The 140,017-nt window shown below is 51.2% G+C and overlaps 4 protein-coding genes and 1 pseudogene across 6 annotated transcripts; 3 read left to right on the forward strand and 2 right to left on the reverse strand.

Annotated features, from left to right (window-relative positions):
• Positions 1 to 844: 844 nt before the first annotated feature.
• Positions 845 to 4,742, forward strand: LOC140709172 (putative ribosomal RNA-processing protein 7 homolog B). The gene is made up of 4 exons (XM_073007104.1): positions 845 to 882; positions 1,752 to 1,858; positions 2,179 to 2,373; positions 4,473 to 4,742. Exons 1-4 carry the CDS (start codon positions 845 to 847, stop codon positions 4,547 to 4,549), a joined length of 417 nt encoding a protein of 138 aa, XP_072863205.1. The 3' UTR covers positions 4,550 to 4,742.
• A 255-nt stretch (positions 4,743 to 4,997) lies between these two features.
• Positions 4,998 to 57,008, reverse strand: LOC103223420 (serine hydrolase like 2). 3 transcript variants are annotated; one of them, XM_073006652.1, is made up of 12 exons: positions 56,666 to 57,008; positions 18,316 to 18,465; positions 18,058 to 18,171; positions 17,792 to 17,833; positions 17,413 to 17,432; positions 16,907 to 16,981; positions 15,045 to 15,154; positions 13,542 to 13,621; positions 10,797 to 10,831; positions 8,035 to 8,117; positions 6,753 to 6,849; positions 4,998 to 5,344 (listed from the first exon to the last, which is right to left on the reverse strand). In XM_073006652.1, exons 2-12 carry the CDS (start codon positions 18,461 to 18,463, stop codon positions 5,225 to 5,227), a joined length of 924 nt encoding a protein of 307 aa, XP_072862753.1. In that variant the 5' UTR covers positions 18,464 to 18,465; positions 56,666 to 57,008; the 3' UTR covers positions 4,998 to 5,224. The 3 variants fall into 3 exon arrangements, with proteins under 3 accessions (XP_072862753.1, XP_072862752.1, XP_072862754.1); XM_073006651.1 differs by lacking the exon at positions 56,666 to 57,008 and adding an exon at positions 19,389 to 19,473; XM_073006653.1 differs by lacking the exons at positions 17,792 to 17,833; positions 56,666 to 57,008 and adding an exon at positions 19,389 to 19,473.
• A 465-nt stretch (positions 57,009 to 57,473) lies between these two features.
• LOC119627361 (ribosomal RNA-processing protein 7 homolog A) lies at positions 57,474 to 67,032 on the forward strand. The gene is made up of 7 exons (XM_073006654.1): positions 57,474 to 57,577; positions 59,117 to 59,259; positions 61,428 to 61,553; positions 62,301 to 62,418; positions 62,789 to 62,886; positions 63,276 to 63,474; positions 65,012 to 67,032. Exons 1-7 carry the CDS (start codon positions 57,505 to 57,507, stop codon positions 65,095 to 65,097), a joined length of 843 nt encoding a protein of 280 aa, XP_072862755.1. The 5' UTR covers positions 57,474 to 57,504; the 3' UTR covers positions 65,098 to 67,032.
• On the reverse strand, positions 65,423 to 83,098 carry LOC103223419 (serine hydrolase-like protein 2). The gene is made up of 12 exons (XM_073006655.1): positions 82,980 to 83,098; positions 81,913 to 82,062; positions 81,655 to 81,768; positions 81,389 to 81,430; positions 81,010 to 81,029; positions 80,503 to 80,577; positions 78,475 to 78,584; positions 76,210 to 76,289; positions 72,377 to 72,411; positions 68,938 to 69,020; positions 67,319 to 67,415; positions 65,423 to 65,914 (listed from the first exon to the last, which is right to left on the reverse strand). Exons 1-12 carry the CDS (start codon positions 82,981 to 82,983, stop codon positions 65,801 to 65,803), a joined length of 924 nt encoding a protein of 307 aa, XP_072862756.1. The 5' UTR covers positions 82,984 to 83,098; the 3' UTR covers positions 65,423 to 65,800.
• Positions 70,815 to 70,932, forward strand: LOC119622927 (U6 spliceosomal RNA; annotated as a pseudogene).
• Positions 83,099 to 140,017: the final 56,919 nt, after the last annotated feature.

Below are 140,017 nucleotides of genomic sequence, written 5' to 3' on the forward strand. Positions count from 1 at the left end.
ATTCTAGTCTCTATGGCTGGCCTCAGGGCAGAATGAGGGGCCAGAGAAAGGAGGGCAGGAGAATTTCAGAGAGAAACTTTTCCGTACGGGTGACACAGACCCCCACCTCCAGGCCTGAAAGCACCAGGACCAGGAGGAAAAGCAAACCCCACTCAAGGAGGTGGCAGCAGAGCACAGATGAAAACAACGCTGCAAAATTCGTGTCTAGCCTTTGGAGCAGACCAGACCGGATACACAGTTTCAGCTGACGGGAGCCGGTCCCTGGCTGGTGCTACCCTCCTCCCCACCCTGGCCTGGAGTCCTGCAGCACGCCCCAGAAACAGTGCCAGCAGCTAGGCCTGATGAAGTGGTGCCCGGCCGTGCAGACACGGCTGGTTGGAGGAAGCCCTGAACAGGACCACGTTATGACTGTCATGGGGCCTTCATCCACTAAAAAAAAAAAAAGTAAAAATTGTATATTATGCCCGCATGGCTAAAAAGATTAATATAACCAGGCTGGGCTGCTTGTAAATTAGTGACATGTTTTCTTCTGGTTTTAATAGAAATTAAGACATTTTTGTGGGCCCACAGTGTGCCTCAGGCACAGTGCCTGCTGAGCCAAATGTGGATGTGGGCTCTGCCTCTGGGGTTGGTGTCAGGAAACTCCAGCTTCTTCCCTTGCAGGATCAGCAAGGGGTCGCTCTGGCTTTCCCCATGGCAAAGACCCTTCCCATGGGCACCTGCACACACCCCAGGCCTCCTCCTTGCCAAGGCAGGGATTCCCCTGCCACCTTCTGAGGAGGGCAGCCCAGCAAATGAGCCAGCTGCATGGGTGGGAGTTGGTGACTGTTCTTCATTTTCCGCAATGGCTCGGTTTTTGCTCCAACTTATTGGAGCCATGAGGTGCCCAGTATTTGGTTCAACATTATTCTGGGTTTGTCTGTGAAGGTGTTTCCAGAAGAGATCAGCCTCATTTAACTTTCTCTCCCACAAGGTGTTTAAATCCAGCTACCTTGCTCCCTGATCCAGACCTTACCACACCTGTCCATGACTGCCAAGAACTGTTAGAGACTATGGAAACTGGCCGACCTGATCTCCAAGATGTGCCTTTCAAGGAGGCAGACGCCACCGTGTTTACAGATGTTAGCAGCTTCCTCGAGCAGGGAGTTTGAAGGGCTGGTGCAGCCGTCACTACGGACACAGATATACCGTAGGCCCAAGCACTGCCAGCAGGTGCCTCGGCACAGAGGGTTGAGTTGATTGCCCTCACTCAGGCCCTCCGATGGGGTAAGGACAAGCGTATTAACATTTACACTGACGGCAGCTATGCTTTCACTACTGTGCCTGTACACGGAGCCGTCTACCAAGAGTGTGGCTACTCACCTCAGCAGGAAAGGCTATCAAGAACAAAGAAGAAATTTTGGCCCTGCTTGAAGCTGTTTGGCTCCCTCAACAGGTGGCTGTAATTCACTGCAAAGGACATCAAAAAGAAGACATGGCCGTTGCCCGTGGTAGCCAAAGAACCGACTCTGCAGCCCGGGAGGCAGCTGGACTCCCAGTCGCGCCTCTGACCCTGCCGCCTGCAGTGTCCTTTCTGCAACCTGACTTGCCGGATCACCCAGAATATGACCCAGAGGAGGAAAAACAGGCTTTGGATCTTCAGGCCAGTAAAAATCAGGAAGGTTGGTGGATTCTTCCTGATTTCAGAATCGTTATACCCCGAGTTCTTGGGGAAACTTTAATCAGTCGTCTGCATTCTACCACCCGTTTAGGAGGAGTAAAACTGGTTCAGCTTCTGAGGAGCTGTTTCGACATCCCCCACCTTCAGAGGCTCCGCAGGGTCGGCCAAGCACCATATCGCCCGTGTGGCTGTGGGAAGGTGATGCCCCAGAGGGAGGGCGGTGGCGGCCTGTCCTTAGCCACTCTGTAGAGGCCAGGCTCCCTTTTTCCCTACCGGATCCTGGGCTGCCTGGCTGGGTGACACATCTAGTCTCCGCATGGTCTATAGTGGAGAAGGAGGCAGCGCCGGCAGGTCCGTGCCCTCCCCGCCATCCTGAGCCCCAACACCGTGTTGGGAGGAGTGGAGTATCCCACCCCTGCAGGGGCTCAGGGGAGGACGGCGTGGAGGGTCGGCTTCTGGAGGCTGCAGGAGGTCCCAGGAGCCCACCGGACGACAGGATCACCTTCCTTGCTAAGAAGCTAAGGCCAAGGAGGAGGAGGAGGGGGTCCCTGACGAGGAGGGCTGGGTGAAGGTGACCCGCCGGGGCCGGCGGCCTGTGCTCCCCCGGACTGAAGCAGCCAGCCTGCGGGTGCTGGAGAGGGAGAGACGGAAGCGCGCCCGAAAGGAGCTGCTCAACTTCTATGCCTGGCAGCACCGGGAGAGCAAGATGGAGCGTAAGCCACACCCAGCCCATCCTCAGGCCCCTCGGCCTTGGCCCCAGCCTTGGATGAGGCTTCTGGCCAGGGCTCCTGACAGCGGGCACTGAACCTGCTGGTCGCAGAGGGAGGGCGTCCCTAAGCACAGGGCTCCCACTAGGCTCTGGAAAGAGGCCCAGCCTGGCAGCACCCTGTGTGGCGGTCCCCCATCACCCCCCGGGGCAGATGCATTTGCTCAGTGGGTGGGACCCTGGGTCATCAGTGCCCACCTCTGAGCTCCTGTGCACTTAGTGCTGGCGCTCGTCAGCCTCCAGCCAGCAAGGAGTTCGAGTGCAGAGGGGGCCTCTGAACCCACTGTGGGTGCAGGGAGGGTGCTGCAGAGTATGTGTGTTGGAGTGGTGGTGGTGGTGTGTGTGTCTGTGTCTGTGTGTGCTGTCAGGTGGCCCTGAACAGCGCCTGTGTGTGTGTGTGTGGTGTGTTTGGGGTGTGTGTGTGGTGGTGTGTGTGGGTGTGCGGGTGTGTGTGGTGGTGTGTTTGGTGTGTGTGGGTGTGTGGGTGTGCAGGTGTGTGTGGTGTGTGGGTGTGTGTGATGTGTGTGGGTGTGCCGGTGTGTGTGGGTGTGTGGCGGTGTGTGTGGGGTGTGTGTGGGTGTGCGGGTGTGTGGCGGTGTGTGTGCGGGTGTGTGGCGGTATGTGTGTGGTGTGTGGGGGTGGGCGGGTGTGCGGTAGTGTGTGTGGGTGTACGGGGGTGTGTGTATGGTGGTGTGTGTAGGTGTGCGCGTGTGAGTGTGGGTGTGCAGGTGTGTGGTGTGTGTGGGTGTGCGGGTGTGTGGCAGTGTGTGTGTGGTGTGTGTGGGTGTGCGGGTGTTTGGCGGTGTGTGTGTGTGGTGTGTGGGGGTGTGCGGGTGTGCGGTAGTGTGTGTGGGTGTACGGGGGTGTCTGTGTGGTGTGTGTGTGGTGTGTGGGGGTGTGCGGGTGTGTGTGGTGTGTGGCGGTGTGTGTGTGGGTGTGCGGGTGTGTGGCGGTGTGTGTGTGGGTGTGCGGGTGTGTGGCAGTGTGTGTGTGGTGTGTGTGGGTGTGCGAGTGTGTGGTGGTGTGTGTGGTGTGTGGGTGTGCGGGTGTGTGGCGGTGTGTGGTGTGTGTGGGTGTGTGGGTGTGTGGCGGTGTGTGTGTGGTGTGTGTGGGTGTGCGGGTGTGTGGCGGTGTGTGTGTGGTGTGTGGGTGTGTGTGTGATGTGTGTGGGTGTGCCGGTGTGTGTGGGTGTGCGGGTGTGTGGTGGTGTGTGTGTGGTGTGGGGGGGTGTGCGGGTGTGTGGGTGTGTGTAGGTGTGCGGGTGTGTGTGGGTGTGTATGTATGTGTGGTTGTGTGTGGGTATGCGGGGGTGTGTGTGTGGTGTGGGTCAGGTGGCCTGCACAGGACCCTCTCCTGGCTGTGCACCTGATCACCTGTGACCCACTCCTGGTGCTGCGGCTGAGCCTCCTGTCCCACTGCCTGGTGTCCCTGTCTACAGGACAGCTTCCCTGTGGGCCCAGGAGAGGAGTCTCCTTGCCCTGCCTAGGGCACAGGGAGGGGCTCTGCAGCAGGCCCTGAGCCATCCGTCCAGTCACTGGTGCTTTCCCTGCCTCGCTGGCCCTCTTGGCTCCCACTTGTGCTTGCTCTAGACCCTCAGCTTCCCCCTCCATGCCACCAGTCTGCCACTGACCTGGGCCACCCGGTGACCAGAGTTACCATCGGCATTCACCAGCACTAGGGGTGGGGTCCCTTTACCGAGTCTCAGGGTCACTCCAGGCCAAGCGGTCAGGACTCCTTCCTTCCCCCTTGCGCAGGGGTCGGGGTGGGGGCAGATGCCTTTGCTTTGTTTCTAGGGCTTCATCTCCAGGCTCGGGGTGCCAGCGTCTCCCACTTTGGCCTTGCCCTTGGACTCGGCCTGCCGTCGGGTTGTTTCCTTCCAGGATCCAGACCCTGCCCCCAAAGCAGAGCTGGGAAAGGGGCTGGGTTGGTGGGGGAGACATGCCCCCCGCGCCCCACAATAACTGGGAGGAGGGGTGGGGCATGAGCAAGCCGGCTGTCCCGGGGACGTGCTGTCTGACCCTGCCCCGCGCCTCCTCTCGCCCCCAGATCTAGCGCAGCTGCGCAAGAAGTTCCAGGAGGACAAGCAGAAGATCGAGCTGGGGTGGGCCCAGCGCAAATTCTGACCTGACTGAGCCACCAGAGCCGCAGTGGATGGCTGTAGGTGCGGGGCCTGGAGGAACATGAGGCCAGGCAGGGCCTGCAGCCGTCTCTGAGAGGCCGAGCTCTGGGAAACGGGCCCCAGGTTGAGGCCACCCCGTCCACCAGCCCCATGAGAGTCCACACAGGCCAGGAGTGAAAGGCCAGGCCACCCCTCGGGTCTTGGGCTTCAGCAGTTCTGGGGACCTGGAAATGCCCAGAGGAGGACTTGCCACCTCCTGCCTCCACACCCTCCCGTCAAGGACCCTGCATGAATCCGCTCTGTTTTCCCTTTTCCCTCAATGGAAAAGCCCTTGATGGTAACAAAACAGCCTCAAAAGCAGTGAGAATGTGAGAAGTTTTTATTTTCCACACAGTTGGGCAGCAGGGAAAGGCTAGGTGGCCCCAGCCCGCCCTTCCTGCAGCTGGCTGGAGGTTATTAGCCAGGAGACAGCAGCCCTCCGAACCCAGACTCTGTCTCCCTCTTGAGGTCACAGATGTTGAAGTTGGAGTCTCACTCCTTCCCCTGACTACACCCTAGGCTGGGCATCAAGACCAGTGAGGCCTGTCCCCACAGGCCTGGCCTTGTTGCGGGGCTCGGGAACTCACATTCCCAGTGTTGAGTCTGGCAGCACGAGGTCTTCATAGTTCCAGGCCCAGAGCTACAGGTAGGCTGTGAGCATGTGTTTGTGCTGTAAGAAGGAGCTGATGATACTGGCCACGTGCTGGGGTTCGCTCATGTGGACACAGTGATTGCCTGGGACTTCCACAAACTGGAACCGCTGGAGAAGGGAGAGGGTGTGTGGTGAGGTGTGGCCAGAGGAGCCTAGGGAGCTCCTTAGGCCCTTGGGGTCAGGGCCCTCCCACAGCCTTCAGGCTCCCTGCAGGGCAGGAGCGGCTCCCATGGTGAGTTTCCCGCACACTCTACACCTTGGAGCCCGGTCAGTCCATAGCACCCCAGAAGGTATGTGAGCCCTGGGGACTTGGAGGCCTCCCAGCTGAGTTGCGAAGTTGCACGTCAGGGACAGGGCGGGGCCGAGGCCAGGGTTGCTGTGATTGTATTAGAGGAGGTCCCCGTGAGAAAAAATAATCAGATGGGGGCGTGAGCAGCCTGCAGACTTGTGCCTGCCTTCAAGAAGCCAGACGGGAAGGCCCTGTCTGCCTTGGCTTGACCAGGCGACCGGCCAGCCACAGGTACGCTTCTTCCCTTTGTGACAACGCCAGGAAACCTGCAGAGGCCCCAGAGTCAGGTGTTTGTGGGTAAGTGACCGTGAATCACCAGGTGCTCCCAGGAACCCGGTCACAGCCACCCCCACCTACAGCCAGCACACCCACTGGCGCGATGGGTGCGGAGGGAAGAGGCAGCCAGGTGTTCTGCTGTGGTTTGGGAGCCTATAAAATGTGAGACTAGGCTGAGCACGGTGGCTCCTGTCTGCAAAAGGAGCACTTCGGGAGGCCAAGTCGGGCAGATCGCCTGAGGTCAGGAGTTTGAGACCAGCCTGGCCAACATGGTGAAATCCCATCTCTGAAAAATATAAGAATTAGCTGGGCATGGTGGCAGGTGCCTGTAATCCCAGCTACTCAGGAGGCTGAGGCACGAGAGTCTCTTGAACCCGGGAGGCGTAGGTTATAGTGAGCCAAGATCTTGCCACTGCACTCCAGCCTGGGCAACAGAGTGAGACTCCATCTCAAAAAAAAAAAAAAAAAAAGCGGGGGGACTATTAGCTGGGCATGATGGTGTGCACCTGTAGTCCCAGCTACTCAGGAGGCTGAGGTGGGAGGATCACTTGAGCCCTGGAGTTTGAGGCTGCAGTGAGCCATGATTGAGCCACGGCACTCCAGCCTGAGCAACAGAATGAGACCCTGTCTCAAAACATAAAATAAAAACTGTGGGACTGCCTCTAGCAGTTGGGTCACCTAATTGTGTCTGGCCCAGGAAGGAGGGTGGGTACTCGAGGACGATAAAAGAATCTCCCCACCAAAGGTCTCTGTTTCCTGAATTCTGATGACATGTGTCCCCAGGCCTCTAGGGACTGACCACAGTGGAGCGTGAGGCCTGAGAGATCCTGGTGGTCACTTGTTGGGCCTGGGGCCAGACCAGGGGTCTTCCCAGTGCACGAGAAGAGATGGGTGAGGTGGGACCAGAGTGGGTGACAGTGGCCGGACACCAGCTGCCTGAGCCCGCCTTACCTCTTTGAGGGTGGACTTCAGCATGTGTATCATGAATGACAGGGACTCCTTGCTATAGTAACTCTCTCTTCTCACATCAAAATATCCGTGGACTGCTCTGGAAAGTGAGGAGTTGGGGTTGTTGGGGTTCATCTTAGAACCGCCTCCCAGCACTGCCCTCATCCTGCCCTGGGTTCAGGCCTCTGAGGAGAAACCAAAGCCTGGGCTACCCCACCTCCCACAGCCGGGTCCCTTGACCCTGGCTTGGATTTGAGGTTCAGTTAATCTCAGCTCACACTCGGCTGGCAAAGCCAGGTGCAAGCGAGTGCTTAAGGTACAGCCCTGCTGGGGCGCAGGGAGTTCAGGACTTGGCCACAGTCACAGGCCTGAATAGCAGAGCTGGGATCTGAACAGGCTCTGGAGTCCACACTTGCTCTGAGAGAATTTACGTCTTACAATCCTCCCATTGAAAGTCTACAATCCCGTGGTTTTTAATACGTTGAGTTGTGAGACCATCGTCACAATTACAGAACATTTTCATCACCCCCAGTGAAGTCCCGAACCTCTGCGCTTTCACAACCCACCCCCCACCCCCACAGGCTTCCGGTCCTGAGCAACCATGAACTGGCTTTGTCTCTGCAGTGTGTCCTCTTTGGACTTGAGCGTGAATGCAGTCATACAACACGTAGATGGTTGGGTCTGACTTCGTCTGCTTAGCGTGAAGGTTCATCCACGCTGGAGCCCATGTCTGTGCTTCGTTTCTTTTTATGGCTGAAAAATTGTCTGTGGTGGGCCAGGCACGGTGGCTCATGCCTGTAATCCCAGCACTTTGGGAGGCTAAAGTGGGCGGATCATGGGGTCAGGAGATGGAGATCAGTCTGGCCAACATGGTGAAACCTCGTCTCTACTAAAAATACAACAGTCAGGCATGGTGGCGGGCACCTGTAGTCCCAGCTACTCGGGAGGCTGAGGCAGGACAATCGCCTGAATCCGGGAGGCAGAGGTTGCAGTGAGCTGACTTTGTGCTCACTGGTCATGGAGCCTTACCTGGGCATGCCCCCCGCTGACACCTGTGGAAAGGTGTGGGACGGCCCTGGCCCATCCCCGCTGCCTGAGCCCTTCCCTCCTCTGACCTTCCTCCTTCCATGACCCTGCTGCCAGGGGGGCTTCCCGAAAAAGATCTTGAGCCTCAGCGGTGTGGTCAACAGAGAACTTGGAGCCTCATGCCACGGCTCCCTCCCAGAGATTCCTGGCGCCCATGTGTCTTTTGGGGGTGACTGAAGCGCACTTGGTCCAGACTCACTTGATGAACAGGACGTGGGCCTGCAGCTTCCTGATGGAATGCGCATACAGCTCCCTGCTGAGGAAGTCAGCACCCTGCTCCGGCTGCAGAGACAAAAAAATCATGCTGAATCCTCATCACAAGGCACAGGCACTCTCGTGGGCCCAAAACCCATGTCTGTTGGGGCGGCTAAGCCCTGGTACGGGCACCTTAACCATCCACCCTGGGTCCAAGCCCAGGACCCCAGCACATCACCGCCTCATTGAAGGCTCTTTAGCCCCTGGTGGCCAGAGACTCCTGCCCTCTCCAAGTCTGTTCTCCACTTTTCCTGGGTTCGTGGCTACCCAGCCTGACTCCATTTCCCATATTCCTTTGCCACTGGGTATGGCTGTGTGATTAAAGGCAGGGAAGTGACTTGGGCCACTTCTGGGCCTGGATTTTAGGACTGAGGTGTGGCCCTTCCACACCCCTTTCCCAGTCCGTAGGCTGCACCTCACGCTGTCCCCTGCCAGCCTGGGACAAGCTTCTTGCCAGGAGGAAGAAACTTGCTGGGACCACAGTGCAGGATGGGCACTCCATCATGGCCCCTGCCGGCCTCCTCCGCAACCTGCCTGCCCTGTCTTGTGACAGTTTCACGTCTGGATGGTGGGGATGTGGCCAGCTCCAGTGAGGTGTGCTGTAGGTGTGACACGAAGCTGGATTTGGAAAACTTAGCATGCAAAATAATGCAATGAAGCTTTATGTTGATTACATCTGAAATCACATCGTGGATGTTAAATAAAAAGAACAATTGATAGAGGTTTTTTTTTTTGGGAGACAGACTTTTGTTCTTGTTGCCCAGGCTAGAGTGCAATGGCACGACCTCAGCTCACCGCAACCTCCACCTACCCAGTTCAAACGATTCTGGATTACAGGCTCCCACCATCACACCTGGCTAATTTTGTATTTTTAGTTGAGATAGAGTTTCACCATGTTGGTCAGGCGGGTCTTGAACTCCCAACCTCTGGTGATCTGCCCGCCTCGGCCTCCCAAAGTGCTGGGATTACAGGCGTGAGCCACCGCACCAGGCCTTTTTTTTTTTTTTTTTTAGGGGGTGGCCTTGGTGTCACTCTTGTTGCCCATGCTGTGATAGTGCACACCTGTAGTCCTAGCTACTCAGGAGGCTGAGGTGGGAAGATCACTTGAACCCAGCAGTTTGAGGCTGTGTGAGCCATGATTGAGCCATGGCACTCCAGTCTGGGTGACAGAGGGAGACCCTGTCTCTAAAATTAAAATAAATAGACTGAACATGGTGGCTCATGCCTGTAATCCCAGCACCTTGGGAGGCCAAGGCAGGCAGATCACCTGAGGTCAGGAGTTTGAGAGTAGCCTGGCCAACATGGTGAAATCCCAACTATACTAGAAATACAAAAATTAGCCAGGTGTGGTAGTAGGTGCCTGTAATCCCAGCTACTTGGGGGCTGAGGCAGGAGAATTGCTTGAACCTGGGAGGCAAAGGTTGCAGTGAGCTGAGATCGTGCCATTGCTCTCCAGCCTGGCTGACAAGAGCGAGACTCTGGATCAATAAAAATAATAATAATAAAATTAAAGAAAAATAGAACTTTTAAAACATGAAAAAAAAAAAACCGAATCACTACCTCACACCATGCTCAAGAACAAATCCCACATGGATCAAAGACAAACACATTAACATTCCCAGACCATTGGCTAACACCCTGGTCCAAGCCTCATCTCTTGGCCTGGGCCTGCGTAGCAGCTCTCAGCGTTCTCCCTGCAGTTAGAGCTTCCCCACCTCTAATGACAGTCTCACACGTGTCCAGTGTTCTACCATTTTTGAACAATCACAAAATAGCACAGGCCATGAGTACCTGAAGCAACAGCAGTGTGCGAGGCCACTCAACACACATGACCTCACCTAGTCTCGACAACAACCCTTCAAAGGCAGGCCCAGGGCGTGGCTCCCCTAGCCAAGCTGCTCAGAAACCAGCTGAATGAATGAAAGTGCTTTCTTTCTGCACATGAGACAACCAAGGCTCAGAGAGGGTAAGCACCTTGCCCAAGGTCACACAGCCCCTCAGTGGCAGAGATGGCCAAGTTTCTATTAATACAAGTGCTCCAGTGACACACTTCCAGGCTTCCAGATGGGACGCTGTTTTCTGAGAACTTTGTCATCCTGCCCCTCCCCTCTTCACAGCCTCTATTAGGAATCCCGCTCTCAACAGATGCACCGAGCTGACTTCCAGCTTTTCCCTGTGCAGCGGTCAGTGCCTGGAATGTCCCCCTCGTCACCTCACCTCCACTGACTCTATTTAATGCCACTGAAGTGCACACTTACAAACGGTTAAGTTGACCATTATTATGTATTATGGTACCTATGTAATTTTCTTTTTTTTTTTTTTGAGATGGAGTCTCACTCTGCGCCCAGACTGCAGTGCAGTGGTGCGATCTCGGCTCACTGCAATCTCTGCCTCCCATTCAAGCGATTCTCCTGCCTCAGCCTCCTGAGTAGCTAGGATTACAGGCGTGTGCCACCATGCCTGTTTTGTTTTCAGTTTTTTTGTTTGTTTGTTTGTTTGTTTTTTGTATTTTTTAGTAGAGAAGGGGTTTTACTATTTGGCTAAGCTAGTCGCAAACTCCTGACCTCAGGTGATCCACCTGCCTCAGCCTCCCAAAGTGCTGGGATTACAGGTGTGAGCCACCACGCTCGGCATCTAATTTTCAAAAACGATAAAGATGCTAATAAGCAAACCGTGGCAGGGGGATGCAGAGGCAGCGGTACTCACCCAGGATAGCCTCTGGTCTCTGTTCAGAACCAGACCTGAAGGCGGAAGCACAAAGACAGCGGCGTCAATGCTGTCCGTCAGGCTCAGCGGATGCTCCGTGACTTTCCTGGAACCCCCCCAGGCCTTACCAGCCAGGGCTCGTTTCTCTCACCTGCCCCTGACGTCCTCAGCTGCCCAGGACTCCCTGTCCTGGGGTCCAGCTGGAACAGGGGTCGACCACGGCCACCCGGCCACGGACCTGTCAGCCCACATGGGCACTCACCAGCCATCCTCTGCTCTCTCCCCATCCTGCAACACCCACTCACACCTCCAGGCCTGTCCTGCCAGCTCCTTTCTCCTCCTGGAGTCCGTGGGAGCAGCTCCCGCACCTGCACTGCTTTGCTCAAAAGTCACCCCCTCATGAGGCCCACCCAGACCCTCCTATTCAAAAGAGGAAGTGGAGCTGCAGCCTCTCCAGCAATGCTCGCTGCCCTCCCCACTCTGCCTCCTCCACGAGCCCTCCCCTCCTCACGCACTCTGTAACCCATCCAGAGAACCTCTCAGACAAGCCCATGGGCTCCAGAGGCTCCCAGCAGCCAGAGAGGCGGGGACAGATTCTCCCTCACAGCCCTCGGAAGGAACCAGCCCTGCCGAGGCCTTGACCTTGGACCCTGAGCTCCAGAACTGTGGGGAAACGTGTCTTGGTGGTTAAAGCTCCAGATTCTGGAGGGATCAGGTTGGATGATGGGGGCAGGGGAGGATAGAATGTGAACTCTCAGGTGCTCTGGGGCTGGCGGGAAGGATTTGGGAGGAACGGACATCGTCCTTGAGGCACTGGGTGGGGGTCTGGGTACTGTCTTCTTTTAGGTTACTTCGTTCGTTTACAGCGGCTGGGTCCCAAAAGGCCAGAACTGCTGTAGAGGGCTTGTCCGCACACAACGTTCCAGCCAGCTGACCTCTTCCCCAGACCCGGGGGTCACCTCCTTCTCAGCCCTCCCTCTTGCCTGTTCCCTCACCCCCCTGACACCCACATAGGGGTTCCCGGTCAGCATCCTGCATTCACTGTTTCCTGTGACCTGGGCCTAATCAGATTCCCCGGCCTCATCACAGATTAGCTCACTTCTGTGCCTGGGGCTCCCTAGGTCAGCCATCTGTGGGGCATGTCCAGGAAGCCTGGGCTCGGGGTCCCTGACCGCCCCTTCCCACGATGGGTTTCCAGGGAGGTGAGATAAAGGTTCAGAGATGATCACAAAGACCCAACAGGTCCCAAACTGGCGACCGAGGCCAAAACAGCCCACAGGTGCCGCTCTTTAGACCCTCATATCCATTTCTGGATTCATGACACCTAAAAATCCACAACTCAGCAGATCTACTGCAGAGCTGAGCAACTAGAAATTCTGGCCACACGAGACTGAATTCCCGCTTGATTAGCACTGGCCCAGCTGCCTGCCACGGTGGGCCGGCTCCAGCTCCAAAGTCCCTACACATCCCATAGCCTCCCTCCCAGCCGGCATGGTGGACTCCACAACACGCCCCACCCCGCCCCCGGGTGCCACCGTTTCTGAGCCCGCATCACTCAGCACTTTATAAAGGGAAGGCATATGCCCACCTCGCCTGATCCGATGAGTGCAAAAACCCAAGACCTTGTTTGTCACCTGAGCACACAAGGGGAGTTTAAAAGGGAAAGGACTGTCCCAGGTTCACTCAGCTGGCCGTGTCAGGAAGCCACGTTGTTTCGCCCAGCTCAGCACATTCTCCGTCCTATGACAGCATCTCCCTCCAGCTGTTCCCTCACCCTGGGAGAGCTGCCGCCCGGACCACCCCTCTGGAGCAGGCCCCGCTGCGAGTCTCTTCTACAGCGTGTGTATTTCCCTCGTTACATCCAGAGAATGTCTAACCGCTCATGTGCCTGTTGACCGGTTTATCCTTGGCTTCTCTTCCAAGAATCTAGGCCTCTGCCCGGACTCCTCCTTGCTCAACTCCAGAGGGTGCCCTTTGTGAGCGGCGGCCCCTGGAGTTGTGATGCTGGAGGTCTGGCCCCACTGAGAGAGGGATGGTGGGCTCTTGCTCACTGCAGCCTCACTGAGCCGGGCCTGTAGCGCACCTTAGAAAAGATTTCCTGGGCAGGCACAGTGGCTCACACCCGTAGTCCCAGCTACTCAGGAGGCTGAGGTGGGACGATGTCTGGAGCCTGGGAGGTGGAGGCTGCAGTGAGCCATGATGGTGCCACCGCACTCCAGCCTACGTGACAGAGTGAGACCTTGTCTCAAAAGAAAAAAAAATAAATAAAAATGAAAGAAAGAAAAAAAATTCCTGAGTAAAAGCAAAGTATAGAAATTGCTTGTTCCAGAAGCTGCTCTGAAACCAAGACACACCAGCTCCACCTCTCCATTGTGAAAAGCCTCTCCCAAGTCACTCAGCCCCTGGGACGTCCTCACAGCCTGCCCCTGGGGCTGGGCACCCACCCCAGGTCCAGCAGAGCATGGCCGCAACATTCACCAACATTTAGTCCAAGACACCTGACCAGACTCTCCCAGAGTGTGGCTTTCTGGGATGTGCAGTAACTGCATAGCCTCGCCTGGGTCGCTTGGCAATGCTGTGTCCATTTTTCCTGCTGTAAATGGGATGAAGGTGAGGCAGGAGGGGGATTCGTGAGATGCTGTTTGCAAAGTGCTTAGTATCCTGCCTAGTCTAGGGCAAGTCCTTGACATCCTCGGTAAGAACAGTGACAAATATACAACAGCCTTGGACAGCGGAGTCCCTTACCGGAGGCCACCTTCGTGGTTCCTCTTTGCAGGAGGAGCTCCCCGCACTCCTCACTCATGTGGATATGGCTCTTCAGTAACCTGGGGGAGACAGAAGGATGCTGGGTGCTTGGGGACCAATAAAAAGGAGGTCAGATAAAAAGGAGAGGAGGACCAGGGACGGTGGCTCATGCCTATAATCCCAGCACTTTGGGAGTTCAAGATGGATGGATCACCTGAGGTCAGGAGTTCAAGAGCAGCCTGGCCAACATGGTAAGCCCACATCTCTAGTAAAAATGCAAAACTTAGCTGGATGTGGTAGTGTGTGCCTGTAACCTCAACTACTTGGGAGGCTGAGGCATGAGAATCACTTGAACCCAGGAGGCGGAGGTTGCAGTGAGTTGAGATCGTGCCACTGCACTCTGGCCTGGGGAACAGACTTGGTCTCCAAAAAAACAAAAACAAAAACAAAAAAAAAAAAAAGAGAGAAGTGCAGTGAAAGGGAGGTCACCCACACAGGGTGCATATGTCCTGTGGTTTTTTTTGTTTTCTTTTTAATTGAGACAGGGTCTCATTCTGTCACCCAGGCTGGAGTGCAGTGACATGATCATGGCTCTCTGCAGCCTGAACCTCCTGGGGCTGCACAATCCTCCCAACTAAGGCTGCCGAGTAGCTGGGACCACAGGCGTGTGCCACCGTGACCAGCTAATTTTTTTTTTTTTTTGATACAGGGTCTCGCTATGTTGCTAACGCTGGTCTCTAACTCCTGGGCTCAAGCTGTCTTCCCACCTCAGCTTCCCAGTGTGCTGGGATTACAGGTGTGAGCCACTGCGCCTGGACTGTGTCCCGTGTTTCAATGGCATGTTTACAGCGGCAGGGTGTGTGTGTGCGTGCGTGTGGTGGGGCAGTGGGGGGCAGGGTGTGTGTGTGCGTGCGTGTGGTGGGGCAGTGCGGGGCTTCTCCTCCTTCAGACAACAAATAAGTGTGGAGCTCCGACCTACCAGGCCCACCGCCAGATGCAGGAGGCACAAACATGACCAAGTCAGCCATAGTGGGGGTTGTGGGGTTCACAGGCCTGGGGAACCAGGGGAGTCAGTAGGCTCTTATTGGACAGTGTGGTTACCTGCAGGGCAGGGAGGGACAGCTCGCCTGGGGGTGTCAGGGCACTTCCCAGCTGAGGCCCCCAGGAGTGGGGAAGCCAGTGAGCAAGCACAGGGGAGAATTCCAGCTAAGGGAGCCCAGGCTGGAGTCCCAGAGGGGAGAGAAGGCGTGGAAGCAGCGTGTGCTCGGGGAGAGGCGGGGGCTGAGAGGTGTGGGGAGGCTGTTGGAGTAAGTAAGGGGCATGGCCGGAGCAGGGGCAGAGGGAAAGGAGGTAACATCCCTGAAGACCCTGGGAAGCCTGGTGCTCAGCGTGACCCCAGAGAGAAACAGGCTTGTTGGGTGAGAGGGAGAAAGACGCTTCCCCACATCTCACAGGGTGTCCTCCCGTCGACCCCACAGCTCCCCATCCACACCAGGCACTCACCTCTGCAGCAGCTGCTTCAGGCTGTACACGCTCGAGGGCTCCTGGGAGGCCTCTACCTGCAGCATGTGCTCTATGGCTCTCCGCTTGTAGGTCAGCAAGTTCTCTACTTCCTAAGAGACACAGTTGGCTGGGTGGGCAGGGATCCAGGCTGCAGACCAGGCCTCCGCCCCTCCCCGCCCTGCCCTCTGCTCTCGCTGAGCCCCTCTCGGCAAAGGGGACACAGGCGCAGCCCTCGCTAGTCAGTCCCGCGATTCTGAACCAGTCTCTGTTTCATCTCAGTCACAGCCAGCCTGGTCTTGCCTGTGGCCAGGGACAGTTGAAGAGATCAGGTGGGATGATGGGGAGGAAGGGGAATCTCTGTCAACTGTTGAGTGCTTTGCAAAGGCATGAAATTAGGGTCCAGACGCCATGAACCACCGGGGTTGGCGATTTCTTCTGGTTCAACAAATGCCATCACTCTCAGTGGCAGAAAGGGACTGGAGGAAAGGGCGCCGTTCTGGGGCTTCCAGGCTCCCCCAGGATGCGTGGCTCACTCTGTGAGGACAGCCTCGGGCCCACTGCCTGGGGCTGCAGAGGGGGCAACTCCCATCTACCCGCCCCTGAGAATGGAGGACAAGAGGAACAAATGCCCCTCTTGACTCACCCAGGAGGAAGCCCCCCGGGGCCACTGCGCTTGTCAATTCAGTGGGTGAAATGCAGAAAGAAGGGAGTGTCTGCTGTCTGCCATCTGTGAACTGGATCCTCACAATAGACCCTGAGCTAGCTGAGCTCATGCAAGGAACATTTACTGAGCCCTTCCTAGGTGCCAGGGTTCGGGGTGTGGTGACAAAGAGATGGACATGATTCTTGCCCTTATGGCATCTGTGGTCATTGTTTTTTTCCTTTTTTTTTCCGTTTTTTTTTTGGAGATGGAGTTTCACTCTTGTTGCCCAGGCTGGAGTGCAATGGCGCAATGTCAGCTCACTACAACCTCTGCCTCCTGGGTTCAAATGATTCTTCTGCCTCAGCCTCCCGAGTAGCTGGAATTACAGGCATGTGCCACCACGCCCAGCTAATCTTGTATTTTCAGTAGAGACAGGGTTTCTCCATGTTGGTCAGGCTGGTCTCGAACTCCTAACCTCAGGTGATCTGCCCGCCTTGGCCTCCCAAAGTGCTGGGATTACAGGCGTGAGCCACCACGTCCGGCCGATCTGTGGTCCTTCTATGGACAAAAAACCTGAAACTGACGGGAGTTGTGTCACAACTGAGAGGCTGAGACCTTGGCAAGAAAATGACAGGATGTCAGGGCTGGCCGTCATTCAGCCCAACCTCATTTTACAGGTGTGGGAACTAAGGCAAAATAACTTGCCAAGGGTCACCCAGCAGGTAAACCACCAGGCCAGGACCCAGATGCAGGGACAGTACTGGTTATAGGTAGTCGTGGCCAGAGGGGTCAGTACTTGTTCCATCAATTCACTTTTAGGGCTGTCATGTGTGGTAGTGCAACGTGTACACAGTGCAAAGGCATTCGACTGGGTGTGAGTGCACTATGCCTGCCCAGCTGTGTGCCCTACAACATCCTCCAGCCATGGCTCCTGCCCTCTTCCACCCCTGCCACTGCATGATCAGCCTGGCATTCTGCAGATCCCAAGCCACACATCCAGTTTCCAGGGGGTCCCCCACACCCCTTCTCCTGACCACTCCTAGGGGTATAAGCAGCAGAGAGCTGTCCTGTGGTGGAGAGCGGGTCCCTGACTCCCCTTTCCCACCCTCTGCCGCCTCCTCCTGCTTCCCTAGTGTCCACCAAAGGAGACAGGGCTGAGAGCACTGCCCGGGGTGCAGGTCCTCCTAATGACAGCACGCACGAAAGCCCCGCTTCTCACATTCGATTCCAGGACAAAGAACGGTGAGTCCAGCAAGATAAGTTTATTCACCATCTCGGGGAAGATACAGGAAAACTGTGAGGACAGCAGAAGGGGAGAATGAATAGGGGGAAGAAGAAAAGGACTCTCCCGCCTTTCCCAGGGGACCCTGGAGTTCCCGGAAACATCTTTTAGGCTCAGAGAGGGTGCTGACCAAGGGGCCAGAAGGAGAATGTTCTATCCTATGGTGTGCCTTCCCCCCACCACCCCCACGTCTGCACCTAGCACTGAGCTCCAGACCCTGGTGGTGGCGGGACTCCAGGGTGCTCTGGGACAGGGTATGGGGGCGTGAAAACATTAACTCTACCAGAAGTCTCCACCGTTTACACCAACTTCCTGGCATAATGACTATTACTGTGACAGGAGGAGGCACTTCCTATCCCAGGTACCTTCTCCTTCCTCCTCTGTGCTACCATCCCCAGCCCAGCCGAGGGACCCCTGTTGGCCAGACAAAGCCATCTACTCACCATTCCGCCCACAACACCACCTGGGGGACAAAAGAGCCATTGGTGACATTCCCTCACTCCCTCCCCAGCTGCAAACCCTAAAGCTTCTTCCCACCAGTGGTGGAGGGAGAGGGGGGCTCCATATGGGTGGCTGGGGGCTCAGTATCTGGGCCACGATGGCCCCTTCATCAGACCCGACCACTCAAAAGACCACATTTCCCTCATCTCTGTGTCCCTTGCAGCAGTTGCCTGAGGTCAGAGGGTACAGCGGTCAATCTCTGATGCTCTCATCTCTCTCTGCAGATCTCATAAGCGCAGGGGAAAGCGGTGGGGCAGCAGCTCCTGCCCTTCCCTCCCAGTCCAACTCCGGGCCCACCTGGCTGCTGATCAGTGTACTCACCGAAGCTGTGGCCCAGAATGGAGAATTGATTCCATTTCAAGGCTGGAAACGCAAGGAGCCAGAAGGTCAGGCTGTGCACAGGCTCAGCCCGCCCTCTCGCTTCTTCTCTCCGGGCTCAGGAAATCCCTTCCCAGCATCTGGGGTGTCCACCCAGGAGACCAGCTTGGGGGACCCACAGGAGGAAGCAAACTCTTCAACTTTCCTAAGATCTCCCGTGAATTCCTGGCAGACCTGGGGCCAGAGCGGAAAAATACACTGCTTCTTACCTGCCACAACTCTTCGGATGTCACTCACAAAAGTCCGGTGGTAATATGGGACACCTGGGCTGTAATGGGACGAGAGCCCATGACCTCCGAAATCCATGGCAACGTAATAAAAGTCTGAAACAGAGAGAAGCAGGTTGGAGGGTAGGAAGAGGTGTCTATGCCAGATGTCTCCCTGCCCTCCTCACTCCCCTGCAGACCTCCCCCCTCACCTTCTTACCCACTTTCCCCCTGGACTTCCCTTCAGCCCCAGCCTCACACCTTGCGGGAGAAGAGGGATGAGTCTGTCGAAGGAGTTGGCATTGTCCAGCCAGCCGTGCAGGCAGAGAACTGGAGGGCCCTGCAGGGAACCCCAGGCTTTGGCTGCGATGTGGCCCCAGGGCACAGCCAACTTCAGCTCTGAGATCATACCTGAAAGACAGAGCCGGCTCTTTCATTCCCTCACTCTTTCATCCATGAAGGTGGTGCTCCCTGAGCCCCTTATCTCTGCCTGCTGTGCTTGAGCCAGGGGACTGAGACCCTTAGAGGCCCTCAGAAGGTTATGGGGAGAGAGGGCCAGACACGGGTGTGGAGACTCCCAGAGGAGAGAAAGATAAGTTAGGCCGGAAAAACCTGAGACAGGCCTCACAGCATGTACCCCATTTAAACTGGGGCAGAACATTCTAGAATGTGCTGGGGCAGGTGCGCTGGTCATGCCCGGACCCTACCAGTTGCAGGCTGGGTGACCTTGGACAAAGTACTAAACTGTCTTGAGACTCAGTTTCCTTTCCTGTAAAACTGGAGTAAACAGAGTAAACAGCCAGTTTCCTTAGCCTTTTCCAAGGGCCAGAGGGGTGCCAAAGCCTCACACATGCAGCAGGTGGGACCACTGTCACTCTCACTCCACAGAGCGGGAAACTGAGGCACTGGGAGCTGCAGCCATGCCCAAGGTCACACTGGGCGACAGGGACGGAGTGGAAATTTAGGGCAGGTAGTGGGACTCCAGGATCCACCGCCGCCCCCAGAGCTCGCAGCCTCCGCCGTCCCTCCCGGGCTGGAGACCCGCGCGCCCGCGATACCCACGCGCACGCTCGGCTAACTCAGGGGCTCCTGGAACCCTGCGAGGCCACGTGAGGCCGCATCCCGGGGCTCCCACCTCCCGGCTGGTCGCGCTCTCACGCCCCGGGACTGCCGAGGAAGGAGCTTCGACACCCAGGAGGGCGACGCGATCGGGGAACCCTCCACTGCATCCCGCCCTCCTCCACAGTCCCAATCAGGTGGGTCCGCGGCGGGGCGCTCGTGCGAGGCCTCCCCGTCCCACTGGAGTCTAACGAGACCCGGTGCTGCGTTCTCACCCATCGCTCTGGTCCCGCGAATGCGCAGCCATCACCCCCTCACGCCTCACCAGGTCGCCGGAGGAGGGACGCCTGCAGTTCCTGGCCCTGCCTCTAGGCTCTCCCGCCCCGCCCCAGGCAGGCCACGCCTCCACGTCGCAGGCCCCGCCTTCACCCCGCCCTCCCTGTGCCCTGGCCGGCCCCGCTCCCACGGCCACTGGCCCCATCCCTAGACCGCCCCACCCGACCCCAGGCAGGCCTCGCAACTCCAGCAATCCACACCCCCACTCAGAAGGCCCGGCCTTCCCACCGCCCCGCCAGCGCCCTGGCGGGCCCTGCTCCCACGGCCGCGGGCTCCACCCCAGGAAGGCCCCGCCCGACCCGCCAGACCCCGCCCCCACCCGCCAGGCCCCGCCTTCCCGCCACCCTGTCCGCGCCCACCCGCAGGAACCCGGCATGGCCCCAGCCCCCGCGCAGTCACCACGTCCGCGCGGGACCAGGCCCAGGGAGCAGCCACAGCGAGTTGGACCTGAGTGCTCGCTGCCCCGCGACCAAGCTGAAGCCTTCAGCAGGGCTGAAGGATACTCTTTCTTTAGTTGATTACTAGCCCCCTTGACGGACAGCCTGTGTCCCCCGTGTCCCCACCATGTCCTGGGGTCCTCAGCAGAGCCTGGCACAAGCCAGTCTTAATAATTGTTGTACAGGTGAACAAATCAATGTGTAAATTGGGGACGTGGAGGAATCCTCCAGGATTGCCAGAGCAATGGTCAGGCAGCATAAACTGGACACGGGTCTCACCAGAGTCACAAGGGTCTTTCCCATGTGAGGGACCTCTGGTCATAGGTCAGACACTAGGCATGAGGTTGTCCACTAGTTACAAGAAGTATCCTGTGTAAGGTGCACTGCACGCACCCACGTCTAGCCCCCTACCTTTCTGCTTAGGGCAGGTTGTTGGCTGCTCTGGTACTGAAACCCCAGTTTAGCTGGGGGCTCTCAAAACAGGACTTCCTGTTCCTTCAGTACCATTTGCTAGTTGGAAGCTCTGGGAGTAAATGGGATGTGGTCCCTCGGGCTCCAGTCCGGCAGCGCTCGTGAGTGGGGAGCCACCGTATAGCACGCTGAGGCGGGGAGAGATCTGTGGAGCGAGTTCTCCCTGGACCGGGACAGGGGAGCCGACCCCTGGAGACAGAGAAGACATCGGGCTGCAGAAGTTGAGGGAGCTTCCCGGTGGAGCTGCAATGCAGGGAAGGTTGTCAATGGCTAGAAACAGTGGGCAAGGGCGGGCGATGGACTGGGGCTTGGGGTGGCACGAGGTTACGACGGGCCTTGCATGTGGGGCCGAGGAGCTTGGCCCTTATTCTGAGTGGTGGGGCCCTGGGGAAGCTAGGAGCTGGGAGATGACAGGACTGCTTCTAGAAAGGTCCATGCACGGTACAGTCCATCCGCTCAGTAAACAGTTTGGCTTTCCATGGGCCTGGACCCTTTTACAAGTTATGCAAGGGGTCGAAGATCCTGGGGTGACAGAGGCATTGAGACATGAACCCCTGTGAGGTGGGTTGGTCTCTTTCGTCTTCTGCCCTGAGGACCCATCGGCACCCCCTCTTCACTGATGACACCAAATTTATGCCTGGGCACCAGGCTCCAGCCTGACCCCGGGATGGGGACCTGACCTCCAGCATCTTCACCTCAATCTGCTGTGGCTCCACCAGCCCCTTCAACACAGATGCACCCAGTCCCTTCTCTGTCCGGCAGATTCGTGGCCTCAGTCCCCCCACTTCCACCCCCCCATCCTCATCTCCACACTCACATCCTGTTATCACACCTCGGCCTTTCCCCACCTGCCTCTCTTCACTTCCATTCCTGTGACCCTCCCCTCCTCCCACCCCCTGGGCTGGCTTTTCATCACCCCAAGAAGACAAGAGAAATCACTTCTCACCATGCCACCAGCTCCCCGCTGGAGCTCAGCTGGAACTCCGATCTTACTTCCCCGTGTGGGAGTCTCCGGTGCTTCTCACCGCCTGCTGGAGGGAGGTGGATTCCTGCCCCGGCATGGAAAGCCTTCTCTGGGGCCCGCTCTCCTTTATACCACATTCAACTCCAGGAATGTTGGGATGCCCATTCTATGCACCTGCCCCCAATTTTCACACTCCTGTATCCTTGCTGATGCTGTTCCTTCAGCTCAGAACACGGTTCCCCTTTGCCTTTACCACTGAAATCATACCCTTCTTGTAAGGCATGGTTCAGAATCACCTGCTCCAGGAGGCGCTCTACGATCCACCCAGGTGAAACGCATCTCCCCATCTCCATTACTGCTGCTGCCACCTGCCTCTCATCCCTATCTGGTATGGCAGTCCATTGGGTCTGGCTGCCTCTCTGGCTGGATGTCTGCCTTAAAAAGTGGAAAAAGGGCTGGGCGCGGTGGCTCAATCCTGTAATCCCAGCACTTTGGGAGGCCGAGACGGGTGGATCACGAGGTCAGGAGATCGAGACCATCCTGGCTAGCACAGTGAAACCCTGTCTCTACTAAAAAAAAATACAAAAAAACTAGCTGGGTGAGGTGGTAGGCGCCTGTAGTCCCAGCTACTCGGGAGGCTGAGCCAGGAGAATGGCGTGAACCCGGGAGACGGAGCTTGCAGTGAGCTTTTTGGTGAGACGGTCATTTACTCTTGTTGCCCAGGCTTGAGTGCAATGGCGCGATCTCGGCTCACCGCATCCTCTGCCTCCCAGGTTCAAGCGATTCTCCTGCCCTGGCCTCCCGAGTAGCTGCGATTACAGATATGTGCCACCATGCCCAGCTAATTTTTATTTTTAGTAGAGACAGGGTTTCACCGTGAAGAACATTAGATTTAAAGATAAACAAATATGGGGGGCTAGCAAATATGTGTACACTCAAATGTACAGTCATTTTTTTTTGAGACATAGTCTCGCTGTGTCACCCCGGTTGGAGTGCAGTGGGGAGATCTTGGCTCACTGCAAGCTCCACCTTCCGGGTTCCAATGATTTTCCTGCCTCAGCCTCCTGAGTAGCTGGGAGTACAGGCACCCTCCACCACACCCGGCTGTTTGTATTTTTAGTGGAGATGGGGTTTCGCCTTATTGGCCAGGCTGGTGTCAAACTCCTGACCTCAGGTGATCCCCCTGCCTCAGCCTCCCAAATTGCTGGGATTACAGATGTGAGCCACCGCCCCCGGCCAAATGTACAGTCATTAATGAGAGTGTTAATGAGCATGTATTGCTTTGCTTTACTTTTTTTTTTGGTACAGGTTCTTGCTCTGTCACCCAGGCTGGAGAGCAGTGGCATAATCGTTGCTCACTGTAGCCTTGAATACCTGGGTTCAAGGGATCCTCACTTCAATCTCACAAGTAGTTAGGGCTATAAGAATGGATGGCGATGCCCAGCTAATCTTTAAACAGTTTTTTTTTTTTTTTTTTTTTTTTTAGACAGGGGGTCTGACTATATTGCCCAGGCTGGTCTCCAACTCCTGGCTTCAAGCAGTCCTCCTGCCTCACCCTTCCAAAGCTCTGTACTTATAGGCATGACTCACTGTGCCTGTCCTACTTTAATTAAAAAAAGAAATTTTATTTCCTAATCATGTATTTATCTAAAACATTTTTATATTCATTTTTCTTCTTTCCTTCCTTCCTTCCTTCCTCCCTTCCTTCCTTTCCCCTTTCTCTCTCTCTCTCTCTCGCTTTCCTTTTTTGAGACAGAGTCTCTCTCTGTCAGTCAGGCTGGAGTGCAGTGGTGCAATCTCAGCTCACTGCAACCTCTGCCTCCTGAGCTCAAGCAATTCTCCCGCCTCAGCCTTCCAAGGAGCTGGGATTACAGGCATTTGCCACCATGCCCGGCTAATTTTTGTATTTTTAGTAGAGATGGGGCTTCACCATGTTGGTCAGGCTGGTCTATGAACTCCTGACCTCAAGTGATTCGCCTGCTTTGGCCTCCCATAGTACTGGGATTACAGGTGTGAGCCACTGGGTCTGGCCAGTTTTTTTTCTTTTTAGAGAAAAGGTCTTGCTCTGTCACCCAGCCTGAAGTGCCGTGGCACAGTCACAGTTCACTGCAGCCTCAAACTCCCAGGCTCAAGTAATCCTCCCACCTTGGTTTCCAGAGTAGTTGGAACTACAGGCATGCGCCACTACACCCAGCTTCAATACATGCATTTGATGCTCTAAATTTCTTTTCTTTTTCTTTTGAGACAGGGTCTCATTCTGTTGCCCGGGCTGACTGCAGTGGCGCAGTAACGGCTCACTGGAGCCTTTACCTCCTGGGCTCAAATGATCCTCCTACCTCAGCCTTCCAAGTAGCTGAGACTACAGGCATGCAGCACCATGCCTGGCTAATTTTTGATTTTTTTGTAGAGATTGAGTCTTGAACTCCTGGGCTTAACAATCCTCCCACCTTAGCCTCTCAGAGTGCTGGGATTACAGGAATGAGCCACCACACGGGCCTAACGCTCTAACTTTCTAAAAAAATTTTTCGCTGTGTTCCATATAATTTGACATGCTGTATTTTCATTATCATTGAGTTATTTTATTTTATTATTTTTGAGACAGAGTTGGCTCTGTTGCCCAGGCTGGAGTGCAGTGGTGTGACTGTGCCTCACTACAACCTCCACCTCTCAGGTTCAAGCAATTCTCCTGCCTCAGCCTCCTAAGTAGCTGGGATTACAGGTGTGTGCCACCAGGCCTGGCTAATTTTTGTATTTTTAGTAGAGACGAGGTTTCACCCCATTGGCCAGGCTTCTCTTGAACTCCTGACCTCAAGTGATCCGCCCACCTCCACTTCCCCAAGTGTTGGGATTACAGGCGTGAGCCACTGTGTCTGGCCTAATTTTTGTATTTTTGGTAGAGACAGGGTTTCACCGTGTTGCCCAGGCTGAACTCAAACTCCTGAGCTCAAGTGATCTGCCCACTTCAGCCTCCCAAAGTGCTGGGATTACAGGCATGAGCCACTGCGCCCAACAGGGCTACTTTGTTCTTACCCTGTCCCTGTCCACCCTATTTTCACCACCTGCTTTAAGAAACTTCCTCTTTGGCCAGATGTGGTGGTTCACACCTGTAATCCACCACTTTGGGAGGCCAAGGCGGGCGGATCACCTGAGGTCCGCGGTTCAAGCCAGCCTGGCCAACATGGCAAAACCCTGTCTCTACTAAAAAATACAAAAACTAACTGGGCATGGTGGCGCATGCCTGTAATCCCAGCTACTCTGGAGGCTGAGGCAGGAGAGTCACTGGAACCCGGGAGGCAGAGGTTGCAGTGAGCCAAGATTGTGCCACTGCACTGCAGCCTGGGTGACAGAGTGAGACCCCATCTCAAAAAAAAAAAAAAAGAAAAAAAAAGGAGGTTGGCTGTATACGCTGTTCTGCACCTTAGCAATATATTCCTGAGCTTCTCCTGTATTTGTCAAAAAAAAAAAAAAAAAAAAATCACAAAGCTGCCTCATTCTTTTTTATACTTGTGAGGTCTTCTGCTGGGTGAATATTCCACGGTTGTATTTCTCTACCTTCTACAGAGAGAATATTGGAAAGTTTCCCATGTTTTGCTTTACAGACAATGCTCCAATGACTAGCAGAGGTAACCGTGAGATAACCTCCCAGTGGTGGGAGAGCCAGGGCAAAAGCTAAACACATTTGTCATTTTCTAGATGTTTCTGCATCACCAGACTGTCTCATTCTGCTTCCCTCCTGCACTAGACAAGGCTGCCTCCTTCCCTATGGCCTTGACAGATGACCGTATCCAGCCTTTGAAACTGTGTCAATTTGATAGGTGAGAAATTGTATCTTACAGTGCTTAGAATTGTTTTTTCTTTTTATGAATTGGTTTAATAATCTTTTTATATATCTAAGGATCAGCAGTATTTTTAATGTCCTTTGCCTACTTTTTCTTTCCCCCCCCCCCCCTGGATTTCTTAGAACTTTTTTTTTTTTTTTTGAGACAAGGTCTTGCTTTGTCGCCCAGGTTGGAGTGCGGTGGCGCAGTCTCAGCTCACTGCAACCTCCGCCTGTAATCCCAGAACTTTGGGAGGCTGAGGCAGGTGAATCACCTGAGGTCAGGAGTTCAAGACCAGCCTGGCCAACATGGTGAAACCCTGCCTCTAGTAAAAATACAAAAAATCAACTGGGCATGGTGGCACATGCCTGTAATCCCATCTACTTGGGAGGCTGAGGCAGAGAATTGCTTGAACCTGGGAGGCGGAGGTCGCAGTGAGCCAAGATTGTACCATTTCTCTCTAGCCTGGGTGACGAGAGTGAAACTCTGTCTCAAAAATAAAACAAACAAACAAACAAAAAACAAACAAAAAAACAAGCTCTCTACTCGTGTAGCTGAAGTGGAGCCCATACCCTCCTTTTGGTTTGGTGTTTCGTGATTCATGAATTTGTTCTTTGCTCAAATAAACCGTTACATTTATTTTGTTTAAAGTTTTTCTTTTAAGACTGTGAAGGTATTTGATAGCTTTGATCAAAGTTTCCGATCAGTAGACATTAAGTAGAGATGACCCTTCATAACATGGTGGGCTTCATCCAGTGAGGTGAAGACCTTAAGAACAGGGCCAGGTGCAGTGGTTGACACTTGTAATCCCAACACTTTGGGAGCCCAAGGTGGGTGGATGACTTGAGCCCAGGGGTTTAAGAGCAGCCTGAACAACACAGTGAGACACAGTCGCTACAAAAAAATACAAAAAGTAGCTGGCGTGGTGGTGCACACCTGTAGTCCCAGTTACTCAGGAAGCTGAGGTGGGAGGATCACTTGAACCTAGGAGATCGAGGTTGCACTGAGCCATGATTGCACCATTGTACTCCAGCCTGGGTGACAGAGTGAGACCCTGTCTCCAAAAAGAAAAAAAAAAAAAAAAAAAGAAAGAAAGAGAGAACAAAGCACAGGTTCTTGGAGAAGAAGGAGTTCTGCTTCAAGCCTGTTCAAGACTGTGACATGGAGATCCTGCCTGAGTGTCCAGCCTGCAGCCTGCCTACAGATTTCAGACTTGCCAGACCCCACAATCTGTGAGCCGGTTCCTCAAAATAAATCTCAATCTCTGTCTCTCTCTTTGTGTGTGTGTATATATATATACACCCGCCACCACACCCGGCTAATTTTTTGTATTTTTAGTAGAGATGGGGTTTCACCGTGTTAACCAGGATGGTTTCGATCTCCTGACCTCATGATCCGCCCGCCTCGGCCTCCCAAAGTGCTGGGATTACAAGCGTGAGCCACAGCAACCAGTCTTCTGTATTTTTTAGTTTTAGTTTTGTATTTTTTGGTTCTGTTTCTCTGGAGAACCTGGAATGATACAGTTATCTAGTCATCTTGCCATCTAGATCAACTGGCATATAATGGGGAAAAATGGCCATTCAAGGTTTTCATAGGGTCATAGATTGATTTGTGTGTGTCCCCCCACCCCCGTCCCCTCAAATTCATGTGTTGAAACCCTAATCCCCAATGTGATAGTATTTGGAGACTGGGTCTTTACGAGGTAATTAAGGTTAATCAAGCCATCATGGTAGGGCCCTAATCCAATAGGACTGTGGCTTTATAGGAAGAAGAAGATCTCCGTCTCTCCTCACCTCCCCCATGTGGAGAAACAGCAAGAAGGCAGCAGTCTGCAAGCCAGGGAGAGAGTCCTCACCTGAACCTGACCCTGCTGGCACCTTGAACTTGGACCTACCATCTTTAGAACTGTGAGAAATTAAATTTGGGGTTTTAAAAATCTGCTCAGTTCAGGGTATTCATTATGGCAACCTGAACTGACAGGGACACACAGCAATACTTTCTGTCAGAAAAAAACGGAAATAATACATTTAGGATACTCAAGGAAAACACAAACTGAGCCGGGATTTTATATCTGGTCAAACTAATTTTTATTTATTTATTTATTTTGAGATGGAGTTTCTCTCTTGTCACCCAGGCTAGAGTACAATGGCATGATCTTGGCTCACCACAACCTCTGCCTTCCAGGTTATGGGACACAGCAATGAGTAATCATGTGATATTCAAATTCTATCATCCCCAGTGGCCAGAGAATGAATTCTTGGTGTAGGGAAAAGGAGTCACAGATGTGAAATAGAAAAGAATGAGTAACATCTTCTCTCTCGAATTCCAATCAGAAGTATCAGTAGGTTTCATGAGGCATCTTATCTTAAAAAAATACACAAATTCACATATACACACACACATGCAAACACCTTGCAGCTGTGTACTTTGAAAGAGTCCTAACAAAAACATAAAAGCTTAATCTGATTAACACTCTAGACGCAATGATCAATTTACAGGAAAAAAAAGAAACTTGTTAACCTATACCACCGGAATGTAACCAGCAAAATCCAGACTATGGGAAGCGATACAAATTAACCATCCCAAATTTTTCAATAAAAAATTGAGAGAGAATAAAGAGATGCAGGGGGAATCTATAGATTTAAAGAGACTCATAAAAGCAGGCAGTACTAACTATAATATTTAGGGAGACTATGTTAATTTTCTATGCTATGCAACAAATTACTACAAATTTAGCAGCTTTTTAATTTTTTTTTTTTTTTTTTTTTTTGAGACCGAGCCTCACTCTGTTGCCAGGCTGGAGTGCAATGGTGCAATCCTGGCTTACTGCAACCTCCACCTCCCGGGTTCAAGCGATTATTCTGCCTCAGCCTCCCCAGTAGCTGGAATGACAGGCATGTGCCACCACATCCAGCTAATTTTGCATATAACTAGTAGAGACAGGGTTGCACCATGGTAGCCAGGCTGATCTCGAACTCCCGACCCTAGGTGATCCACCCGCCTTGGTCTCCCAAAGTGCTGGGATTAGGGGCATGAGCCACTGCACCTGGCCCTATTTATATTTTTCTTTTTGAGACAGAGTTTCACTCTTGTTGCCCAGGCTGGAGTGTAGTGGCAAAATCTCTGCCCACTGCAACCTCTGCCTTCTGGTGTTCAAGTGATTCCCCTGCCTCAGCCTCCCAGGTAGCTGGGATGACAGGCACCCACCACCACACCCGGCTAATTTTTTGTATTTTTAGTAGAGAGGGGGTTTCACCCTGTTAGCCAGGATGGTCTCAATCTCATGACCTCATGATCCACCTGCCTTGGCCTCCCAAAGTGCTGGGATTACAAGTGTGAGCCACGGGCACAGCCTTTTGTATTTTTTAGTAGAGATGGGGTTTCACCATGTTGTCCAGGCTGGTCTTGAACTCCTGACCTCGTGATCCACCCGCCTCGGCCTCCAAAGTGCTAGGATTACAGGCATGAGCCACGGTGCCCGGCTATTTGTTGTTGTTGTTGTTACTGTTTTTTTTTTTTTTATTTTTATTTTTTTTTGAGAGACAAGATCACCCAGACTAGGGTACTGTGGAGCAGTTATAGCTCACTGCAGCCTTGAACTCCCGGACTGAAACCATCCTCTTGCCTCAGCCCCCTGAGTAGCTGGGACTACAGGCACACACTATTACACCAAATTCAGTAGCTTAAAATAACACCCATTGTTAGCTCACAATTGGGTAGGACTGTAATGGATTGAACTGTGAGTCGTTCCCCCCATGAAATTCACATGTTGAAGTTCCAACTCATACTACCTCAGAATGTCATCTTATTTGGGGATAGGTTCTCCTTGGAGGTGAACAAGTTAAAATTAAGATATCAGGCTGGGCCATATTCCAATATGACGGGTGTCCTTAGAAAAAGGGAAATTTGCATGTACACATCCAGAGAGAATGTCAAATAGAAATGATGTGGTTATTTATTTACTGAGTTGGAGTTTCGCTCTTGTTGCCCAGGCTGGAGTGCAATGGCATGATCTCGGCGCACTGCAACCTCCATCTCCCGGGTTCAAGCCATTTTCCTGCCTCAGCCTCTCGAGTAGCTGGGATTATAGGCACTCACCCCCACACTTGGTTAATTTTTTGTATTTTTAGTGGAGACGGGGTTTCATCATGTTGGCCAGGCTGGTTTCAAACTCCTGACCTTAAGTGATCCACCCTCCTCAGCCCCTCAAAGTACTGGGATTACAGGGGAGAACCACAGCGCCAGGCCCAGAATCCTTGTTGAAGTGGAGCCAACAGGATTTGCTGCTGGGTGTTGTGAGGGTGGAGGAGTCAGGGATGACCCACGGATGTTGGCCCGAGCAGCTGGAGGAAGTGACTTGCCATGAGCTATGGGCACAGCCAGAGCTGGCTTTGTTGACTGTTTTATCTAATGCTGACCAGCCACTGACTTACTCTTCCTACAGATACACTGAGACTATCACACCGAGGGTCCACGGGCTTCGCTGGGCTGAGACCAAGTGCCCTTTCTCTTGAAGTGTTTGCATAATGTCTGCTTCAATGCACTGTAGCTGGTGTTCACTGTAGAGTTTCACTCTCAGGAGGAAATTTATTCCACAGCTGTAGCTGCGCATGTCTACCCAAAGATATTCACTTGCTGTGTTACTGACTCCTAGCATAACTTCATCTGAGGCTTCTACACTCTGTGGCTTTGACGTGGTCCTCCTCTGCTACCTTTGGTGATTCTCAGGGGCTAGTACAATTTTTTTTTTTTTTTTTTTGAGATGGCGTCTTGCTCTGTTGCCCAGGCTGGAGTGCAATGGCTGTGATCTTGGCTCACTGCAACCTCTACCTCCCGGGTTCAAGTGATTGTCCTGCCTCAGCCTCCCGAGTAGCTGGGATGACAGGCATGTGCCACCATGTCCAGCTAATTTTGCATATTTAGTAGAGATGGGATTTCACCATGTTAGCCAGGCTGATCTTGAACTCCTGACCTTAGGTGACCCGCCTGCCTTGGTCTCCGAAAGTACTGGGATTAGGAGCATGAGACAACGCACCCGGCCCTTTTTTATTTTTGAGAGAGAGTTTCACTCTTGTTGCCCAGGCTGGAGTGCAGTGGTGCAATCTCGGCCCACTGCAACCTCCGCCTCCCAGTTTTCAAGCGATTCTCCTGCCTCAGCCTCATGGGTAGCTGGGATTACAGGCGCACACCATCACGCCCGGCTAATTTTTTGTATTTTTAGTAGAGACAGGGTTTCACCGTGTTAGCCAGCATGACCTCAATCTCCTGACCTCATGATCCGCCCGCCTCGGCCTCCCAAAGTGCTGGAATTACAAGCATGAGCAATGGCACCTGGCTGTTTTTTTGTTGGTGGTGGTGGTGTTGGTTTTTTTTTTTTTTTTTGAGAGACAAGATCACCCAGACTAGGGTACTGTGGAGCAGTCATAGCTCACTGCAGCCTTGAACTCCTGGGCTCAAGCCATCCTTTTGCCTCAGCCTCCTGAGTAGCTGGGACTATAGGCACACACTATTACACCAAATTCAGTAGCTTAAAATAACACCCATTGTTAGCTCACAATTGGGTAGGACTGTAATGGATTGAACTGTGAGTCGTTCCCCCCACGAAATTCACATGTTGAAGTTCCAACTCCTGCCACAGAATGTCATCTTATTAGGGGGATAGTTTCTTCTCAGAGGTAAACAAGTTAAAATTAAGACATCAGGCTGGGCCATATTCCAATATGACGGGTGTCCTTAGGAAAAAGGAAAATTTGCATGTACACATCCACAGAGCACATCAAATAGAAATGATGTGGTTATTTATTTACTGAGTTGGAATTTCGCTCTTGTTGCTCAGAGTGGAGTGCAATGGCATGATCTCGGCTCACTGCAACCTCCATCTCCCGGGTTCAAGCCATTTTCCTGCCTCAGCCTCCTGAGTAGCTGGGATTACAGGTGCCCACCACCACACCTGGGTAATTTTTTCCATTTTTAGTAGAGATGGGGTTTCATCATGTTGGCCAGGCTGGTTTCAAACTCCTGACCTCAAGTGATCCACCCTCCTCAGCCCCTCAAAGTACTGGGATTACAGGGGTGAACCACAGCGCCAGGCCCAGAATCCTTGTTGAAGTGGAGCCAACAGGATTTGCTGCTGGGTGTTGTGAGAGTCTGAGGAGTCAGGGATGACCCACGGATGTTGGCCCGAGTAGCTGGAGGAAGTGACTTGCCATGAGCTATGGGCACAGCCAGAGCTGGCTTTATTGACAGTTTTATCTAATGCTGACCAGCCACTGACCTACTCTTCCTACAGATACATGGAAACTATCACAATGACCCACGGGCTTCACTGGTCTGAGACCAAGTGCCCTTTCTCTTGAAGTGTTTGCATAATGTCTGCTTCAATGCACTGTAGCTGGTGTTCACTGCAGAGTTTCACTCTCAGGAGGAGTCTTATTCCATGACTGTAGCTGCACATGTCTTCCCAAAGATATTAACTTGCTGTGTTACCAACTCCTAGCATTCCTTACAACTGTATGGCTTTGAACTTCATCTCAGTCTTCTATACTCTGTGGCTTTGACTTGGCCTTCCTCTGCTACCTTTGGTGATTCTCAGGGGCTGGTACAATTCTTTTTTTTTTTGAGATGGTGTCTTGCTCTGTTGCCCAGGCTGGAGTGCAATGACTGTGATCTTGGCTTACTGCAACCTCTGCCTTCCAGGTTCAAGCGAATCTCATGCCTCAGCCTCCTAAGTAGCTGGGATTACAGGCGACCGCCACCATGCCCAGCTAATTTTTTTTGTATTTTTAATAGAGATGGGGTTTCACCATGATGGCCAGGCTGGTCTCTAACTCCTGATCTCAGGTGATCTGCCTGCCTCGGCCTCCCTAAGTGCCGTGATTCCAAGCGTGAGCCACCGCACCCGGCCCCTCTCTGTGTTTTCACATCATCTTTCCTGTGTGTGTGTGTCTCTGTGTCCAAATTTCCCCTTTTTGTGAGGACACCAGTCATACTGGATTAAAGCCCACCCTAATAACTTCATTTTAACTTGATGACCTCTGTCAAACTTCCATTTCCAGGCTAGGCGTGGTGGCTCAGGCCTGTAATCCCAGCAGGTCAGGAGGTCCAGGCAGGCAGATCACCTGAAGTCAGGAGTTTAATACCAGCCTGGCCACCATGGCAAAACCCCGTCTCTACTAAAAATACAAAAATTAGCTGGGTGTGGTGGCTGGAACCTGTAATCCCAGCTATTCGGGAGTCTGAGGCAGGAGAATCACTTCAACCTGGGAGGTGGAGGTTGCAGTGAGCTGAGATCGCACCATTGCACTCCAGCCTGGGTGACAAAAGTAAGGCCCCATTAGGAAAAAAAAAAAAAAAAAAAGGCCAGGCGCGGTGGCTCAAGCCTGTAATCCCAGCACTTTGGGAGGCCGAGATGGGCGGATCACGAGGTCAGGAGATCAAGACCATCCTGGCTAACACGGTGAAACTCCATCTCTACTAAAAAATACAAAAAACTAACCGGATGAGGTAGCGGGCGCCTGTAGTCCCAGCTACTCCTGAGGCTGAGGCAGGAGAATGACATAAACTCGGGAGGCGGAGCTTGCAGTGAGCTGAGATCCGGCCACTGCACTCTAGCCTGGGCGACACAGCGAGACTCCCTCTCAAAAAAAAAAAAGTCAACTCAGACTGTGCTGTCGTATTTATTCAGTAACTTATCAAAACATCTTCTAGGGGAATTACTACCACAGGAATTACTACTCTCCGTTTGCTGTTGCTTTCCATCCGGTATTGCTCTCCATTCGGCATTGCTACTTGTGTTCTTGGAAATGTCGCCTGACGGCTCTGTTAGTTTCCCAATTTGTGAAACGGACGTGAGGGCCCTCTGCTCGTGGAAGGTGCTGGTGGATTAACAGTCACCACCATCGCTGGGGCCCTGTTCAGCTCAGCCCAGCCTCCTTGATACTTCATGCGCGTGGCACACCCTCACCGCCTTTTCCTTGTCTTCCCCGCCCTGCCCTCATGCCTCCAAAGTGGTGGAAGCCATGGTCTGACGGGCAGGACCCCTGTCCCTCCCACTGGGTTTGGGCGGGCAGGGATTGCCACTGAGCGGCCACGATCCTGAGAGGTGACAACGTGCTAGCAGCCCTCACTCGCTCTCCGCACCTCCTGGGCCTCAGGGTCCATTCTGGCAGTGCTTGAAGAACCCTTCAGTCTGCCACTGCACTGTGGGAGCCCCTCTCTGGCCTGGCTGAGTCCGGAGCCGGCTCCCTGTGCTCGCGGGGAGGTGTGGAGGGAGAGGCACTGGCAGGAACCGGGGCTGCGCAGGGCACTCACAGGCCAGCATGAGTTCCGGGTGGGTGTGGGCTCCATGGGCCCCACACTCAGAGTGGCTTGCCAGATCCTCTGGGGCCGGGTAGTGAGGGGCTTAGAACCCAGGCCAACAGCCTCAGAAGGTACGCCAGGTACCCCAGCACTGCCGGCCCACCTGCGCCAGGCTGGAATTCTCACGGGGAGTCAGCCGCCTCTCCATGGGGCAGGGCTCGGGACCTGTAGCCCACCATGCGGGAGCCTCCCCAACGGGCACCGCCCCCTGCTCTGCGGCACCCAGTCCCATGGACCGCCCAAGGGCTGAGGAGTGCGGGGGTGCAGCGCGGGATTCACGGGCAGCTCCACCTGTCGCCTCTGCAGGGCATCCACTAGGTGAACCCAGCTGGGCTCCTGAGTCGAGTGGGGACTTGGAGAACATTTATGTCTAGCTGGAGGATTGTATATGCACCAATCAGCACTCTGTGTCTAGCTCGGGGTTTGTGGATGCACCCATCGGCTCTCTGTATCTAGTTAATCTGGTGGGGACTTAGAGAACTTTTATGTCTAGCTGGAGGATTGTAAATGCACCAATCAGCACTTTGTGTCTAGCTCAGGATTGTAAATGCACCAATCAGCTCCCTGTGTCTAGCTCAGGGATTGTAAACACACCTATCAGCACCCTGTCAAAACGGACCAATCAGCTCTCTGTAAAACAGACCAATCAGCTCTCTGTAAAATGGAATCAGCAGGATGTGCATGGGGTCAGATAAGGGAATAAAAGCAGGCTACCTGAGCCAGCAGCGGTAACCCCCTCTGGTCTCCTTGGAAGCTGTGGAAGCTTTGCTCTTTTGCTCTTTGCAATAAATCTTGCTGCTGCTCTCTCTTTGGGTCCATGCCGTCTTTATGAGCTGTAACACTCACTGCGAAGGTCTGCAGCTTCACTCCTGAGGCCAGCAAGACCAGGAACCCAGCAGAAGGAATGAACAACTCCAGATGCACTGCCTTTATGAGCTGTAACCCTCATTGTGAAGGTCTGCAGCTTCGCTCCTGAAGCCAGCGAAACCACAAACCCACCAGAAGGAAGAAACTCTGAACGCATTCGAACATCACAAGGAACAAACTCCGGACACACCATCTTTAAGAACTGTAATACTCACTGCAAGCGTCTGCGGCTTCATTCCTGAAGTCAGTGAGACCAAGAACCCACCAATTCCGGACACATTTTGGTGACCACGAAGGGACTATTGCCAAGTGGTGAGACTATCACCAAGTGGTCAGACTATTGCCTATCGCCAAGCGGTGAGACCATCGCCTATTGCTAAGTGGTGAGTACCATTGGACCCTTTTCGCTTGCTATTCCGCCCTATTTCTTTTTAGAATTCAGGGGCTAAATACTAGGCATCTGTCAGCCAGTTAAAAGTGACTAGCGTGGTTGCCGGACTACAGACACCGGTGTAAGGCTTTCTGCGAAAGGGCTCTCTAACAACCCCTGACTCTTCAGAGATGGGAGAATTGGTTTGCCTGGAACCAGCTTCTGCTTTTCCTGTACTCCTGGGCTGAGCCAAGGGTCGACAGAGAGGAAAGCCATTCAGCTCCAGGGTCCCAACAACAAGTTGGTTGACCCTGGGGCCATGAGCAGAACTCTCAAAGTCATGTCACCCAAGCAAGACTCACCCATCTATCCTATCTATCCTAACCCTTGCCTCCTGGGTCCTAATGCACGTCAGACAAACTGCCACTTGCCTCTCTTATCCAAGGCTAGTCCCGCTTCTAAAAACCACTCCCTGTCTCTGGTGCTTTTCTAGTTTCCCCTAAAAAAATGATTTCTAGTATAAACTCCAGGACTCTGTTACCTTCTTTAGGCACCTGGGTTCACCAATCCAAAAGACATAATTTTTGCCCAAAGCCCCATCATAGGGGGGACTATCTGGAATTTTGGGATCCCTCCTCAGACTAGCAGGCATAACAAAAGCTATTTCTGAAACTAGGATATGAGGAGCCTCAGAAATTTTATCCTTCCTATTCATGTAAGTAAGGACAAAAGGTGTCACTCTTCCAACACTGAAGATCCCTTCCCTCCCTCAGGGTATGGCCCTCTACTTCATTTTTGGGGCATAACATCTTTACAGGACAGGGGTAAAGTCCCAATAATAGCAGGTGAATGCTTAGGACTCTTAACAGGTTTTCGAGAATGCGTCGGTAAGGGCCACTAAATCCGATATTTCTTGGTCCTCTTTGTGGTCTAGGAGGACAGGCAAGGGTGCAGGTTTTCGAGAATGCGTCGGTAAGGGCCACTTAATCCGACCTTCCTCAGTCCTCCTTGTGGTCTGGGAGGTAAGTGTTTCTGCTGCCGCGTCGGTGAGCGCAACTATTCCGATCAGCAGAGTCTAGGGACCGGTGTGGGTTCTTGGGTAGGGGGAGAAACAAAACAAACCAAAACCATGGGCGGTTTTGCCTTTCAGACGGGAAACACTCAGGCATCAACAGGCTCACCCTTGAAATGCATCCTAAGCCATTGGGACCAATTTGACCCTCAAACCCTGAAAAAGAGGTGGCTCAGTTTTTTCTGCAGTACGGCCTGGCGCCGATATTCTCTCTCTGATGGGGAAAAATGGCCACCTGAGGGAAGTACAAATTACAATACTGTCCGCAGCTTCACCTTTTCTGTAAGAGGGAAGGCAAATGGAGTGAAATACCTTATATCCAAGTTTTCTTTTCATTGAAACAGAATACACAACTATGCAAAGCTTGCAATTTACATCCCACAGGAGGACCTCTTAGCTTACCCCCATATCCTAGCCTCCCTATAGCTCCCCTTCTATTAATGACAATCCTCCTCTAATCTCCCCTGCCCAGAAGAAAATAAGCAAAGAAATCTCCAAGGGACCACAAAACCCCGCAGACTATCGGTTATGTCCCCTTCAAGCTGTAGGGGGAGGGGAATTTGACCCAACCTGGGTACATGTCCCCTTCTCCCTCTCTGATTTAAAGCAGTTCAAGGCAGACCTGGGGAATTTTTCAGATTATCCTGATAGGTACATAGATGTCCTACAGGGGCTAGGGCAAACCTTCGACCTTGCTTGGAGAGATGTCATGCTACTGTTCGATCAAATCCTGGCCTTTAATGAAAAGAATGCGGCTTTAGCTGCAGCCCAAGAGTTTGGAGATACCTGGTATCTTAGTCAAGTAAATAACAGAATGACAGCCGAAGAAAGGGACAAATTCCCTACCGGTCAGCAAGCCATCCCCAGTATGGATCCCCACTGGGACCTTGACTCAGATCATGGGCAGTCATAAACATCTGTTGACCTGTGTTCTAGAAGGACTAAGGAGAATTAGGAAAAAGCCTATGAATTATTCAGTGACGTCCACCATAACTCAGGGAAAGGAAGAAAATCCTTCTGCCTTCCTCGAGCGGCTATGGGAGGCCTTAAGAAAATATACTCCCCTGTCACCCGAATCACTCGAGGGTCAATTGATCCTAAAATATAAGTTTATTACAAAATCAGCTGCAGATATCAGGAGAAAGATCCCAAAACAAGCCCTGGGCCCTGAACAATATGTGGGAGGCATTATTAAATCTGGCAACCTCGGTGTTCTATAATAGGGACCAAGAGGAACAGGCCCAAAAGGAAAAGCCAGATCAGAGAAAGGCCGCAGCCTTAGTCATGGCCCTCAGACAAACAAACCTTGGTGGTTCACAGAGGACAGAAAATGGAGCAGGCCAATCACCCGGCAGAGGTTTTTATCAGTGTGGGTTACTAGGACGCTTTGAAAAAGGTTATCCAATGAGAAACAAGCTGCCCCCTATTCCATGTCCACTATGCTGAGGGAATCATTGGAAGGTGCACTGCCCTAGAGGACGAAGGTTCTCTGGGTCAGAAGCCCCCAACCAGATGATCCAACAACAGGACTGAGGGTGCCCGGGGCAAGCGCCAGCTCATGTCATTCCCTCACGGAGCCCCGGGTACGTTTAACCATCGAGAGCCAGAAAATTGACTTCCTCCTGGACACTGGCGTGGCTTTCTCAGTGTTAATCTCCTGTCCTGGATGACTGTTCTCAAGGTCAGTTACCATCCGAGGAATCCTGGGACAGCCTGTAATCAGGTATTTCTCCCACCTCCTCAGTTGTAATTGGGAGACTTTGCTCTTTTCACATGCCTTTCTTGTTACGCCTGAAAGTCCTGCACCCTTATTAAGGAGGGATATATTAGCCAAGGCTGGAGCTATTATCTACATGAATATGGGGAACAAGTTACCCATTTGTTGTCCCCTACTTGAGGAGGGAATCAACCCTGATGTCTGGACATTAGAAGGAAAATTTGGAAGTGCAAAAAATGCCTGCCCAGTCCAAATCAGGCTAAAAGATCCTACCACTTTTCCTTATCAAAGGCAATATCCCTTAAGACCTGAAGCTCATAAAGGATTACAGGGTATTGCTAAACATCTAAAAGTTCAAGGCTTAGTAATGAAATGCAGCAGTCCCTGCAACACCCCAATTCTAGCAGTACAAAAACCGAACGGTCAGTGGAGACTACTGCAAGATCTTAGACTCATCAATAAGGCAGTAATTCCTCTATATCTGGTTGTACCCAATCCCTATACCCTGTTCCCTCAAATACCAGAGGAAGCAGAATGGTTCATGGTTCTGGACCTCAAGGATGCCTTCTTCTGTATTCCCCTGCACTCTGACTCCCAGTTTCTCTTTGCCTTTGAGGATCCCACAGACCACACATCCCAACTTGTGTGGATGGTCTTGCCCCAAGGGTTTAGGGATAGCCCTCATCTGTTTGGTCAGGCACTGGCCCAAGATCTAGGCCACTTCTCAAGTCCAGGCACTCTGGTCCTTCAGTATGTGGATGATTTACTTTTTGCTACTAGTTCAGAAACCTCATGCCAGCAGGCTACTCTAAATCTCTTGAACTTTCTAGGTAATCAAGGGCACAAGGTGTCTAGGTCGAAGGCTCAGCTTTGCCTACAGCAGGTCAAATATCTAGGCCTAATCTTAGCCAGAGGGACCAGGGCCCTTAGCAAGGAATAAATATAGCCTATACTGGCTTATCCTCACCCTAAGACATTAGAACAGTTGCAGGGGGTTCCTTGGAATTATCAGCTTTTGCTGACTATGGATCCCTGGATGCAGTGAGATAGCCAAGCCCCTGTGTACTCTAATCAAGGAGACCCAGAGGGCAGATACTCATCTAGTAGAATGGGAACCAGAGGCAGAAACAGCCTTTAAAACCTTAAAGCAGACCCTAGTACAAGCTCCAGTTTTAAGCCTTCCCACAGGACAAAACCTCTCTATATGTCGCAGAGAGAGCAGGGATAGCTCTTGGAGTCCTTACTCAGACTCATGGGACAACCCCACAACCAGTGGCATACCTAAGTAAGGAAACTGATGTAGTAGCAATAGGCTGGCCTCACTGTTTATGGGTAGTTGCGGCGGTGGCCGTCTTAGTGTCAGAGGCTATCAGAATAATACAAGGAAAGGATCTCACTGTCTGGACTACTCATGATGCAAATGGCATACTAGGTGCCAAAGGAAGTTTATGGCTATCAGACAACCACCTACTTAGATACCAGGCACTACTCTTTGGGGATCGGTTCTTCAAATACGTATGTGCGTGGCCCTCAACCCTGCCACTTTTCTCCCAGAGGATGGGGAACCAATTGAGCGTGACTGCCAACAAATTATAGTCCAGACTTATGCCACTCGAGATGATTTCTTAGAAGTCCCCTTGGCCGGGCGCGGTGGCTCAAGCCTGTAATCCCAGCACTTTGGGAGGCCGAGATGGGTGGATCACGAGGTCAGGAGATCGAGACCATCCTGGCTAACACGGTGAAACCCCGTCTCTACTAAAAAATACAAAAAACTAGCCGGGCGAGGTGGCAGGCGCCTGTAGTCCCAGCTACTCGGGAGGCTGAGGCAGGAGAATGGCGTAAACCCGGGAGGCGGAGCTTGCAGTGAGCTGAGATCTGGCCACTGCACCCCAGCCTGGGCACAGAGCAAGACTCCGTCTCAAAAAAAAAAAAAAAGTCCCCTTAGCTAATCCTGACCTTAACCTATATACCAATGGAAGTTCACTTGTGGAGAATGGGATACAAAGGGCAGGTAATGCCATATTTAGTGATGTAACTGTACTTGAAAGTAAGCCTCTTCCCCCAGGGACCAGTGCCCAGTTAGCAGAACTAGTGGCACTTACCTGAGCCTTAGAACTGGGAAAGCGAAAAATAATAAATGTGTATACAGATAGCAAGTATACTTATCTAATCCTACATGTCCATGCTGCAATATGGAAAGAAAGGGAGTTCCTAACCTCTGGGGGAACCCCCATTAAAGGAAACCGTGGAGTTATTGCATACAGTGCAAAAACCCAAAGAGGTGGCAGTCTTACACTGCTGCAGCCATCAAAAGGAGGAAGAAGAGGGGAGAACAGCAGCATAAGTGGCTGGCAGAGGCAGGGAAAGACCAGCAGAAAGGAAGAGACAGAGAGACAAAGTGAGGGAGACAGAGGAAGAGACAGAGAGACAGAAAGTCGAAGGAAAGAGAGGAAGAGACAAAGAGGGAGTCAGAGAGAAAGAGAGAGACAAAGGAGAAGTCGAAGAGAAAGAAAGAGAGATGGAAGTAGTAAAGAAAAAACAATGTACCCTATTCCTTTAAAAGCCAGGGTAAATTTCTATCTACCCAGCCAAGGTATATTCTTATGTGGAATGTCGACATATGTCTGCCTCCCCACTAACTGGACAGGCACCTGCACCTTAGTCTTTCTCAGTTCCAACATTAACATTGCCCCAGGAAATCAAACCTTATCAGTACCCCTCAAAGCTCAAGTCCATCAGTGCAGAGCCATACAACTAATACCCCTACTTACAGGGTTACGAATGGCTACTGCTACAGGAACTGGAATAGCCAGTTTATCTACTCCATTACCCTACTACCACACACTCTCAAAGGATTTCTCAGTTTGCAAGAAATAAAGAAATTTATCCTTACTTTACAATCCCAAATAGACTCTTTAGCAGCAACGACTCTCCAAGACTGCTGAGGCCTGGACCTCCTCACTGCTGAGAAAGGAGGACTCTGCGCCTTCTTAGGGGAAGAGTGTTTTTTTACACTAACCAGTAAGGGATACTAGGAGATGATGCCCGACGAAGCCAGCTGGGCTCCTGAGTTTTGAAATCAGACAACACCTTTCAAACTCTTACACCAACCTCTGGAGTTGGGCAACATGGCTTCTCCCCTTTCTAGGTCCCGTGGCAGCCATCTTGCTGTTACTCGCCTTTGGGTCCTGTATCTTTAAACTTCTTGTCAAATTTGTTTCCTCTAGAATCAAGGTCATCAAGCTACAGATGGTCTTACAAACGGAACCCCAAATGATTTCAACTAACAGCTTCTACCGAGGACCCCTGGACTGACCTGCTGGCACTTTCACTGGTCTAGAGAGCTCCCTTCTGGAGGACACAACAACTGCAGGGCCCCTTCATCACCCCATCCAGCAGGAAGCAGCTAGAGCGGTCGTCAGCCAAATTCCCAACAGCAGTCCTGTTTAGAGGGGGGATTGAGAGGTGACAATGTGCTAGCAGCCCTCACTCACTCTCGGCGCCTCCTCAACTTTGGCATCCACGCTGGCGGTGCTTGAGGAGCTCTTCAGCCTGCCAATGCACCGTGGGAGCCCCTCTCTGGGTTGGCTGAGGCCAGAGCTGGCTCCCTCTGCTTGCGGGAAGGTGTGGAGGGAGAGGCATGAGCGGGAACCAGGGCTACGCATGGTGCTCACGGGCCAGTGCGAGTTCCGGGTGGGCACAGGCTCGGCAGGCCCCGCACTTGGAGTGGCCAGCCGGCACCGCCGGCCCTGGGCAGTGAGGGGCTTAGCACCCAGGCCAGCAGCTGCAGAGGGTGTGCCCGGTCCCCAAGCACTGCTGGCCCGCTTATGCCGTGCTCGAATTCTCGCCAGGCCTCAGTCACCTCCCCATAAGGAAGAGCTCGGGATCTGCAGCCTACCATGCGGGAGCCTCCCCGATGGGTGCTGCCTGCTGCTCTGTGGCACCCAGTCCCATCCATCGCCCAAGGGCTGAGGGGTGTGGGGGCACAGCGCAGGACTGATGGGCAGCTCCACCTGCCACCCTGGCACGGCATCCACTAGACGAAGCCAGCTGGGCTTCTGAGTTGGGTGGGGACTTGGAGAACTTTTTTGTCTAGCGGGAGGATTATATATGCACTAATCAGCACTCTGTGTCTAGCTTGGGGTTTGTGGATGCACCAATCAGCCCTCTGTATCTAGCTAATCTGGTGGGGACTTGGAGAACTTTTATGTCTAGCTGGAGGATTGTAAATGCACCAATCAGCACTTTGTGTCTAACTCAAGGATTGTAAACCCATCAATCAGCACCCTGTGTCTAACTCAGGGATTGTAAATGCACCAATCAGCACCCTGTCAAAATGGACCAATCAGCTCTCTGTAAAACAGACCAATTGGCTCTCTGTAAAATGGACCAATCAGCAGGATGTGGGTGACGTCAGATAAGGGAATATAAGCAGGCTGCTGGAGCTAGCAGCGGCAACTGGCTCAGGTTCCCTTCCGTACTGTGGAAGGTTTGCTCTTTCTTCGCAATAAATCTTGCTGCTGCTCACTCTTTGGGTCCGCACCGCCTTTATGAGCTGTCTCACTCACTGCGAAGGTCCACAGTTTCACTCCTGAGGCCAGTGAGACCACGAACCCAACCAGAAGGAATGAACAACTGCAGACGCATTGTCTTTATGAGCCGTAACACTCACTGCGAAGGTCTGCAGCTTCACTCCTGAAACCAGCGAGACCACAAACCCACCAGAAGGAAGAAACTCTGAACACGTCCAAACATCACAAGGAACAAACTCTGGACACACCATCTTTAAGAACTGTAACACTCACCACGAGGGTCCGCAGCTTCATTCTTGAAGTCAGCGAGACCAAGAACCCACCAATTCCGGACCCAATCTCTCCCTTCAGGGTGAGGGTCTCATTCCCCAGCTGGTGGGAATGGCAGCAGCCATCAGCCCCTCTGAGAATGTCCCTTGGCTGGTGAGAGCTGCCCTTCCCAGGAGTTCCCTGTAACCCATGTCCAGTCAACTCAAGGACATCCCTGCTTCGAGCCCTCCTGAGGGGGCATGGGGAGCCTGCATTGCCCTCCTGCTGTTGGCTGTCCCTTGCATCCTGCAGGCATGGCCCTGATAAGACACCCTCAGAATGCACCCACCCTCCAGCCTGGGCAACAGAGAGAGACTGCATCTCCAAAAAAAAAAAAAAAGCACCCTCCAACAGAACCCGGCAGCGGTCACATTCATTCACCCAACACCTCTTTTTTTTTTTTTTTTTTTTTTTGAGACAGAGTCTCGCTCTGTCGCCCAGGCTGGAGTGTGGTGGTGTGAACTTGGCTCACTGAGAGCTCCTGCCTGGGTTCATGTCATTATCCTATCTCAGCCTCCCAAGTAGCTGGGACTACAGGCGCCCACCACCACGCCCAGCTAAGTTTTTGTATTTTGTAGTGGAGACGGGGTTTCACCACGTTAGCCAGGATGGTCTCGACTCCTGACCTCGTGATCCTCCTGACTGGGTCTCCCAAAGTGCTGGGATTACAGGCATGAGCCACTGTGCCCAGCCTCATTCACCCAATACATCTTACCAGGCTCCCAGTGAACAAAACAGACAAGCCCCTGCCGTCATGGAGCCTACGTTGCAGTGATGGGACACAGACCACTAGAAAAGACAAGGGAACTCCTGAATGTGTTACTTGGTGCTGTTACAGAGAAAAGTGGGAGACAAAGTGGCTAACAGGATGCTGGGTGAGGAACTGTAGTTGTTAGATAGTGGAGGTCAGGGAAGGTCTCACCAACTGGATGACATTCATATTTGAGAAAAGACAAGAGTGGCTGGGCATGCTGGCTCATGCCTATAATCTCAGCGGTTGGGGAGGCCTAAACAGGACGGTTGCTTGAGGCCAAGAGTTTGAGACCAGTCTAGGCAACACAGTGAGACCACATCTCTACAAAAAATTTAACAATGAGCCGGGCATGCTGATGTGTGCTTGTAGTCCTAGCATACTGTATTCAGGGGGCTGAGTCAGGAAGATTACATGTACCCAGAAGTTCGAGGCTGTGGTGAGCTATGATCACACCACTGCACCAGTTGTTTGACAGAGCAAGGTCCCATCCCCCCTACTGCACACCCCCCCCACACACACACACAAAGGGCTGGGCATGGTGGCTCACGCCTGTAATCCCAGCACTTTGGGAGGCCGAGGCAGGTGGATCATCTGAGGTCAGGCATTTGAGACCAGGCTGGACAACATAGTGAAACCTCGTCTCTACTAAAAATATAAAATTTAGCTGGGTGTGGTGGTGCATGCCTATAATCCCAGCTACTCAGAGGCTGAGGTGGCAGTGAGCCGAGATTGTACCACTGCACTCCAGCCTGGGTGAGAGAGCAAGTCTGTGTCTCAAAAAAAGAAAAAGAAAGAAAAATCTTCGGGCAGGACGTTCCAGACCAAGAGAGTAGCAAGTGCTGAAACCCCAGGGGAAGGTGCCTGGTGTGCCCAAAACACACGTGGCCACCAGGGTTCTGGGGCAGAGCCAGCCATGGGAGGTCCGGGAGATGGGTCAGGGTCGCCATGCCAAATCAGGCACAGGCCACAAAGAGACTTGGAGGCCATCAGGCCATCACCTTCACCCTGTGTGAGGTGGAAGCCATTGGCTGGGTTTGAGCAGAAAAATGGTGTGAACATTGTTCTAACTGGATCCCCCTGGCTGTCAGGAGGAAAGTGGGTTGAGGGGAGTCAAAGCAGGGAGGCCTGGCTGGGGGTGTCACTTTGATCAGTGTAGCAGGAGTGGAGGTGCCAAGGGTGGCCAGGTTCAGGATCTCTTTTTGTTTTTTGAGAAAGAGTCTTCCTCTGTTGCCAAGACTGGAGTGCAGTGGTGTGACCTTGGTTCACTGCAACCTCCACCTCCCGGATTCGAGCCATTCTCCTGCTTCAGCCTCCCCAGCAGCTGGGATTACAGGTGCCTGCCACCAAGCCTGGCTAATTTTTTTTGCATTTTTAGTAGAGACGGGCTTTCATCATGTTGGCCAGACTGGTTTCAAACTCTTGATCTGAAGTGATCCAGCCTCCTCAGCCCCTCAGAGTACTGGGATTACAAGGGTGAACCACAGCGCCGGGCCCAGAATCCATTTTGAAGTGGAGCCAACAGGATTTGCTGCTGGGTGTTGTGAGAGTAGGAGGAGTCAGGGATGACCCACGGATGTTGGCCCGAGCAGCTGGAGGAAGTGACTTGCCATGAGCTATGGGCACAGCCAGAGCTGGCTTTGTTGACTGTTTTATCTAATGCTGACCAGCCACTGACCTACTCTTCCTACAGCTACATTGAGACTATCACACCGAGGGCCCACGGGCTTTGCTGGGCTGAGACCAAGTGCCCTTTCTCTTGAAGTGTTTGCATAATGTCTGCTTCAATGCACTGTAGCTGGTGTTCACTGTAGAGTTTCACTCTTAGAAGAAAATTTATTCCACCAACTGTAGCTGCGCATGTCTACCCAAAGATACTCACTTGCTGTATTACCGACTCCTAGCATTCCTTACAACTGTGTGGCTTTGAACTTCATCTAAGGCTTCTGTAGTCTGTGGCTTTGAATTGGCCCTCCTCTGCTACCTTTGGTGATTCTCAGGGGCTAGTGCAATTCTTTTTTTTTTTTTTTTTTTTTTTTTTTTGAGATGGCATCTTGCTTTGTTGCCCAGGCTGGAGTGCAATGGCTCATGATCTTGGCTCACTGTAGCCTCTGCCTCCTGGGTTCAAGCGATTCTCCTGCCTAGGTCTCCTGAGTAGCTGGGATAACAGACACCACCCACCACGCCCGATTAATTGTTGTACTTTTAGTAAAGATGGGGTTTCACCATGTTGGCCAGGCTGGTCTTGAACTCCTGACCTCAAGTGATCCACGCAGCTTGGCCTCCCAGAGTGCTGGGATTACAGGTGTTAGCCAGGGCACCCAGCCAGACTAAGACATTTCCTCTCTCATCTGCTCAGGCTGGAGTGCAGTAGCGCGATCTCCGTTCACTGCAACCATTGTCTCCCAGGTTCAAGGGATTCTCCTATCTGAGCCTCCTGAGTAGCTGGAATTACAGGCACCCACCATCATGCCTGGCTAATTTTTGTATGTTAGTAGAGATGGGGTTTCGCCATGTTGGCCAGGCTCGTCTTGAACTCCTGATCACAGGTGATGCGACCACTTCAAAAACATTGTCTTTTTTTTTTTCCTTGAGACCAAGTCTCGCTCTGTTGCCAGTCTGGAATGCAGTGACAGGATCTCAGCTGACTGCAACTTCTGCCTCTTGGGTTCAAGCGATTCTCCTGCCTCAGCCTCCCAAGTAACTGGGACCACAGGTGTCAGGAAGGCTGAAGACATCTGTTTGAACTTAAATAGATCATCCTGCTCCCCTACTGCTGTCCCCGTGGAGGGTTTGTGACTCTGCTTTCAACATAATTAATTCCTTTCCCACTTTACAGCTTTTGAAAGGGCACAGTGGAGCCTGCTAGTATGTTCTTCTCCTAAAAGACACCTACAAACTCAGATGCAGACCAGAAACAATGGGGAGTGAACTTTTATTTAAGGCTTGCTCAGTGGTTGGCATACCTCCTTTTCCTATTAAAGACAGTTCCTTGGCCAGGCACGGTGACTTATGCTTGTAATCCCAACACTTTGGGAGGCCGAGGCGGGCAGATCACGAGGTCAGGAGATCCAGACCATCCTGGCTAACATGGTGAAACCCCATCTCTACTAAAAATACAAAAAATTAGTCAGCTGTAGTGTTGGGCACCAGTAGTCCCAGCTACTGGGGAGGCTGAGGCAGGAGAATGGCGTGAACCCAGGAGGCGGAGTTTGCAGTCAGCCAAGATCACACCACTGCACTCCAGCCTGGGCTATAAAGCGAGACTCCACCTCAAAAATAAAAAATAAAAAAAAAAAAGACGGCTCCTCATGTGCCTCCCTTAGGCAGCCAGTGCAAGTGCTGACTTTACAAGGTTGGACCCGGGGTGCTTGTTTCACAACAAGCCTAGGTGTCAGTAGAGGCACGTACATAGATAGCAGGACGGGCTTTTTCCTCTCTCCTTTGCTCCTAGAAAACTCTGCCTCAGCTACAAATGGGATATTACAAACGATGTTAATGGGTAAATAAAAGATAGGAAAGCTGAGTGCGGTGGCTCACGCCTGTAATCCCAGCACTTTGGGAGGCTGAGGCAGGTGGATCACTTGAGGTCAGGAGTTTGAGACCAACTTGGTCAATGTGGTGAAACCCCATCTCTACTAAAAATACAAAAATTAGCTGGGCATGGTGATGGGCGCCTGTAATTCCAACTACTCGCGAGGCTGAGGCAGGAACATCGCTTGAACCTGGGAAGTGGAGGTGGCAGTGAGCCGAGATCACGCCACTGTACTCCTGCCTGGGCGACAGAGTGAGACTCTGTCTCAAAAAAATAAGCAAGAAAGAAAACAAACAAACAAACAAAAACATATAGGAAAGATGAACCACTGTCAATATGTGACAATTCTCTTTAATAGCGGAGCTGGCCAGGCGCAGTGGTTCACAGCCGTCCTCTAGCGCTTTGGGAGACTGAGGCGGAAGATCGCTTGAGCCCAGGATTTTAAGTCTATAGTGAGCCATGATTGCACAACTGTACTCATCTGAGTGACAAAACAAGGCCCTATCTCTAAAAAAGAAAGAAAGAACAGGTAGATACCTATTCAGGATAATGCCTGTGGATGGCGCTAATCACACTGTGGCAGCGTTAGGAGTTCTCAGTTCCCATTCTCAGTAGCTTTCATCTTTCCATCTTTCTTCACACCACCATGCTGGCCTATCTGTCTTTTTTTTTTTTTTTTTTTGAGTCGGAGTTTTGCTCTTGTTGCCCAGACTAGAGTGCAACGGCGCGATCTCAGATCACCTCAACCTCTGCCTCCTGGGTTCAAGAGACTCTCCTGCCTCAGCTTCCCGAGTAGCTGGGATTACAGGTGCCTGCCATCGTGCCCGGCTAATTTTTGTATTTTTAGTAGAGACAGGGTTTTACCATGTTGGCCAGGCAGGTCTCAAACTCCTGACCTCAAGTGATCCACCCACCTCAGCCTCCCAAAGTTCTGGGATTACAGGCGTGAGCGTTGCCTAATTTTTCTGTATTTTTAGTAGAGACAGGATTTCACCATGTTGGCCAGGCTGGTCTCAAACTCCTGACCTCAAGTGATCCGCCTGCCTTAGCCTCTGAAAGGGCTGGGATTATAGAAATGAGCCACTGTACCCAGCCTCAAAGGTAATAATTTTCTTTCTTTCTTTCTTTACTTTGGGATAGAGTCTCGCTCTCTCTCCCAGGCTGGAGGGCAGTGGCATGATCTTGACTCACTGCAACCTCCGCCTCCCGGGTTCAAGCTATTCTCCTGCCTCAGCCTCCCGAGTAGCTGGGATTACAGGTGCCCACCACCACGCCCGGCTAATTTCTGTATTTTTAGTAGAGACAGGATTTCACCATGTTGACCAGAGTGATTTCAGACTCCTGACCTCAAGTGATCTGCTTGCCTTTGCCTTCCAAAGTGCTAGGATTACAGGTGTGAGCCACTGCGCCCGGCCACTTTTTTTTTTTTTCTTTTTTTTAAGACAGGGTCTTGGTTTGTTGCCTAGGCTGAAGTGCAATGGTGTGATCACAGCTCACTGCTGCCTCTACCTCTTGAGCTCAAGTGATCCTCCTGCCTCAGCCTCCTGAGTAGCTGATTCTACAGGCACTGCCACCACACTAGGCTAATTTTTCAATTTTTTAAATTAATAAAATGTTTTTACATAGAGACATAGTCTCACTATGTTGCCCAGGTGGTCTCGAACTCCTGGGCTCAATCAATCCACCCACCTTTTTTTTTTTTTTTTTTTTTTGAGGCGGAGTCTTGCTCTGTCGCCCAGGCTGGAGTGCAGTGGCACTATCTCGGCTCACTGCAAGCTCCGCCTCCTGGGTTCACACCATTCTCCTGCCTCAGCCTCCCGAGTAGCTGGGACTACAGGCGCCTGCCACCACGCCCGGCTAATTTTTTTTTTTGTATTTTTAGTAGAGATGGGGTTTCACCGTGTTAACCAGGATGGTCTCGATCTCCTGACCTCGTGATCCACCCATCTCGGCCTCCCAAAGTGCTGGGATTACAGGCTTGAGCCACCGCGCCCGGCCAATCCACCCACCTTTGACCTCCCTCTTTGACCTCCCAAAATGCTGGGATTACAGGTGTGAGTCATCACGCCTGGCCCCAAATTTATCTTAAGAAAAACTTTTCTTTATAGTATGCAGTAGTTTAAAAGAACATCGTAAAAAGATTTTAAAGTTATATTTTATTACAGTTTCTTTAATTCAGGCTTGTCACTGACTCAGTCTAGCTTCCTGCCAAATGGGCCGAATTGGCCCAATTGTCTGTCACTGTTGTCACCTGCCCAGTACACTAGGCCGGGCATTGACTCCTGATCCAGCTGGGTTGCAGATCAGGGATCCGAATGACCCTGCTGGCTTAGCAAGAAGTTCAGAGCAAGTAATTCAAGCTCATGTCCATCCTCTGTGCGAAGCCCAGGTTCAATGGGAATAAACAGAGGTTAACAGAGTTTCCCCATAACTCGCTTGGTTACAACATTTGGAGCCCCAGCGAGATTGTTACACACGAGTTATGGAGAAAGGGGATCACATAAGTCCCACTGGCCTTGGACCTGCCCCTTGTCCTCCCCCTAGATCTTAAAGCTAAAAAAAAAAAAAAAACCAGACCTTATGTGGCAAGAAGTGTTGGCTATAGCTGTTTTCCTACTTCTTCTAGCTATAACACTTCTGTTCTTCTGATACTGCAGCCCCCCAGGCCATGAATATTTCTGTCCATGCTGGGTTTAATAGTTCTCAAACCCTGTTAAATTGCCTCCAGAATGGGAAACTCTTCCCGGCCTTGTAAAGATTGGAGCCCTCTGCAATGTATGTCACAAAATTTCTCTCTGGGCTTCTCAGAGGATTATGGAATCTGCCTCAAAAAAGGCAAAATCCAGATACTCTGCGAAGTAGAATGGCTACAGTTTGGAACCTCGTGGCCCCCAGAAGGGTCACTAAATCTCACAGCTGTTCAGGCTGTGTGGCAGATCGTTGCTGGAACTTCCAGTCACCCCATCAGTTTCCCTACATTGATGAATGGCTGAGCTTGGCCCGGAGACCTCCCCTTTGGCTCCGCTCATGTGCTCTTCATAATCCTACCTCCAAGGCCCTTCTGAGCCAGGCCTCACTGTCGTCCCGACCCTCAGCCCCTCAGTTCCTCCAGTACTGCCTCCTGAAGAAGAAGAAGAAAGTTTTTCTCACTCATTTCTGCCTCCTTATAACTCTCTTGCTCCCCCAAAATCTTCCCTAGTCTCCTCGACTACATCCCCTGTGGGCTCTCCACCTATAGCCTCCTGATTATGGCCTCGGCAGGAGCGGGTAGCCCCCCTCCTCCCGCTGAGAGAAGCACAAGACCCTCCGGGTGATGAGCGCTCAGCTCCATTCTTGGTTTATGTCCCCTTCTCTGCTTCTGACCTGTACAACTGGAAGGCTGATAATCCCCCCTTTTCTGAAAAGCCCAAGTCTTGACGTCACTCATGGAGTCCACGTTTCAGACCCATCGGCCCACCTGGGATGACTGTCAACAGCTCCTTTTAATCCTTTTCACCTCTGAAGAGAGAGAACATATCCGAAGAAAGGCCAGAAAGCATTTCCTCACACCAGCCGATAGGCCAGAAGAGGAAGCAAGAGCCCTCCTCGAGGAGGTTTTTCCCTCTACCTGGCCTAATAGGGACCCAAACTCCTCCAGTGAAAGAGAGCTTTGGATGATTTTCACTGGTATCTCTTTGTGGGTATCAAGGGAGCCGCTCGAAAACCCATAAATTTGTCTAAGACAACTGAGGGGCCTGATAAGTCACCAGGAGCGTTTTTAGAATGCCTCCAGGAGGCCTATCGAACTAACACCGCTTTTGACCCCGCGGTGCCTGAAAATAGCCGTGCTCTTAATTTGGCATATGTGGCTCAGACAGCCCCTGATGTTAAAAGAAAATTACAAAAGCTACAGGGATTTGCTGGAATGAACATCAGTCAACTTTTAGAAATAGCCCAGAAAGTTGTGGACAATCGAGAGTCTAAAAAGCAAAAACAGGCAGCTGGGGCAGCTGAAAAGGCTGCTGACAAAGCATCAGAAAGACAAGCGAAAATGTTAGTGGCGGCCTTCCAAGGAGCCAAAAAGGAAGGGCCCCCATCACAGAGCACTAGCCAGGGGACCCCGGATCCACGCCAGATAGGCCAGAAAAGTGGGCGTACAAGCCGTACAAAAATCCAATGCGCTTATTGCAAACAGGACACTAGAAGAAGGAATGCCCATTAAAGCCAGAGGAAGAACCAGAACAGGAAAAGGTCCTCACCCTCCCCACAGAAGAGGAATCTGATGATTGACAGGGCAAGGGCTCCCTCTCACTTGGCCCCTGGAAGCCCATGGTGACCACCACAGTAGAGGGCCATGGTGATGTCCAGGAGTCTACTTGTCTAAGAGCCTAGACCCTGTGGCGTCCAGGTAGCCAAGTTGTCTACCAGCCCTAGCTGCAACAGCAAGCCTGATCCAGAAGGCTGATAAACTGACTCTTGGCCAAAATTTAACCCTTATGACTCCTCATGCCGTAAAAACTTTGCTAGGAAGTGCTTCTGGCAAATAGATGTCTAATGCTCGCATCTTGCAGTATCAGTGTTTACTGTTAGATCAGCCTCATTTAACTTCCTCTCCCGCAAGGTGTTTAAATCCAGCTACCTTGCTCCCTGATCCAGACCTTACCACACCTGTCCATGACTGCCAAGAACTGTTAGAGACTACGGAAACTGGCCGACCTGATCTCCAAGATGTGCCTTTCAAGGAGGCAGACGCCACCGTGTTTACAGATGCTAGCAGCTTCCTCGAGCAGGGAGTTTGAAGGGCTGGTGCAGCCGTCACTACGGACACGGATATACCGTAGGCCCAAGCACTGCCAGCAGGTGCCTCAGCACAGAGGGTTGAGTTGATTGCCCTCACTCAGGCCCTCCGATGGGGTAAGGACAAGCGTATTAACATTTACACTGACGGCAGCTATGCTTTCGCTACTGTGCCTGTACACGGAGCCGTCTACCAAGAGTGTGGCTACTCACCTCAGCAGGAAAGGCTATCAAGAACAAAGAAGAAATTTTGGCCCTGCTTGAAGCTGTTTGGCTCCCTCAACAGGTGGCTGTAATTCACTGCAAAGGACATCAAAAAGAAGACATGGCCGTTGCCCGTGGTAACCAAAGAGCCGACTCTGCAGCCCGGGAGGCAGCTGGACTCCCAGTCGCGCCTCTGACCCTGCCGCCTGCAGTGTCCTTTCTGCAACCTGACTTGCCGGATCACCCAGAATATGACCCAGAGGAGGAAAAACAGGCTTTGGATCTTCAGGCCAGTAAAAATCAGGAAGGTTGGTGGATTCTTCCTGATTTCAGAATCGTCATACCCTGAGCTCTCCAGGAAACTTTAATCAGTCGTCTGCATTCTACCACCCGTTTAGGAGGAATAAAACTGGCCCAGCTTCTAAGGAGTCATTTCGAGATCCCCCACCTTCAGGACTTAACCAAGCAGCTCTCCAGTGTACAGCTTGTGCACATGTAAACGCCAAGCAAGGTCCTAAACCCAGCCCAGGCCACTGCCTCCGGGGAGACTCACCAGGAGAAAGGTGGGAAATTGACTTTACAGAGATAAAACTGCACCGGGCAGCCTAGAAATACCTCCTGGTACTAGTAAACACCTTTTCCTCATAGACTGAGGCATTCGCCACCAAAAACCAGACTGCTATCACGGTAGTTAGGCTTTTACCCAATGAAATCATCCCTCGGCATGGGCTGCCTGCTGCCATAGGGTCTGATAATGGACCGGCCTTCACCTTGCCTATAGCTCAGTCAGTCGGTAAGGCATTAAAATTCAATGAAAACTCCATTGTGCCTATCGACCTCAGAGCTCTAGACAGGTAGAACGCATGAACCGCACCCTAAAAGGTACCCTTACAAAGTTAATCCTAGAGACCGGGGAAAATTAGGTAAAGCTCCTTCCTTTAGCCCTTCTTAGAGTAAGATGTACTCCTTACAGGGCTAGGTTTTCACCTTTTGAAATCATGTATAGGAGGGTTCCGCCTATCGTGCCTAAGCTAAAGGATACCCATTTACCAGAAATCTCACAAGCTAATTTATTACAGTACCTGCAGTCTCCCAACAGGTACAAGACATCATCCAGCCGCTTGTCCAGGGAGCTCATCCCCATCCAGTTCCTGACCAGACGGGGCCCTGCCACACTTTCCAGCCAGGTGACCTGGTGTATGTTAAAAAGTTCCAAAAAGAAGGACTCACTCCTGCCTGGAAAGGGCTTCATACTGTCATCCTCACCACACTGACGGCTCTGAAAGTGGATGGCATTCCAGCTTAGATTCATCACTCGCATCAAAAAGGTCAACAGAGCCCAACAAGAAACATAGGTCCCTAAGCCTGGGCCAGGCCCCTTGAAACCGCGCCTAAGTCGAGTGAAGCCATCAGATTAATTCTTTTTATTTACCTCTATTGTTTCTTTCCGCCTAGTATGCCCTCTGCTCCACCCTGCTCTTTCCTCTTCACTTCTTTCACTACAGAACGTGCATTTGCAAACACTACTTAGAAGGCAGCGACCTCCAGTCAGCCATAAATATACTGCATACCCAGGTGGAGTCTCTGGCTGCAGTAGTTCTTCAAAACCGCTGAGGTTTAGATCTGCTATTCCTCTCCCAAGGAGATTTATGCGCGGCTCTAAGAAAGCGTTGTTGTTTCTGTGCCAATCTAAGGTCATAAAAGATACTCCTCCAAACGTTTGAGAAAATCTAGATAGACGCCAGAGAGAACAAGAAAGTAACACCCCCTGGTACCAAAATGCGTTTAACTGGAATCCATGGCTAACTACTCTCATCACTAAGTTAACTGGAGCTCTCCTCCTCCTACGGTTAGGTTGAGTCTTCGGGCCCTGTATATTAAATTGGTTTCTTAACTTTGTAAAGCAACACATAGCTTCTGTTAAGCTTATGTATCTTAAAGCCCAATATAACCCCCTTGTTATAACCGAGGAATCAATGATTTGATTCTCCAAAAACACAAGTGGGGAATGTGATACCCTAACTTGTATGAACTTGATTGACTCTCTCTTAGCTGAGAAAGCCAGACAGATTCCATTTGGCTCCTTCATTTGCAAGATATTAAGGGCTCCTTACCCACCCCCTTCCTCAAGGACTTAACTAGTGCCAGCTGACTCCCAGCACGTCAAAGAATGCAGTTAACTGATAAGATGCTGTGGCAAGCTGTGTCCATAGTTCCCAAGAATTCGCCCGGTTGATGGTACCAAACCCCCGCATTTGGTCCGGTTGGTAGCGCCCAAAGCCCAGCGTCTATCACCTTGTGATGGATTTAAAGCCCCTGCACCTAGAACTGTTTCCTTTCCTGTAACCATTTGTCTTTAAACTTTTATTGCCTGTTTTACTTCCATAAGATTGCTACAGCTAGGCTGCCCCCTCCCCTTTCTAAACCAAAGAATAAAAGAAAATCTAGCCCCTTCTTTGGGGCTGAGAGAATTTTGAGCACTAGCTGTCTCCCAGTCGCCGGCTAATAAAGGACTCCTGAATTCGTCTCAAAGTGTGGCGTTTCTCCATAACTCGCTCCGTTACAACAACTTCAGATGGTGAAAGCCACAGCAACAAAGCGGGGGGTGAAGCAGCCACCCATTTTTAAACGAGCAGATCTCGTAAGAACTCGCAATCGCAAAGACGGCACCAAGCCATGAAGCTCCAATGATCCAAACACCTCCCACCAGGCCCCGCCTCTAGCATTGGGGATTACAATTTAATATGCGATTTGGGCAGAGACAAATATTCAAACTCTATCACCAGCCATCCCTGCTGAGATGCCGGATGTGTGAGTGAAGTGACTTGGAACCTTGAGTGCAGCCCATATGCCAGTTGAATACCATCAAATGGCCTCAGTCAGTGCCACAGGGAGCAACGGAATCTCCTAGCAGAGCATGGCCCAAATTCCTAACCCACGAAATACATGGGCAGTGGTAATTATAAAGACAGTGGAGTGAATTGATTGAGTGGCCATCAGTGTGCTGAAGGAAAAAAACAACAGGCCTCAGAATAGCCATTGATCAACTTATGGCCCACGGTGAAAATCAGGAGGGGCTTCCAGAGATGTGTTTAAAGACAGGTCACACTGTGCTGACAAAGGCCTAGGACCTGATGAGAACTGCAGCGTTTGAATCAGGGCAGATGAATGGCTCTGCCAGTCCTGTGCTACAGTTGAGGAGCATAGAAGGGAAGGAGCGGAACACTGCCACCTAGGGCAGCGACGTCAGGGTAGATGGGTTCAAGAGTCTTGAATTCTAGGCTGGGTGCAGTGGCTCATGGCTGTAATCTCAGCACTTTGGGAGGCTGAGGTGGGTGAATCATCTGAGGTCAGGAGACTGAGACCAGCCTGGCCAACACAGTGAAACCCCGTCTCTACTAAAAAATACAAAAAATCAGCTGGGCATGGTGGCGCATGCCTGTAATCCCAGCTACTTGGGAGGCTGAGGCAGGAGAATTGCTTGAACCCGGGAGGTGGAGGTTGCAGTGAGCTGAGATGGCTGCACTGCACTCCAGCCTGGGTGTCAGAGTGAGACTCCATCTCAAAAAAAAAAAAAAGGCCGGGCGCGGTGGCTCAAGCCTGTAATCCCAGCACTTTGGGAGGCCGAGATGGGTGGATCACGAGGTCAGGAGATCAAGACCATCCTGGCTAACACGGTGAAACCCCATCTCTACTAAAAAATACAAAAAACTAGCCGGGCGAGGTGGCGGGCGCCTGTAGTCCCGGCTACTTGGGAGGCTGAGGCAGGAGAAAGGCGTAAACCCGGGAGGCGGAGCTTGCAGTGAGCTGAGATCCGGCCACTGCACCTCAGCCTGGGCGACAAAGCAAGACTCCGTCTCAAAAAAAAAAAAAAAAAAAAAAGGCTGGGCACAGTAATTATGGGATTATGCCTGTAATCCCAGCACTTTGAGATGACGAGGTGGGCAGATCACAAGGTCAAGAGATCGAGACCATCCTGGCCAATATGGTGAAGCTCCCTGTCTACTAAAAATAAGAAATTTAGCTGGGCATGGTGGCGCACACCTGTAATCCCAGCTACTCAGGAGGCTGATGCAGGAGAATTGTTGAACCCAGGAGGCAGAGGTTGCAGTGAGCTGAGATCGCACCACTGTACTCCAGCCTGATAACAGAGCAAGATTCCGTCTCAAAAAAAAAAGAATGTGATATTGTGACCAGTCCTGATATCCGACCGAGATGGCTCCATGAAGCGTGGAAGCAGTACATGAGAGGCAGATAACAGAACGATCGTGGAAGGGCATTGAGAAGGAGACAGAGGCCTCCGGGAGGGGGATGTGCTGGCACAGATTTATTATGCAAGATCTGAGAAGCCAGTTGACCGTATTTCTGGAGGGTTCACCAGATACTGCTTTCACTAGTGAGGGGTCTATGCATCACTGGGCAATCGGCATGGCCGTCCTCTGAGGCCAGGGTATAAGAGAGCAAATAGGACTGGAGCTGGCCTTGGAAGGGTCAGCAGGAGATAGGATTCCAGAGAGCAGAGGTTCGGTTGATGTGACAGTCAGAACAGGAGCAAGGCCAGAGTGGCTGTCAGGGAGCCTAGATGCATAGGAGTCTCTGGTGAAGGCTAATGGACCACGGTATTCCCAGGGGCCACAGCAGCCCTGACAGTGCTTGACTGCTCTAAGCAAAGAAAGATCAAAAAGAAAAAACAAGCAAACAGGACAGTAATGGCAGCTGCTGATGGAAAATCCCAACCCCTCACCCAGTTTCCAGGCCTAAGCTAGGCCTCAGACCCGGAGGTCACTGACTGAAAGGGAGGCTGGGTCCCCTCGAGACCACAAAGATTTGCAGTAGTAGTCTCCTAATTTTCCCCAAGGGGCCGGCAGCATTTCCAAGGAGCAACTGTGCACTGGGAGAAGAGAAATAGTAGATATATCAAGGGCTGGTGGGTACACGGTCTGAGAGGCCCTTTGGAGTCCAGATAAGTGGAGTCCTTGGACTTCTTTTCTCCCCTGTCTACACTTGCTCCCTTGGCGATCACACCCTCTCCTACCTTTTTCTCTTCTCTTCTCTTCTTTTGTTTTCTGACGAAGTCTCTCTCTGTTGCCCAGGCTGGAGTGCAGTGGGGCGATCTGGCTCCCTGCAATCTCCACCTCCTAGGTTCAAGTGATTTTCCTGTCTCAGCTTTCCGAGTAGCTGGAATTATAGGCATGCACTACCACGCCCGGCTAATTTTTGTACGTAGTAGAGACGGGGTTTCACCAAGTTGGCCAGGCTGGTCTGTAACTCCTGACCTCAAGTGATCTGCCCCCCTCGGCCTCCCAAATTGCTGGGATTACAGGCATGAATCACCGCACCCGGCCCCTCTCATAACTTTCAGTAACCTATCCACAGCCAGTCCCAGGTGTATTGCTCCAGGCCTGACACCTCTGGTGTTCAGTCTGTTCAGTCTCATATCAAACTGCCCACCTGACATCTCCCCTGAGAGGCCTAATGGGCGTCTCACCATGGCCCACAGAGAACTGATCCACTCGATTTTCCCCAAGTTGGCCCCTCTCCTGCAGTCTCCCCATCTCAGTCAATGGCAACACCATCCTCTTAGTTGCCCCGACTGAAAACCTAGCAGCCATCCTGTATTTCTCTCACAGTGCGTATTCAATGTGTGAATGCATGAGTGGAAAGCTGAGTTTGCACTCGTGACTGGCCGGGGTCAACGCTTACATTCCCTTCCACTTGGCGCGCTGATTTGACTCTGAGCTGAAGGTTGGGCCCTGGCGGGCGGGGCCGGAGCGGCGGGCCTGGAGCCAGGGGGCGGGACAGACGCCACGGAAACGCGCTCGCGCCGGCGCCGAACCACAACTCCCGGCGGCCCCTGCGCTCCCCGGCGGCAAGATGGTGGCGCGCAGGAGGAAGCGCGCGGCGCGGGACCCGGAGGACTGTATCCCCAGCCCACCGGGCTACGCAGGTGAGGGGCTCCGGGACGCGAGACCGGGGGCGGCCAGGCATCGCCGGGAGGTGTTTGGGGGTTGGCGGCGGCCGGGGGTCCCCAGGAGCGGCCGCACGGTTGGGTGTGAGCTCCGGCGGCCTCTAGCCCCAGCCTCGGAATCCCGAGGACCCACGCGGCGCCCTTCTGCCTGCCCATTCTCTCGGGCCGAGCCTGTCTTGGTCCACGCTTCCCTTGGATGAGCCCACCTCTGTGCACCTCTCACCCAGGGCAAACCCATTTCCGTCCACACTCTCTCGTCCAGGTGAGCCCATCCCCTTCTCATCGCCTCTGCTTCTAGTCCAGCCCCCATCAGCTCTTACTGGGCTGTTACGGGCCCTCCTGCTTGGTTGCCCTCCTCTTTCTCTTTCCCCTGCTTCTGTTCTCCACCCACGTACCAGAATGTTCTTTTTAAGGTGATTTAAATTAGAGCATGTCTCACACGCCCACGATAGGCCCCACACCCACTGCATTCCCTCCAGTAGCTTTATCCACTCGTTTCTAAAACAAAAAGCAGACTTCTTAACCTGTGTGGGCCACATGGTCTGACTGGTGCTGACCTAAAGCTCTTTCTGTTTCTCTGAGGCAACATGCTTTTTCCCCCTCTGGGTTTTTACACGTGTTGTGCCAGTTTGTTGCACAGTGGCGTTTCTGGTCTGAGCTTTAATGTTGCTTCCTCAAAGAGGCCATCCCCGATAGCCTATGGAAAGAAGACCTCTGCCACCCCATGACCCTGTAATGTTTCTTTCATAATTGATACAAGCTTGCGGTATGCTTACTTGGTAATTGTCTTCTCCGTTATTGCAACTGAGCTTCCTGAGTTCAGGGACCACAGCTCTATACCAACCGGTAGTCTGACGGAGGTGTGAGAAAAATAGAAGCAGTTCCTAGCTTTATGAGATTACAGTCATGGGTGTGCCAGCGATTAACCAAAGAATCTCATCAGTATAGCCTACAGACTGTTAAGAGAAGCTGTGAAGGCACAGGCAGTGGGATCTGACCTGGCAGGAGGGGTGGAGGGTGATGCTAAGGCTCTCCTGAGGAAGCGAGGTTTGAGCTAAACCTGAAGGTTAGCAGGAGGGAAGAGGTAGAGAGGCCAATGTGTGTGAGGCCCTGGTGTACCCAGGGGAACAGGGAGAATCCAAGGTGGTGGGGAAGATGGTACAAGAAGAGACCACAGTGGCAGGCAGGGTCTCACGGAGCTTCCTGCCACGGTTAGGATTTTGGTGTTCACTCCAAGAGCCGCGGGGTTCGAGCTTCCCTTTCATTGCGCCCCCATCTGTAATCATTGCCCATTTGTCTTCTCTCTCTCTGCACCACCTTGGGAGGCCCTCCTGGGCAGACTCTTAGAGCCCGCACAGGCTTTGCCAAAGGGTAGGGTGGGGGAGTTGGTGAAGGGATGGATGGATCGATGAGCAGATAGGACTAGACAGGGATGCGGAGAAAGGAAGTTGTGTGAATGTCTTGCTGGCCTCAGCTCAGGGTAGCCTGGCCATCTCTCCCCTCCCATTTCCTTTCCAGCTATTCCAATCAAGTTCTCTGAAAAGCAGCAGGCTTCTCACTACCTCTATGTGAAAGCACATGGCGTTCGACAAGGCACCAAGTCCACCTGGCCTCAGAAGAGGACTCTTTTTGTCCTCAATGTGCCCCCATACTGCACAGAGGTGAGCTAGTGTCTGGGAGGGGACCTGTGGGCTCTAGGTGGGGGCTCCTCTAGCCTCTACCAAGTCCTTGGTGGTGAGATGGACACAGCTAATGGGAGCCCCAGAGGAGAGTGTCCAGAGGGCTACCTTGATCTCCAGTCAGGAAACTGGTTTTTTAAAGATGTTTTAAAAAGTATAATCCTGCCAGGCATGGGTGGCTCATGCCTGTAATCCCAGCACTTTGGGAGGCTGAGGCGGGTGGATCACCTGAAGTCAGGAGTTCGAGACGAACCTGGCCAACATGGTGAAACCCTGTCTCCACTAAAAAACACAAAAAATTAGCCAGGCATGATGGCGTGCGCGGGTAGTCTTGGCCACTCGGGAAGCTGAGGGATGAGAATCCCTTGAACCCGGGAGGCGGAGGTTGCAGTGAGTCGAGATTGCGCCACTGCACTCCAGTCTAGGTGACAGAGTGAGACTCCATCTCAAAAAAACCCAAAAAAACCCCAAAAATTAGCCGGACATGGTGGCACATGCCTGTAATCCCAACTACTTGGGAGACTGAGGCACAAGAACTGCTTGAACCTTGTAGGCGGAGGTTGCAGTGAGCCAAGATCGCGCCACTGCACTCAAGCCTGGGCAACAGTGTGAGACTCTGACTCAAACTAAAAAAAGGAAAAAAAAGTGTAATCCTAAGTAGCCCAAGGCTTTTTTACGTATTACCCAAAGTTGTTTGAATTACGTGTTTTCTTTGAGATTATATGTGTCCATAATTTGAAAGTAGGAAAGTATAAAGAAATGAAAAGTGCCTCTAATTTTATCCAAACACAACTGTTATTTATTTATTTTTTTAACAAAAACTAAACTAAGGGAATTGCTGGAATTTTTTTTTTTTTTTTTTTTTTTTTGAGACGGAGTCTTCCTCTGTTGCTCAGGCTAGAGCACAGCGATCATGGCTCACTGTGACTTCCACTTCCCAGGTTCAAGCAATTGTCCTGCCGCAGCCTCCCTAGCAGCTGGAATTACAGGCGCCCACCATCATGCCCAGCTAAGTTTTGTATTTTTAGTATACACAAGGTTTCACCATGTTGACCAGGCTGGTCTTGAACTCCTGACCTGAGGTAATCCAACCCCCTCAGCCTCCCAAAGTGCTGGGATTACATACGTGAGCCACCGCCCCTGGCCAAGGGAATTCCTGGATTAGTTTTCAAAAAAGAAACCCTAATTTCTAAAACATTCCTCTAAACTTAGAGAAAAAAAGAAGTGTGTAGAAGAGGGGGTGTGAGTTCTGACCTTTTTTGAAGTGCAGCATGTGTACAGGGAAGGGCCCCAGTGGCAGGTGTCCAGCTTGCTGCATCCCAGAGACAGAACATACCTGTGTAGTCAGCACCCAGGTGGAGACACAGCAGCACATCCCAGAACCCCTGCTGTCTCCTCCACCCATAACCACCGTCCTGACTGTCATAGCATAGGGTCACCACTGCTGATTCAGACAGACAACCTCCATCCTGACTGTCACAGCATAGGGTCACCACTGCTGATTCAGACAGACAACCTCCATCCTGACTGTCACAGCATAGGGTCACCACTGCTGATTCAGGTAGTAAAATTTGTCATAGAAAATCAGAATAACAGCAAGAATGTCCCCACCTGTCTCCAATGAGAGACAGCGGGAATATGCGGGGCACGCTGGCTCATGCCTGTAATCCCAGCATTTTGGGAGGCCGAGGCGGGCGGATCACCTGAGGTCAGGAGTTCAAGACCAGCCTGGCCAACATGGCAAAACCTCGTCTCTATTCAAAATACAAAAATTAGCCGGGTGTGGTGGTGGGCGCCTGTAATCCCAGCTACTGGGGGGACTGGCACGAGAATCACTTGAAACCCGGAGGTGGAGGTTGCCGTGAGCCGAGATCACGCTATAGGACTCCAGCCTGGGCTACAGAGCAGTGCTCCAACTCAAAAAAAATAAATAAATAAAAAAGAGAAAGAGCAGGAATATTGACCTCCATATTATCCCTGCAGAACAGGTCGGAGGCTGTGGCGCCCACAGGCTCCCAGCTTGGGCAGATGTGGCTGTGGCTCTGAGTTCTTCAGAGGCGCTGGACCCCTGGCAGTGCCACCCATGGTAGAGGGAGGCTTTCGGATGCCCCTGCAGATGCTCACACTTGACTTCCCTCTCCCTGCGGCAGGAGAGCCTGTCCCGCCTCCTGTCCTCCTGTGGCCTCGTCCAGTCTGTAGAGTTGCAGGAGAAGCCGGACCTGGCCGAGAGCCCAAAGGAGTCAAGGTCGAAGTTTTTTCATCCCAAGCCGGTTCCGGTGAGCCGCCAAGCACAGGGTTCCACTAGAGTGAGGGGGGTGGGGCATTGTGCCCAGTGTGCTGGGGGAGCTGGCAGTGGGACGTCAGAGCATTCTCTGGTCCTGAGCCCATCCTCACCGTGTGTGGTGTAGGAGGCTGTCCAGGTGACAAAGCCTGCAATTCCTTCCCAGATTTGCCACATCCTTGCACTTCTTGCCTCGCTTTTTCTGTCCTGTGTTAATGCTCAGGGACCATCTCTGCTGGGCGCCTGCAGGGCCTCCCCCGGCTGCCCTCCTGCTTCCCCCGCTGAGGGAGCTCCTTCCCCAGGCTTAGGGGCCGGGTCTCCAGGAGCACTGTTCCTCATGGCTTTCCCAGTGGCCCTGGAGCCCACACCTCCTCCCCACACAGTGGCATCTGGCATGGTGCGTGTGCCCAGGCCTGGCTTCCAAAAACCTGCCCTGGCCCAGGGCGACCCCTGCGTGTGTCACAGCATCCCTCCTGTGACTGGAAGAAAGGCAGCCTGTGTGTCCCCTCTTCCTGAGGAAGAGCTGGGAACAGCTGTCACTTCCCGCAGAAGCAGGATCACTGGAAGTGTGGCTGCCCCTGACCTGGGTTATGGGATGGCCTCTGGTTCTCTCCATGGCTCAGGAATAGCCTAGCACTGTCTCCCCTGGTGTAGCCACCAGCTAGGCTGAGGGCGGGCCTGGAGACCTTGTGCCAGACATATGGAGAAGCCCCCAGCCTCTGACATCTGTCTCTGTCTTCAGGGGTTCCAGGTAGCCTATGTGGTGTTCCAGAAGCCAAATGGGGTGTCAGCGGCCTTGGCCCTGAAGGGCCCCCTGCTGGTGTCCACAGAGAGCCACCCTGTGAAGAGTGGCATTCACAGTTAGTACCGCGGGGGTGACTGGCACCTCCTTTCTGGGCTCTGGGTTGGCAGGACACTCTGTGGGGACAGTGTTTGAATGTCACCAGCCAAGTCCATGCTCCCTGAGAGTGGCGTGTGGAGGCCTGGGCAGGAGGACCGCGGGGCTGTGTCTGGGTCCCCAGGGAGTCGTTAGCCTGAGCCCTTGGCACAGAGCGGCACAGGCATACTGGGCAGGCAGAGCGAGGGCCCAGCTTGCAGCCCCTGGGGTTTCCTTAGCACCTGCGTCCCGGGCCCTGTGGGAAAAGGTCTCCATTAGCCTGGCAGGCCCTGGGGTGGGGCCCAAATGCCAGGCCTGAGGAAGCTCCGTTTCCCTGCCTCCCTTTTCCTCAGAGTGGATCAGTGACTACGCAGACTCCATACCTGACCCTGAGGCCCTGAGGATGGAAGTGGACACGTTCATGGAGGCGTATGACCAGAAGATCGCTGAGGTAGAGGCTCCGCAGGGTCGGCCGAGCACCGCATCGCCCGTGTGGCTGTGGGAAGGTGACGCCCCAGAGGGAGGGCGGTGGCAGCCTGTCCTTAGCCACTCTGTAGAGGCCAGGCTCCCTTTTTCCCTGCTGGATCCTGGGCTGCCTGGCTGGGTGACACATCTAGTCTCCGCATGGTCTATAGTGGAGAAGGAGGCAGTGCCGGCAGGTCTGTGCCCTCCCGGCCATCCTGAGCCCCAGCACCATGCTGGGAGGAGGGGAGCAGCCCGTCCCTGGGGGGCAGGGCTCAGGGCGGTTCTGACTTTGGGAGGAGGGCGTGGAGGATGGGCTGCTGGAGACTGCAGGAGGTCCCAGGCGCCGACCGGACTACGGGATCACCTTCCTTGCAGGAAGAAGCTAAGGCCAAGGAGGAGGAGGGGGTCCCTGACGAGGAGGGCTGGGTGAAGGTGACCCGCCGGGGCCGGCGGCCTGTGCTCCCCCGGACTGAAGCAGCCAGCCTGCGGGTGCTGGAGAGGGAGAGACGGAAGCGCGCCCGAAAGGAGCTGCTCAACTTCTATGCCTGGCAGCACCGGGAGAGCAAGATGGAGCGTAAGCCACGCCCAGCCCGTCCTCAGGCCCCTCGGCCTTGGCCCCAGCCTTGGATGAGGCCTCTGGCCAGGGCTCCTGATGGCGGGCTCTGAACCTGGTGGTCACAGAGGGAGGGCGTCCCTAAGCACAGGGCTCCCACCAGGCTCTGGAAAGAGGCCCAGCCTGGCAGCACCCTGTGTGGCGGTCCCCCATCACCCCCCGGGGCAGATGCATTTGCTCAATGGGTGGGACCCTGGGTCATCAGTGCCCACCTCTGGGCTCCTGTGCACTTAGTGCTGGCGCTCGTCAGCCCCCAGCCAGCAAGGAGTTCGAGTGCAAAGGGGGCCTCCGAACCCACTGTGGGTGCAGGGAGGGTGCTGCAGAGTATGTGTGTTGGAGTGGTGGTGGTGGTGTGTGTGTCTCTGTATGTGCTGTGTATCAGGTGGCCCTGCACAGCGCCTGTGTGTGGGTGTACAGGTATGTGGTGATGTGGGTGTGTGGTGGTGTGTGTGGGTGTGTAGGTGTGTGGTGGTGGGTGTGTGGGTGTGGTGTGGGTGTGGTAGTGTGTGCGGGTGTGTGGTGTGTGCGGGTGTGTGGTGGTGTGCGGGTGTGTGGGTGTGCAGGTGTGTTGGGTGTGTGCGGGTGTGTCGTGTGTGCAGTGTGGGTGTGCGGGTATATGCAGCATGTGCAGGTGTGATGTGTGTGGGTGTGGTAGTGTGCGGGTGTGGTGGTGGTGTGCGTGGTGGTGTGGGTGTGGGTGTGTGGGTGTGTGGGTGTATGGTGGTGTGTGTAGGTGTGCAGGTGTGTGTGCGGTTGTGTGTGGGTATGCGGGGGGTGTGTGTGTGGTGTGGGTCAGGTGGCCTGCACAGGACCCTCTCCTGGCTGTGCACCTGATCACCTGTGACCCACTCCTGGTGCTGCGGCTGAGCCTCCTGTCCCACTGCCTGGGGTCCCTGTCTACAGGACAGCTTCCCTGTGGGCCCAGGAGAGGAGTCTTCTTGCCCTGCCTAGGGCACAGGGAGGGGCTCTGCAGCAGGCCCTGAGCCATTCGCCCAGTCACTGGTGCTTTCCCTGCCTCGCTGGCCCTCTTGGCTCCCACTTGTGCTCGCTCTAGACCCTCAGCTTCCCCCTCCATGCCATCAGCCTGCCACTGACCTGGGCCACCCGGTGACCAGAGTTACCATCGCCATTCACCAGCACTAGGGGTGGGGTCCCTTTACTGAGTCTCAGGGTCGCTCCAGGCCGAGCGGTCAGGACTCCTTCCTTCCCCCTTGCGCAGGGGTCGGGGTGGGGGCGGATGCCTTTGCTTTGCTTCATCTCCACGCTCGGGGTGCATCTCCCACTTTGGCCTTGACCTTGGACTTGGCCTGCCGTCGGGTTGTTTCCTTCCAGGATCCAGACCCTGCCCCCAAAGCAGAGCTGGGAAGGGGGCTGGGTTGGTGGGGGAGACATGCCCCCCGCGCCCCACAATAACTGGGAGGAGGGGTGGGGCATGAGCAAGCCGGCTGTCCTGGGGGCGTGCTGTCTGACCCTGCCCCGCGCCTCCTCTCGCCCCCAGATCTAGCGCAGCTGCGCAAGAAGTTCGAGGAGGACAAGCAGAGGATTGAGCTGCTGCGGGCCCAGCGCAAATTCCGACCCTACTGAGCTGCGAGAGCCGCAGTGATGGCTGGAGGTGCGGGGCCTGGAGGAACATGAGGCCAGGCAGGGCCTGCAGCCATCTCCGAGAGGCCGAGCTCTGGGAAACGGGCCCCAGGTTGAGGCCACCCCGTCCAGCAGCCCCATGAGGGTCCACACAGGCCAGGAGTGAAGGGCCAGGCCACCCCTCGGGTCTTGGGCTTCAGCAGTCCTGGGCACCTGTCCCTTCCTGGGTGTGCCCAGAGGAGGACTTGTCCCTTCCATCTCCTGCCTCCACACCCTCCTGTCAAGGACCCTGCATGAATCCGCTCTGTTTTCACTTTTCCCTCAATGGAAAAGCCCTTGATGGTAACGAAACAGCCTCAAAAGCAGTGAGAATGTGAGAAGCTTTTATTTTCCACCCAGTTGGGCAGCAGGGAAAGGCTAGGAGGCCCCAGCCCGCCCTTCCTTCCTCCAGCTGGCTGGAGGTTATTAGCCAGGAGACAGCAGCCCTCCGAACCCAGACTCTGTCTCCCTCTTGAGGTCACAGATGTTGAAGTTGGAGTCTCACTCCTTCCCCTGACTACACCCTAGGCTGGGCGTCAAGACCAGTGAGGCCTGTCCCCACACGCCTGGCCTTGTTGCGGGGCTCGGGAACTCACATTCCCAGTGTTGAGTCTGGCAGCACGAGGTCGTCGTGTCCAGAGCTACAGGTCCAGGCCCAGAGCTACAGCTAGGCTGTGAGCGTGTATTTGTGCTGTAAGAAGGAGCTGATGATACTGGCCACGTGCTGGGGTTCGCTCATGTGGACATAGTGATTGCCTGGGACTTCCACAAACTGGGACCGCTGGAGGAGGGAGATAGTGTGTGGTGAGGTGTGGCCAGAGGAGCCTAGGGAGCTCCTTAGGCCCTTGGGGTCAGGGCCCTCCCACAGCCTTCTGGCTCCCTGCAGGGCAGGAGTGGCTCCCATGGTGAGTTTCCCACACACACTACACCTTGGAGCCCAGTCAGTCCATAGCACCCCAGGAGGTGTGTAAGCCCTGGGGACTTGGAGGCCTCCCAGCTGAGTTGCGAAGTTGCACGTCAGGGACAGGGCGGGGCCGAGGCCAGGGTTGCTGTGATTGTATTAGAGGAGGTCCCCGTGAGAAAAAATAATCAGATGTTGGCATGAGCAGCCTGCAGATTTGTGCCTGCCTTCAAGAAGCCAGACGGGAAGGCCCTGTCTGCCTTGGCTCTGACCAGGCAACCAGCCAGCCACAGGTACGCTTCTTCCCTTTGTGACAACGCCAGGAAACCTGCAGAGGCCCCAGAGTCAGGTGTTTGTGGGTAGGTGACCATGAATCACCAGGTGCTCCGAGGAACCCGGGCACAGCCACCCCCACCTACAGCCAGCACACCCACTGGCGCGATGGGTGCGGAGGGAAGAGGCAGCCAGGTGTTCTGCTGTGGTTTGGGAGCCTATAAAATGTGAGACTAGGCTGGGCATGGTGGCTCCTGTCTGCAAAAGCAGCACTTCAGGAGGCCAAGTCGGGCAGATCGCCTGAGGTCAGGAGTTTGAGACCAGCCTGGCCAACATGGTGAAATCCCGTCTCTTAAAAATATAAAAATTAGCTGGGCATGGTGGCAGGTGCCTGTAATCCCAGCTACTTAGGAGGCTGAGGCACGAGAGTCTCTTGAACCCAGGAGGCGTAGGTTACAGTGAGCCAAGATCTTGCCACTGCACTCCAGCCTGGGCAACAGAGTGAGACTCCATCTCAAAAAAAAAAAAAGGCGGGGGGACTATTAGCTGGGCATGATGGTGTGCACCTGTAGTCCCAGCTACTCAGGAAACTGAGGTGGGAGGACCACTTGAGCCCTGGAGTTTGAGGCTACAGTGAGCTATGATTGAGCCACGGCACTCCAGCCTGAGCAACAGAATGAGACCCTGTCTCAAAAAATAAAATAAAAACTCTGGGACTGCCTCTAGCAGTTGGGTCACCTAATTGTGTCTGGCCCAGGAAGGAGGGTGGGTACTCAAGGATGATAAAAGAATCTCCCCACGAAAGGTCTCTGTTTCCTGAATTCTGATGACATGTGTCCCCAGGCCTCTAGGGACTGACCACAGTGGAGCGTGAGGCCTGAGAGATCCTGGTGGTCACTTGTTGGACCTGGGGCCAGACCAGGGGTCTTCCCAGTGCACGAGAAGAGATGGGTGAGGTGGGACCAGAGTGGGTGACAGTGGCCGGACACCAGCTGCCTGAGCCCGCCTTACCTCTTTGAGGGTGGACTTCAGCGTGTGTATCATGAATGACAGGGACTCCTTGTCAGAGTAACTCTCTCTTCTCACATCAAAATATCCGTGGACTGCTCTGGAAAGTGAGGAGTTGGGGTTGTTGGGGTTCATCTTAGAACCGCCTCCCAGCACTGCCCTCATCCTGCCCTGGGTTCAGGCCTCTGAGGAGAAACCAAAGCCTGGGCTACCCCACCTCCCACAGCCGGGTCCCTTGACCCTGGCTTGGATTTGAGGTTCAGTTAATCTCAGCTCACACTCGGCTGGCACAAGTCAGGTGCAAGCGAGTGCTTAAGGTACAGCCCTGCTGGGGCGCAGGGAGGTCAGGACTTGGCCACAGTCACAGCCCTGAATAGCAGAGCTGGGATCTGAACAGGCTCTGGAGTCCACACTTGCTCTGAGAGAATTTACATCTTACAATCCTCCCATTGAAAGTCTACAATCCGGCCGGGCGCGGTGGCTCAAGCCTGTAATCCCAGCACTTTGGGAGGCCGAGACGGGCGGATCACGAGGTCAGGAGATCGAGACCATCCTAGTTCACACGGTGAAACCCCGTCTCTACTAAAAAATACAAAAAAAAACCAGCCGGGCGAGGTGGCGGGCGCCTGTAGTCCCAGCTACTCGGGAGGCTGAGGCCGGAGAATGGCGTGAACCCGGGAGGCGGAGCTTGCAGTGAGCTGAGATCCGGCCACTGCACTCCAGCCTGGGCGACAGAGCTACACTCCGCCTCAAAAAAAAAAAAAAAAAAAAAAAAAAAAAAAAAGAAAGTCTACAATCCCGTGGTTTTTAATGCGTTGAGTTGTGAGACCATCGTCACAATTACAGAACATTTTCATCACCCCGAATGAAGTCCCGAACCTCTGCGCTTTCACACACGCCCCCCCGCCACAGGCTTCCGGTCCTGAGCAACCATGAACTGGCTTTGTCTCTGCAGTGTGTCCTCTTTGGACTTGAGCGTGAATGCAGTCATACAACACGTAGATGGTTGGGTCTGACTTCATCTGCTTAGCGTGAAGGTTCATCCACACTGGAGCCCATGTCCGTGCTTCGTTTCTTTTTATGGCTGAAAAATTGTCTGTGGTGGACCAGGCATGGTGGCTCATGCCTGTAATCCCAGCACTTTGGGAGGCTAAAGTGGGCGGATCATGGGGTCAGGAGATGGAGATCAGTCTGGCCAACATGGTGAAACCTCGTCTCTACTAAAAATACAACAGTCAGTCAGGTGTGGTGGTGGGCACCTGTAGTCCCAGCTACTCGGGAGGCTGAGGCAGGACAATCGCCTGAATCCAGGAGGCAGAGGTTGCAGTGAGCCGAGATTGTGCTCACTGGTCATGGAGCCTTACCTGCGCATGCCCCCCGCTGACACCTGTGGAAAGGTGTGGGACGGCCCTGGCCCATCCCCGCTGCCTGAGCCCTTCCCTCCTCTGACCTTCCTCCTTCCATGACCCTGCTGCCAGGGGGGCTTCCCGAAAAAGATCTTGAGCCTCAGCGGTGTGGTCAACACAGAGAACTTGGAGCCTCATGCCACGGCTCCCTCCCGGAGATCCCTGGCGCCCATGTGTCTTTTGGGGGTGACTGAAGCACACTTGGTCCAGACTCACTTGATGAACAGGACGTGGGCCTGCAGCTTCCTGATGGAATGCGCATACAGCTCCCTGCTGACTAAGTCAACACTGTTCTCAGGCTGCAAAGATAAAAGCATGGTGAATTCCACCCTGGATCGGAGCCCAGGACCCCACCACATCACCGCCTCATCAAAGGCTCTTTAGCCCCTGGTGGCCAGAGACTCCTGCCCTCTCCAAGTCTGTTCTCCACTTTTCCTGGGTTCGTGGCTACCCAGCCTGACTCCATTTCCCATACTCCTTTGCCACTGGGTATGGCTGTGTGATTAAAGGCAGAGAAGTGACTTGGGCCACTTCTGGGCCTGGATTTTAGGATTGAGGCATGGCCCTTCCACACCCCTTTCCCAGTCCATAGGCTGCACCTCACGCTGTCCCCTGCCAGCCTGGGACAGGCTTCTTGCCAGGAGGAAGAAACTTGCTGGGACCACAGTGCAGGATGGGCACTCCATCATGGCCCCTGCCGGCCTCCTCCACAACCCTGCCTGCCCTGTCTTGTGACAGTTTCACGTCTGGATGGCGGGGCTGTGGCCAGCTCCAGTGAGATGTGCTGTAGGTGTGACACAAAGCTGGATTTGGAAAACTTAGCATGCAAAATAATGCAGTCAAGTTTTATGTTGATTACATCTGAGATAACATTGTGGATGTTAAATAAAAATATGAGAACAATTGATAGAGTTTTTTTTTTTTTTTTTTTTTTTTTTTTTTTTTTTTTGAGACGGAGTCTCGCTCTGCCGCCCAGGCTGGAGTGCAGTGGTGCAATCTCAGCTCACTGTGACCTCCGCCTCCCGGGTTCAAGCGATTCTCCTGCCTCAGCCTCCCAAGTAGCTGTAATTACAGTCATGTACCACCACGCCTGGCTAATTTTGTATTTTTAATAGAGACAGGGTTTCACCATGTCGATCAGGCTGGTCTTGAACTCCCGATCTCAGGTGATCTGCCCACCTCAGCCTCCCAAAGTGCTGGGATTACAGGCGTGAGCCACTGCGCCCGGCCTTGGGCTTGTTTTAATATAGCTGCTAGACAATGTCAAGTTCCACGAGGCTCACACTCTGCTTCCATTGGACTGTGCTGCTCTGATCTGGGGACTCTAAGGGCAGGAGCTCTCAGCATTTTCTCTATTCCTAGTTCTCAGCACACAGAGCGCAGAGGAGAAGCTTCATAAATGCATGCTCAGTGGATTAATTCCAGGAAGCTCCCATAAGGACCAGCTCCATGAAATCACACCCGATACTCCTCCACCTCCAGCATCATGAATATAAAATTGCTATGGCCATGAACACACACGCCCGTGAAAACTCACTGCCTTGGTTCCACCCTGGCCCTCCAGCTATTTTCTGCTTCTCAGACCAAAATGACCTGAGGTGCCTTCCCTGAAACAGGGGTTCCCATACTGTCCTCAAGTCCTGCGTGCTCTCATATGGCAGCTGCCACATCTCACAGTGGGGTGTGACCAAGCCTTTCGGGCCTGCACACAGGAGGGGCTTCCTGGGCACAAGAGGAACAGGCAAACTTGAATCTGTCTCTACTAAAAATACAAAAATTAAGCTGGGCGCAGTGGCTAATGCCTGTAATCCCAGCGCTTTGGGAGGCCGAGGCAGGCAGATCGCTTGAGGTCAGAAGATCGAGACCAGCCTGGCAAATGTGGTGAAACGCCATCTCTACTAAAATTCCAAAAAATTAGCTGGGCATGGTGTTAGGCACCTGTAATCCCAGCTACTCAGGAGGCTGAGACAGGAGAATTGCTTGAACCCCGGAGGCAGAAGTTGCAGTGAGCCAAACTTGGGCCACTGCACCCCAGCCTGGATGACAGAGTAAGACTTGGTCTCTAAATAAATAAATAAATAAACAGAATGTGGGTGCTTTGCTTCAGCAGCACATATACTGCCAAATTGGAACAATACAGAGAAGATTAGCGAGGCCCCTGTACAAGCATGATGTGAAAATTTGTGAAATGTTCCTTTACAAAAAAATTTTAAAAAATTCGGATCACCTGAGGTCAGGAGTTCCAAACCAGCCTGTCCAACATGGCGAAACCCTGTCTCTACTAAAATACACAAAAAATTAGCCCAGCATGGCGTAGGGCGCCTGTAATCTCAGCTACACGAGAGACTGAGGAAGGAGAATCATTAGATTCTAGCGAGCTGAGATCACGCCATTGCACTCCAGCCTGGGCGACAAGAGCAAGACTCTGTATCGATGATAATAATAATAATAAAATTAAAGAAAAATAGAACTTTTAAAACATGAAAAAAAGAAAAGAAAAATGAATCACTACCTCACACCATGCTCAAGAACAAATCCCACATGGATCAAAGACAAACACATTAACATTCCCAGACCATTGGCTGACACTCTGGTCCAAGCTTCGTCTCTTGGCCTGGGCCTGGGGAGCAGCTCTCAGCGGTCTCCCTGCAGTTAGAGCTTCCCCACCTCTAATGACAGTCTCACACGTGTCCAGTGCTCTACCATTTTTGAAGAATCACAAAATAGCACAGGCCATGAGTACCTGAAGCGACAGCAGTGTGCGAGGCCACTCAACACACATGACCTCACCTAGTCTCGACAACAACCCTTCAAAGGCAGGCCCAGGGCGTGGCTCCCCTAGCCAAGCTGCTCAGAAACCAGCTGAATGAATGAAAGCACTTTCTTTCTGCACATGAGACAACCAAGGCTCAGAGAGGGTAAGCACCTTGCCCAAGGTCACACAGCCCCTCAGTGGCAGAGATGGCCAAGTTTCTATTAACACAAGTGTTCCAGTGACACACTTCCAGGCCTCCAGATGGGACGCTGTTTTTTGAGAACTTTGTCATCCTGCCCCTCCCCTCTTCACAGCCTCTATCAGGAATCCCGCTCTCAACTGATGCACCGAGTTGACTTCCAGCTTTTCCCTGTGCAGTGGCCAGTGCCTAGAATCTCTCTCCTCTCCTCACCTCCACTGACTCTATTTAATGCCACTGAAGTGCACACTTAATGCTTACATTGACAGTTATTATGTATTATGTTATCTATGTAATTTTCTTTTTTTTTCTTTTCTTTTCTTTTTTTTTTGAGATGGAGTCTCGCTCTGTTGCCCAGGCTGCAGTGCAGTGGTGCAATCTCTGCTCACTGCACCTCTGCCTCCCATTCAAGCGATTCTCCTGCCTCAGCCTCCCAAGTAGGTGGGATTACAGGCGTGTGCCACCACGCCTAGCTAATTTTGTTGTTGTTGTTATTTTTGTATTTTTAGTAGAGAAGGGGTTTCACCATGTTGACCAGGCTAGTCTCAAACTCCTGACCTCAGGTGATCCACCTACCTCAGTGTCCCACAGTGCTGGGATTACAGGCGTGAGTCGCCACGCTCAGCCTGTAATTTTCAAAAACAACAAAAATGCTAACAGTCAAACTGTGGCGGGGGGGACGCAGACGCAGCGGTACTCACCCAGGAGATCCTCTGGTCTCTGTTCAGAACCAGACCTGGAGGCGGAAGCACCAAAACAGCGGCGTCAATGCTGTCTGTCAGGCTCAGGGGACACTCCATGACTTTGCTGGGACTCCCCAGGCCTTTCCAGCCAGGGCTCATTTCTCCCACCTGCCCCCGACGTCCTTAGCTGCCCAGGGCTCAACCACGCCCACCTGACCACGGACCTGTCAGCCCACATGGGCCCTCACCGACCACCCCAAAGGGCCAGTGCAAAATGAGGGCAGGAGCTTAGGCTGACAGCCAGGTGGATGGTGGACCTCTTGTCTCTGAGAAACTCATTCATAGGAAAAAGCAAATAAGTAACAATGGTGTCATCGTTTGTTGAGAAGACACTGAATGAAAAAAGAAACATGAGCAGAGTTGCGAGGCCTGGGTGGTGACCAGCTTTAGCTTCGGGAGCTGACTTGGTTCTCTGCCCCCATCCCGATGGTGGCCAACAACGCGGCCTCAACTGTAGGCTGAACACCCGGCAGTTCCTTCCCGAGGAATGTCCCCTCAAGAACGGCCTGCATGGGAGTGTCCAGAAAGGGCAGAGGGTCCCCTGTGGCCCTGGGGGTAATCGCAGGCTGGAAGCTGCCGGCGGTCGGAAGGGATGGAGACGTGAACTGAGGGGTGTTTGTACGGAACCCGTCCAGCAGGACACAGGGGAACTAGAGCTGCAGGTGTCCAGGATAAGAGGCAGGGCCGCTCCCTCCCCTGTATAAATCTTTCTCAAATACCTGCATGGCCAGGCCTCCCCACCACCCCTTCTTATTTTTCTCCATGGCACTTTCTCTTTTTTGAGACAGCGTTCCCCTCTGTCGCTCAGGTTGGAGTGCAGTGGTGTGATCTCGGCTCCCTGCAACCTCCGCCTCTCGGGTTCAAGCAATTCTCCTGCCTCAAACCTTAGAGTGGCTGGTACTACAGGCGCCCGCCACCACGCCCAGCTAATTTTGTATTTTTAGTAGAGACGGGGTTTTGCCATGTTGGCCAGGCTGGTCTCAAACTCCTGAGCTCAAATGATCTGTCCACCTCCTGAAGTGCTGGGATTGCAGGTGTGAGCCATCACGCCCAGCCCCCATAGCACTTTCTAAGGTACTTCATCCTTTGCCTATTGACTGCTTCTCTTCTTTGCTAGAGTTCAGCTTCCACAAGGACAAACAGTTTGGTTTGTTCACAGCTGTATCCTCAGGACCAAGAACTGTGCCTGCCACATAGGAGGGGCTCCCAAAGTGCTTGCTGAATGAATAGACAGGTGTTTACCTCTGGGTGGGGTCCAGGAGGGGCTGGAGAGGGTTCAAAGGAACGGGTGCTGTGCCATTGTTTTAGCTGTGTGATAGGTGCACAGGTTATTACTGTTATTAACATTATTATTTTATTATTTAAACATACATATATGAGCTGGGCACTGTGTTTTGCGCCTATAATCCCAGCATTCTGGGAGGCCGAGGCGGGTGGATCACTTGAAGCCAGGAGTTTGAGACCAGCCTGGCCAACATGGTGAAACGCCATCCCTACTAAAAGTACAAAAAAATTAGCCAGGTGTCATGGTGGGCACCTGTAGTCCCAGCTACTCGGGAGGCTAAGGAATGAGAATGGCCTGAACCAGGGAGGCAGAGGTTGTGGCGAGCTGAGATGGTGCCACTGCACTCCAGCCTGGGTGACAGAGCAAGACTCTGTCTCAAAAAATTAAACAAATAAAAAACCACTAAACTATACATATATGATACACCAACAAGATTTGTATGGGGGCGCCTAAACCACCTGATTTTAAAGTTCACGTGGAAAAATTACACAGGCAAGAATAGCAGGAGGTCAGGCACCTGTAATTCCAACACTTTGGGAGGCCGAAGTGGGAGGATCGCTTGAGACCAGCCTGGGTAATGGAGCAAGACCCCATCTCTACACAGAAAGCTGAAAGATTAGCGGAGCATAGTGGCACACGCCTGTAGTCCCAGCTACTGGGAAGACTGAAGTGGGAGGGTTGAGCCAAGGAGGCAGAGGCTGCAGTGAGCCGAGATCCTGCCACTGAAATCCAGCCTGGGCAACAGAGCAAGACCCTGTCTCAAAAAAGGAAAAGAAAAAAAGACTAGTAGAAAAATTCTGTAAAAGAGCCATGAAGGGAGACGGTCCTGTCAGATATAAAAATCCTCAGGCTAGGCACAGTGGCTCACGCCTGTAATCCCAGTACTTTTGGAGGCTAAGGCAGGTGGATCACCTGAGGTCGGGAGTTCGCGACCAGCCTGGCCAACACGGCGAAACCCCATCTCTACTAAAAATACAAAAATTAGCCGGGCATGGTGGCGGACACCTGTAATCTCAGCACTTTGGGAGGCCGAGGCAGGCAGATCACGAGGTCAGGAGATCGAGACCATCCTGGCTAATATGGTGAAACCCCATCTCTACTAAAAATACAAAAAAATTAGCTGGAATTTCCAGAGCTGAACAACTGGAAATTCTGGCCACACGAGACTGAATTCCCACTTGATTAGCACTGGCCCAGCTCATGGCCAGGGTGGGCTGACTCCAGCTCCAAAGTCCCTACACATCCCATAGCCTCCCTCCCAGCCGGCATGGTAGACTCCACAACACGCCCCACCCCGCCCCCAGGAGTTTCTGAGCTCGCATCACTCAGCACTTTATAAAGGGAAGGCACATGCCCACCTCGCCTGATCCGATGAGCGCAAAAACCCAAGACCTTGTTTGTCACCTGAGCACACAAGGGGAGTTTAAAAGGGAAAGGACTGTCCCAGGTTCACTCAGCTGGCCGTGTCAGGAAGCCACGTTGTTTCGCCCAGCTCAGCACATTCTCCATCCCACGACAGCATCTCCCTCCAGCTGTTCCCTCACCCTGGGAGAGCTGCCGCCCGGACCACCCCTCTGGAGCAGGCCCCGCCGCGAGTCTCTTCCAGAGCGTGTGTATTTCCCTCGTTACATCCAGAGAATGTCTAACCGCTCATGTACCTATTGACCGGTTTATCCTCTGCTTCTCTTCCAAGAATCTAGGCCTCTGCCCGGACTCCTCCTTGCTCAACTCCAGGGGGTGCCCTTTGTGAGCGGCGGCCCCTGGAGTTGTGATGCTGGAGGTCTGGCCCCACTGAGAGAGGGACGGTGGGCTCTTGCTCACTGCAGCCTCACTGAGCCGGGCCTGTAGTGCACCTTAGAAAAGATTTCCTGGGCAGGCACAGTGGCTCACACCCGTAGTCCCAGCTACTGAGGAGGCTGAGGTGGGACAATGTCTGGAGCCCGGGAGGTGGAGGCTGCAGTGAGCCATGATGGTGCCACCGCACTCCAGCCTACGTGACAGAGTGAGACCTTGTCTCAAAAAGAAAAAAGAACGAAAGAAAAAAAATTCCTGGATAAAATGCAAAGTACAGAAATTGCTTGTGCCAGAAGCTGCTCTGAAGGCAAGACACACCAGCTCCACCTCACCATTGTGAAAAGCCTCTCCCAAGTCACTCAGCCCCTGGGATGTCCTCACAGCCTGCCCCTGGGGCTGGGCACCCACCCCAGGTCCAGCAGAGCATGGCCACAACATTCACCAACATTTAGTCCAAGACACCTGACCAAACTCTCCCAGAGTGTGGCTTTCTGGGATGTGCAGTAGCTGTATGGCCTCGCCCGGGTCACTTGGCAACACTGAATCTCAGTTTCTCCTGCTGTAAATGGGATGAGGGTGAGGCAGGAGGGGGATTCAGTGAGATGCTGTTTGCAAAGTGCTTAGTATCTTGCCTAGTCTAGGGCAAGTCCTTGATATCCTCAGTAAGAATAGTGACAAATATACAACGGCCTTGGACAGTGAAGTCCCTTACCTGTGGCCACCTTTGTGGTTCCTCTTTGCAAGAGGAGCTCCCCGCACTCCTCATTCAAGTGGCTATTGCTCTTCAGTGACCTGGGGGAGACAGAAGGCTGCTGGGTGCCTGGAGGCCAATAAAGAGGAGGGCAGAGGACATCAGATGAAAAGGAGAGGAGGGCCAGGGATGGTGGCTCATGCCTGTAATCCCAGCACTTTGGGAGGCTGAGACGGGCGGATCACCTGAGGTCAGGAGTTCGAGACCAGCCTGGCCTACATGGTAAAACCCCATCTCTACTAAAAATATAAAACTTAGCTAGACATGGTGGTGTGTGCCTATAATTCCAGCTACTTGGGAGGCTGAGGTATGAGAATCACTTGAACCCAGAAGGCAGAGGTTACAGTGAGCTGAGATTGTGGCACTGCACTCCAGCTTGGGGAAGAGAGCGAGATTTGGTCTCCAAAAAAAAAAAAAAAAAGGAGAGAAGAGCAGCGAAAGGGAGGAAAGGGAGGTCACCCACAAAGGGTGTATATGTCCCATGTTTTTTTTTTTAAAGACAGAGTCTCACTCTGTCGCCCAGTGTGGAGTACCATGGTGTGATCTCGGCTCACTGCAAGCTCCACCTCCCGGGTTCACGCCATTTTCCCGCCTCAGCCTCCTGAGTAGCTGGGACTACAGGTGCCCACTACCACCATGCCCAGCTAATTTTTTGTATTTTTAGTAGAGACGGGGTTTCACCGTGTCAGCCAGAATGGTCTCGATCTCCTGACCTCGTGGTCTGCCTGCATCAGCCTCCCAAAGTGGTGGGATTACAGGCATGAGCCATCGCACCCAGCCCTTGTTTTCTTTTTAATTGAGACAGGGTAACACTCTGTCACCCAGGCTGGGGTACAGTGACATGATCATGGCTCTCTGCAGCCTCGACCTCCTGGAGATAAGCAATCCTCCCAACTAAGGCTGCCAAGTAGCTGGGACCACAGGCATGTGCCACCGTGACCAGCTAATTTTCCTGTTTTTTTTTTTTTTTTTTTTTTTTGATACAGGGTCTCGCTATGTTGCTAACGCTGGTCTCTACTCCTGGGCTCAAGCTGTCTTCCACCTCAGCTTCCCAGTGTACTGAGATTACAGGTGTGAGCCACTGCGCCTGGACTGTGTCCCGTGTTTCAATGGCATGTTTACAGCGGCAGGGTGTGTGTGTGCGCGCCTGCGTGTGGTGGGGCAGTGGGGGGCAGGGTGTGTGTGTGCGTGCGTGCGTGTGGTGGGGCAGTGGGGGGCAGGGTGTGTGTGCGTGCGTGCGTGTGGTGGGGCAGTGGGGGGCAGGGTGTGTGTGTGCGCGCGTGCGTGTGGTGGGGCAGTGGGGGGCAGGGTGTGTGTGTGTGTGCGTGCGTGTGGTGGGGCAGTGGGGGGGCAGGGTGTGTATGTGTGTGCGTGCGTGTGGTGGGGCAGTGGGGGGCAGGGTGTGTGTGTGTGTGCGTGCGTGTGGTGGGGCAGTGGGGGGCAGGGTGTGTATGTGTGTGCGTGCGTGTGGTGGGGCAGTGGGGGGCAGGGTGTGTATGTGTGTGCGTGCGTGTGGTGGGGCAGTGGGGGGCAGGGTGTGTGTGTGCCTGCGTGTGGTGGGGCAGTGGGGGGCAGGGTGTGTGTGCGTGCGTGTGGTGGGGCAGTGGGGGGCAGGGTGTGTGTGTGTGCGCGTGCGTGTGTGGTGGGGCAGTCGGGGGCTTCTCCTCCTTCAAACAACAAATATGTGAGGAGCTCCGACCTACCAGGCCCACCGCCAGATGCAGGAGGCACAAACATGACCAAGTCAGCCATAGTGGGGGTTGTGGGGTTCACAGGCCTCGGGAACCAGGGGAGTCAGTAGGCTCTTATTGGACAGTGTGGTTACCTGCAGGGCAGGGAGGGACAGCTCGCCTGGGGGTGTCAGGGCACTTCCCAGCTGAGGCCCCCAGGAGTGGGGAAGCCAGTGAGCAAGCACAGGGGAGAATTCCAGCTAAGGGAGCCCAGGCTGGAGTCCCAGAGGGGAGAGAAGGCGTGGAAGCAGCGTGTGCTCGGGGAGAGGCGGGGGCTGAGAGGTGTGGGGAGGCTATTGGGGTAAGTAAGGGGCGTGGCCGGAGCAGGGGCAGAGGGAAAGGAGATAACGTCCCTGAAGACCCTGGAAAGCCTGGTGCTCAGTGTAACCCTAGAGAGACAGGCTTGTTGGGTGAGAGGGAGAGAGAAGCTTCCCCCACGTCTCACCGGGTGTCCTCCCGTGGACCCCACAGCTCCCCATCCACACCAGGCACTCACCTCTGCAGCAGCTGCTTCAGGCTGTACACGCTCGAGGGCTCCTGGGAGGCCTCTACCTGCAGCATGTGCTCTATGGCTCTCCGCTTGTAGGTCAGCAAGTTCTCCACTTCCTAAGAGGCACAGTTGGCTGGGTGGGCAGGGATCCAGGCTGCAGACCAGGCCTCCGCCCCTCCCCGCCCTGCCCTCTGCTCTCGAGAGTGCCCTCTGCTCTCGCTGAGCCCCTCTTGGCAAAGACAGTGAAGAGATCAGGTGGGATGATGGGGAGGAAGGGGAATCTCTGTCAACTGTTGAGTGCTTTGCAAAGGCATGAAATTAGGGTCCAGACGCCATGAACCACCGGGGTTGGCGATTTCTTCTGGTTCAACAAATGCCATCACTCTCAGTGGCAGAAAGGGACTGGCAGAAAGGGCGCCGTTCTGGGGCTTCCAGGCTCCCCCAGGATGCGTGGCTCACTCTGTGAGGACAGCCTCGGGCCCAACTCCCATCTACCCGCCCCTGAGAATGGAGGACAAGAGGAACAAATGCCCCTCCTGACTCACCCAGGAGGAAGCCCCCGGGGCCACTGCGCTTGTCAATTCAGTGGGTGAAATGCAGAAAGAAGGGAGTGTCTGCTGTCTGCCATCTGTGAACTGGATCCTCACAACAGTCCCTGAGCTAGCTGAGCTCATGCAAGGAACATTTACTGAGCCCTTCCTAGGTGCCAGGGTTTGGGGTGTGGTGACAAAGAGATGGACATGATTCTTGCCCTTATGGCATCTGTGGTCATTGTTTTTTTCCTTTTTTTTTTCCGTTTCTTTTTTTGGAGGCGGAGTCTCGCTTTGTCACCCAGGCTGGAGTGCAGTGGCCGGATCACAGCTCACTGCAAGCTCCGCCTCCCGGGTCTACGCCATTCTCCTGCCTCAGCCTCCCGAGCAGTTGGGACTACAGGTGCCCGTCACTTCGCCCGGCTAGTTTTTTGTATTTTTTTTTTAGTAGAGATGGGGTTTCACCAGGTTAGCCAGGATGGTCTCGATCTCCTGACCTCATGATCCGCCTGTCTCGGCCTCCCAAAGTGCTGTGTTTTTTTTGGAGATGGAGTTTCACTCTTGTTGCCCAGGCTGGAGTGCAATGGCGCAATCTCAGCTCACCACAACCTCCGCCTCCCGGGTTCAAGTGATTCTCCTGCCTCAGCCTCCTGAGTAGCTGGGATTACAGGCATGCACCACCACGCCCAGCTAATCTTGTATTTTCAGTAGAGATGGGGTTTCTCCATGTTGGTCAGGCTGGTCTCGAACTCCTGACCTCAGGTGATCCGCCCACCTTGGCCTCCCAAAGTGCTGGGATTACAGGCGTGAGCCACCGCGTCCGGCTGATCTGTGGTCCTTCTATGGACAAAAAACCTGAAACTGACAGGAGTTGTGTCACAACTGAGGCTGAGACCTTGGCAAGAAAATGACAGGATGTCAGGGCTGGCCGTCATTCAGCCCAACCTCATTTTACAGGTGCGGGAATTAAGGCCCGGAGAGTAATTTGCCAAGGGTCACCCAGCAGGTAAACCACCAGGCCAGGACCCAGATGCAGGGACAGTACTGGTTATGGGTAGTGGTGGCCAGAGGGGTCAGTACTTGTTCCATCAGTTCACTTTTAGGGCTGTCATGTGTGGTGGTGCAACGTGTACACAGTGCAAAGGCATTCGACTGGGTGTGAGTGCACTGCGCCTGCCCAGCTGTGTGCCCTACAACATCCTCCAGCCATGGCTCCTGCCCTCTTCCACCCCTGCCACTGCATGATCAGCCTGGCATTCTGCAGATCCCAAGCCACACATCCAGTTTCCAGGGGGTCCCCCCACACCCCTTCTCCTGACCACTCCTAGGGGTATAAGCGGCAGAGAGCTGTCCTGTGGTGGAGAGCGGGTCCCTGACTCCCCTTTCCCACCCTCTGCCGCCTCCTCCTGCTTCCCTAGTGTCCACCAAAGGAGACAGGGCTGAGAGCACTGCCCAGGGTGCAGGTCCCCCTAATGACAGCACGCACGAAAGCCCCGCTTCTCACATTCGATTCCAGGAGAAGCAGCGGCGAGTCCAGCAAGATAAGTTTATTCACCATCTCGGGGAAGATACAGGAAAACTGTGAGGACAGGAGAAGGGGAGAATGAATAGGGGGAAGAAGGAAAGGACACGCCCACCTTTCCCAGGGAACCCTGGGGTTCCGGGAAACATCTTTTAGGCTGGGGGGAGGGAGCTGACCAAGGGGCCAGAAGGAGAATATTCTATCCTATGATGTGCCTTCCCCCCACCACCCCCAAGTCTGCACCTAGCACTGAGCTCCAGACCCTGGTGGTGGCGGGACTCCAGGGTGCTCTGGGACAGGGTATGGGGGCGTGAAAACATTAACTCTACCAGAAGTCTCCACCGTTTACACCAACTTCCTGGCATAATGACTATTACTGTGACAGGAGGAGGCACTTCCTATCCCAGGTACCTTCTCCTTCCTCCTCTGTGCTCCCCTCCCTACCCCACCCGAGGGACTCCCAGTTGGCCAGACAAGCCATCTACTCACCATTCCGCCCACAACACCACCTGGGGGACAAAAGAGCCATTGGTGACATTCCCTCACTCCCTCCCCAGCTGCAAACCCTAAAGCTTCTTCCCACCAATGGCGGAGGGAGAGGGGGGCTCCATATGGGTGGCTGGGGGCTCACTATCTGGGCCACGATGGCCCCTTCATCAGACCCGACCACTCAAAAGACCACATTTCCCTCATCTCTGTGTCCCTTGCAGCAGTTGCCTGAGGTCAGAGGGTACAGTGGTCAATCTCTGATGCTCTCATCTCTCTTTGCAGATCTCATAAGCGCAGGGGACAGTGGTGGGGCAGCAGTTCCTGTCCTTCCCTCCCAGCCCTACTCCAGGCCCACTTGGCTGCTGGTCAGTGTACTCACCGAAGCTGTGGCCCAGAATGGAGAATCGATTCCATTTCAAGGCTGGAAACGCTAGGAGCCAGAAGGTCTGGCTGTGCACAGGCTCAGCCCGCCCTCTCGCTTCTACTCCCCGGGCTCAGGAAATCCCTTCCCAGCATCTGGGGTGTTCACCCAGGAGACCTGCTTGGGAGACCCACAGGAGGAAGCAAACTCTTCAACTTTCCTAAGATCTCCCGTGAATTGCTGGCAGACCTGGGGCCAGAGTGGAAAAATACACTGCTTCTTACCTGCCACAACTCTTCGGATGTCACTCACAAAAGTCCGGTGGTAATATGGGACACCTGGGCTGTAATGGGACGAGAGCCCATGACCTCCGAAATCCATGGCAACGTAATAAAAGTCTGAAACAGAGAGAAGCAGGTTGGAGGGTAGGAAGAGGTGTCTATGCCAGCTGTCTCCCCGCCCTCCTCACTCCCCTGCAGACCTCCCCCCTCACCTTCTTACCCACTTTCCCCCTGGACTTCCCTTCAGCCCCAGCCTCACACCTTGCGGGAGAAGAGGGATGAGTCTGTCAAAGGAGTTGGCATTGTCCAGCCAGCCGTGCAGGCAGAGAACTGGAGGGCCCTGCAGGGAGCCCCAGGTTTTGGCTGCGATGTGGCCCCAGGGCACAGCCAGCTTCAGCTCTGAGATCAGACCTGAAAGACAGAGCCGGCTCTTTCATTCCTTCACTCTTGCATCCATGAAGCTGGTGCTCCCTGAGCCCCTTATCTCTGCCTGCTGTGCTTGAGCCAGGGGTCATGTCCAGAGAGACTCAGCTGCCCCCAGAAGGTTATGGGGAGAGAGAGCTACACATGGGTGTGGGGAGGAGGGAAAGATAAGTGAGGCCGGAAAAACCTCAGGCCTCACAGCATGTACCCCATTTAAACTGGGGCAGAACATTCTAGAATGTGCTGGGGCAGGTGCGCTGGTCAGGCCTGGAACCTACCACTTGCTGGCTGGGTGACCTTGGACAAATTACTAAACTGTCTTGAGACTCAGTTTCCTTTCCTGTAAAACCGGAGTAAACAGAGTAAACAGCCAGTTTCCTTAGCCTTTCCCAAGGGCCAGAGGGGTGCCAAAGCCTCACACATGCAGCAGGTGGGACCACTGTCACTCTCACTCCACAGAGCGGGAAACTGAGGCACTGGGAGCTGCAGTCAGGCCCAAGGTCACACTGGGCGACAGGGACGGAGTGGAAATTTAGGGCAGGTAGTGGGACTCCAGGATCTACCGCCGCCCCCAGAGCTCGCAGCCTCCGCAGTCCCTCCCGGGCTGGAGACCCGCGCGCCCCCGACACCCACGCGCACGCTCGGCTAACTCAGGGGCTCCTGGAACCCTGCGAGGCCACGTGAGGCCGCGTCCCGGGGCCCCCACCTCCCGGCCGGTCGCGCTCTCACGCCCCGGGACTGCCGAGGAAGGAGCTGCGACACCCAGGAGGGCGACGCGGTCGGCGAACCCTCCACTCCGTCCCGCCCTCCTCCACAGTCCCAATCAGGTGGGTCCGCGGCGGGGCGCTCGCGCGAGGCCTCCCCGTGCCAGGGGAGTCAAAGGAGACCTGGTGCTGCGTTCTCACCCATCGCTCTTGTCTGGCGAATGCGCTGCCTTCACTCCCTCACGCGGGGCTAGGTCGCTGGAGAGGAGGGACGCCCGCACTTCCACGCGCTGCCTCTAGGCTGTCCCGCCGCGCGCGCCCCGCCCCGCCCCAGGCAGGCCACGCCTCCACGTCGCAGGCCCTGTCTTCCCGCCGCCCTCCCTGCTCCCTCACAGGCCCCGCTCCAACAGCCACTGCTTCCACGCCCTAGGCTGCCCCGCCCCACCCCAGGCAGGCCCCGCAACTCCGGCAGTCCCCGCCCCCATTCAGAAAGCAGAGCCTTCCCACCGCCCTGCCAGCGACCCCCGCGGGCCCTGCTCCCAAGGCCGCGGGCTCCTCCCCAGGAAGGCCTGGACTCCACCCCAGAAAGGCCCCCACCACCCGCCAGGCCCCGCTGTCCCACCGCCCTGTCCGCGCCCACCAGCTGGAACCCAGTAGGGCCCCGACCCCCGGGCAGTCCTGGAATTACAGGCATGCGCCACTAAGCCATGCTAATTTTGTAGTTTTAGTGGAGACATGGGTTCTCCATGTTGGTCAGGCTGGTCTCGAACTCTCGACCTCAGGTGGTCAGCCCGCCTTGGCCCCCCAAAGTGCTGGGGATTACATGCGTGAGCCACCGCACCCGGCCTGGTCAAACTAACTTTTAAGTATATAGCAGATTGTCAGGCCGGACTCAGTGGCTCACACCTGTAATTGCAGCAACTCGGGAGGCCAAGGCAGGTGGATCACTTGAGGTCAGGAGTTCAAGACCAGCTTGGCCAACATGGCTAAACCACGTCTCTACTAAAAATACAAAAACAGCTGGGCGTGGTGGCACACTATTGTAATTTCAGCTACTCAGGGGGCTGAGGCAGAATTGCTTGAACTTGGGGGGCGGAGGTTGCAGTGAGCCCAGATCTCGCCACTGCATTGCAGCCTGGGTGACAGAGTGGGAATTAAGAAGAGAAAAAAAAAAAGCAGATTGTCACCAATGTGCAGGAACCCCGAGAATATTGTTCCCAAAGCCTTTCCTGAGGACTGACTAGAAAATAAGCTTCAGACAACCAAAGAGACTAAAAAGACATTGTCATTAGCCTGGTGTAAACATTAAAGATACATTTACATGGAGAACCAAGAGAAGATGAGGAGTAAAAGAGAAGATGAGTGTAATGGTGATGCTTGCCAACAACATAGATAAAGTAGAGCTATAAATAGGGGGAGAAAATGGTGTGGGCTTATCTTTAAAATGTTTTTTTGTTTGTTTGCTTGTTTTTTGGCCAGGCACGGTGGCTCAGGCCTGTAATCTCAGCACTTTGGGAGGCCGAGGCAGGTGGATGGCTTGAGGTGAGGAGTTCGAGATCAGCCTGGCCAACGTGGCGCAACTTCATCTCTCCTAAAATACAAAAATTAGCTGGGTGTGGTGGTGGACGCCTGTAATCCCAGCTACTTGGGAAGCTAGGGCAGGAGAATCACTTGAACCCAGGAGGTAGAGGTTGCAGTGAGCCGAGATCACACCATTGCACTCCAGCCTGGGTGACAGAGCAAGACTCCGTCTCAAATAATAATAATAATAAAATAAAATTAAAAAATTTGGAACTATTTTTAGTGATCATATGGAGTGGTAATGTTACATTTTCATTCTAAGAAGGTTTTCAAACATGGGACAAAGCAATTAGTAATTATGTGATATTCAAATTCTATCATCCCCAGTGGCCAGAGAACTGAATTCTTGGTGTAGGGAAAAGGAGTCACAGATGTGAAATAGAAGAGAATGAGTAACATTTTCTCTCTTGAATTTCAATCAGAAGTATCAGTATGTTTCATGAGGCATCTTATCTTAAAAGAACACACAAGACCGGGCGCGGTGGCTCACGCCTGTAATCCCAGCACTTTGGGAGGCCGAGGCAGGCGGATCACGAGGTCAGGAGATCGAGACCATCCTGGCTAACACTGTGAAACCCTGTCTCTACTAAAAATACAAAAAATTTAGCCGGGCGCGGTGGCGGGCGCCTGTAGTCCCAGCTACTCGGGAGGCTGAGGCAGGAGAATGATGTGAACCTGGGAGGCGGAGCTTGCAGTAAGCCGAGATCACGCCACTGCACTCCAGCCTGGGAGACAGCCAGACTCCAGTCTCAAAAAAAAAAAAAAAAAAAAATACACAAATTCACATATACACACACATATACAAACACCTTGTAGCTGTGTGCTTTGAGTCTTAACAAAAACATAAAAGCTTAATCTGATTAACACTCAATGCAATGATCAATTTACAGGAAAAAAAAAAAGAAACTTCTTAACCTATATGACAGGAATGTAACCAGCAAAATCCAGACTATGGGAAGTGATACAAATTAACCATCCCAAATTTTTCAGTAAAAAATTGCAAGACAGAAAAAAGAGATTCTGGGGGAATCTACAGATTTAAAGAGGGCGGTACTACACATTTAGCAGCTTTTGTTTTTTCTTTTTTTTTTTAGACAGAGCCTCACTCTGGCCAGGCTGGAGTTCAGTAGTACAATCCTGGCTCACTTCAACTTCTGCCTCCCGGATTCAAGCGATTGTCCTGCCTCAGCCTCCCGAGTAGCTTGGGATGACAGGCATGCACCACCACATCCAGCTAATTTGTATGTTTAGTAGAGATGGGGTTTCACCATATTAGCCAGGCTCATCTCGAACTCCCGACCTTAGGTGACCCTCCTGTCTTGGTCTCCCAAAGTGCTGGGATTACAGGCATGAGCCACCGTGCCCGGTCCTTTTTTTTTTTTTGAGACAGAAGTTTCACTTTTTTTGCCCAGGCTGAAGTGCAGTGGCGTGATCTCGGCCCACTGCTACCTCCACCATCTGGTTTTGAAGCGATTCTCCTGCCTCAGCCTCCCAGTTAGTTGGGATTACAGGTGCCGGCCACCATGCCCAGCTAATTTTTTTTGTATTTTTTAGTAGAGACGGGGCTTCACCATGTTGGCCAGGCGGGTCTCAAACTCCTGACCTCGTGATCCGCCTGCCTCGGCCTCCAAAGTGCTGGGATTACAGGTGTGAGTCACTGCGCCCAGCTGTTTTTTTTGTTTTGTTTTGTTTTGTTTTTGTTGCTGTTGTTTGAGAGACAAGATCACCCAGGCTAGGCTGCCGTGGAGCAGTCATAGCTCACTGCAGCCTTGAACTCCTGGGCTCAAGTCATTCTCTTGCCTCAGCCTTCTGAGTAGCTGGGACTACAGGCACACACCATTCATTACACCAAATTCAGTAGCTTAAAATAACACCCATTGTTAGCTTACAATTAGGACTGTAATGGATTGAACTGTGACTCGTTCTTCCCACCAAATTCACATGTTGAAGTTCCAACTCCTACTACCTCAGATTGTCATCTTATTTGGGGATAGTTTCTTCTCAGAGGTGAACAAGTCATAATTAAGACATCAGGCTGGACCATATTCCAATATGACGGGTGTCCTTAGGAAAACGGGAAATTTGCATGTACACATCCAGAGAAAACATCAAATAGAAATGATGTGGTTATTTATTTACTGAGTCAGAGTTTCGCTCTTGTTGCCCAGAGTGGAGTGCAATGGCATGATCTCGGCTGACTGCAACCTCCATCTCCCGGGTTCAAGCCATTCTCCTGCCTCAGGCTCCCGAGTAGCTGGGATTACAGGCGCCCACCATCACACTCAGCTAATTTTTTGTATTTTTGGTAGAGACAGGGTTTCATCATGTTGGCCAGGCCGGTTTCAAACTCCTGACCTCAAGTGATCCACCCTCCCCAGCCCCTCAAAGTACTGGGATTACAGGGGTGAACCACAGCGCTGGGCCCAGAATCCTTGTTGAAGTGGAGCCAACAGGATTTGCTGCTGGGTGTTGTGAGAGTGGGAGGAGTCAGGGATGACCCATGGATGTTGGCCTGAGCAACTGGAGGAAGTGAGTTGCCATAAGCTATGGGCACAGCTGGAGCTGGCTTTGTTGACTGTTGTATCTAATGCTGACCAGCCACTGACTTACGCTTCCTACAGATACATGGAGACTATCACACCGAGGGTCCACGGGCTTCACTGGTCTGAGACCAAGTGCCCTTTCTCTTGAAGTGTTTGCATAATGTCTGCTTCAATGCGCTGTAGCTGCTGTTCACTGTAGAGTTTCACTCTCAGGAGGAATCTTATTACACAATTGTAGCTGCGCATGTCTACCCAAAGATGTTCACTTGCTGTGTTACAAACTCCTAGGATTCCTTACGACTGTATGGCTTTGAACTTCATCTGAGGCTTCTATACTCTGTGACTTTGACTTGGCCCTCCTTCTCTCTGCTACCTTTGGTGACTCTTAGGGGCTGGTACTTTTTTTTTTTTTTTTTTTTTTTTTTTGAGATGGAGTCTTGTTGCTCTGTTGCCTAGGCTGGAGTGCAATGGCGCATGATCTTGGCTCAATGCAACCTCTGCTTCCCGGGTTCAAGCGACTCTCATGCCTCAGCCTCCCGAGTAGCTGGGATTACAGGTGCCCACCACCACCCCTGGCTAATTTTTGTATTTTTAGTAGAGATGGGGTTTCACCATGTTGGCCAGGCTGGTCTTGAACTCCTGACCTTGCGATCCACCCGCCACAGCCTCCCAAAGTGCAGGATTACAGGTGTGAGCCACTGCACTTGGCTGGCACAATTCTTTACCTCTTTCTTCATAACCCCCCGTTTTTGTTGAGACAGAGTCTTGCTCTTTTATCCAGGCTGGAGTGCAGTGGCGCAGTCTCAGCTCCCTGTGGTCTCTGCCTCCTTGTCTCAGATCGGCAAAACCCATGAGCCCTTGGTATGATAGTTCCCAGGTTCAAACGAGTCTCCTGCCTCATCCTCTCAAGTTGCTGGGATTACAGGCGTGTGCCACTACGCCTGGCTAATTTTTTTTTGTATTTTTTGTACAGATGGGTTTTTGCCATGTTGGCTAGGCTGGCCTCAAACTCCTGGCCTCAAGTGATCTGCCTGCCTTGGTCTCCCAAAGTGCTGGGATTACAGGTGTGAGCCCCCATGTCTGGCCCATACCCTGTTTTATCATACAAGCATTCTGGTGCATGCGCGTCCACACACACACACACACACACACACATACACACACACGGCAGGTCACCAGAGTCCTCTGGCCTCCAAAGTCTGGCTCCTGGCCCCACCAATCTGTTAATACACTCCTATTAATACCACTTGTCCTGGCAAATGCCATCTCCAAACTTACAGCTGCAATAATGGTGGGGGCCAGATTCTTCCTAGACAGTGTCAGATTCTAATATTCTGCAGCAGCTCTGTTCAACAGAAATACAATATAAGCCACAAATGCAATTAAAAATTTTCTAGGACTCTCATTTAAAAACATAAAAAGAAACAGATGAAAGTAATTTTAATAGTGTATGTATTTTATTTTACCCAACCTACCCAAAACATTTTTTTTTTTTTGGGGACAGAGTCTCTCTCAGCCACCCAGGCTGGAGTGCAATAGCGCGATCTCCACTCACTGCAACCACCGTCTCCCAGGTTCAAGTGATTCTCCCATCTCAGCCTCCTGAGTAGCTGTAATTACAGGCACCTGCCATCATGTCTGGCTAATTTTTGTATGTTAGTAGAGACGGGGTTTCGCCATGTTGGCCAGGTTACTGTTGAACTCCTGACCTCAGGTGATCCGACCGCCTCAAAAACATTATCTTTTTTTTCCTTTTTTTCAGACGGAGTCTCACTCTGTTGCCAGTCTGGAATGCAGTGGCAGGATCTCAGCTCACTATAACCTCTGCCTCCTGGGTTCAAGTGATTCTCTTGCCTCAGCCTCCCAAGTAACTGGGAACACAGGTACAAGCCACCACACCTAGCTAAGTTTTGTATTTTTAGGAGAGACGGGGTTTCACCATGTTGGCCAGGATGGTCTCATTCTCTTGACCTCGTGATCCACCCACGTTGGCCTCCCAAAGTGCTGGGATTACAGATATGAGCCACTGCACCCAGCAAAACATATTATCTTTTAAACATACAATCAATATAAAAAGTATTGGAATGCTTTACATTGTTTTTTCCCCCTTCATATCAAGTCTTTGAAATCTGGTATTTTACACTTACAGCACATCTCCGTTCAGACCAAACACATTTCACAGCTTAATGGCCACACGTGGCTAACTGCCACTGTTTTGCACAGTGCAGTTCCAGGTACTTAACTATCCCCACAGTGGTCAGGCAGGATCAGCATCCGTCTCAGCTGGAAGCTTGTTTGTAATGCAGAATCCCAGACCCACTCAGTCAGGATCTGCCTTTTAACGAGATGCTCAAGTAATTTACACACACACTCCAATGTGAGACGCATGGGTGGATGGCCATTGTTTTGGTTTGTTCCGGAAAGTATACTTGCATTTTTCAGACTACATGTCTTAATTTTGGCTCTGAAACACAATCACTTCACCTATGATGGCATCTGTATTAGGGTCCTCCAGAGAAACAGAACCAATAGAATATATATAGAGAGATACAAACAGAGATTTATTTATTTATTGAGACATGGTCTTGCTCTGTTGCCCAGGCTGGAGTGCAGTGGGGCAATCATGGCTCACTCCAGCCTCGACCTCCCAGGCTCAGGCAATTCTCCTGCCTCAGCCTCATGAGTAGCTGGGACAACAGTGTGTGCTACCATGCCCAGCTAATTTAAAAAAATTATTTGTGGAGACAGGGTTTTCCTATGTTACCCAGGCTGGTCCAAACTCCTGAGCTCAAGCGATCCTCCTGCCTTGGCCTCCTGGGATTATAGGCATGAGCCACCGGCCCGGCCACCTAAATGATATGCAAATAAAGTTTAAAGACAAGGCAAATAACTCCCCAGAATATGCACCCTATGTTCCAAAAATAACTCCCAAAAGTTTGGTCAGTGGCATTGCCGCTGACATCACCACAAAGCCTCCTGGGACTACTTGGAAGGACCAGGCCTGTGCAGATGTGCACGCCGGCACCTCTTGGTAGGTGGCCCACGGCCTGTGGTGTCCACTGTTCTGTGAGCCTGGGAGAGTTGTGGTGCCCTCGGTCTTGAGCACAGATACACCTGTGTTTAGGGCCACTTCGTCCTTCAACAAATGGTGATGAGAGATGCTCAGGGGAGGTGGGTTGGGGCGGGCATGAGTCCCATCGTACCCCCAGGCCTTCGCCCAGCGTCCCACACATTGGGACTCCTACTGTGGCCAATGCCACTGCCACCACCACTGCCCATTAGCTCGAGTGTGTGGCGCCATCACCCCCAGCTCTGATTTCCTTCAGCTGCTTCCGGCTGAAGAGCTTTCTCGGACTCCATGGGGAGGTTTCCGGAAAGGATTGCAAAAGCAACAGACCAGCTCTGTCCACTGAGATGGCAACATGGGTGAGCACCAGGCCTGCCACGGCCAGAGCTTCAGGAGGACAAGAGGCAGGACGGGCTGGGGCATTTCGGCTGTGTGGGAGAAAGAGACTTGCTGACACCAGGACTGGTGCCCATCTGGGACACTGGCTGCCAGCCAGGGAATGGGCACTGCTGAGATGTGAGTCTTCGTGTCAGCAATCAATTGCAAGGCGGTAGCATCCTACCTAGTGCCACTTCTAGAACACCTGGACCAACCTTGCTGTTGTTTATTTTTATTTATTTATTTATTTTTATAGAGATGGGATCTTGCTGTGTTGCCCAGGCTGGTCTTGAACTCCTGGCCTCAAGCAATCCTCTCACCTTGGCCTCCCAAAGTACCAGGATTACTGACATGAGTCACCACACCTGGGCTGTTATTGTTGTTATTTTATTATTTTATTTTATTTTACTTTTTTGAAATGGAGTCTCACTCTGTCACCCAGGCTGGCATGCAGTGGTGTGATCTCAGCTCACAACAACCTCCGCCTCCCAGGTTCAAGCGATCCTCCTGCCTCAGTAACTGCCTCAGTTTTTCCTCCCGAATAACTGGGATCATAGGCATGTGCCACCACACCCAGCTAATTTTTGTATTTTTAGTAGAGACAGGGTTTTGCCATGTTGGCCAGGCTGGTCTCGAACTCCTGACCACGGGTGATCTTCCCACCTCGGCCTCCCAAAGTGGTGGGATTATGGGCATGAGCCACCACGCCCGGCCTGTTATTGCAGTTTTTTTAAGTGGTGGTTGTCCATATAAAGTTTTTTTTTTTTTTTTTTGAGATGGAGTCTCGCTCTGTCGTCCAGGCTGGAATGCAGTGGCGTGATCTCGGCTCACTGCAACCTCCACCTCCCGGATTCATGCCATTCTCCTGCCTCAGCCTCCCAGTAGCTGGGACTACAGGCGCCCGCCACTATGCTCAGCTAATTTTTTGTATTTTTAGTAGAGACAGGGTTTCACAGTGTTAGCCAGGATGGTCTCGATCTCCTGACCTCATGATCTGCCCGGCTCGGCCTCCCAAAGTGCTGGGATTACAGGCGTGAGCCACCGTGCCCAGCCCATATGAAGTTTTAGAAGAAAGGTTGAAGGCATCTGTTTGAGCCTAAATAGATCATCCTGTTCCCCTACTGCTGTCCCCGTGGAGGGTTTGTGACTCTGCTTTCAACATAATTAATTCCTTTCCCGCTTTACGGCTTTTGAAAGGGCACAGTGGAGGCTGCTAGTATGTTCTTCTCCTAAAAGACACCTATAAATTCAGACGCAGACCAGAAACAATGGGGAGGGAACTTTTACTTAAGGCTTGCTCAGTGGTTGGCATACCTCCTTTTCCTATTAAGGACGGCTCCTCATGTGCTTCCCTTAGGCAGCCAGTGCAAGTGCTGACTTTACAATCCCTGTGGCCAGCCAAGGTTGGACCCGGGATGCTGGTTTCACAACAAGCCTAGGTGTCAGTAGAGGCACGTACATAGATAGCAGGACGGGCTTTTTCCTCTCTCCTTTGCTCCTAGAAAACTCTGCCTCAGCTCCAAATAGGATATTACAAACGATGTTAATAGGTAAATACAAGATAGGAAAGCTGAGTGTGGTGGCTCACGCCTGTAATCCCAGCACTTTGGGAGGCTGAGGCAGGTAGATCACTTCAGGTCAGGAGTTTGCGACCAGCCTGGCCAACGTGGGGAAATGCTGTGTCTACTGAAAATACAAAAATTAGCTAGATATGGTGGTGGGCACCTGTAACTCCACCTACTCGCGAGGCTGAGGCAGGAGAATCGCTTGAACCTGGGAGGTGGAAATTGCAGTGAGCTAAGATCACGCCACTGTACTCCTGCCTGGGCGACAGAGCGAGACTCTGTCTCGAAAAAAATAAAAATAAAAATAAGGAAAGATGAACCACTGTCAACATGTAACAAACGTTCTCTTTAATAGCGGAGCTGGCCAGGCGCAGTGGTTCACAGCCGTCATCTAGCGCTTTAGGAGACTGAGGGGGAAGATCGCTTGAGCCCAGGATTTTGAGGCTGCAGTGAGCCATGATTGCAGCACTGTACTCCAGTCTGGGTGACAAAACCAGACCCTATCTATAAAAAAGAAAGAAAGAAAAAGAAAGAAGGGAAGGGAAGGGAAGGGAAGGGAGGGGGAGGGGAAGGGGAAGGGGAAGGGGAAGGGGAAGGGGAAGGGGAAGGGGAAGGGGGAACAGGTAGATACCTATTCAGGATGATGCCTGTCGATGGCGCCTGCCCAGGAGGCCCGTGGCATAAGACCGAGTCTAAACAGAAAGGGAGAGTAATTTCATGGACTTTTATGAAGTGAGGCCCAAGTTTGAACAGAATGCCCTGGTGAAAGGTTAGATCATAGACCCTGGTGTGAGTTGAACTCTTAACCTTGTGGAGCAATAATTGAAGGCCTCCACATATGAAATGATTTGCTTGGTGTCTCCCGCCTGCAACCTGTACATTTTTCTTCTAGACCATGCCTATTGTAGTCTTGATTTTTTAAAAAAGACTATTTTGGGGAAACAGTTTTAGGTTCACAGCATAATTGAGAGGAAGTTACATTTATATGATTTTTCAACCTTGGAGGAAGAGGAAATTTTTTTTTTTTTTTTTTTTTTTTTAAAGAGAGTCTCACTCTGTCACACAGGCTGGAGTGCACTGGCACAATCCCAGCTTACTGTAACCTCTGCCTCCTGGGCTCCAGTGATTCTCCTGCCTTGGCCTCCCAAGTAGCTGGGACTGCAGGTGCATACCACCACACCTGGCTAATTTTTGTATTTTTAGTAGAGACAGGGCTTCACCATGTTGGCCACACTGGTCTCAAACTCCTAACCTCAAGTGATCCTCCCGCCTCAGCCTCCCAAAGTTCTGGGATTACAGGCGTGAGTGTGGCCTAAATTTTTTGTATTTTTAGTAGAGATAGGGTTTCACCATGTTGGCCAGGCTGGTCTCAAACTCCTGACCTCAAGTGATCCACCCACCTTGACCTCCCAAAGTGCTGGGATTACAGACATGAGCCACCGCGCCAGGCCTCAAAGGTAATAATTTTATTTATTTATTTATTTATTTATTTATTTACTTACTTTGGGACAGAGTCTAGTTCTGTCGCCCAGGCTGGAGTGCGATGACACCATCTTGGCTCACTGCAACCTCCGCCTCCCAGGTTCAAGCGATTGTCCTGCCTCAGTTTCCCAAGTAGCTGGGATTACAGGCGCGTGCCACTACGCCTGGCTAGTTTTTGTGTTTTTAGTAGAGACGGGGTTTCACCATGTTGGTCAGGCTGGTCTTGAGCTCCTGATTTCGTGATCCACCCACCTCAGCTTCCCAAAGTGCTGGGATTACAGGCATGAGCCACCATGCCTGGCCAAAGGTAATAATTTTAAATTATTACCAGTTGCCCCACATTTTCTGTAATTACAGTTATTAGGCACAAGGATTCTTTATTAGGCACAAAGATTTTGCATCTGAACATTAAAAAGAAATAAAAAACCACATATGCCTTGTATAGGTTGTCTACTGTGCATGACATCAGTGGGCTTAATGGTTTTCTCTCAAAGGTACTTAGCAAATATTTCACAACTCATAGTGGGAAGCTCGGCCTTGGTGAGGGTCCTGGTCTTAATTCAGGCCTGACTCCGCCCTGACAAACCTGCAGAACTCTGAATCACACAAGTTAGGTCCAGATTTAAACATTCTCAGAAAGTCGTAGCTGCGAAGGGGATTAGGAAGACATGATTATGGTGATTTTTCTGGAGTCAGGAACCTTATATTCTGGTTTTGGAAGGACACTTGACTTCTAAATAGTTTTCTTTACCATTGGACATCTTTTCGTAGATCTTACTATTTTAAAAGTTTAGTTAATAGAAGAAAAGCTTTTCTTTTTCTTTCTTCTTTTTTTTTTTTTTTCTTTTTCTTTTGTGAGATGGAGTCTGGCTCTATCTCCCAGGCTAGAGTGCAATGGCATGACCTCAGCTGACTGCAACCTTCGCCTCCCAGGTTCATGCGACTCTCCTGACAGCCTCCTGAGTAGTTGGGATTACAGATGCCCACCACCATGCCCGGCTAATGTTTGTATTTTCAGTAGAGACAGGAGTTCACCATATTGGCCAGGCTGGTCTTGAACTCCTGACCTCAGGTGATCCACCTTGGCCTCCCAAAGTGCTGGGATTACAGGTGTGAGCCACTGTGCCCAGCCTCGCTTTCTTTTTTTTTTTTCCTTTTTTTTGAGACGGAGTTTCACTGTTGTTACCCACACTGGTGTGCAACGGTGCGATCTTGGCTCACTGCAACCTCCACCTCCCAGGTTTGAGCAATTCTCCTGCCTCAGCCTCCCATCCTGCCTCAGCCTCCCAAGTAGCTGGGATTACAGGCATGTGCCACCACGCCGAGCTAATTTTGTATTTTTAGTAGAGACGGGGTTTCACTATGTTGGTCAGGCTGGTCTCAAACTCCTGACCTCAGGTGATCCACCCACCTCAGCCTCCCAAAGTGCTGGGATTACTGGTGTGAGCCACCATGCCCGGCCACTTTTTTTTGGAGACATGGTCTTGGTTTGTTGCCTAGGCTGAAGTGCAATGGTGTGATCACAGCTCACTGCTGCCTCTACCTCTTGGGCTCAAGTGATCCTCTTGCCTCAGCCTCCTGAGTAGCTGATTCTACAGGCACTACCACCACACTAGGCTAATTTTTCAAATTTTTAAAAATCAATAAAATGTTTTTACATAGAGACATAGTCTCACTATGTTGCCCAGGCTGTTCTTGAACTCCTGGGCTCAATCAATCCATCTGCCTTAGCCTCCCAAAGTGCTAGGATTACAGGTGTGAGTCACTGCACCTGGCCTTTTTTGTTTTGTTTTGTTTTGTTTTGTTTTTTAAACAGGGTCTCACCTTGTCACTCAGGCTGGAATGCAGTGCTGTGATCACAGTTCACTGCAGCCTCGACCTCCCGGGCTCAGGTAATCCTCCCATCTCAGTCTCCCAAGCAGCTGTGATTATAGGTACATACCCCCATGCCTGGCTAATTTTTTGTATTTTTTGTAGAGACGGGTTCTTGACATGTTGCCCCGGCTGGTCTCTAACTCCTGGACTCACGTGATCCACCCACCTCGGACTCCCAAAGTGCTGAGATTATAAGCATGAGCTATTGTGCCTGGCCAAAAAGTTTTTCTTCACTTGAGTGTCTGATAATAAATACCTCATCTTCATTCCTCCTGGGTAGTGATAGAAGTAGAAATTATTGGGCCGGGCATGATGGCTCATGCCTGTAATCCCAGCACTTTGGGAGGCCGAGGTAGGTGGATCACGAGGTCAGGGGTTCGAAACCAGCCTGACCAACATGGTGAAACCCCGTTTCTATTAAAAATACAAAAATTAGCTGGGTGTGGTGGCGGGTGCCTGTAATCCCAGCTACTCAGGAGGCTGAGGCAGGAGAATTGCTTGAACTCGGGAGGCGGAGGTTGCAGTGAGCTGAGATTGCGCCACTGTACTCTAGCCTGGGCTGAGACAGAGTGAGACTCCGTCTCAAAAAAAAAAAAAAAAAATTATTTACTTTGGTCTCCAATTATATACATATATGTGTGTGTGTGTGTATATATATATTTATTATTTATTTATTTATTTTTTTTTGAGACCGAGTCTCGCTCTGTCACCCAGGCTGGAGTGCAGTGGTGAGATATCAGCTCACTGCAAGCTCCGCCTCCCAGGTTCACACCATTCTCCTGCCTCAGCCTCTTGAGTATCTGGGACTACAGGTGAGTGCCACCATGCCCAACTAACTTTTGCATTTTTAGTATAGACGGGGTTCACCATGTTAGCCAGGATGGTCTCGATCTCCTGACCTCAAGTGATCCGCCCACCTCAGCCTTCCAAAGTGCTGGGATTACTGGCGTGAGCCACCGTGCACAGCCAGTCTCCAATTATATTTATAGTAAAAGTCAAAATAACATTTCATTCAATTCTGGTAGATAAGGACCTGCCCCAATTTTTTTTTTTTTTTTTTGAGATGGAATCTTGCTTCTTTGTCCTGGCGGGAGGGCAATGGCACGATCTCAGTTCACTGCCACCTCCACCTCTCAGGTTTAAGCAGTTCTCTTGCCTCAGCCTCCCAAGTAGCTGGGATGACAGGCACATGCCAGCACACCTGGCTAATTTTTGTATTTTTAGTAGAGACAGGGTTTCACCATGTTGGCCAGGCTGGTCTTGAACTTCTGACCTCAAGTGATCCTCCTGCCTTGACTTCCCAAAGTGCTGGGATTACAGGTGTGAGTCATCGCGCCTGGCCCCAAATTTATCTTAAGAAAAGCTTTTCTTTATAGTATGCAGTAGTTTAAAAGAACATTGTAAAAATATTTTGAAGTTATATTTTATTACAGTTTCTTTAATTCAGGCTTGTCACTGACTCAGTCTAGCTTCCTGCCAAATGGGCCGAATTCGTCCAATTTTCTGTCACTGTTGTCACCTGCCCGGTGCACTAGGCCGGACATTGACTCCTGATCCACTTGGGTTGCAGATCAGTGATCCTAATGACCCTGCTGGCTTAGCAAGAAGTTCAGAGCAAGTAATTCAAGCTCTCCACCTCTGTAATCTCTGCTGATCGGACCCTTTGGTGACTTCTGTTCCCTTGGGAACTTCATACTGGAGACAGCGTAGGTATCCACCCCTCAAGCACTGGTAGGGGTTGCCAATGCTGTGCCCTAAAGGTACGACAGAGCCTTAAGGACCAACCCAGTGAGGACAAAAGAGGAGTGAGGGACAGAGCTCTCAGAGCTTTGTAATCGTGTCCATCCTCTCTGCAAAGGGCAGGTTCAATGGGAAATAATAGAGGCGCCTTTAAAAGAGAAAGGCAGGCCAGGCGTGGTAGCACACGCCTGTAATCCCAGCACCTTGGGAAGCTGAGGCAGGGGGATCACCCCGAGGTCAGGCGTTCGAGACCAGCCCGGCAACACGGCAAAACCCCATCTTTACTAAAAATACATAACTTACCCGATGTGGTGGTCACCTGTAATCCCAGCTACTCGGGAGGCTGAGGCATGAGAATTGCTTGAACCTGGGAGACGGAGGTTGCAATGAGACCAGATTGTGCCATTGCACTCCAGCCTGGGCTATGGAGCAAGACCCTGTCTCCCAAAAAAAAAAAAAAAAAAAAAAAAGGCAAACCCAGAAAGGGAAAGGAGCTATTGCAGAGAACAACTGTGTTTTGTGAGCAGGTCCCAACAATGCCATCACTGGGAACAGGTGCCGCCCGCTCGGTCCCTGCAGAGCCGGGGAGCTCAGATGAAGGGGTGCACGTGATGGGGAGGGACAGGCTGCAGACGTGGGGCCTCATTTTCTGTCCTTGTAAAGTGAATTCCCCAAAGGGTTCTGATGCTTTTGCTTGGCAGAGCAAGGGATAATAAGACATTTTAAATGGATTCCATTGTCTTTCCTGGTGACAGAGCAGCCTCCCCAGCGTGTTTCCGTGTCTCTGTAGCCCTGTGAGAGCAGTTGCTCCTTCTCCTCTGAAAACGCTGCAATAATGAGTAGGGAGAAAAAGTGCTTGTTGCCAAAGGCTGATTATTATAGGTCTCCGAGCATTCTGCATCCACCTGCTGAGGAAATCATGGCTTTGAGTGTGCAGAGATTTATCGCCATGCGAGTTCATTTGCAAGTTTAGAAGATAGGAACAGACTAATACTGAACGACAGAGGCAAAGATGGTCGAGTGTTTGAAGGGGTGCAACATAATTTTAAGATCCAGCCAATTCTTCCCCTCATCTCTGCTTCCCATCCCAAGGGCAATAACATCCCACATCTCTCTGGCCACGCCCTGCATAGCTTTATGTAGCTGGCACGTTTCCTAGGACTTGAGCTAACTGGAGCCTGGGGTCCTTGGCTATGACAAGCATGATATGCAGGGCAGCTCTCATCTCACAAGACCAGCTGGTAGGAAGCCCTTCCAAGACGTGGGTGGCCCTGAGCTTGAGCTTAGCTCAGGCAAAGTGGTAGATTGGAAAGAGAAGTGGAGGCAGGCTGGCCATCTTCCTTTTCTCACATACCTGCTGTGGCCTTGAGGAAGTCCTGTAAACTTCCAGGTCCCAACTACCTCCTTTTCCAAATGTGCCCCAAGTGGCCTCCTTGGGCTCTTTGAATAGGGCCACAGGCCACAGCAGCGAGGGTCCTCTGGGGGGGATGAAGTTTTAGGGAGCCCCAGGCAAAGAAGCACACAGTGTGAAATACCATTTCATAGCATGAGCTTGTATGTGGGTCAATTGGTTGGTATAAAGATGAAGGCCGGGCATGGTGGCTCATGCCTGTAATCTCAGCACTTTGGGAGTCTGAGGTGGATCTCTTGAGCCCAAACTTGGCCAACATGGTGAAACACAGTCTCTACAAAAAAAGAAAAAAAAAATTAGCTGAGTGTGGTGGTGCATGCCTGTAGCCCCAGCTATTTAGGAGGCTGAGGCGGGAGGATCACTTGAGTCAAGGAGGTTAAGGCTGTAGTGAGCCATGATCACACCACTGCACTCCAGCCTGGGCGTCAGAGTGAGACTCTGTGTCAAAAAAAAAAAAAAAAAAAAAAAAGATCAAACTCACATTCTACCCAGGGTTTCTAAGACGAGCACTTACAGAGGGACGTGGACCTGAAATCTGGAGGATTTTAAAGGCATTCGGTCTGCTTTGAAATTGTGTATGGGTAAAAATGGCTCCAGCTGCCATCGCAGGTTGTGGGAGGGCTGGCAGGCAATGGGGAGGAGGGCAGCTCGCATGCAGAACCATGGTCAAGCAAAACGGGTCTGAGAAGGTGGCTCCGGGTTCATGGAGCTCAAAGAGAGTGGGTGAGGGTGGGTGGGGGAGGCTGCGCCAAGGAGGAGGCCTAGGGAACAGCAGGTGTTCTCAGTTGGAAAGCACCCCCAAGAAATTCATGGCTACCTGGTACCCGTGAATGTGACCTTATCTGGAAATTCGGTCTTTGCAGTGTAATCAGGTTCAGATGAGGTCACACCCTCATCCAATGACTGGCATCTTTAGAAGAGGAATATTTGGACACAGAGACACTGCCCCAGAGGGCCAATGGCCACATGAAGACGGAAGCAGAGGTCAGAGTGACGCTCCCACAAGCCTGGCACTGGCAATGATTGCAGTTGTTTTTGCTGTGGCTGCTAAAGAAGATATGGTAGACTGGGAGGCTCAAACAACAGACATTCATTTCTCACAGTTCTGGAAACTGGGAAGTTCGAGATCAAGGTGCTGGAAGATTCGGGTCAATCTAGTGAGGGCCTCTTCCTGATTTTAAGGATGGCTGCCGTCCTACTTCAGACCTCACATGGCAGAGGGGGTGAAGAGAGAGAGAGAGGAGAGAGCAGGGAGAGAGAGAGAGCAGAAAGAGAAAGAGAGACAGAGAGAGAGAGACAGAGAGAGACAGAGAGAGAGAGAGAGACAGAGAGAGAGAGAGAGACAGAGAGAGAGAGAGAGAGAGAGAGAGAGAGAGATCCCCTGTCTCTTTTTTCTTTTTTTTGGAGATAGAGTCTCACTCTGGCTGGAGTGCAGTAATACAATCTCAGCTCACTGCAGCCTCTGGCTCCCAGGTTCAAATTATTCTCCTGTCTCAACCTCCTGAGTAGCCGGGATTACAGGCATCTCCCACCATGCCTGGTTCATTTTTGTATTTTTAGTAGAGATGGGGTTTTGCCATGTTGGCCAGGCTGGTCTCGAACTCCTGACCTCAAGTTATCCACCTGCTGGCCTCCCACAGTGCTGGGATTACAGGCGTGAGCCACCATGCCCGGTGTCCCCCGTCTCTTCTTATAAGGGCACTCATCCCATCATGGCATCAGGGGGCTCTTCCCACATGACCTCATCTAACCCCAGTTACCTCCCAAAGATCTCACCTCCTAATACCATACCTAACTGGGGGTTAGGGTTTCAACAGATGAATTTTATGGGGACACAAACACTCGGTTCATAACAGCCAGGAACCACCAGAAGCTAGAAGAGGCGAGGAAGGATCCCTTCCTTGATGTGACACCTTCATTTTAGGCTTCTGGCCTCTGGAACTGTGAGATAATAAAGTCTTGTTTTAAGCCACCCAGTTCATGGTCTTTTTACTTTAGCTGTGGTAGAAAGCACAGGAAGAAGTCTCCAGAGTGAGCTGGGGGACACACCTGCCCCTCGCACCATTGGCCGTGGTCACCTAAGGGTTTCCTTTCCTCCTCGTGCCTCCTCCCTCTTCCACCAGGGACACGGGCACCATCCCCTGCAGCCTCTGCAGGCAGGGGAGACCCCGCACGGACTTCCTGCAGAGTCAGTTCTGCGGTAGACACCAGCTGGGGTCCTTTGCCTCCACTCAGTCCCAACACTGCCTGGAGATGTCCTCAGGTCCCACAGGTTGAAGACTTGGTCCCACAAGACCTGAGCCCCACTCCCAAAGCTGATCCCAAGCCCAGGTTATTTTGAGTCTTCTTCTTCTCCTCCTCCTCCTCCTCCTCCTTCTTCTTCCTCCTCCTCCTCCTCCTCCTCCTCCTCCTCCTCCTCCTCCTCCTCCTTCTTCTTCTTCTTCTTCTTCTTCTTCTTCTCCTTCTCCTTCTCCTTCTCCTTCTCCTTCTCCTTCTCCTTCTCCTTCTCCTTCTCCTTCTCCTTCTCCTTCTCCTCCTTCTTCTTCTTCTTCTTCTTCTTCTTCTTCTTCTTCTTCTTCCTTCTTCTTCTTCCTCCTTCTTCCTTCTTCCTTCTTCTTTCTTCCTCCTCTTCCTCTTTCTCTTCCTCTTCCTCCTCCTCTTCCTCCTCCACTTCCTCCTCCTCCTCCTCTTCCCCTTCCTCCTCTTCCTCCTCTTCTTCCTCTTCTTCCTTTTCCTCCTTTTTTTTTTTTGAGACAGGGTCTCACTGTGCTGCCCAGGCTGGAGTGCAGTGATATGATCTTGGCTCACTGCAGCCTCCACCTCCCAGGTTCAAGCAAATCCTCTGCCTCAGACTCCCCAGCAGCTGGGACTACAGGCCTGTGCCACCATGCCACACCAATTTTTGCATTTTTAGCAGAGATGGGGTTTCACTATGTTGGCCAGGCTGGTCTTGAACTCCTGACCTCAAAGGATCCACCCACCTCAACCTCCCAAAGTACTGGGATTACAGGAGTGAACCACTGCGCCTGGCCTATTTTGTGTTTGCTTCTGACCAACCAGCCATAAATTGGGGTTCCCACAGCCCTCTCTTTGGGTTCAATTCACTTGCTAGAGAGGCTCAGAACTCAGGGGAGCACTTACTCAGGTTTACCTTGTAGGGGTGCAGGGAAAACTTCCCCTTCGCCCTCTGAAGGTTCACAGAAAATCAACTCACAAAAGGCAGATGAATAGGAGAAAAGGATGTGCATTTATTTGATTATACTTTTACCTGTCACAGGAGCCTTCGGAATGAAGACCCAAAGATACAGGGGAAATTGTCCATTTTCATGCTGAGGTTCAACACAGCATGGGCAGCTGTGGAGACAGGATTGGACAAAAGCGATCTGATCCAGTGCTAGCAGATGGAGTGGGGAACCCAGCAGGGCCTGTATGACTAGATTCCTCCTGGCCTGTCTGAGCCGAGTTCCTTCCTTCTGGGTGTGGGGAGGACCTTCTGTGGAATGGGGGTATTATTATTATTTTTTTGAGACGGAGTCTTGCTCTGTCGCCCAGGCTAGAGTACAGTGACGTGATCTTGGCTTATTGCAACCTCTGCCTCCTGGATTCAGTTGATTCTCCTGCCTCAGCCTCCTGAGTAGCTGGGATTACAAGTGCACACCACCACGCCTGGCTAGTTTTTGTGTTTTTAGTAGAGATGGGATTTCACCATGTTGGCCAGGCTGGTCTCGAACTCCTGACCTCAGGTGATCTACCCACCTCAGCCTCCCAAAGTGCTGGGATTAGAGGCATGGGCCACGGCGCCTGGCCTGGAATGGGGGTCTGATGGCCTACAGTCAAATGAGGTAGGCCAGAGAATTTCTTTATGGCCAGTTTTTACACAGTTTTTACACAGATAGGGCAGAGGGGGGAGTTAGAGTCATTATTGACTGAGATTATGCTACTGCACTCCAGTCTGGGTGACAGAGTGAGACTCCTTTGCAAAAAAACTAAAATATAATGAAACAAAGTCCGTTAATTAGCAAACTTCATTTCATCTTTGACCTTCATTCCCTCTTGCCATGTAACATAACATATTCACAGGTCCCAGGGATTAGGACATGGACATCTTGGCGGAGGCATCATCCTGCTACCACAGTGAGGATGCTACTTTGAACAGGGTGGTCAGGGAGAGCTTCTCGGAGTAGCTGGCATTGAAAGGAAGATCTGAAGCGTAAGAAGGAGCTGACCACATCAAGTGGCAGAAGAGCTTCTCAGGCAGAGGGAGTGCCACGTGCAAAGGCCCCAGGGCAGAGAAGAGATAGGTGTGTTTAGGAGCAGGCGGGATCTAGAGTGGCTACAGCACACTAAGGGGAAGAGCGACCCCAGGTGAGGCTCAGAGGGAGGTTGGGATCAGATACTGCAGGTGCGCTGGTTTTCTGTCCCAGCCTAGGTCATCCTAATTCGTGTGATTTCCATGCCTTTGTCAAACACAAGCTTGATTCTGTGTGTGAGGTGGCTGTGTTTTAACAATGTGTGATTCTTGTAGATTCTTTTCATGAAGCTGTTTGAGATCTGGCTCTAAGACACAGGCAATTGCTACTCATTCATAAGGTCACTTTTTTTTTTTTTTTTTTTTTGAGACAGAGTCTCACTCTGTTGGAGTGACTGGTACGATCTTGGCTCACTGCAACCTCCACTTCCTGGGTTCAAGCGATTCTCCTGTGTCAGCCTCCAGAGTAGCTGGGATTACAGTTGTGCACCACCACACCTGGCTAATTTTTGTATTATTAGTAGAGATGGGGTTTCACCATGTTGGTCATACTGGTCTCGAACTCCTGACCTCAGGTGATCCACCTGCCTCAACCTCCCACAGTGCTGGAATTACGGATGTGAGCCACCATGCCCAGCCCCAATCACCTTTTAAATTTACTGAATGGACTGATTCATCTTTCACAGAGAAGGGATAGCCAGGTGCAGTGGCTCACACCTGTAATCCCAGTACTTTGGGAGTCTGAAGTGGGTGGATCTCTTGAGCCCAGGAGTTTGAGACCAGTGTGGGCAATATGGTGAAATCCTGTCTCTACAAAAAATACAAAAAAATTAGCTGGATGTGGTGGTACACGCCTGTAGTCCCAGCTTCTCAGGATGCTGAGGCAGGAGGATCACTTGAACCCAGGAGGCAGAGGTTGCAGTGAGCTGAGATCGTGTCACTACACTCCAATCTGGGTGACAGAGCACGACTCTGTCTCAAAAATAAATAAATAGGCCAGGTGCAGTGGCTCACGCCTGTAATCCCAGCACTTTGGGAGGCCAAGGCGGGCGAATCACAAGGTCAGGAGTTTGAGATCAGCCTGGTCAATATGGTGAAACCCCGTCTCTACCAAAAAATACAAAAATTACCTGAGCATGGTGGTGGGTGCCTGTAGTACCAGTTACTCGGGAGACTGAGGCAGGAGAATCGCTTGAACCCAGGAGGCGAAGGTTGCAGTGAGCCGAGATCATGCCACTGCACTCCAGCCTGGGCGACAGAGTGAGGTTCCGTCTCAAAAAATAAAAATAATAAATAAATAAATAAATAAATAAATAAATAAATAATAAAATGGTAATATAACCCTAGTTTGCAAAATGGTTTTGAGCTATGAACCTAGACTTAAAGGGAATACATTGAATAAATCGAATGACCATGGAGAACTAGATGAGATCTGTCGTAACCAAGTGGCTTGTTTTCTTATTTTGTGTATTTGGGTCTCAACTTCCCCAAATAAATTTACCCAGGTATGGCATGTAGTATTAGCAATAGCACAGACATTTCCTTATCCAGCCAATAAATAATATAGAGCAAATTCATCATCTAGTATCCCGTGACTGGGATGAATAAAAGCCGAGTGAACAACAGTTCTATTAGGGATGTTGCCAAAGTCATCCACTAGGTGGCCTAAAGGATCTCTTAGGTCAGGTTCTGTCAAGTTACCAGCGGAAGCTACTGATTGTGAAGTTTCACTTGCATCATTATCCTGCCAAGTGGAAAAAATTGGCATAAGCAGGGACAAATTAAGAGGGACAAGAGGCTCATGATGGGGACTCTTGTTCTGTTGTCTTGGGAAAAGCCACCCATAGCATGAAGCCATCAACTTCTTGTCCTGGTTTGCAGTTACAGTGTCTCTGCTCATGGCATGGGGCAGTCCAGTGAGCGTTCTATGTGGTTCATATATCACACACAAGACTCATCCCTTAAAATTCATTTAGTTTCAACTTACAGTGCCTTAGAAACAGAGCAATTCCCATTCTTAGTATTCTATGGAAGAAAGTTGGATTGGAGGAACCAAAAAGAATTTAGGGTCAGATGGGCACGATGGCTCATGCCTATAATCCCAGCATCCTGTGCATGCCTCAACCGAGGTAAAAATCTTTATGCTGTATGCAGGCAGATGTGCTCAGAAATAGAACTAAAAATGGTCTATAACTGATTCCATTGAGCTTGCAAGTCCCCACTCTTGCTAACGGCAAAAGAGAGAAAGGAAATAACGCCAGGAACATGCTCATCAGAGCTAACTCAGCCTCTTCAGTCTTCAAAAACTCCCTTCCTCGTTAACACGTCAAGATTGAAGTTCAAGTTCAGGTTCAAGTTTCCATCAAGTGTCTCTCCCTGCTCCTTTCTGAGATGCTGCTGGGGTGCGGGGGAACTAAGGCACCCTCCTGGCTCCTGCCTCTCAGCCATGGCTAGGGCGGTTCCTGGGCCTTCCGTCCTGGTGCCCACAAGGTGATACCATCATGTATTATTCTCAAGCTCCAGCCCAGCGCTCCCAGCCCGGTCTCTGTCCCCTAACCTCAGTCTTCTGATTCATCAGGGCCTGGGCTGCTTTTCTCACTCCACACTGGAGAGTGTAGGATCTGTGCGGCTGCCTTCCAGGCCACCCGCCTAGACCCTTTCCTGGCCATTTCCAAACCATGCCTGGGCAACCTGTGTCGTTCTGCTGCCATGCTCACCACGGGCCTTGCCACCACTGTGTTAACCTCGAGGAGGGAATCGGGATACTGACATCTGATCTCCTGTGTCTTCCTACTGATGGGAACTTCCCTAAGTCACACCTTCTGACCCTGTGCACTGCTTATAATCCAAGTCCAGAATTCTGTTCTTTACGTCTTAAAGCAGAGGCTTTGAAATTTAGAAAATCTGTTTCTTCTCTGAAAGCTCAGTTTCAAGACTATCGAATCACATGCACTTGGAGTCAGTCTTAATACTTAAGACCCCTTCTTTCTCATCACATTCCTACTGTGAAAATCATAATTATCCTTGAGGCCAACAGCAGCTTCTGATTGAATAACAGAAGGAAAAAATATTAATACATTTAAGATAGTATCCGGCGGGGTGCGGTGGCTCATGCCTGTAATCCCAGCACTTTGGGAGGCTGAGGTGGGTGGATCATTTGAGGTCAGGTGTTCAAGACCAGCCTGGCCAACATGGTGAAACTCTCTCTACTAAAAATACCAAAAAAAAAAAAAAAAAGAGCCAGGCATGGTGCATGGTGGCGCACGCCCGTAATCCCAGCTACTCAGGACGCTGAGGCACGAGAATCGCTTGAACCCAGGAGATGGAGGTTGCAGTGAGCCAAGTTCGCACCACTGCACTCCTGCCTGGGTTACATAGTGAGACCCTGTCTTGAAATTAAAAAAAAAGGGAAAAGGTAGTATGCCTCTTTTACCTGTACATAGCACTTGTCACAAACGTGCTAGAATCGCTCCATATCTGTCTTCCTAAATAGAGAGGAATTACTCGAAGGAAGGGCACAAATCTTACTCACTTTTTATGTCAAGTGCCTAAATATTGTGCCTGGCACTTTATACGCTCTCAGAAACTACTGGATAGATGGATAAATGGATGGATGGGTGGACGAATGGGTGGAAGGGTGGGTGGATGGTGGATGGTGGATGGATAGATGGATATGTGAGTGGGTGGCTGGATGGGTGGAAGGATGGGTGAATGGGTGAATAGATGGGTGGGTGGGTAAGTGGATAGGTGGGAAGGTGGGTAGGTGGGTAAATGGTTGGTGGATGAGTGAGTTGTTGTCTGGATGGATGAGTGGATGGATGGATGAGTGGATGGATGGATGGGTGGGTGGATGGATGGGTGGGTGGGTAGATGGGTGGTGGATGAGTATATGGGTGGATAGATGGGAAATAAAATGGGGATAAAAGGGATTGGAGACAGGCAAAAGAAGAGGTCATTTTTTTTCCTTGATGCCAACAATAAAAACTCTTAAAGCATCTTACGTGTACCATGACTTGCATCCAGACCACAGGAGACTTCTTGCCAATAGCCATGTGAGTAAACCTCCTTAGAAGTAGATCCTCCAGACCTAGTCAAGCCTTCAGATGACTGCAGCCCCAGTGGACACCTTGACTACAACCTCATTAAGATCCTGAACCAGAACCACCCAGATAAGCCACTCCCAAATTCCTGACCCACAAAAATTGTGAGATAATAAAAACATCTACTGCTTTAAACCACTAAGTTTTGGGATACTTTGATATGCATCAATAGATAACTAATAAATCTAGCAAACTTCTACCTGTATCTCATTGCCCAAAGCTGTGTCACTTGGCCACCCTGAGATACAGAGGGAGCTGGGAATATAATGCAATAGTTGTAGTCATTTTAAAAGGACCATATTAGAACAAAATTCGTGGTTCTATTCTTAAGGAAGTGGGTGCAGAATGGATACTGGCTATGCTCTTGGCAGTAACGGCCAAAGGAGGTTGCATTTTAGCCGAACCTCACAGGGTGCAAAGGACAGGAAGGGCATTTGGAGCTGAAAAAACAGCCTAATCAAAGGTATGGAGGCAAGAGAGTTCCTAACAGGAGCAGGGAATGGCTCCTAGTAAATTCTGGGTAAATGCTAGCCCATTACTATTAACATACATAAGCAGAGGATTCTGTAGAAAGGATTTGTATTTTAACCTAAACTGTAAATAAATATTGCATTATAGAATGAGGCATGAAACTGACTCATAAATGTGAGCTATCGTTATTTCTGAATCTCTACTTTAGCTGTGTTCAGTTCCTTCTGTTCTTTCCTAACAAGCCCGTACTCTCTCTTGCATTTGCTCTGCTGCTCTTGCCAGAGGTCTGCCTATTTCATGAGTCTTAAAGATCCAGCTGCAGTTTTGTGTATCCTCTATTCATTTTTTTCTTTGATTAATTTCTGTTTTTATCTTTATGATTTTCTTGTTTCCTTCCTTCTACTTTTGTTTTTGTTGTTTTATTCTGCTCTTTTTCTTACTTTTAGAGTTGGACACTTAGCTCATGAACTGGGAATCTTCTCATTCTTTTTTTTTTTTTTGAGATACAGTTTCATTCTGTCACCCAGGCTGGAGTGCAGTGGCGTGATCTCAGTTCACTGCAACCTCTGCCTCCCAGGTTCAAGTCATTCTCCTGCCTTAGCCTCCCGAGTAGCTGGGATTACAGGCACCACACCTGGCAAATTTTTGTATTTTTAGTAGAGACGGGGTTTCACCATGTTGGCCAGGCTGGTCTTGAACTCCTGACCTCAAGTGATCCACCCACTTCGGCCTCCCCAAGTGCTGGAATTACAGGCGTGAGCCACCATGCCCAGCCTTTTTTTTTTTTTTTTTTTTTTTTTGAGACAGGGTCTCACTCTGTCATGTCACCCAAGCTAGAGCACAGTGGCACAAACACAGTGCACTGCAGCCTCCACCTCCTGGGCTCAAATGATCCTCCTGCCTCAGCCTCCCAAGTAGCTGGGACTACAGGTGTCCACCACCATGCCCAGCTAATTTTTGTAAAGATGGGGTTTTGCCATGTTGTTCAGGCTGGCCTCGACCTCCCCAGCTCAAGCAATCTACCTATTTTGGCCTCCCAAAGTGTTGGGATCACAGGCGTGAGCCACCATGCCTAGCTGAATCTTCTTATTTTCCGATGTGCGCAGTTAAGGCTATATATTTCCCTCTGTATACTCCTTTAGTGGTATCCTTCGAGATTTATCACACAGTGACTTCATTATCTTTCAGTTCTAAATATTTTCTGATTTCCCGTATGATATCTTCTTTAACTTTTATGTTAGGCAATCCACTAATTTAAATTCTAAAATATATGGGTTTAAAAAATCGTTTTATAATTTATTTCTAACCTGACTGCATTGTAGCCAACTACCAATTTATTGTACGTGTTGAGTGTGACACTGCAACCTGCTACACATGCAGTCTAAAAAAACTTTTTTTTTTTTTTTTTTTTTGAGATGGAGTCTTGCTCTGTAGCCCGGGCTGGACTGCAGTGGCCGGATCTCAGCTCACTGCAAGCTCCGCCTCCCGGGTTTACGCCATTCTCCTGCCTCAGCCTCCCAAGTAGCTGGGACTACAGGCGCCCGCCACCTCGCCCGGCTAGTTTTTTGTATTTTTAGTAGAGACGGGGTTTCACCGTGTTCGCCAGGATGGTCTCGATCTCCTGACCTCGTGATCCGCCCGTCTCGGCCTCCCAAAGTGCTGGGATTACAGGCTTGAGCCACCGCGCCCGGCTAAAAAAACTTTTTAAAAAATTTCAGTCTTGGCCGGGCGCGGTGGCTCAAGCCTGTAATCCCAGCACTTTGGGAGGCCGAGGCGGGTGGATCACGAGGTCAGGAGATCGAGACCATCCTGGCTAACACAGTGAAACCCCGTCTCTACTAAAAATACAAAAAACTAGCCGAGCGAGGTGGCGGGCGCCTGTAGTCCCAGCTACTCGGAGGCTGAGGCAGGAGAATGGCGTAAAACCCGGGAGGCGGAGCTTGCAGTGAGCCGAGATCGCGCCACTGCACTCCAGCCTGGGTGACACAGCGAGACTCTGTCTCAAAAACAAAAACAAAAACAAAAACAAAAACAACAACAAAAAAATTTCAGTCTTAAAATTATTTCTTCAAAGACAACATGTACAATTTTTGTAAAAGTGCTATGTGTGCTTGGAAAGATATAGTCTCTAATTCTTGGGTATAGGAGTCTCTTATTGCCCATTCATATTTAGGAGAATATCTCCATTTTTGCCTGCTTGGTCTATCAATTCCTGAGAGATGGATAGGATGCAGATTATGGCTTTCTACTGTAATATTACATGTGGTGGCCATGGATTTACGCTGGTCAGATCCCCCTTCAAAGGGACCTGCTGCAGGGAGTGTGATTGGCCAGCAGCCTTCAGACCACTGTGGTATTCAAGCCAAAACCACATTCCTGTCCCTCCGACCCCAGTTGCTCCCAGTCAATGACTAATCACCAAGGGAGTGCTGGAGCCCGACCACATTTGCCTGGTGCGAGACTCTAATGAGGAGTCGTTGCTCAGAGACTCACCATCTGCCTGGCCAAGCTTGCTCAGAGTCCTGAAGCTTCCTTCTTCCCTCCCTCCCTCCCTCCTTTCGTATATGAACACCATGTTCTATGCATAAGAACGTTTATAGCAGGCTGGGCGCGGTGGCTCATGCCTGTAATCCCAGCACTTCGGGAGGCCGAGGTGGGCAGATCACCTGAGGTCGGGAGTTCATGACCAGCCTGACCAACATGGAGAAACCTCATCTCTACTAAAAATACAAAATTTCCTGTAATCCCAGCACTTTGGGAGGCCGAGACGGGCGGATCACGAGGTCAGGAGATCGAGACCATCCTGGCTAACACGGTGAAACCCCGTCTCTACTAAAAAGTACAAAAAACTAGCCGGGCGAGGTGGCGGGCGCCTGTAGTCCCAGCTACTCCGGAGGCTGAGGCAGGAGAATGGCGTAAACCCGGGAGGCGGAGCTTGCGGTGAGCAGAGATCCGGCCACTGCACTCCAGCCTGGGTGACACAGCCACACTCCGTCTCAAAAAAACAAACAAACAAACAAACAAAAAAACAAAATTAGCAGGACACATGTGGAGGGTGAGCATGCGGGTAGGGGAGCATGCCTGTAATCCCAGCTACTCGGGAGGACTGCCTTTGTGGGCTGAAGGCTCTCCCAGCCTGCTACTTCTTTGCTTCTTTTTTTTTGGAGACAGAGTGAGACTCTATCTCCCAGGCTGGAGGGCAGTGGCATGATCACTGCTCACTGCAGCCTCAACTTCCAGGGCTCAATGTGATCCTCCTGCCTCAGCCTCCCAAGTGGCTGGGACTACAGGCATGTGCCTCGATGCCTAATTATTTTATTTTTCATAGAGATGGGGTCTCCCTATGTTGCCCAGGCTGGTTTCAACCCCCTGCCTCAAGCAATCCTCCTGCCTCGGCCTCCCAAAGTGCTGGGATTACAGGTGTGAACCACCATGCCCAGCCCCTAGTTTGCTTCTGCACTCTCTCTCCTTCATCCCTTGCCAAATCTCTTGTGTATCTAATGCCATCTTGGTGTTTGTTTCTTGAAGTCCAAACTAACACAGGGAATTTGTCCATTTCTCCTTGTAATTCTGACAATTCTTGACATATTTTGGGGTACATAAAAGCTCTACTTCTTATATATTCTTGATGAATTGTTTCTATTATTGTATATAATAATCCTCCTAATTCTTAATAGCACACATATTAAGTGTCTATGCCCCTGAACAATACATAGTTTGTTCTATATTTTTTCAACTTTGAAGTTGTTTTGAAGTATTCCTCTCCAATTTATGTTTTTGAGGTTTATTCATGTAGATATATGTAGTTGCAGTTTACTTTTACTGCTTTATGTTAATCTGTTATGTGAATAAAATACAATCTATTTATCTCCTCTGTCACTGAAGGACACTTCACTTATTTCCAAATTTTCTCTATTGCATATAATGCTGCTGTAGACTATGTTTTCTTTTCTCTCTTTTTTTTTTTTTTTTGAGACAGAGTTTCACTCTTGTTGCCCAGGCTGCAGTGCAATGGTGTGATCTCGGCTCACTGCAACCTCCGCCCCCCGGGTTTAAGCGATTCTCCTGCCTCAGCCTCCCGAGTAGCTGGGGTTACAGGCATGCACCCCTACCTGCATGCTCACCCTCCATATGCACCCTGCTAATTTTGTATTTTTAGTAGAGATGGGGTTTCTCCATGTTGGTCAGGGTGGTCACGAACTCCCGACCTCAGGTGATCCGCCCGCCTCGGCCTCCCAAAGTGCTGGGATTACAGGCATGAGCCACCGCGCCCAGCCTGCTGTAAACGTTCTTATGCATAGAACATGGTGTTCATATACAAAAGTTTCTTTAAGATATTTGCCTGGCAATAAAACTCCTAGGTCATAGCACATGTACATCTTCAATACAAAAACGTCCAATTGCTCTCTATAGTGGTTGTCCTTATTTACACACAACTAGCATAGATATGGGTTTTCTTGTCTCCATATCTTTGCCTATACTTGGTAATATTAGGCTCTGATATTTTTGACAATCTGATACTATCTTATTGTGGCTTTTTATGTATGTATGTATGTATGTTTTTGAGATGGAGTTTTGCTCTTGTCACCCAGGCTGGAGTGCAAGGGTGCGATCTCGGCTCACTACAACCTCCGTCTCCCAGGTTCAAGTGGTTCTTCTGCCTCAGCCTCCCAAGCAGCTGGGATTACAGGCGTCCACCACCACGCCTAGCTAATTTTTGTATTTTTAGTAGAGATGGGGTTTCACCATGTTGGCCAGGCTGGTCTCGAACTCCTGACCTCAGGTGATCCGCCCGCCTCGGCCTCCCAAAGTGCTGGGATTACAGGTGTGAGCCCCTGCGTCCGGCCAGCTTATTATTATTGTTATGGGAGACACAGTCTCACTGTATCACTCAGGCTGGAGTGCAATGATGTGATCATGGCTCATTTCAGCCTTGACATCCCAGGCTCAAGCAATCCTCCCACCTCAGCCTCCCGAGTAGCTGTGACTACAGGCACGCACCATGCCCAGGAAATTTTATTCTATTTTTGTAGAGACTGGGTCTCACCATATTGCCCAGGCTGGTCTCAAACTCATGAGCTCAAGCAATCTGCCTGCCTCAATCTCCCAAAGTGCTGGGATTACATGTGTGAGCCATGGTGCCCAGCCTGTTTGTGGTAGCTTAAATGTTCATTTCCTCTAATATCAGTGCAGTTGATGGCACCAGTGGTCCGTCTAGAGCGGCCACTGCCATGACATCAGCCACAGTGGGGGAAGCATGGCCAGGGCTGCATACTCAACGGAACTGGCAGGAGCTGGGAATGGGTGGAAGCCCCATCCCCTTCTGAATGGGCAGGCCAGGAGCCTTGGGCTCCCTGGGCACAGTTGCAGCTGTCCAAGCCACAACTGCGGAGCATCCCTGGGCATCCCTGTGCTCTTGGGGGCTGGGAGCAAGCAGGAGTCCCACCCTCCCAGGCACAGCTGAGGCCACCCAGCTGTGGCTGCAGACCCAGGCACCTCTGCACTCTTGGGGCTCAGGAAAGCCTCCCCTGTCCCTGCAGGCTTGGAGGTGTCTGCTGCCACTGCCTGGCCTCTCCCTGCTCCCAGCACCCGCTCAAGTCTTAGAGTGGAATTGAGGCCAAGCCCAGAGGCTGTCACAACCAGCCAGGTGTACGCATGCTTGGGGCAGCACTTACACACCAGCCCCCTGCCACCTTGGCCCCTTGCAGACTTTGGACGCCAACAAGCATGAGAGGGAGGCCAAGCAGGGTGCTAAGGGCAGCAGGGTGCTGAGATGTGTCTCATCACAACAAGCCTGGGTGATGGCAGGAGGCAGACAGGCTTCTAGGCAGAAAGGGGAGGGTCCCTGGTGAAACCCCACCTTCAAGCCAGGGATGGCCTGAACCCTCTGGGCTGGGCTGACGGACCAGAATGGGAACTTATGATGCTTTTCCCAGGCCCGCCTATAGCCGCCCATGGACCAATCAGCATGCAATTCCTCCCCTCTGAAGCCCATAAAAACCCCAGACTCAGCCAGACTCCAGGAGACAACAGGAAGACCTACCTGCAGAGAGGGGTTACCCACTCCAGGGTCTCCTCTCTGCTGAGAGCTGAATGCTCATTAGGACACCCTGGCTGTGGAGAGGAGCTACCCACTGCAAGCCTCCTCTGAGCTGTTCTATTCCTCAGTAAATCTCCTGTTCATCTTGCTCACCCTCCACTTGTCTGCATACCTCATTCTTCCTGGGCATGGGACAAGAACTTGGGACCTGCCAAATGGCGGGGCTGAAAGAGCTATAACACAAAACAGGGCAGAAACATGCCCCTTGCTCATCATGTTGTGGATGACAAGAAAGGAGAGAAGAGCTGCAGTGCTTCAGGGATCCCAGACCTAGGAGCTCCCAAGGCCAGGGCTGTGACACTCTCTTTGGGGCTCTGTGGTTCTTGACATCTCCAAGCTTCCAGGTGCCACTGTGTTCCCCAGCATCAGCCATGGAAGCTGCTTGAGGTATGCCTGATCCAGTCGCAGCCTCACAGGAAGTTGGCACCCATGCCAACACTTGGAACTGCCTGCCCCACCACAGCCAGAATGCCTAGCTGTGTGCAGTGGCTGGACTCCACACTTGTTCGCTCCCACACCCCTTTGCAAGCATGGGATCCAGGCCAGTAGCGCCAGCTTAGTGCAGCCTGCCAGGCCAAGTGCGCCCAGCAGGCCTGAGCAAAACTTGGCCAGAGGCACCACTGGCCATGGAGATTTCCAGCTGGTGAAGTGACCCTCCTAGGTTCCCATAACACAGTGGAACATCTTTTCATCTTCTCATTAGCCACGTAAGATTTCCTTCCTGTAATTTGGCTTTTGTTATCCCATGCCAATTTTTCTAATAAACTGTTTGACTTTTTATTTCTGTGAATTATTTGTGTATATTGAAAATGAATTCCTTGTCTGTTACATATGTGTTCTATCTTCTCCTAATCAATGGTTTGTTAAATTTATCTTGTAATTGAGGCAGAAAGGTTTTTTTAAAATGTAAATATAGTCAGATTTTTCACTCATTTAATTTACAACTTGTGCTTTTAGTGTCTTCTTTAAGAAATCTTTTGCTCCTCCAAAGTTGTAAAAGTTTATCCTGGCCAGGCATGGTGGCTCTTGCCTGTAATCCCAGCAATTTGAGTGGCTGAGGATCACTTAAGCCTAGGAGTTCAAGACCAGCCTGGGAAACATAGCAAGATCCCATCTACCCCATCTCCACAAAAATAGAATAAAATTACCTGGGCATGGTGGTGCATAGCTGCAGTCCCAGCTACTCAGGAGGCTGACACAGGAGGATCGCTTGAGCCCAGAAAGTTGAAGTAGCAGTAAGCTTTGATTGTGCCACTGTGCTCCAGCCTGGGCAACAGAGCAAGACCCTGTCTCAAAAAGAAAAAGAAAAGATTGATCACAGTTGAGCCTCTGATATTTTTATGTATATGGTATGAAGCAGAAATCCAATTTTATTTTCTCCCATTTGTAAAACAAATAGTCCCAATATCATATACTGAATACTGCCATTGTTTTTATACCCTAATGATCGCTGTTAGTATTGTTTGATGGGGTCAGCAGTTGTTTGGGTCCATTCACTTTTTTTTCAGTGTCTTTGCTCACTACTATTTTCATTTGGGAATTCCTTCTCAACATTTTTTCACAAATTTATATTTTTTTCAAATGCTGAAACTCAAGAAAAATAAGTTGAGAAATTGGGGAAAAGGATTACAAAATCCTATAAGAATTAAGGCTTAATCAAAATAGAAATGTTTCTGGTTCAGGCTGGGCACAGTGGCTCACACCTGTAATCCCAGCATTTTGGGAGGCTGAGGCGGGAGGATCACCTGAGGTCAGGAGTTCAAGACCAGCCTGGCGAATATGGTAAAACCCTGTCTCTACTAAAAATACTAAAATTAGCCAGGTGTGGTGGCGTGTGCCTGTAATACCAGCCACTCAGGAGGTTGAGGCAGGAGAATTGCTTGAACCCAGGAGATGGAGGTTGTAGTGAGCCAAGATCACATCACTGCACTCCAGCTTGGGCAACAGAGTGACTCAGTCTCAAAAAACAAAAACAGGTGCAGTGGCTCACACCTGTAATCCCAGCACTTTGGGAGGCAGAGGTGGGTGGATCACCTGAGGTCAAGAGTTCAAGACCAGCCTGGCCAACATGGTGAAACCCCGTCTCTATTAAAAATACATAAAAATTAGACAGGTATGGTGGCATGCACCTGTAGTCCCAGCTACTTGGGAAGTTAAGGCAGGAGAATCGCTTGAACCTGGGAGGTGGCGATTGCAGTGAGCCAAGATTGTGCCATTGCACTCAAGCCTGGGCGACAGAGTGAGAATCTGTCTCAGAAAAAAAAAAAAAAAGGCATCTTTCTCACAACTGTTTCCATGTTGTGAGCATGGATGGCCCTGTCTGCTGCTGTAAGTCATTCTTGCAAATAAAATAATTATTAACTTGTCTATATGCATAATATACTTTATATAAACTCTATCATATCAATAGTGTTCTAAGAACAAGTTTGGGAATCAAAATAAGTCTTAAAATTGAAAATATTGACATATGAAGTGTTATTTGCAGTGACTCATGAAGTACTATTAACCTTGCTAGGAAATCCAAATGTTACATTATTTGAATCTCGCTCAATAGTAGTCACTGGTTTTTCCTGTGTTGTAATATGCCCTATAGGCTATAGTTCTTTATAAATAGTATTAAGTTTAATGTTTCTTATTTGTTAAATACATTTTTAGGTGATTGGGTTAAGAGTATGAATCATGTTGGAAGCATTTTAGGAATAACTTATGATTTGGGGAATTCCCAAGAATTCCTGGGAATTCTGATTTCTTATTCCTGAATCCTAAAGTTTAGTATCTGTCAGAATTTGGAAACAGTTTTATCCACTTGAGGCAATACTGCTTACTTGAAAAGCACACTATTGCTTCTATTAAAAATTTTTTTTTTCTGTCAAAAGAGAGCTGCAGTAATGTCATAATTTTTTGAGACAGGGTCTCACTCTGTTGACCAGGCTGCAGTGCAGTGGCACAATGCATGGCTCACTGCATCCTCAACCTCCCAGGCTCAGGGGAGCCTCCTGACTCAGTCTCCTGAGTAGCTGGGACTACAGGTGCACACCACCATGCTCAGCTAATTTTCAAATTTTTGTAGAGATGGGGTCTCACTATGCTATGCAGGCTAGTCTTGGAACTCCTGGCCTCAAATGATCCTCCTGCCTCAGCCTCCCAAAGTGCTGGGATTACAGGCATGAGCCACGACGCCTGGCTCTCCACTACTGCTTCTCCAGCTGGTATAGCATAGTGTTTAAGAATGTGGGCTTTTGTAGCCAAACCTTGACCTGTGACCAGGGCAAGTTTTAACCCCTCTGTGACTCAGTTTCCCCATCTGTAAAGGGAGTATGATAGTAATTGCACCCAGTTCTAAGGGTTAACATGAGAATTAAATAAATAAGAGGCTGGGCGTGGCGGCTCACACCTGTAATCCCAGCATTTTGGGAGGCCAAAGCGGACAGATCACCTGAGGTCATGAGTTCAAGACCCGCCTGGCCAACATGGTGAAACCCAGTCTCTACTAAAAATACAAAAATTAGCTGAGTGTGGTGGTGAGTACCTATAATCTCAGCTACTCAGGGGGCTGAGGCAGAAGAATCACTTGATTCTGGGAGGAGATGTTGCAGTGAGCTGAGATCTCTCCATTGCACTCCAGCCTGGGTGACAGAGCAAGACTCTGTCTCGGAAAAAAAAAAAAAAAAAAAAAAAAAGATTTAAGGAAAGGTGCACACCACCACTACTCGCGGCTAATTTTCAAATTTTCCCTAGAACAGTGCCTGGTATACAACAACCACTCAGTAAATGAGACTTATTAGTATTGTTTCCAAGTCTTTTCTTCCTCTGGGTTGACTCTTCTCTTTCATAAAGTACATTTTTACTAGTACAGCACTTCCAGTGAGCATGGCAAACAGCCTCTGTGTTCATTCTAAAATATATATATTTTTGCCCTCATCCTAGAGCAATAATTAAGCTAAGCATAGGATTCTAGGTCGACAATTCCTTTGAAAACACTGCTTAGCTGCCTTCAGAGATTTTGGTTGCTGTTGAGAAGTCTTCTGTCAGCAGAATTGTTACCCGTAGGTGAGGTGCCTTTTTTTTCTAGTTGTTCCTATGGTTGTCTTTTTGTCTTTTTTCTTTTTTTCTTTTTTTTTTTTTGAGACAGAGTCTCACTTTGTCGCCCAGGCTGGAGTGCAGTGGTGCAATCTCGGCTCACTTCAAGCTCCGCCTCCCAGGTTCAGGCCATTCTCCTGCCTCAGGCACCTGCCACTACGCCTGGCTCATTTTTAAAAATATTTTTAGTACAGATGGAGCATCACCATGTTAGCCAGGATGGTCTTGATCCCCTGTCCTGGTGATCCGCCCGTCTGAGACTCCCAAAGTGCTGGGATTACAGGCGTGAGCCACCGCGCCCGGCCCATCTTTTTGTCTTTTGTAGCTTACAGTTTCTCTATAGTGAGCCGAGGTGTAAATTTATTCTTACTTATTGCTCAGAGCCGTTTCTTTTTTTTTTTTTTTTTTTTTTTTTGAGACGGAGTCTCGCTCTGTAGCCCAGGCTGGAGTGCGGTGGCCGGATCTCAGCTCACTGCAAGCTCCGCCTCCCGGGCTTACGCCATTCTCCAGCCTCAGCCTCCCAAGTAGCTGGGACTACAGGCACCCGCCACCTTGCCCGGCTAGGTTTTTTTTGTATTTTTTAGTAGAGACGGGGTTTCACCGTATTATCCAGGATGGTCTCTATCTCTTGACCTCGTGATCCGCCCGTCTCGGCCTCCCAAAGTGCTGGGATTACAGGCTTGAGCCACCGAGCCCGGCCCAGAGCCGTTTCTGTTGAACTGGACGAGTTAGGTCTTCCACCAATTCTCAAAAAACTGTCTGTTATGATTTCTTTGAATCTCACCTCTCCCTTTTCTTTTTTCTTGTTTTCTTTTCTTTTCTTTTTTTTCTTTTTTTAATTTTTTGAGACACAGTTTGGCTCTTGTTGCCCAGGCTGGAGTGCAATGGTGTGGTCCTGGCTTACCGCAACCTCTGCCTCCCCAGTTCAAGCAATTCTCCTGCCTCAGCCTCAAGAGTAGCTGGGATTACAGGCATGTGCCACCACGCCCGGCTATTTTTTTTGTATTTTTAGTAGAGATGAGGTTTCACCATGCTGACCAGGCTGGTCTTGAACTCCTGATCTGAGGTAATCCTCCCGCCTCAGCCTCCCAAAGTGCTGGGATTATAGGCGTGAGCCACTGCACCTATCCCCTTTTCTTTTAGAATTCCTATTAAATGAGCAGCATGCCTTTCGATTTATTCCCTGTGTCTCTTAATCTCTCTTGACTTTTTTTTTTTTTTTTTTGGTATATTTCTGTCTCCGCTCTGCAGTCTGGATATTTTTTTTTTTTCTTTTTCTTTTTTGAAACAGAGTTTCACTCTTGTTGCCCAGGCTGGAGTACAATGGCACAGTCTCGGATCTCGGCTCACCACAACCGCCGCCTCCCAGGTTCAAGTGATTCTCCTGCCTCAGCCTCCCAAATAGCTGGGACTACAGGCAGGCGCCACCACGCCCGGCTAATTTTGTATTTTTAGTAGAGACAGGGTTTCTCCATGTTAGGCTGGTCTCGAACTCCCGACCTCAGGTGATCCACCCACCTCGGCCTCCCAAAATGCTGGGATTACAGGCATTGAGCCACTGTGCCTGGCCTAGATATTTGTTTTCATATCTTCTAGTTTATCAATTCTCTCTTCATTTGTGTCCAATCTGCCATTAAGCCTGTCCTAAGTGTTAAATTTCATTATTGATATTGTTCATTTCTAGAAGCTCTATTTGGAGCTTTATGTTTTGTTTCATAATTTTTATTATAGAAAATGCAAATGTATATAAAATTAGAGACAATGGAATAAACTTCTGTATTTATTAACTTTTTTTCTTATTTATTCATTTATTTTTTATAGAGATGACATCTCTATAAAAAAGAGTTTGGCAGTCTCGAACTGCTGGCCTCAAACAATATTCCCACCTTGACCTTCCAAAGCACTGGGATTATAGGTGTGAGCCATGGTGCCTGGCCCTGTGTAGTTATTATTCACCTTCAACAAGTATCGACCCATATCTCATCTTGTTTCATCCATGATCCTTCCTACAGCTCCCCACTCTGAGACTGTTTTGAGGCAAATCTCAGACACCACATCATTTCATCCATAAATATTTTTCAAATCCGTCTATTCTAGCCAAGTGCAGTGGCTCACGCCTGTAATTCCAGCATTTTGGGAGGCTGAGGTGGGTGGACTGCTTGAGCTCAGGAGTTCAAGACCACCCTGGGCAACATGGCGAAACTCTGTCTCTAGAAAAAATACAAAAATTATCCAGGTGTTGGTAGCTTGCACCTGCAGTCCCAGCTACTTGGGAGGCTGAGGTGGGAGGGTCGCTTGAGCCCAGGAGGCAGAGGTTACAGTGAGTTGAGATCGCACCACTGCACTCCAGCCTGGGTGACGGATTGAGACTTTATCTCAAAAATAAATCTATAAAATTAGCTGGGCGGCTGGGCGCAGTGGCTCACACCTATGCTCCCAGCACTTTGGGAGACCGAGGTGGGTGAATCACGAGGTCAGGAGTTCAAGAGCAGGCTGGCCAACACAGTGAAACCCGGTCTCTACTAAAAATACAAAAAATTAGCTGTGCATAATGGCAGGCGCCTGTAATCCCAGCTACTCGGGAGGCTGAGGCAGGAGAATCACTTGAACTCAGGAGGCAGAGGTTGCAATGAGCCAAGATCATGCCACTGCACTCCAGCTCTGGTGACAGAGTGAGACTCTGTCTCAAAAAAAAAAAAAAAAAAAATTAGCTGGCCATGGTGGCATGCGCCTGTAGTCCCAACTGCTAGGGAAGCTGAGGTAGGAGGATCGCTTGAGCCCAGGAGGCAGAGGTTACAGTGAGTCGAGATTGCACCACTACACTCCAGCCTGGGTGACAGAGCAAGTCCCCACCTCAAAAAAAGAAAAAAAAAAGGTCTATTCTTGGTGTCATGATGTCTATCTTGAGAGTTTGAGTCTTTTATTTTGGCCTTTAATCATCACAAACATTCTTATTCGATATTCTCTTTTGGCCTGCTATTCTGTTATCTCAGAGTCTTGGCCTCTATTCCTTCTGTGTGTACCGTCTGTCCATGTGCTCCAGGTGACCCCTTTCCTTGTGTGTACTGAGATTTGATTGTGAGCTCATCTTCAGTGGAGCATGTTTTTTGCGTGGGAATTTCCTGCTGCTGGAGTTGTAAAAATGCCCCTCCAGAGCCATTTTGCAGCTGCTTCATCAGGTGGCCCAGGGTTATCACCAGCCTGGTACCAATTTTCTTCTGGGATAGGAATCCCAGACCATGCATGAAGTACAAATTTGGACCTCGAACCCTCTCAAAGCACAGATATGAGGCTTGGATTTTTCAAGGGATCCTTTTGTAGCATGTCCCCCAGGCTTCCACTGCTCTATGCCCCTGCTATGATAAACAAGCTTTCTTGTTATCTCCCTGTGCCAGAGGGTAGGTTTTTTTCTAGCCCATCTTTCACTGAGAGATCTGCCCTCAGAGGAGTCTGGCTTTTGCAAGGAGGCATAGTTTCAACTCTCTACTCCTGTCAGCTGAAGATCTTATCTCCAGCCTCAACACAGCCACCAGAACCAAGGTCCCTGGTTGCTGGCTCTGATAACCCTTGCCTTCTCTTACGTGCCTCCTGGAGGCAACTGTGGGACAGAACCCTGTGCTTACCATTCTGGCTTTTCTCTGTTTGTTTCGGGCCCCTAGGGATATTCCTTTCTTTCTTGCTAACTCATCCACGGACTGGCACTTTATTTATTTACTGAGATTTTATCATGAATTTCTATGTTTTTGTAGGGAGAGGTTTCTCCCATGACCCTAGTCAAATACGATGTCAGACTGGAGTTCCTTTCATTGGTAAAGCCAGTTTAATTTGGTTTTATTTCTTCCTTGCAATTTAAAAAACCTAACTGATCAGTGATCGCAGCAACAGGCTCAGATCAGACCCACCAGACAGCAAAACTGCTGCAGAGGTGCACCTGTCTCTCTCTGAGCCTTTCCTCGCTAAGGAGCCTGCACTTGCACTGGACAGAGGCAGGCCTGCTCACAACCCAGGATTCACAGGTGACTCAGCACTTCAGTCTGAATGCAGCCTTTGAGGATGGAGCCTGTGCCCTTTATTTGGTCCAGACCAGCTGCGGTTTTGGCTGCAGGAAACTTGCTGGACAGTGCTCTGTCTTGCTCCCATTTTGCAGAAACTTCAGCATTCTGGATTTCGCTGTGATATGGCCGCTCTGTCATTCTTTTATTTGTAAATAAGCAATATCATCCATAATACTGATTTGTAGAACTGCCACTAAATAGCCAGCCAGCAAAAAATGACCTGCGTCTTCATAACCTAGTTCTTTTCCTGGCAAAGAAGAATCAAAGAGATGGAGTATATTTCCCCCATCACTGCTATAAATCTTTAGCCCTTGTGCACAACCACTGCTGTGCAATTGCTCATGTTCTTGGCTCGATGAGGGCCCACACTTGTCCCCTCCAACCCTGTCTCTGCTGTGCTGCCAAACTGGTGAGAGACATAATTTGGGCAGGCCATGACCCTGTCAAAAACCCTCCTCAGAAGGGCTTTTCTGTGGGATGTCCTAAAGTTAGTTATGGTGACACAACTCTGTCAATATACTAAAACCCATTGACTTGCATACTTTAAGCAGGTGCATTTTACAGTATGTAAATTAAATATAAATAAAGCTGTTTATTGGTTTTGAGACGGAGTCTCACTCTGTCAACCAGGCTGGAGTGCAATGGCACAATCTCGGCTCACTGCAACCTCCGCCTCCCAGGTTCAAGCAGTTCTCGTGCCTTGGCCTCCCAAGTAGCTGGGATTACAGGTGCACGCCACTACACCCAGCTGATTTTTGTATTTTTAGTAGAGCCACGATTTCATCATGGCCAGTCTGGTCTCGAACTCCTCATCTCAGGTGATCTTCCCACCTCGGCCTCCCAAAGTGCTGGGATTACAGGTGTGAGCCACCATGCTCGGTCTGTTTGTTTGCTTTTTAAGTGCATGAGAATTATAGGGAGAAAACCTGCAGGGCACCCAAGCCCTGCTGGAGCTAGTCCTCCATGTGACCTTAATCGTTAGCCATAGTAAACTTCTTTCTGCTCCTCTCAGGCACCACCATGCTCCACGGCGCCCATGACCTTCCACAAGCTGTCTCTTCTACCTGGGATGTTACTGCCGCCACCGTCTCCCAGCCAACTCCTAGCTATCGTGCAAAGCCTAGCTCTAACTTCGCTTTCTCCAGGAAGTTTCTGTGACACTCGGTGAGTTCCACAGTATCCTGGCTTACCTCTGCCACTGCTCTCATCACATCAAATATACAGTTTGTCCCCTAGGACTGTCAAAGGGTCTTAGTCACCTCTGCATCTCTAGGACCTGTCTTGGTGCCTGGTACCTCCAAGATGTCCATGTTTGCTCAACTGGCCCCAGCTGATCTCGTGGGTCTCTCTATTGAATATTGAGCCTGCTACAGAAAGCAGGTGCTGCGTCCGAGGAGCGTTTAGGCAGCGCCAGCTCACCTGGAGCTACAGAAACATGTGGTCCTAATTCTTTCCTCGCCCTCCTCTTTAGCTTTTTCTTAACCTCTGATTTCGCAGTTACCAATTAGCAATTTATCAAGAACCACCTTCCTTGTCTTTCTGGAAATGCGTCTCTGCTAAGGTACCTTTCCCTTGGGGTAAAAAACTAGCGGACTGTATGTACTAAGTGAATGGGGGAGGGGAGCCAATTAACATTCAGCTAAGAAAGAAAATGATTTCTCCTATCAGCAGTAAAAACTGACAGCTCTATCAGAAAATGAGCTGGGGGAGCCACAAAGCCTGGCAAGGCAGGGTAGGGAGGGAAGGCGTCTGCAGCCCTAATCAGGAGTGATAAAGATGGCTGAGGGCACAGTCCGCTGCTGGGAGCCAGGGAATCGCTCAGGCGTCCAAAGGAATCACCTCGGCAGGTGGAACCGTTGCCTTCCACCTTGTCCCTCCTGTCTGATCCAGCCCCAGGCAAGAGGACTGGTACTATTCAGGTTTTATACCTGAAACTTAGAGCTCCAACTCTCCTAACGGCCTCTCCCTATGCACTGGTTTCCTCTGACCTTATCATAAAAGGAGGCCACGTGACGTCTATTTATGGTAGCAGGATGGTCTGGGGGAGAGGAGGCTCCGGGCGCGAATTCCAGGGCTGATGAAATTGCTCCGGCCGTCTGGATCTCTCCCCGCCATGAATGAATAAACGGGTTTGGGGGCAGGGTGGTGAAATCAAACTCCAGTGTTATCTGACATACAAGCTCCTTCTTGAGTGCCACATAGGTAATTTGTTACAAATCAGAGCTTAAAAACCAGATCGGATTTCACAGAGCTCAATTCCATCGCTTTAAGATGAGAAGACGTGCAGAGAGGAAGGATGGGAGAAACACCCCCCATTCGGCCGTGCAGAGAAGATATTTAGCGTTTTAAAATGTAACCATTGATCTTCTGCTTGAAATATAAGTGCATTTTGCTAAAAAAGAGGATGTCAGTGAGATTGAGACAGGAAGTGGTGGAGAGAGACCGAAGGCTCGAGCAGGTTGTTTAATTGGAAACAGCGAGAGGCAGTGTACAGTCACGTTTCGTGTACAGTTCTAGGCCATGCGCCCTCTCTCATATACGATTGTGAAACATAAAGACACGGGAGCAAGTTCAGTGCCTGAGAGCGTGGACGCCTCAGGCATCTGCGTGCCCATCACCAGGATGTAGGGAAAAGGAACAGTCTCAGTGAGCCCCGCCCGTGTATAGATTGGGATTTTTCCAGATGCTTGTCTTCAGCAGACACTGATGGGGAAATGCAGAGAGGTCCAGGCCCTGCATCTTCAGAGAGGATAGCTCTGGAGCTGTGGTTTTCTGAATCACCCCCAAATGCTTTGGAACTTTTTTTTTTTTTTTAAATTAGGTTTCTTATCTTAAATGTTCTACCTTTTTAGTGTTCTTAGTACAAGAGGGATAACAAGGCAGTTAAGCATTTAATACTCAAGAATTGGGCTGGGCACGGTGGCTCTAGCCTGTCATCTCAGCACGTTGGGAGGCTGAGGCGGGTGGATCACCTGAGATCAAGAGTTTGAGACCAGCCTGGCCAGCATGGCAAAACCCTGTCTCTACTAAAAATACAAAAAATCTCTGCCGTTAAATTTAGACCTTTTCTTTGCTTTTTTTTTAAGAAAGGGTCTCACTCTGTCACCCAGGCTAGAGTGTAGTAGTGCGGAATTGTGACTCACTGCAGCCTCCACTTCCTGGGCTCAAGTGATCCTCCTGCCTCAGCCTCCCCAGTAGCTGGTACTACAGGTGCACACCATCACACTTGGCTAAATATTGCTTTTTTTTTGGAAATAGAGTCTCACTGTATAGCCCAGGCTGGAGTGCAATGGTGCGATCTCGGCTCACTGCAATCACTGCCTCCCGGGTTCAAGTGATTCTCCTGCCTCAGCCTCCCAAGTAGCTGGGACTACAGGCGCCTGCCACCATGCCTAGCTAATTTTTGGTATTTTTAGTAGAGATGGGGTTCCGCCGCATTAGCCAGGATGGTCTCGATCTCCTGACCTGGTGATCCACCCGCCTTGGCCTCCCAAAGTGCTGGGATTATAGGTGTGAGCCACCGCGCCTGGCTAAATATTATATTTTTTGTACAGATAGGGTTTCACTATGTTGGTCAGGCCTAGACCATTTACTATTTATTTATTTATTTATTTATTTATTTTTTCGAGACAGAGTCTCGCTCTGTCACCCAGGCTGGAGTGCAGTGGCACCATCCACCAGCCTCCACCTCCCAAAGTGCTGGGATTACAAAGTCATGAGCCACCGTATCCAGCCTGAACTCATTGTATTTATTGTAGTTTTTTTTAATAGATGGTGGAGTGTGTGTGTGGAGAATCAGAAATACACTACTTTTAGGCTCTTTTTTGTGGGGAGGAGTGGGGATAGGGTCTTGCTCTATTGCCCAGGCTGGAGTGCAGTGGCACAATCATGGCTCACTGCAGCCTTGACTTCCTGGGCTCAAGCGATCCCAAGTAGCTGGGACTACAGGCATGTACCACCATACCCAGCTAATTTTTTACATTTTTTGTAGAGATGGGGTGTCACTGGTCTCAAAATTGTGGGCTCAAGCAATCTACCCTCCTCAGCCTCCCAAAGTGCTGGGATTACAGGGATAAGCTACCGCATCTGGCCAAGGTTCTTATGCTTTATATTAAGTAGTATTTTGGGCCGGGCACGGTGGCTCACCCTGTAATCCCAGCACTTTGGGAGGCTGAGGCGGGCAGATCACAAGGTCAGGAGATCGAGACCATCCTGGCTAACACAGTGAAACCCCATCTCTACTAAAAATACAAAACATTAGCCGGGTGTGGTGGTGGGCACCCCTCAGCTACTTGAGAGGCTGAGACAGGAGAATGGCGTGAACGTGGGAGGCGGAGGTTGCAGTGAGCTGAGATTGCGCCACTGCACTCCAGCCTGGGGGACAGAGTGAGACTCTGTCTAAAAAAAAAAAAAGGACTATATTATCACTTAAAGGTAGATTGTGATTGGCGGGGCACGGTGGCTCACGCCTGTAATCCCAGCATTTTGGGAGCCCGAGGTGGGTGGATCACAAGGTCAGGAGTTCGAGACCAGACTGACCAACATGGTGAAACCCCGTCTGTACTAAAAGGACAAAATTTAGCCAGGTGTAGTGGCGCATACCTGTAATCCCAACTACTCAGGAGGCTGAGGCAGGAGAATCGCTTGAATCCAGGAGACAGAGGTTGTAGTTTGCACCGTTGTACTCCATCCTGGGCAACAGAGGGAGACTGTCTCAAAAAAAAAAAAAAAAAAAAAAAAAAAAAAAAAAACACGGAAAGAAAGAAAAAAGAAGGTAGATTATGATTAATTGAAGTTGAACAAAAATCAACTGGGAAATACTTTTTTTTTTTTTTGAGACAGGGCTTCACTCTGTCACCCAGGCTGAAGTGCAGTGGTACAGTATCGATTCACTGCAAACTCCGCCTCTCAGGCCCAGGTAATCCTCCCACCTCAGCCTCCCAAGTAGCGTCCAAGCACCTGTACACCACAGGTGCACACCACCACATCTGGCTAATTTTGTATTTTTTGTAGAGATGGGGTTTTTCATGTTGCCCAGGCTGGTCTCAAATTCTTGGGCTTAGTTGACCTGCCCACCTCAGCCTCCCAAAGTGCTGGGATCGCAGGCGTGAGCCACTGCCTTGGCCTGGGAATTTTTTTTTTTTTTTTTCAATTTAAATTTGACTTAGAACTAAATAAAGCGTTTACATGATGGCAAAGTCAAAACTGAAGAACGAGGTGTATTAAAGAGGTCTGCTTCCATCCCCTCTACACTGTTACTGATTTTTTTCCCTTGGTGTGGTCTTATTTTTTAGATTTTAGGTTCAAGAGATTCTCCTGCCTCAGCCTCCTGAGTAGCTGGGATTACAGGCACATGCCACCATGCCTGGCTAATTTTTTGTATTTTTTAGTAGATACAAAGTTTCACCATGTTGGTCAGGCTGGTCTCGAACTCTTGACCTCAGGGAGCCACCCACCTCGGCCTCCCAAAGTGCTGGGATTACAGGTGTGAGCCACAGCACCCGGTCCCTCCTCTAGACTCTTAACATTGATGCTGCTCTTCCTCTATGATGTCATGAGGTGGCAAAAGACACAGGTTCATTGTGAAGGGTCATGTTGACAGCCTGGTGACTAGGTTTATATGCTTAGATTTCCTGAGTATTTTGAGTCCCCCTGGTGTATACAGAAGGGTCACCATGGTCAGTAACTGAGTGCTTGCCATGCACCAGCACCGTGCTGAGTGTTTTATAGATGTCTATGACTGCATAACAGGCCGGGCACGGTGGCTCATGCCTGTAATCTCAGCACTTTGGGAGGCCAAGGTGGGCAGATCTCTTGAGGTCAGGAGTTTGAGACCAGCTGGCCAACATGGTGAAACCCTGGCTTTCCTAAAAATACAAAAAAATTAGCCGGGCATGGTGGCAGATGCCTGTAATCCCAGCTACTCAGGAGGCTGAGACACGAGAATTGCTTGAACCTGGGAGGTGGAGCTTGCAGTGAGCCGAGATCGTGCCACTGCACTCCAGCCTGGGCGACAGAGTGAGACTCCGTCTCAGAAAACAACAACAAAAAATGATGTATATGACTGTGTAATAAATTAGCCTGAATCTCAGCTTACGCAATACATGTTTATCATCTCACAGTTTCTGTGGGTCAGGAGCCTGGATGCAGCTTAGCAGGGTCCTCTGGCTGCAGTCTCTCACCAGGCTGCAATCGAGGTGTCAGCCAGGGCTGTGGTCACCGCAAGGCTGGACTGGGGAAAGAGCCACTTCCACCCTCACTCGTGTTGCTGGGTGCCCTTGGTTCTTTGCCACGGGGCCTCTCTCTAGGGCAGCTCTTGATATAGTATTAGGGTGAGCAAGTGAGCAGGAGAGAGAGGAGGAAAGAGTCAGAGACAGAGAGACCCAGCAAGCCCCAGTCTTGATCACTTAGTCTCAGAAGCAACCCCCATCAACTGTGCCCTGTTCTCGGGTGGAAGCAGCTAGTGAGTCCAGCCCACACACAGGGCGGGGGTTCCACAAGGCTATGAAGGCCAGGAGGCACGCGATCTTGGAGAGCCATTTTGGAAGCTGCCTAACACTGAGACGTTACCTCATTTCACAGACCTAGCCACCCCGTGAGGGAAGTATTACCATCCGCCCCTTCACAGGTGAAGAAATTAAAGCACAGAGAGGGTGGGCATCTCCCCAGGGCCCCAGAGCTGGCCAACTGTAGAGCTGGGAGTCCACCCAGCAGCCTGGCTCCAGGCCCCACTCTCAACCCCAGCCTGGGAGGAGGAGGAGGAGTGGCAAGCGGCACTGGGGCCTGGGCAGGTGCAGCTGAGCCCTGCCACCTGGTGAAGCACCATAGGATTCCCTAGGCCGTGCATCAGTTCAGGCAGAGGTGGCCATGTCAGGACCATACTTGACTTCCATGAAAACCAAAATCCAAACCTAAGCAGCGTCAAGATGACATTTGAAAAAGCAGTCTGAGAGCAGGGGCCCCATCTGCCTTGCTCAGCCCTGTCCACCCCACCCAGGCAAGGCCTGGCCACAGAAGGTAAACATTCACTGGCAGCTAGTCAGGAGAGCCCCCAGCCCTGTCCTAGGCAGCCCCAGAGCTGGATTTCTTCTTTCTCTCTCTCCTTCTCTCTCTCTCTCCCCATTTCTTCCTTCCTTCCTTCCTTCCTTCCTTCCTTCCTTCCTTCCTTCCTTCCTTCCTTCCTTCCTTTCTTTTTCTTTCTCTCTCTCTCTCTTTCTCTCTTTCTCTCTTTCTTTCTTTTTTTTTGAGACAGGGTCTTGCTTTGTTGTTCAGGCTGGAGTTCATCGGCACGATCATGGCTCACTGCAGCCTCGACCTCCGGAGCTAGAGTGATCCCTCCACTTGGGATCCTCAGCTTCCTGAGTAGCTGGGACTACCAGCATGTGGCATCACACTCGGTTAATTTTTTTAAGTTTTTTGCAGAAATGAGGTCTCACTATATTGCCTAGGCTAGACAGCTGGATTTCTAAAGCCCAGATCTGACCACATCCATCCTTGCTCTGCAATGGTGACTCCCCCCTGCCTAGGACCCAGTCTGAGCTCTGCCTGTCTGCCCCACCTTGTCACCCAGGGCCCCATCCTTGCCTGTTTTGTGCCTCCACTGCACCCCAGCTCACCTTTACATCAGCGCCACTCTGTTTACTCTGCCGCCATGGCCAACAGTGGCCCCTTCAGCCTAGTGACTCTGTCTTACTCAGCTTTATGTTTCGGGGACTGGGGTCCTGAGTGTGGAACCTGAAGCTCCCATAGCATCCATGCAGAGTGGGGAATAAAGGGAAGAGGGGCCTCTGCTGCAGGGGATGGTGTGGGGAAGCCACTGCTCATCCTCTGTACATAGAAGAGGAAGGGGTGGATGAGGAGGAGGGAGGAGGGAGGAGGAGGAGGAAGCAGAGGAGGAGGAGGCCTTGCTAAGGCTACCAGGCCATGAGGGGGCTGCAGTGAGGGGATCTAAATCTTGGATTTTTTTTTTTTTTTGAGATGGAGTTTTGCTCTTGTCACCCAGGCTGGAGTGTAATGGCATGATCTCAGCTCACTGCAACCTCTTCCTCCCAGGTTCAAGTGATTCTTCTGCCTCAGTCTCCTGAGGAGCTGGAATTACAGGCATGTACCACCACACCCGGCTAAATTTTTTTTGTATTTTTAGTAGAGACAGGTTTTCACCATGTTGGCCAGGCTGGTTTCAGACTCCTGACCTCAAGTGATCCACCCGCCTTGACCTCCCAAAATGCTGGGAACACAGGCGTGAGCCACCGTGCCAGCCCTAAATCCTGGGTTTTTCTCGAAATCTGGAAATCAGCTCTGGGGTAAGATGCCTGGAACCCTGGAAGGAAACACTGCAGATTATGAGTAATGACCCTAGAAATGCCCTCAGCACAGGCTCTGCTGTGTGCAAAAGCCACTGAACGCAAATATCTTGGAATCCCTCTGCTCCCCACTCAGATTATAGATCTCAAAATACCTGACTCAGCTTAGCTCTAACTCAAGTCTGCATTTTTCTGTGACTTATGTTCAGGTCTAGATTTCCATCAGGAAGCATCAGTCCCCACCGGCAGCATCAAGGGTGCAGAGAATCAGAGCTGATGGTGTTTCTGAAGGTCTAATTTCTGAGTTAACCCAAAAAAATAAAGCCCCGCGCTTCTAGAGGTAACCTGCAGAGATGCAAGGTATTGAAAAATTTCTAGTTATTTACATTAAATTCTATTTTATTTATTTATTTATTTATTTATTTATTTAGAGACAGAGTCTCACTCTGTTGCCCAGACTGGAGTGCAATGGTGCAATCTCAGTTCACTGCAACCTCCGCCTCTCGTGTTCAAGCAAGGGGTCACTCTGGCTTTCCCCATGGCAAAGAAACTTCCCAGGGGCACCTGCACACACCCCAGGCCTCCTCTCTGCCAAGGCAGGGATTCCCATGCCACCTTCTGAGGAGGGCAGCCCAGCAAATGAGCCAGCCGCATGGGTGGGAGTTGGTGACTGTTCTTTGTTTTCCGCAATGGTTCATTGTCTGCATCAACTTGTTGGAGCCATGAGGTGCCCAGTATTTGGTTCAACATTATTCTGGGTCTGTCTCTTCGTGAAGGTGTTTCCAGAAGAGATAAGCATTTGCATCAATTGACTGAGTAGAACAGATGGCCCTCTCCAGTGTGGATGCGCCTAGTCCAATCCATCAAAAGCCTGAAGAGAACAAAAGACAGAGTAAGCTGAGTATGGTGATGCATGCTCGTAGTCCCGACTACACAGCAGGCTGAGGCAGGAGGATTGCTTGAACCCAGGAGTTCGAGACCAGCCTGGGCAACACGGCGGGACTTCATCTCTACAAAAAAATTAAAAAAAAAAAAAATTAGCCAGGCATGGCACACTTGTAGCCCCAGCTACCCAGGAGGCTGAGGCAAGAGGATCATTTGAGCCCAGGAAATCAAGGCTACAGTGAGTCACATTCACACCACTGCACCCTAGCCTGGACAACAGGGCAAGAACCTGTCTCTAGAAAAAAAAAAAAAAAAAGTCCGGGCGCAGTGGCTCACTCCTGTAATCCCAACACTTTGGGAGGCCAAGACTGGTGGATCACCTGAGATCAGGTGTTCGAGACCAGCCTGGCCAACACGGTGAAACTCTGTCTCTATTAAAAATACAAAAATTAGCTGGGCATGGTGGCGCGTGCCTGTAATTCCAGCTACTCAGGAGGCTGAGGCAGGAGAATTGCTTGAACCCGGGAGGTGGAGGTTGGAGTGAGTTGAGATTGCACCACTGCACTCCAGCCTGGGTGACACAGTGAGACTCCATCTTAAAAAAAAGAAAAAGAAAAAGTAAGATAGAATTCGCTCTGTCTGCCTGACTATGAGCTGAGCTGGGACACTGGTGTTCTCCTCCTTTTGAACTTGGAGTTGGACTGCAATGACACTGTTGGCTCTCCTGGTTTTCTTTTGCTTGCTGACTGCAGATCCTGGGATTTCTCAGCCTGAGCTGAGCCAGGGCTGCATTTAGGTAGAAGCAGGGCTCAGGGTAATTAGATGGGGCAGATGGGGCTCGCTCCCCATCTATTTTGGGGCAAGTCAAGCTAAGACATCTCCTTGATAATTGCTCTGCAGAGAACTACCCAACCCCAGGCAGTAAGAGGTGAAGCTGCCACGCCTTCACCTAATTCAGGAACAGTCTTTGCCTTTAGAAATTCCCTCTGCTGCCGGGCACAGTGGTTCACATCTGTAATCCCAGCACTTTGGGAGGCCGAGGTGGGCGGATCACGAGGTCACGAGATCAAGACTATCCTGGCTAACACGGTGAAACCCGATCTCTACTAAAAATACACAAAAATTAGCCAGGTGTGGTGGCGTGAGCCTGTAGTCCCAGCTACTCAGGAGGCTGAGGCGGGAGAATGGTGTGAACCCAGGAGGCGGAGCTTGCAGTGAGCAGAGATCACGCCACTGCACTCCAGCCTGGGAGACAGAGAGAGACTCTGTCTCAAAAAAAAAAAACAAAAAACAAAAAACAAAAAAAAAAACAGCAGCAGCAGAGGAGACACAGAGGAAAGAGGAAGATGGGGGCAGAGATGGCAGTGGTGAGGCTACAAGCCAAGGAAAGGATGCCTGTGGCCACTGGACGCCAGAAGAAGTGAGGGAGAACTCTTCCCTGGAACCTGCAGAGGGAGCACAGCCCTGCCGACACCCTGGTGTTGGACTTCTCACCTTCAGAACTGGGAGGAAGTCAATTTCTGTTGTCTTAAGTCACTCAGTTTATGTTATTTTGTTACAGCAGCCTGGGAAAACGAATACACTGAATAAAACCCAAGTGAGCTTATTAGAAAGAATATTGAGGCCTGGCACAGTGGCTCACACTTGTAATCTCAGCACTTTGGGAGGCGGAAGTGGGTGGATTGTTTGAGTCCAGGAGTTTAAGACCAGCCTGGGCAGCAAAAATACAAAAATTGGCTGGGTGTGGTGACGCACACCTGTAATGCCAGCTACTCGGGAGACTGAGGCAAGAGAATCCCTTGAACCTGGGAGGTGAAGGTGGGAGTGAGCCTAGATCGTGCCATTGCACTCCAGCCTGGGTGGCAGAGCAAGACTGTCTAAAAAAAAAAAAAAAAAAAAAGAAAGAAAGAATGTTGAACCTCCTCAAGAGGAGGTAAGCAATTTTAAACACTCTGAAGCCACACAGGGGCAACCATTTTACAAGCCAAGAGGAGGAGGAGGAAAAATTGAAGTAACTTTTTTTTGAGACAGAGTCTCACTCTCGTCACACAGGCTGGAGTGCAGTGGCGCAATCTCGGCTCACTGCAACCTCCACCTCCCAGGTTCATTCTCCTGCCTCAGTTTCCTGAGTAGCTGGGATTACAGGTGCCAGCTGCCACACCCAGCTACCTTTTGTATTTTTAGTAGAGATGGGGTTTCACCATCTTGGCCAGGCTGGTCTCGAACTCCTGACCTCAGGTGATCTGCCCGCCTCAGCCTCCCAAAGTGCTGGTATTACAGGCATAAGCCACCGCACCTGGCCTCAATTTTTCTTTTTTAATGGTTAAAAAATACTTTCAAATGTACACACAGTAAAATTCACTTTTTTTTTTTTTTGGTATATAGTTCAAATGCATAGAGTCCTATCACCATGACCACAGTCAAGATAGGGAACATCCCATCACTCCCAGAACGCCCCGTGCTGCCCCGGCAACCACTGCTCTGTTCTCCCGTTGCTTTTCCAGCGAGTCCTGGAAGTGGAATCCTGCGAGTCCAGGTTCTTTCGCTGAGCATCGTGATGTGAGGTTCACCCACATTGTCGTACAGTTCCTTTTCATTGCTGAGTAGTGTTCCACTGTCTGGATGGGCTGTGGTCTATTTATCTATTCGCCAGGTAAAGGATGTGGGCGATTTCCAGGTTTTTGGCGATTGTGAATAAGCTGCTGTAACATTCATGCACAGGTGTTTGTGTGAATAGAAGTTTTCACTTCTCTTGGGTGAATACGTGGGAGTGGGGGTTCTGGGTGCCGATTGGGTTTCTAGTGGTCTGTAAGTCAGACTTGCTGAGAGGTTTGGCTGGGGAGATGCTCACAGGCACGCTCAGCTCTCACGGTCCTTTCTGCAATGCGGGGATGTCGAGGTCACCTGACGAAGGGGCGAATGCCAGCTAGTCGCCCAGCCTGCTCCTGTCCGTTCCTTTTCCCTCAGAAACTCATCGAGGAAAGTAAATTCGTTTTACTCTCATTTCCTTTCATTTTCATGAATATTAGGAAATGCCAAGATTAGTGAAAGAATGAAAAGATAAGTCAAAATAGCCTAGAAAAGGCTTCAAAGGTCCTCAAACTGGATGATCGAATCTCGAATAATGGGGAATCAACAGTAATGGTCAAGTAAGACTTTTAAAAAATCCACCTTTTTTTTTTTTTTTTTTTTAAGAGATGGGGTCTCACTATGTTGCTCAGGCTAGTCTCAAACTCCTAGGCTCAACCAGTCCTCCTACCTTGGCTTCCCACAGTGCTGAGATTGCAGGTGTGAGCCACCCAGCCCAGCCCAAAATCCTTATTATATCCTATTTTTTGCTTTGCATGAAACATTGTATTTATTTTCATCCCACCCTGAACATAACAGCAGAGGGAATCTCTTTTTTTTTTTTTGAGATGGAGTCTCGCTCCATTGCCCAGGCTGGAGTGCAGTGGCGTGATCTCGGCTCACTGCAAGCTCCGCCTCCTGGGTTCATGCCATTCTCCCGCCTCAGCCTCCTGAGTAGCTGGGACTATGTGAACATATCTCTTGGGGAGCACGATTCAACCCCTACATTCAGTAAGACTGTCTCAGACAGGGCAAGGCAGCCTGGTCCTGCACTCCTTTGCCGTCCTCTGCTGTCACCTCGGACCTCAGGCAGGGCAGCCCCTCGCTCTCCCCTGTCTCCTCTGTCCAGGCCTCTGAAGTCACCAGTTCTCCATGACCAGCCGTGGCCTGTGGGAGGGAGCTGGGGGGGTGAGCTGGAGCTGCCACTTAGCAGCAGAGTCACAAACTCACTGTTCCTAATAAAGCCCATCGCTTCCCCCCTCCTCTTCCTCCCAGCAATGTCCCTGGTGGTGCCTGCGATGAAAGAAGCTGAACCAAGACATGGGAGGGAGATGATTATGGGTTTAGAAAAGTCTCGACAAAAACATATCCTTGGCCAGGCGCGGTGGCTCACGTCTGTAATCCCAGCACTTTGGGAGGCCGAGGCAGGCGGATCACGAGGTCAGGAGATTGAGACCATCCTGGCTAACACGTGAAACCCCGTCTCTACTAAAAATACAAAAAATTAGCTGGGCGTGGTGGTGGGCGCCTGTAGTCCCAGCTACTCGGGAGGCTGAGGCAGGGGAATGGTGTGAACCTGGGAGGCAGAGCTTGCAGTGAGTCGAGATCACGCCACTGCACTCCAGCCTGGGTGACAGAGCAAGACTCCGTCTCAAAAACAAACAAACAAAAACAAGCGAAAGAAAAAAACCATATCCTTTTATGACTGGGGTGGTTCTGCCAGGCTCTGCTGGCCCAGTGTCCTCTCCACAGCCCACCCCAGCCCCAGGAACAGCCTCCTGATTTTCCTGTGGCAACTCCCGTCCTCTCAAAGTCATTAGTAGAGCAAGGTTGTCCCTACCCCCAGTTCCCTGTCCCTCTGTCTTCTTTCCACTGCAGGCCAGCCAGCAGAACCCTGCTTTTCTGCAGACCCTGACCAGGAACTTGATTCCGCTTACCTGTCCGGCCCAGGGTGGAGCTACCCCACAGCTGCCCGTGGGTCCTCCGGGCCACCTGCCCATGAGCCAGCCAGGTGAGCACAAAGCATGTCTCCCCCATCCCCTGTCTTGGGTCTGTAGGGACACTAAAATGCCTGCCAGTGAAAAGGGCACAGTGAGGCCAGGCGCTGTGGCTTATGCCTGTAATCCCAGCACTTTGGGAGGCCAAGGCAGGCGGGTCATTTGAGGTCAGGAGTTCGAGACCAGCCTGGCCAACATGGTGAAACACTATCTCTACTAAAAATAACAAAAATCAGCCAGGTGTAGTGGCGTGCGCCTGTAGTCCCAGCTACTCAGGAGGCTGAGGCAGGAGAATCACTTGAACCCAGGAGGCAGAGGTTACAGTGAGCCAAGATCATGACACTGTACTCCAGCCTGGGCAACAGAGTGAGACTTAGTCTCAAAAAAAAAAAAAAAAAAAAAGGGGGGGGGGCCAGGTGCGGTGGCTCATGCCTGTAATCCCAACACTTTGGGAGGCTGAGGCGAGTGGATCACAAGGTCAAGAGATCGAGACCATCCTGGCTAACACGGTGAAACCTCATCTCTACTGAAAATACAAAAAATTAGCCAGGCGTGGTGGCAGGCGCCTATAGTCCCAGCTACTCGGGAGGCTGAGGCAGAAGAATGGTGTGAACCCGGGAGGCAGAGCTTGCAGTGAGCTGAGATCACGCCACTGCACTACAGCCTGAGTGACAGAGCGAGACTCCTAAAAAAAAAAAAGACAATGGCACAGTGCTGAGCCATGGATTTAGGATATCCTATTTCAGGCAAAACAAGTCCAGATTCTCCTGGCTGTGACTCCATGATTTATATGTTTGCAGAATCAGAAGAGTGAGTGACAAAGGTTACAGGTGAGCCTGCAGGAGTAGACACTTTTGGGGGAGAGATTGGAGGAAATGATTAGCTTTTTCTGTATAGATTTGGGGATTATTTCACCTGATGAACCCTGATATTTGCTCTGACGCCAGCCACCCTCACTGGGTCCTTGGTTCTGCCCTGTTCTGTTCCGCCTCCTTCTTTGCCTGTGGGGTTTCTGGGTTTCCATCCTGAGCTCTGAGGCAGGGTCCAACCCAGCAACCTGTGGCCCTGAGGCCCGTAGGTCCCCATGTGGGCACTCTTGACCACCTAGGCTTCACTGACCTGCAGGCCTCCTCCCCAATGACTCATGAACTTGGCTGAGGCACAGCTTTTCAGATCCCTGGGGGCCCCCTCTCTCTTCTCTCCCATGGGGTTCTTATGAAGCTCAAGGGAGAAAATGGTTGACAAACGGTTTTGCAAAACTAGGATTGGTTACCCAATGGGGAAGCTTATTACTGAAGACGCAGATGAGGAACACTCGAGCAGCGCCCCATCAATCTCCTCTGCTGTCAGGAAGGCTGGGGGAGGGGCGGTGGGACACAGGCCATCAGGAACGGGATGCCACCGAGTTCTCAAAGACCTCATCCACCGTAGCCCTTCCTGTCCGGCCTCCAGGGGGCACCAGATCTCCACCCAGTGTGTGACACCCCCCTCCCCAATCCCTCCGCGAGATTCTAGCAGAGGGGAGAGAGCCAGGGGCCCTGGGGACCCAGGGGTGAGAAAGGGGCTGGCAGAGAGCAGGGCGTCCACCCAGGGTCAGGTTCAGGGCTGCATTGATGTGTGGTCAGGGTGTGACACAGAATTCTGCAAGATTCAGAACATCTCTCAATCACCACATTTTCAGAAAATGGATGAAAAGCTGATCAAACAGACGTTTGATGCCAGGATGAAGAGAAGCTGGATCTTGCACCATCGAGCTGGATGCAAAGTGCGGGCTGGAGTTCCCCACAGCTGGAGCAGGAGTCCTCTGTCATCCATCAAGTCTGAAGTGGGAAATGCAAGAAGGCTCATCGGTGCCTCCTCCTTGCGAGCCCAGCTGCTGAGAGCCCGGGGTGTGCAGGGGCGGGTTCAGGCCAGGGCGGCAGGACTCTGGAAGCTGGACTTGCTGGTCCAAGAAACTTGGAACACAGTCCGGTTTGCAGTTCAGCTCAGAATCCTGATTCAGAAACACCACCCCTTCTTCATGCCTGGGGAGATAGGTGAACTCCTAAACTGGGCTCCCGGGGCCACCTCAGCAAAACCCTGAATGACGGAATTGCCCAGATAGAAGCTGGCTGGCCTGTTAGCAAGACTAACCCCATACTTGCCCATGCCCTATTCTAGTTCACACGGCACTTTTGTGGCGGGGGAATATGAACTATTCTTGCTAATAAGGATGGTGAAGCTCACAGGACCTGCACTTGTCCAAGGCCCCACAGTTAGGAAGCAGCAGAGCTGGGCCTTTAACCCAGATCCCCGGCCTCCAAGTCCTGGAACAGCTGTTTCAGAGGCTTCTGAGATGATAAAACTAACAGGAGTTTGGCTGCTGAACCCTCTTTGGGGCACTTTCTCTAGAACAGCCAAAAGTGGTCCCCAGACTTCACTTGCTTCTATGTTCCTGCTAAATCAGTGTCATTCAGTAAAAAGAAAGTCTTTTTTTTCCTGCTGAACTGCACTATGTAATTGCAATGTGTTCATATGTCATGTTTCTGTAAAGTTTGCAAAGGTGAGACATCAGTTAGTCACACCAAGCCAGCTTGGGGCATAGCACATGCTTGTAGTCCCAGCTACTCAGGAGTCTGAGGTGGGAGGATGGCTTGAGACCTGCAGTTCAAGGCTGTGATGAGCAAGGATTGCACCACTGCACTCCAGCCTGGGTTAGAGTGAGACCTGTCTCTAAAAAAACAAAAAAAGAATCCAACCTGGGCAACGTAGTGATAGACTCTGTCTCTAAATATACATGTATGTCTATGAATAAGGTTTTTAAAAATAGTAAAAATAACTCAGTTAAGTCTCTTTCCACTCTGATTCCCCGCCTTCCCCCTTCTCATCCAGTTGGATGGTGTTGAACTGGCTGTGGGTATTTTGAGAGAAGTTGATACGGAAATAGTTCAGAATTCAGGGGTATTTCGTGTGGTTCACGGTTCTATCCATGTGTAGCTCAGTCGTTGCTGGCCGTCCAAGGGTACAGACGGCTTCCAGGAACACTCCCACCAATGAATGAAGGAGAATGAATACAATGATCATGATGAAAAAAGATTTAAATTTCTTGCTGATTTGGCATAAAATATTGACACCAACAAAGACAACATAAAACTCAGAACAGGTCTCTGTGATGAGAGCATCAAAGCCTTGCTTGGTAACCAGTGTGGTCCATCCAAGGAGCATTTAAGGTCAGGTCCCACATGAGAAAACTTGACACAGCCATGCCCTGAACTCTTCCTGCTACTGTATCAAAGAAATTTGATCAAAGTTTGTGTTTTCTCTATAGAATATGGCATTACAAAATCCTTGTTGTACAAGGAAGCGATCAGGGTATAGAAAAACATAAAGAAGCCAGGTACAGTGGCTCAAGCCTGTGATCCCAGCACTTTGGGAAGTCGAGGCAGGCAGATCACCTGAGGTCACGAGTTCGAGACCAGCCTGGCCAATGTGGTGAAACCCTGTCTCCACTAAAAATAAAAAAGCTGGGCATGGTGTGGGCACCTGTAATCCCACCTGTAATTGGGAGGCTGAGGCAAGAGAATCACTTGAACCCAGGAGGCAGAGGTTGCAGTGAGCCAAGATCACACTACTGCACTCCAGCCTGGGCTACAAGAATGAAACTTTGTCTCAAAAAAAAAAGAAAAAAAGAAAAAGAAAAACATAGGGAATGCATATTAGAGGTGATCGAGTTGTTGATACAAAATGCCCTGTTACGTTTCTGAGTGGTTTGATGTTTATGGTATTTACCAGCCTTCTAAAATTTGTAGTGTGATTGGTATTCTTCTTAGAATGGGCAGTTAAAATTCACTGTTGGCCGGGTGTGTTGGCTCACACCTGTAATCCCAGCACTTTGGGAGACCGAGACAGGTGGATCACGAGGTCAGGAGATTGTGACCATCCTGGCTAACAAGGTGAAACCCTGTGTCTACTAAAAATACAAAAAAATTAGCCAGGCATGGTGGCGGACACCTGTAGTCCCAGCTACTCAGGAGGCTGAGGCAGGAGAATGGCGTGAACCTGGGAGGCAGAGATTGCAGTGAGCCGAGATCGCGCCACTGCACTCCAGCCTGGGCGACAGAGCAAGACTCCATCTCAAAAACAAAACAAAACAAAACAATTCACTGTCATGCCTAATTTTGGTTTTGTAATTGTGTTTTTTGTTTTGTTTTATTTTGTTTTGTTTTTAAGTGAGAGTCCTCTTGAAACTGTGTAAGCCTCAGATACCATAAATCCAGTTTGGCCCCAGTGACCAACTCCCTCTGTGCTGTAAACAGGTGGTTTATAGAAAAAAGGGGGTTTGAGAGCCAGAGATATCTGGGTCCGAATCTTGGTTCAGCCTCCTCCTCACCCTGAGAATCCTGGGTGACTTACTTGTTGCAGACTCAAGTTCTTTGTCTATAAAATGGGGTTAACCTGCCTGACCAACGTGGAGAAACCCCATCTCTACTAAAAATACAAAATTAGCCAGGCGTGGTGGCACATGCCTGTAATCCCAGCTACTCGGGAGGCTGAGGCAGGAGAATCGCTTGAACCCGGGAGGCGGAGGTTGTGGTGAGCTGAGATCACGCCATTGCACTCCAGCCTGGGCAACAAGAGTGAAACTCCATCTCAAAAAAAAAAAAAGGGGATAATCTGAGCTCCACAGGGGGCTGTGAGGTCTGGTGTGTGCAGCATCTGGAGGACTCCGGAGTCCTTCACCTCCGTCATTCTTTGCTGCTGCCCTCGATCTTTCCTGCTCTGTGGCCCACCCTGTGGTCTCCATGCCTTC

This window comes from Chlorocebus sabaeus, chromosome 19 (assembly GCF_047675955.1).
Source record: "Chlorocebus sabaeus isolate Y175 chromosome 19, mChlSab1.0.hap1, whole genome shotgun sequence".
Taxonomy (NCBI): Eukaryota; Metazoa; Chordata; class Mammalia; order Primates; family Cercopithecidae; genus Chlorocebus; species Chlorocebus sabaeus.

Excerpts from the sequence above, each read along its gene's own strand:
- LOC140709172 (XM_073007104.1), top strand. The coding sequence starts at position 845 with ATGGCTCGGTTTTTGCTCCAACTTATTGGAGCCATGAG. Across the intron at positions 1,859-2,178 it reads GCCCGTGTGGCTGTGGGAAG|CTAAGGCCAAGGAGGAGGAG; the intron begins GTGATGCCCCAG and ends CTTGCTAAGAAG. Across the intron at positions 2,374-4,472 it reads CCGGGAGAGCAAGATGGAGC|ATCTAGCGCAGCTGCGCAAG; the intron begins GTAAGCCACACC and ends TCTCGCCCCCAG.
- LOC103223420 (XM_073006651.1), bottom strand. Across the intron at positions 15,155-16,906 it reads TCTTTGTCCTGGAATCGAAT|GAAGTAGAGAACTTGCTGAC; the intron begins GTGAGAAGCGGG and ends TGTGTCTCTTAG. Across the intron at positions 5,345-6,752 it reads TGAAGTCCACCCTCAAAGAG|CGGTTCCAGTTTGTGGAAGT; the intron begins GTAAGGCGGGCT and ends TCCCTTCTCCAG.
- LOC119627361 (XM_073006654.1), top strand. The coding sequence starts at position 57,505 with ATGGTGGCGCGCAGGAGGAAGCGCGCGGCGCGGGACCCGGAGGACTGT. Across the intron at positions 57,578-59,116 it reads CAGCCCACCGGGCTACGCAG|CTATTCCAATCAAGTTCTCT; the intron begins GTGAGGGGCTCC and ends TTTCCTTTCCAG. Across the intron at positions 62,419-62,788 it reads TGTGAAGAGTGGCATTCACA|AGTGGATCAGTGACTACGCA; the intron begins GTTAGTACCGCG and ends CCTTTTCCTCAG.
- LOC103223419 (XM_073006655.1), bottom strand. Across the intron at positions 80,578-81,009 it reads GTGGTGTTGTGGGCGGAATG|TTTTCCTGTATCTTCCCCGA; the intron begins GTGAGTAGATGG and ends CTGTCCTCACAG. Across the intron at positions 69,021-72,376 it reads GAGACCAGAGGATCTCCTGG|CCTGAGAACAGTGTTGACTT; the intron begins GTGAGTACCGCT and ends TTATCTTTGCAG.